We start from the raw sequence: 137,223 nt of genomic DNA on the forward strand, positions 1-137,223 counted from the left end.
AGGGCTGGATTTGGAATCCAAGAGGCTTGGGTTTTAGGCCCAGGGATTTGATGGTAAATGTTTAACAACCATCTCTCCAAAAAACCCACTTTTTAAAGTTTAATTTGTATTATTAACATTCTCTCCATCAGTTTCTTAAGTCTAGAAAATCAGCAGAACAATAAATGAAGCCCTGATTTTTGCAGATTTCTGAGGTGTAAATGCCTACACTGAAAGTTTTCTCCAGGCAAGCTGGCTCCAGCACAAAGCTGGTTGTGTCTCTGCTGTTTACTAACTGTGTAAATTACTGAACCTCGTTGTGTTGCTGTTTCTTTTGCTTTAAAATGAGAGGACTGAACTAGATGAACTCTAAGGTCCTTTTCAATTCTAACATTCTATAATACTATATGCAAAGAATGCTAGGGCATTAATTATAGTTACAACTGAGTAACCAGACAAATGAAATTATAGATCCTTGAAAAAATAAGGTGTAAAATTAAAGAAACCAAGTCAAAAACAAACTTGATCCTTTCACATTCATCTGATACAGCCAAATAATGCACATATGAACGAACCAAGAACAAATCAAAATTAGACCTAAAGAAAGTTAGGATATCTTTTCTATTACATTTTTTAGTCTCCATGACAATTTTTTAAAAATTTTATTTATTTATTTTTAGTTTTCAACATTCACTTCTCCTGTATCTATTTTCCAGGTCAGTTGTTTTTCCAGTGAGATATTTCATATTGTCTTTTATTTTTTCATTCTTTTGGTTTTGTTTTATGATTTCTTTTTTTTTTAATTTCTTTTTTTGTTTGTTTATTTAGGCAAAGGCATTAAGTGACTTGCCCAGAGTCACATAGCCAGTAAGTGTCCAGTGTCTGAATCTGGATTTGAACTCAGGTCCTCCTGACTCCAGGGCCAGTGCTCTACCCATTGCGCCTCCTAGCTGCCCCTATAATTTCTTGATTTCTTGTAGAATCATTAGCTTCCATTTGCTCCATTCTAATTTTTAAGGAATTATTTTCTTCAGTGAGCTTTTGGACCTCCTTTTCCATTTGGCCAATTCTGCTTTTTAAGGCATTCTTCCCCTCATTGGTTTTTTTGAACTCTTTTGCCATTTGGTCTAGTCTATTTTTTAAGGTATTATTTTCTTCAGCATTTTTTTTGGGTCTCCTTTAGCAAGCCGTTGACTTGTTTTTCAGGATTTTCTTGCATCACTCATTTCTCTTCCCAATTTTCCCCCTACTTCTCTTACTTGATTTTCAAAATCTTTTTTGAGCTCTTCCATGGCCTGAAACCAATTTATATTTTTCTTGGAGGCCTTGGATGTAGGAGCTTTGACTTTGTTGTCTTCTTCTGAGTGTGTGTTTTGATTTTCCTTGTCACTAAAGTAAATTTCTATAGTCTGAGGTTTTTTTTCTGTTATTTGCTCATTTTCCCAGCCAATAACTTGACTTTTAACTCTTAAGGTAGGGCTCGGCTTCCAGTGTGGAGGGTGTACTGTTGCAGTCTTCAGGGGTTTTGTGCAGTTGTTTTCAGAGATACTTCTAGGGACCTACAAGTTTTCAGTTCTTCCAAGGCGGTATGATCAAAGGAGAGGTGTTTACTCCTCTCCTGGCCTGTGCTCTGGTCTGTGAGTGACCACAAGCCCTCTTTTCTGCCCTGGAACTGTGAGGAGAGTTCACTTTCCACTACTGCCACAAGCTCCTCCTTGCCCCAGGACTGCCACCCAGGGCTGTGACCCAGATCCAAATATGGGCAAAGCAACAGAATCCTGCCTCAGTACTAGCAAAGCGACCCCTGTAATCTCCTTCTGATCAGTTGTTCAATCCCCTTACCTTCTGTGGGCTGGGAGCTCCAGAAGCAACTGCTGCCACTGTAGCTGCCACTGCCCCAGAGCTGTGCTGGGACTGGACTGAGCTCCTCTCTCACCCAGATCCAACAGACCTTTCCTACTGATCTTCTAAGTTGTCTTTGGCATTTGTGGGTTGAGAAGTCTGGAAACTGTTACAGCTACCAGTGATTCAATTCCCTGAGGCCTGCTCCAGGCCTGCTGGGGCTCAGTTTGTGCCACTGCAGTCCACGCTGGACTGAACTACTCTGCCAGCCCAGCACAACAGACCTTTCCCATCGACCATCCAGATTGTCTTGGGCTGGAAATTTGTTTTACTTTGTCTTTTTGTGGGTTCTGCTGCTTTAGAATTTGTTTAGAGTCATTTTTTACAGGTATTTTGAAGGGTTTGAGGCAGAACTGAAGCGAGTCCCTGCCTTTATTCTGTCATCTTCTACATGACAATTTTTGTTTGTGAGAGAAGCATCAATGCATTTGTTGTGTTTAAGCAGAATTTTATATGTTCTTATCCAACTAACAAAAAAATATTTCTTGGGTTTTACCATGACTGTAATTATTATGATAATTTTAAAATCCCATTCTTTCCCTAGCTTCACATTTATTTAATGTCTCTGAATTCCATCATCTGCTCTAGTCTCTCTGCTTTCTCCTGTCCTTCCCCAGGGCTCCAGATTGTCATCTCCACTTTGGTAATACATTTATAAAAAGAAATAGACCATTCTTAGCCATTAGAGATATTATAGCAAGCAAAATGTTGATAAACTGGGATAAGAAGCTAACAACATCACAGTGGTAGTCAATATTTAACTTGGAGGGAAGAAAAGATCTCCATCATCTTGTGAAAAGAAATTCAAGATCTTCATCCCTTCAAGGTCTATAAACTCCTTGATCCATATCTATAACCAAATATTAGTTGAAAGGAGAAAGAAAAATATTACCTATATTTCTTTAGAATGAATTTGTCTATGAGAGGTGATTCTGTTTTTGTAAGACAAGCAATATTTTGTATTAACTACTTTCAAAGTCTCATATTATTAAATCAAGTATAATTTAATATGCACTTAAAACTACCAGAACAAATACTAGTCAAATGCTAAACAAATATGAAACTCATCTAAAAATAAAGTTGTTTCTTTCAAGATTACATGAAGATATCATATTGTCTAAAAATATGCCTAGATGTATGATAACCTTACATACCATATGAATAAGACATCTTAAAAGCCAGGGCTCCAAGGAGGAGTTTTGGAAATGTTATAAGGAAATGAAGTATGAAAAAAAGAGCTTAAGAAATGCTTCTTCATTCTTCAGTGAGTGAAGTTTTCATTCTTTCATATGCTTAGTCTTATGTGACTTCATGAGCACTGTGGAGGCTTCCCTTCCCACCCACACCCACCCCTATTTTGCCTCCCCATGTCCCCATTAGCTGATTCCTCTAATTTTTTTAGTAGAGGGAAAGATTTTTCATTTCCAAATGAGCTTGCAAATACTTATGAGTGAGGTAACCAATTCACTCAAGTTCACAGTAAACCACTAATGACATATTCTTTGGTGATCCTAAAGTTGGACAGAGAAGTAGAGAGAAAGCAGCAGGGTAATGTATGAATATGGTAGTTTCTCTGAAGAATTAAGGGGTTTTTCAGTCCCCAAAAACCTTTGCTAGGACTTTTTACCACACACAACTACTATCGCATCTTTTTCTTCTTCAGTGTCAACATTCTACTTCCTATATCTCTCCTCTCTTATCAACCATTCTCTCCTCACTCCTCTGCAATAAAACCACTTTCTCATAGGTCACCAATAACTTCACAAACATTAAATCAAAGGTCGTTTTTACACTTTAATGTAAACTCTTTACAACATGTAATGCTGTTGATCACCTTTTACTTCTAGGTACATCCCTTGCCTTCTGGGGCACATACTCTCTTGGTTCTTCTCCTGCCTCTCTGATCACTTTGTTTCATCCATTAGCTCCTTCTCTACTTCACCACCTTTTAAGACAGATGTAACCACCTAATTTTATTTTTCATTTTCTTCTGTTCTGTCTACAACTGCATTCATTTCCATGGCTGCCACTATTTCCTATATGCAGAGGATTCCCAAATTTCTCTCTCCAGCCCTGACCTCTTTCTTTAGCTGAAGATACACATCTCTAGCTGCTGATAAAGCACTCCTACAGGAATGTTGCGTTAGCACAGTGTGCTACAACTGAGGTTATAAATCAAGGAGAATTTATTAGCTGCTCACGATATGATGGGAACTGTGCTAAATGCTGGAGATTCACACCTGCTCCTATTTTTGAATTAGCTATTTGTGTTAATAGAACCACCACTCACCTACCCATGCTGAAATGCTTGGTATTATACTTTATTCTTCTCTTTCTCTCTCTTCTCACATGCAAGGTTATGAAGTCCTATCTCTTGAATGCATATCCACTCTCTATTTCCATTGCCACCAATTTATTATGGGTCCTCTTTACCACTAACCTGGACTATCGCAATAGCCTCCTAATGGGTTTTCCACCTTCATTTTCTGCCTCCTTCAATCAATTCTTTATACTGCTGCCAGACAAATCTTCCTTATGCATACATTTGGTTATGCTTATAATGCTAATGTCTCTTGATTTCCTACTGAGTGAAATTTACTTTAGCCTGGCATTCAAGGACCCCCATAATTGGGTACCATCCTATCCTTCCAATCTTCCCTCCATATGCTCTAGAACTGAGGCAAACAGGTCTATCTGCACTTCCCCATATACCCCCTTTTTTTTTTTACCTTTGTACCTTTGCCCATGTTGTTTCTATACCATTAAGCAACCCATCCCATCCCAATCCCATTCCCTGTTGGATGTATAACTTCCCTTTAAACCCCAACTCAAGTCACCTCCTCCAAGAAGTCTTTCCTACTCTCTCCAATCTGTAATAACCTTTTCTGCCTAGTAACTCACATGGCACTTTATTGGCACAATTTTAATTCATTTATCATAAGTAATGTTAATGTAGTATGAAACAGCATGGCTCTATTGTGAATAGAGCGCTACACTTAAGAATCAGGAAGGCCTGGATTCAAATAGTGCCTCTACCACTGCTTTGTTACCACTGACTTAACCTGAGCTTCAAACAGCTCTTAAAGAATCCTATCGGAGTGCCTCAAGCCACCCATCTGCAAAGAAGCTTTGAACATGAACTATTATGCAGCATTTGCATTTTTGAGAAGGGAATTCAGATGTTGTTCCCTGAATTTTCTCTCTCCTGTGTAGAGAGAAAATTTAAAGAGAGATAGAGCTTGGTATCTGAGATGGAGATCCTACTGCTCTACAGATGGCAGAACTCAGAGCTGCAACTCTTAGAGTATAGAGCCAAGGGAGGCTTCATGATATTCCTGGAGCAAGGCTTCTGAATCTTTCTGAAAGAACCTGGCAATACCCTAACCAAGGATTTCATCTCAGTAAGAATCTGGAGTTGCCTATCCGTATATTTTTGCCACATGTAGGGCCCTCATACACAATCTCTGTACTTGCTTGCTTTTCCTAGGGATGATATGTATATTTGCAGAAGAGTGAAACCTAAAGTTATGGAGAACAATATTCTTTTAAAGTTTGACTAGTCCAGGAAGTACCTTTGATTTGATCTAACTGTGTTCTCTCACTGACTACTGACAGGGAAATATCAGTGGGGCTTGTAGGCTAAAGTTTTAAGAATATATAGGGGCAGCTAGGTGGTGCAGTGAATAGAGCACTGGCCCTGGAGTCAGGAGTTCAAATCCAGCCTCAGACACATAATACTTCCTAGCTGTGTGACTCTGGGCAAGTCACTTAACCCCAATTGCCTCACTAAAAAAAAAGAAGAAGAAGAAAAAAAGAATGTATATTCATTGAGTAAAGACTCCAAATGTTAGCTACTAAATTATGAATGAATCCTTCTAGTTTGTAAATAAACCAGCAAGATCTAGGCAAAAGGGAATGAAGTGATTTGCCTCAGGTCACATGGTAAACCAAAGACCCACACATAACTTGTTTAGATTTTCCTGCCTCATAGGAATTGACCACAGTGATTGGCTCTTTTCATGTTCTAGGATTAACAAGAATTGGAAATAACCATATGATCACACAAATGCCACTTTTGCCTAATAGAAGAAATAAACAAAACAAAACAAAATATAAGTGCTTAAGAAATGAAGGAAGGAAATAGGTTAAAGACTACAGAGAAAATTTTCCAAGAACTAAAAATAACTGGTTGTGGAATGTAACCTTTAGGTAACAGATAAGCCAGAATTTAATTTGATAGTGACTGCATTGAAGAAAGAAAAGCCTTCTAATGTGTTTCTGTCCAAAATGGACTTTATGCAAATAAGATCAACAAAGAGAGCAAAATCAAAGCATCTTTTACTTGGAAAGTATACTAGAAAATACTGAGAGCCTTTGTTAGGAGCAAGGAGATTGGGAGGGAGGGAAGAATTCAGTAAGACTGAAGGTAAGGTTAGAGAAATTCACAGAATTATTTATAATCCAGATTACAAACCCAGCAAATGAGATTACCTAACTATTCAGAGGGTAGAGTGTTCCATACACTTCCAAGTAGCTAGAAAAATCAGATCAAATTTCTGATATGTACATATATATATATATATATATATATATACATATATATATATATATACAATTACTATTTGACAGAATACATCTATAAAATTAGTGAAATATCCTCCCCAACTTTGTTCGTATTAATTCTACAAATTCAAAATGCTGCCCTGATTCTGAGTCATTAATAAAATTCTTCCTTATGAAACATGGTCAAAACACTTAGCATAAAAGAATAAACAGTTTTGAATATAGCAAATCAAAACTACTTTTGTTTGATCACTCAAGTGATATATAATTCTCATTAGAGCTTTCTAATTTCTAGCCAGTCTTCCAGCCCCATGCTTTCATCTCTCTCAGGTCTTACAGCAAGAGAAGGCAGCTCTTTCAGAACTTCTAGCTTCTTATTTTCATCCCTCCTGTGGTCGACTGACCTAACAAAACTCACCTTGGTTTTTGATGCTGGATGTTTTCTTCTTCTCAAGCCTCATAGCAAGAAGGGAAAATCCCTGCCATTTATTCTTGAGAAGTTCATTTCCTTCCTACTAGAGACCATATCACAACCCAGATGTATCATCAAGCCCTCATGTTATCTGATAAAGATATTAGAGCCAAGAACTCTGTTAACTCTATGCTAGCTAGTAGAAAATTTCTTCCAAATAGATAAGTAGATTGTCTTGACCTGTTTAACATGGTCCCTTGTACATACTAACAATTCAAATTCTTATATTACTGTAAGACTCACAAAGTGTTTTTCATCACAACTGAAATAGGCAGCATAATTATTTTTCTCCATGTTTTAGAGATGAGGAAACAGAGGTTCAGAGACCTGTATGGTCACATTACTAGTAAGTCTCAGAGCCAGGATTTCAACTAAGGTCTTTTCTGACTTTAAGTTTAATGCCTTTTCCATGATAACGTGTTGTCTCTAGGGTAGTTGCTCACAAATATCTGTTGAATGAATGAGTAAAAATTAACTTGTCAGTGTAAATTATGAAGGGCATACCCATGGCCTGATAGTACATTTTTTCAATAAAAACTTGAATCTCATAGCACTATGTTACCGATAACTTTAAGTAAGACCAGTTGCTGTGTTTGTGGGTAACTTGATCCTGTTCCCATCAAGTACAATCAGTTAATTGCCTAAGAGAACTGCTTCCTCCTGTGAATTTGGCATCAACTATAGGCTGGACTGAAATACCAAACAACCAGACCCAACGTGCCTACCAATTGACTCTTAACTTTCTTGGTTAAAAAAAAAAAAAGGAATGAGATAAGCAGGGTAAAAGAAGGAGAAACAGATCTACAAAGCTGAACAACTATAGTAAGTTTTTGTTGTTGTTGTTGTTTTTTAACATTTTTAAGCCAACAAAGCATGGTTAGACCAAACTTAACAAATACAAAAGAAATCTCTCCTGGAGGCAATGAAATTTTAAAGGCACTCAAGGATTGAATTATTTTTAATTAAAATTTTCAATTTTCAAGCATTTTTTTTTGACGAGGCAATTGGTGTTAAGTGACTTGCCCAGGGTCACTCAGCTAGTAAGTGTTATGTGTCTGATGCTGGATTTGAACTCAGGTCCTCTTGATTCCAAGGCCAGTGCTCTATCCATTGTGCCACCTAGCTGCCCCTATTTTCTATTATTTAAAAATAAATAATTTATTTTTAGCTTTCAACATTCACTTCCATAAGATTTTGAGCTTTAAATTTTCTCCCCCTCCTTCTCCTCCCACCTCCTCAAGACGGCATACAATCTGATATAGGCACTATGTACATATTCATATTAAGCATATTTTCCTGTTAGCCATGATGTAAAGAACAATTAGAACTAATGGGAGGAACTACGAAAATGAAGTAATAAAACAAAACACAAGACAAAAGGAGAGCAAATAGTATGCTTCCATTCTCATTCAAACTCCATAGTTCTTTCCCTGGATGTGGATAGCATTTTCCATTATAAGACTTTTGGAGATGTCTTAAATCCTTGCATTGCTGAGAAGAGCCAAATCTATCATAGTCATTGAATAATATGGTTGTTACTGTGTACTGTTCTCATGGTTCTGCTCATTTCACTCAGTTCATAAAAGTCTTTCCAGGTTTTTCTGAAGTCTGCCTGCTCATCATTTCCATTCATTCACATACCATAACTTGTTCAGACATTCCCTAATTTATGGTCATTCCCTCAATTTCCAATTCTTTGCCACCACAAAAAGAACTGCTATAAATATTTTTGTACATGTGGGTCTTTTTCCTGTTTTATTTTTTCCTTTCTTTTTTTTTCTTTTTTGGCAAGGCAATTGGGGTTAAGTGACTTGCCCAGAGTCACACAGCTACTAAGTGTTATGTGTCTGAGGCTGGATTTGAACTCAGGTCCTCCTGACTCCAGCACTCGTGCTCTATGGACTGTGCCACCTAGCTGCTCCCCTTTTCCTGTTTTTATGATCTCTTTGGGATATAGCCCTAGAAGTGGTATTGCTGGGTCAGAGGGTATGCATATTTTTATAGCTCTTTGGGTATAGTTCCAAATTGCTCTCCAGAATGGTTGGATCAGTTCACAACTCCACCAACAATGCATTCATGTTCTAATTTTCCCACATATTCTCCAAAATTTATTTTTTCCTGTTTTGTCATATTGGCCAATCTGATAGGTATGATGTGGTACCTCAGAGCTGTTTAGATTTGCATTTCTCTAATCAATACTGATTTAGAGCATTTTTTCATATGACTCTAGATAGCTTTAATTTCTTCCTCTGAAAACTGCCTATTCATATCCTTTGACCATTTATCAATTGTAGAGTGACTGGTATTCTAATAAATTTGACTCATTTCTCTACATGTTTTAGAAATGAGGCCTTTATCAGAGACACTAATTGTAAAAATTATTTCCCAGTTTTCTGCTTCCCTTCTAATCTTGGTTGCACTGTGAAAATTTAATTTAATGTAATAAATTTAATTCAATTTAATGTAATAAAAATTATCCATTTTGCATTTCATAATGTTCTCTATCTCTTGTTTGGTCATATATTCTTCCCTTCTCCATAGATCTGAAGGGCAAATTATTCCTTGCTCTTCTAGTTTGCTTATAGTATCAGTCTTTCATCTAAATCCTGTATGCATTTTGACTTTATCTTGGTATAAGTGTAAGATGTTGGTCTGTGCCCAGTTTCTGCCATCTTATTTTCTAGTTTTCCCAGCAGTTTTTGTCAAATAGTGATTTCTTATCCCAGAAGCTCGAGTCTTTGGATTTATCAAATAGTAGATTAGTATAGTCACTGACTGTTGTGTCTTGCATACCTGACCTATTCCACTGATCCACCACTCTATTTCTTAGCCAGTACCAAGTAGTTTTGAAGATTGCTACTTTATAATACAATTGAAGATCTGCCATAACTAGGCTACCTTCCCTTGCATTTCTTTTCATTGGTTCCCTTAATATTCTGGACTTTTTGTTCTTCCAGATGAATTTTGTTGTTTTTTCTAGCTCTGTAAAATAGTTTTATGGTAGTTTGATTGGTATGGAACTGCATAAGGAAATTAGCTTAGATAGAATTGGCATTTTTATTATATTAGCTCGGCCTACTCATAAGCAACTGATGTTTTCACAATTATTTAGATCTGACTTTATTTGTGTGAAAATTGTTTTGTAATTGTATTTATGTAGTTCCTGAGTTTGCTTTGGCAGGGAGACTCACAAATATTTTATAATGTCTATAGTAACTTTAAATGGAATTTCTCTTTCTGTCTCTTTCTGTTGGGCTTTGTTGGTAATATATAGAAATGCCAATGATTCGTTTGGGTTTATTTTATATCCTGCAACTTTGCTAAATTTGTTTATTATTTCAAGTAATTTTTTTACTTGATTTTCTAGGATTTTCTGACTCTACCATCATTTCATCTGCAAAGAGTGATAGCTTTGTTTCTTCTTTGCCTATTCTAATTCCTTCAATTTCTTTTTCTTCTCTAATTGCTAAAGCTAACATTTATGGTACAATATTGAATAATAGTGGTGATAATGGACATCCTTGTTTCACCCCTGATCTTTTTGGAAATGCTTCTAGCTTGTCCCCATTACATATAATGCTTGCTGGTGGTTTTTGATAGATGCTACCTATCATTTTAAGGAATACTCCATTTATTCCTAAGCTGTCTACTGTTTTTAATAGGAATGGATGTTATATTTTGTCAAATATTATTTCTGCATCTATTGAGAGAATCATATGGTTTCTATTAGTTTTATTGTTGATATGATCAATTATGCTGATAGTTTTCCTAATATTGAACCAGCCCTGCATTCCTGGTATAAATCCTATCTGATCATAGTGTATTGTCCCCTTGATAAGTTGTTGTAATCTCTTTGCTAATATTTTATTTAAAATTTTTGCATCTATATTTATTAGGGAAATTGGTCTATAATTTTCTTTCTTTGTTCTGGCTCTTTCCGGTTTAGGTATATCAGCACCATATTTATATCATAAGAAGAATTTGGTAGGACTCCTTCACCTATTTTGACAAATAGCTTATACAGTATTAGAATTAGTTATTCTCTAAATGTTTTGATAGATTTCACTTGTAAACCCATCTGGCCCTAGAGATTTTTTCTTAGGGAGTTCATTGATGGCTTGTTCAATTTCTTTTTCTGAAATGTGGTTGTTTAAGTATTTAATTTCCTTTTCCATTAATCTGAGCAATTTATATTTTTTATATATTCATCCATTTCACTAAGATTGCCAAATTTATTGGCATACAGCTGGCAAAACAGCTCCTAATTATTGTTTTAATTTCCTCTTCCTTGATGGTAGATTCACCCTTTTCATTTTTGATGACGGTAATTTGGTTTTCTTCTATCTTTTTTTAAATCAAACTAACCAAAGGTTTATCTATTTTTTGGTTTTTTTCATAAAACCAGCTCTTAGTTTTATTTATTAGTTCAATAGTTTTCTTAATTTCAATTTTTTTAATTTCCTTTGGTTTTCAGAATATTTCTAATTTGGTGTTTAAGGAGATTTCTAATTTGTTCTTTTTCTAGCTTTTTTTAGTTGCATGCCCAGTTCATTGACCTCTTCTTTCTCTATTTTATTTATGTAAGCATTTAGAGATATAAAACTTCCCCTAAGAACTGCTTTCGCTGCATCCCATAAGTTTTGGCATATTGTCTCATTATTGTCATTGTCTTGGATGAAGTAATTGATTATTTCTATGATTTGTTGTTTGACCCACTCATTCTTTAGGATTAGATTATTTAGTTTCTAATTAATTTTTTAGTCTATCTCTCCATGGCCCTTTATTACATGTAATTTTTATTGCATCGTGATGTGAAAAGGATGCATTTAGTATTTCTGCCTTTCTGCACTGGATTGTGAGGTTTTTATGCACTAGTACATGGTCAGTTTAGGTGACATGTACCGCTGAGAAAAAAGTATATTCCTTTCTGTCTCCATTCAATTTTCTCCAGAGGTCTATCATACTTAACTTTTCTAATATTCTATTCACCTCCTTGATTTCTTTCTTGTTTATTTTGTGGTTAGATTTATCTAGTTCTGGGGGGAAAGGGTTGAGGTTCCCCACTAGTATAATTTTGCTGTCTATTTCTTTCTGTATCTCTCTTAACTTCTCCTTTAAGAATTTAGATGCTGTATGACTTAGTGCACATATATCTAGCAATGATATTACTTCACTGTTTATGGTACCTTTTAGCAGGATGTAATTTCCTTCCTTATCTCTTTTAATTAGATCTATTTTTTCCTTTGCTTTGTCTGAGATCAGGATTGCTACCCCTGCTTTTTTTTTTTTACTTCAGCTGAAGCATAATATATTCTGCTTCAGCCTTTTATCTTTACTCTGTGTGTATCCCTCTGCTCCAAATGTGTTTCCTGTAAACAACATATTGTAGGATTATGATTCTTAATCCACTCTGCTATCTGCTTCTGTTTTATGGGGGAGTTCATCCCATTCACTTTCACAGTTATGATTAGTATCTGTGTCTTTCTCTCTATCCTATTTTTCCCCGTTTATGCTTTTTTCTCTCCTTTCTCCCTTTCCCTCCTCACTAGAGTTTTGCTTTTGACCACCACCTCCCTCAATCTGTCCTTGCTTCTGTTAGCACCCTCCCTTTTCTTCCCCTTTGCCCTTTCCATTTCTTTCCTTCCTTCTATTCACCCCTTTCCCTTTTCTTTTCCCTTTTCCTTCCTACTCCCCTTCCTACTTCCTTTGATAATTTCCTGAAGAATGTTGTCCAGGCTCTTTTTTTTTTATCATGGTTTTCAGGTAGGTCAATAAATTTTTAAATTGTCTCTCCTGATTCTATTTTCCAGATCAATTGTTTTACCAATGAAATAAGTTAGATTTCTATACCTAACTGATTATGTTATTCCCAAATTGAACCAAATCTAATGAGAGTAAGATTCAAATAGTGCTCATCTGCCTCACTTCTTTCCCTCTACTGTATAAGGTTTTGTGCCTTTTCATGTGATGTAACTTGCCCTTGTCTGCCTCCTCCTTTCCTCTTCTAGAACAATCCCTTTTCACCACTTAATGAGATTTTTTTATAATCACATCAAAGTCAACTTATACCCACGCTCTCTAAGTATACCCATTTTAAATGTCATAATAACATCACAGTTCTCAAGAGTTACAAGTGTCATCTTCCCTTGTAGGGATGTAAACAGTTTCCCCTTATTAATGACATGTTGTCATTTCTCCCCCCTTTCTTGTTTATCTTTTTATGCCTTTCTTGAGTCTTGTATTTGAAGGTCAAATTTTCTGTTGAAAATTTTCTGGTCTTTTCATCAGGAAGGTTTGAAGTCCCCTATTTCAATGAATATCCATCTTCTCCCCTGAAAGATTATGCTCAGTTTCTCTGGGTAGTTGATCCCTGGTTGTAATCCAAGCTCCTTTGCTTTATGGAATAGCATATTCCATGCCCTATGGTCTTTTAATATTAAAACTGCAAGGTCCTGTGTAATCCTGACTGTGGTTCCATGATATTTAAATTGTTTCTTTCTGGCTGCTTGCAGTATTTTCTCTTTGACCTGGTAATTTTGGAATTTGGCTACTACATTCCTTGGCATTTTCAGTTTGGGATCTCTTTCAGGAAGTGATCAGTAAATTCTTCCTATGGCTATTTTACCCTCTGGTTCTAGGACCTCAGGGCAGTTTTCCATTATGATTTCCTGAAAGATACTATCCAGGCTCTTTTTTTCATTGTGATTTTCAGGTAGACCAATAATTTTTGAATTGTCTCTCCTGGATCTGTTTTCCAGGTCAGTTGTTTTACCAAATGAGGTATTTTACGTTTTCATCTATTTTTTCATTCTTTTGTTTCTGTTTGACTGATTCTAGCTCTCTCATAGAATCATTAGCTTTCATTTGCCCAATTCTAATTTTTAACAAATTGTTTTCTTCTTTTGGATTTTGTACTTCCTTCCCCATTTGGGAATTGTATTTTTTAGGGACTTGTTTTCATCAGTGTACTTTTTTTCCAGTTGGCCAATTGTATTTTTTAAGTACTTGTTTTTTACAGTTAATTTTTGTCCTCCCTTTTCCAAGCTATTGACTCTCTCTTGCATACCTCTTATTTCTTTTCCCATTTTTTCTTCTGCCTCTCTCATTTGACTTTTAAAATCCTTCTTGAGCTCTTCTAAGAAGGCTTCAGACCAATTCAAATTCCCTTTTGAGGTTCCAGATGTGAGTTTATTGACAATGTTGTCCTCTTTATAATTTCTGCCTTGATCTTCACCATTCTCATGATATGAATCTATTGTATATTTCTTTTTACTCATGGTGTTTGCTTATTTCCTGGCCTTTAAAGAGATTGAGCTCTCCTGCTGGGGAGCAGAGGGCACTGACCCAAGCTTCTTATATTGACAGCCGTGGGTTTGGTCACTGGCTTTGTGTGCTGAGGCCTCTGATGTTGGCAGTTGGAGGCTGTAGGATTCTGGCAGCTTACCTGGTGTTTGGGCTGGAATCAGCAACACTGGAACTCTAGGGGTAGGTTTGGGTAGTGTGGCCCCTGGAGATTTCCTACTCACCTGGGCCTTTCCTTCTTTTCACTTTCTTCAGCTCCTTTCAAGTGGATGTTGCAGGATGTTTATCCTCCTGGGGCCCCTTGGAGTGCTGCTTCCCTTTATTTTGCTAAGGCACTAGGAGAGCTGGTTGCTGTAGAGTGCTGAGGCACCTGGTGGTTTTCCAAGCTGGTTTCCACAGGTTCCCCCACCTTTACTGAGGCACTTAGGGGTCCAGGTGTTGGTGTTTGCCTACTCCACCACCTGGGTTTCAGGATCCCCTCCTGGTATGCTGAGGTGGGGCTTGCTAGGACTCCTCCCATTCTGTATTGCTCCCTTTCCCCCAGGGTAAGAGGGGCCTTTCCCTTTAATCCCTCAAGGTACCTGGGCTACTGGACAGCTGCACCCCCGTCTTTCTTCTGGTTCAGCTGTTCCAGGTTTTTCCTAAGGCAATATTTTCTGGGCTTTCAGAGGTTAATAAGGGAGGTTGAAAGTGACTTACTTCTCACTCTGCCATCTTGGCTCCCAGAAGGCTGATTATATTTTTTAAGGTAATTTTTTGTCCTTTCTTTTCCAAGCTATTGACTGTGTCTTGCCTATCTCTCATTTCTTTTCCCAATTTTTCATTACCGAAATGTTTCCTGTAAACTGAATTTTTCCTCAACCACAAAGAAGTCAAAGGTTAACTAGGGAAAGATATAAATAAAAGACTAGGCAGAAAGCCCAATCTCTATGTAAAAATTGGGAACTCTCCTAACAGGATATTCAGAGAAATTCAGTTGAACTCAGTACTTTTCATCTAAAATCATTTCACTAAAGTTGATCATGAAGGGACCAAGTGGACCCTAGGGGCTACATTTTATGCACCCCGTGCTTAAAATAAGCTAATGATTATACAGGCATTACACAGATTTGTCCTTATATAAATTGTTCTTCTGGTTCTGCATCATTTCATAGAAGTCTTTCCAGGTGAGTGATTGATTTTCAAGATATTCCAAAAAGTAGACATTCCAAAATAATGAAAATGATTCCAAGTGATATTTTTTTACAAAAAGAGAGGGAGAGGGAGGGAAGGAAGAAGGAGGGAAGGAGAGAAGGAAGTGAGGGGAAGAGAAAGGGAGGGAGAAGAGGGAGGAAAAGGGAGAAGGAAAGAGAGAGAGAAGGAGCAGAGGGAGAGGGGAAGGGAGAGTGTGAGAGAGGGAGAGGTGAGAGAGAAAAAGAGAGGAAGAGAGAAGGGGGAGGCAGGGAGGGGGGGAAGATGCACAGAGTTAGAGACAAAGAAAGACAGGGAGACTGCATGTCCACCCAGGCATACTCGATGGGACTTATTTTCAGCCTTTCACTTAAGAAACATGGAGAAATGCATGCATAATACTTCCCTCATCCTCACTCAATCTAGTTACTGGAAACTGATTCTCCATTTGGATGAAGATAGTTCACAGAATTAAAGAAGGAAAGTTTTATTGAAAGAATGAAGAAAATAAAAATAGAGGTCACAACAGATCTCTTTAGAAAATACACAGCTCTCATCCACATCCAGAGAAAGAACTATGGAGTTTGAATGCAGATGAAAGCATACTATTTGCTCTTTTTTTTTCTTCTGTTTTGTTTTGTTTCTTCTTTCTTGTAGTTCCTCCTATTGGTTCTAATTCTTCTTTACAACGTGACTAATGTTGTAGGAATGTATATGTAGATCAGATTGGACACTGTCTTGGGGAGAAAGGCAGGGAAGGAGGGGGAGAAAATTTAAAACTCAAAAGCTTATGTAAGTGATTGTTGAAAACTAAAAACAAAATAATTAATAAAAAAAGAAAATACACAGCCTTTGCAAAGTGAAATGTACTGTGTACAAAATAACAGCAATGTTGTAAGATGATCAGCTGTAAATGATTTAGCTATTCTCAGCAATACAATGAGCCAAGACAACTCAGAAGGACTTAAGATGAAAAATACTATCCATCCCCAGGGGAAAAACTGATGGCATCTGAATACAAATTGAAGTATACTTTCTTTATTTTTCTTGAAGTTTTTTTTTATGTGTGTGTACATGTTTTCTTTCACAATGACTATTATGGATATATTTTGCATGACTACACATGTGTAACCTATATCAAAATGCTTACCTTCTCAATGGAGGGGGAGAGCGTGGAGAGGGAGGAAGGGAGAGAATTTGGAACTCAAAGTTTTAAAATAACTGGGAAAAAATAAAATTCTAAATAAAAGCTTAAAAAGAAAGAAAGAAAGAAAACACACAGCCTTTCTGTTCCTGATCCTATAGCACTGCACAGCTCCCAACAGGGAGTATCAGGCATCTTTCCACGTGGCTCCCTCTACAATTCTGCCTAGTTCCCAATGTGGAGCTCTAGGCCTGGCTCTCAAACACAGTCAAAGCTCTTTACTGGAGCAAATCGTTCTGTCATCAGATGCAGTCTCCACCCATACAGAGGGGGAAAGCCTCCAGATTTTTTTCCCTGTCTGGCAGGAGGAATAATTTACTCTGTGTTTCATAACCTTAGTTATACAATACCTAACTGTGCATACTTCCTCTCACTGTAGCGGCTGCCTTTGTCGCTCCCCCTCCCCCTACCTCTGGCCTGGAAAAAGCTTGCCCAGGAAGTTGTATCACAGGGACTCTGCCTCTCAAATAGGTTCAAGTCACCAAAACTAGGCTCTGATATGATGACTACAAATCTTGATGTCCTTTCCCTCTCAAATATCTGGGATGATAATTCTTTGCTGAGAAAACAGCCCAATATCTCCCTAATTATATCTCTTATATTCCAAAGAATCTTTCTGAAGTAACTAGATAGGGTATCAACCATACCTTAAGGTAAAGAGTGTAGGAAGGGAAGCTATGCTGTCTCCAGGTCTACCTACAGTAGATAGTGACTTGATTCACTGGGAAGGAGGAAGATGTGGAGGAGGTCTACAATGGCTAGCTTACATAAGCTATTAGAATTACAATAGTATAAATAAACTGGAAGATAGTACTATGTCCAAATATTAGGATGGCAAACATGTAGTTATTCAGTTGAAACACATTATTTGCAATTAGGAAACATTTGGAAGTTTTACAAATCGCAATAAACTCTGCATCACTACAAAACTTGAGCAAAATCAATAGTAGTTGGAAACAGATTATTTGAACCATTTACACTGTAAATGTAAAATGTACACCATATAGATTATGCCATGAAAGTGGATGAACAACCACTTAGTTTAGTGCATCATTGAATTTTCTTGAGGGACACTCTATATGGACAATGATGTCGGCCTAGAATTAAGTAGAACAGGCTGCATTGTGATTGGGAAAGTAGGCCGTGCTTTCAATGATCCTGAACTGCTTGCTGATGCAAATGTTCACCTCTCAAACACCAATATTCTCCCACACAAGCAATTTGGCTGTGAATCATAGGACACTGCCATTTGGAAGAATTCAAATTACAAATAATCAAATGGCAATGGAAAGATGCATGCCAGGCTTGAATAGGTTGCAACATATTACCATTGATGATTTGCAAGTGAGAAGTAACATGGACATGTATGACCAGAGAAGTGGGTGGCCCAGACATGTTGTGAGAATTAGAGACAGCAGATGGACAGCTCTGAAGATACATTGGTGTGCTTGTGGTACTAAAAGAACAGGAAGAAGGAGTTCCATGTATTGGATAGAACCATTGTAGTGGGATTTCAATGCATTTCAGTGAATTGAATGGTAGGACCATTGTAGTAGGGTCTACAAAAATATTTTTTTCCAAAGAAAGTTGCTCCTGTCAAAAGCAACTAGCTCTTTTTTGAGATTTTTTTTTTTGAAGCTAAGCCAGAGTAGTTTGAATAGAAAAGCTTAGCAGAACCAGAGCAGAGAGTAGTTGCAGAGTGGTACAGAATTATGGGAGATGGAGCTATGTGGGACAGGGTTTGAGTGTCCATTTTCTGTTCAGGAACTGCAGGAAAATGAAGAATGATAAGGAACAATGATTGGTGACACTAGGTTTGAGCTTTGGGGTACAGAGCAATATGGCACAAAGGGGTGCCAGGAAAGAATAGTTTATTAGAGGAAAGAACCCTGGCCCACCCTCATCCTGCAGCCCTACTTAAGGCAATATGCCACAGATCACAGGTTACAGAACCTGGAGTTGTCTCTATTGGGAGATCTACCTCCATGTAGGGAGAAAGGGGAGGGAGAGAGGGGTCTTAACTCCTTAGGATCTCAGGTACAAGTTCTTTCTGTATTCATTATTTTTAAAATAAAATGGTTTGAGCCTTGTGATAATGACTATATCTAAGGGGAAACTTATGAGCACTCTTTCCTCTCAAATCCAATCCATAATGAAGTCTTGATCATTTTACCTGAGGAATATCTCTTGTTTCCAGTGCCTAGTTAGGCTGTCATTATCATTCATGGTATTTCAAGAGGCTATTTACCTATCTGGCTGATTCTAGAATCTATAACCAAAGTTGTTCCACCTTATTGCAAATTTAATCTTCCTAAAGTTTCCAATGTTTCCTCAAATTTAATCCATATTCTTAATCTTACATTTAAGGTCCTATACAATCTGGTTCCAAATCTATCTTTCTAACATTATCTCATAATATTTAATCCCCTCCACATTTCAACCAGACTAATAGTTACTCTCCAAACATATCCTGAAATTTTTTGTTCAGTTGTTTTTCAGTAGTTCCCAACTCTCCTGGACCCCCATTTGGGGTTTTCTTGGTCAGACATCAAAGAAGCCAAGGTCATCCACTGCATCCCAGGCCATAACTACTGGACTTGCCACTGGACTTAATGACTCTGGAAGAGAGAGTGAGACTGACAACTTTGTGCAACTCTGCCTCCCTTAAATCCAGTTCACTTGCAAGTCATGACATCTCCTTCCTGATGTCTTGGTCCTCTTCCAGAATGAAGGACAAACAACAACCTGTGAGTAGTAGTAGCTGTACCATTGGAGACTCAACTGGGCAGTTCTAGTTGGGCAATGCAGCTCCCTTCTTTCCTTCCTTCCTTCCTTCCTTCCTTCCTTCCTTTCTTCCTTCCTTCCTTCCTTCCTTCCTTCCTTCCTTCCTTCCTTCCTTCCTTCCTTCCTTCCTTCCTTCCTTCCTTCCTTCCTTCCTTCCTTCCTTCCTTCCTTCCTTCTTTCCCTCCCTCCTCTCCCTCTATCCATATAGGGAATCATACCTTTACCTGTGGGTGCTCTGCCCAAAGGAATACAAATTTTGATCACTAAAATAAATAAATAAATAAATTTTGATCACTGAAAACTAGCAAAATATCTTGGGGTTTATGGGCTAGGTTTCTTTTTTATGGACCCAAATCACTCTAGCTTGTATAGACTGGCCAACAATGGGTTTGAGCCCAAGCCTCACTTGGTAATTGTTTGGATTCTGATGGCTCAGAGTGAGTGTAAATAGAAATTGTTTCTGTTTTGGCCAGAAAACCCTGAGGGTCTTCCCCTCCCAGATTGATTTTATTTTTTTGACTAGATAAAAGAGGCCATTCTTTGCCTCGGTTTTTACCTTGCCTTAATCACTGAATGAATGTTGCCTCAGACACACTGAGACCAGGGAAAGACCTTAATTCAGAAAGGCCAAGGTCCTCCACTATATCCAGAGCCATCACTAGTCTTCTTGACTTTTGTCTTGCCACTGGCCTTTGATGCCTGGAAGAGAGAATGAGGCTGATGACTTTGCACAACTCTGTCTCTCTTAAATCCAATTATGTCATTGGTTCTCTTTGAGAATGAAGAACAACACCACCTGGAGTGGTTTGCCATTTCCTTCTCCAGCTTATTTTACAGATGAGGAAGTAAAGCAAACAGGATTAAGTGATGTGCCCAGAGTCGCACAGCCAGTAAGTGTCTGAGGCTAGATTTGACTTCACAGAAATGAGTCATCCTGATTCTAGGACTTTATCAACTAGGCCACCTAGCTGTCCCCTTCTTACCTTTGTGCCTCTGCTAAGATAATTTCTTTCACTTGGATATCCACCCATTCCCCCACAATCTCCAACTTTTGAAATACTATCTCCTTCAAATACAAGTTCATATGCTAACTTCCCCATGTGGTCTTACCTGAAGTAGCCCACTCAGAAACAATCTTTACCTTTCCTAAATTCTTATAGCTTTGTAATTCTCTTTTACATTTATCATAATTTATTTGTAGTATGGTTATTTATCTGTATATCTTATCTTTCCTACTGGACTGAAAACTCCTTGAGAGCTCACATATATTTCTCTTTCAGTACCTAGTTAAATGGAATTAAATTCTATAAAATAAAAAAGTTGTGATAATTGATATTTTAAAAAAACTCTATATTATTTTAAATACTGAATTGAAAAGCTATGGGTTTTAATTTAAGCATCACAAAAAGAAGTTAGAGAAATATCTCTCATTTATGATATTTTAAAAATTTAAATTTTTACTTTTTTGATATTTTATCCTCCACCAAACTGTTAATATGATACATCACTGTGAGTAGTTGTGACCCTTGATCTCCAAAGGCTATATCCAGTGAAATTTAAATTATGGCTAGTTCTACCATGATAGAAAGCCTTTAGGTAGAAATATTGACAAACTCTATCTGCTTTCTAAGATGAGCTTAGCTATACACAGAGAGACTCAGTACTAGTAAGTGGGCCTCAAGGTCATGAATTCTTTGGCTATGACAACCCACGAAACAAAGAAATATTCAGTGTTTAGAAGACCTTCCACTTCTGCAGTGATGGTAGCAGAATGGAGGGAAAAGGGAAAAAGGTTGTTAAGAAATGTACCATTTTAAAATCATCTATAAACATTAATTTAAATATTGGTATTCTAAATGCAAGGTCCTTAATGAATGACTAAGAAGGTGATATTTATGCTCAAGGAGGTCAACCATATCAACATTGACATTCTCATTATAATTGAAACTAGCAGACCTAAGGAAGTCACAGTAAAATGGAAAGATAGATCACAGGTTTTTCTTGGAGAGGCAAGTAGAGGTAGTAGTAGAGGTGGTTTCACCATGTGCTTAAAGGCAACAAGACCTACTAAATCACTGGACACTGTCATCATGCTTCACAATGCTCATTATGGCATATGCAAAAGAGTATCATGAAGACAAATACAGTTTATGGGATGATGCAGACAAGAATGACAGGTTTAGAAGGAATGGATGGGTTGTAAGCTGGGCCATTGGAGGAAGATCATAGATCTATTGAAATATTACATTATCAAAAATTAAAGGTAAGAAGATAGTTCAATAATTGAATCATCAATTGAATAGAACCCCTTAATGAAACTAAATCCATCATATTTATAGGTGTTTCAATGATTTCTCTCTTTAAGAAGAAAAGTTCTCCTATAGTCAAAATAGTTAATAGAAACAGCAGTGTTTCTTACGTAAATTATAGTAAAGTCCTTGTATGAACTTTTATGTAAAGGAATAGTAGATAATAAAATTAGCATGATTCTGAATGTTATGAATATTGTGAATGATCACAGGTGAATAGCCTTGAAGGCATTTTTCAATGATGCTGGGGTTTGGTGTTTGTTTTTTTTTTAGTTATTACAAAAAAAAAAGCAGCTGTTTTCTGGTTTCTGTGCAAACATAATAATGAATGGATTGCTTGATGTGAAATTAACAGCCTTGTAACTAGATACAAAAATAGCAGGCTAGCAGACCAACACATTGACATGGGCCTTTTGCTAAGGAAGCTTAGGAACACTGATTCAATGAAATTCTGGGGAAAAAAAAAGCAAGATTATTCTCTTAATGTACTACCTGTGGAATCATTGTACTATAACCACATTACTGTTGTAATGTGGAGGTGGAAGGGCCTTATACAAATTTTGTGAAGTAAACTGATTCATTGATAGACAAATCATGTCAAAAAGAGATTTTGGCTATATCATTCTTTTAAGAAATTTACAAAGGATAAAATTGGAAGTAGAAAAGAAGCAAATATACTTCAGTGACGTCACTAAATGTTCAGTAATTGTGATAGCAAATGGCACTAAAATTACATTAGTTAGATTTGCAAGTTATTTCCTGAGATAAGTTAATTCTTTCCTTGAGAAATTTTATGATAGTTATTTTAGTAGCCTCCATAACATCTTACTCTGGTACTTTACCATGGTGTGAAGATGACCATAGGTTCTTGAAGACCATACCAGAAGTGGAAAGCTTTAGCTCCTTGTGCTCTAGGGGAAAAGCTCTAACTTTTTGGAAATTTCAAGTTGAAACTTGAAGAAGTTTCAACTATGGCCTTAGCAATAGAATGAGTCTGTTTTCTGAGGACCAGTATGTCTGTGTATGAAGAGGCTCATCACTAGTAGTCTGACTATGATGAAATTTTTTACCAATATAACCCATGAAACAAAGAAAAATACAAAATGTCACTCAGTCTCATGTAGCCCATTTTAACATCTTTAGCAATGGTTGCAAAGTGGTGGGAAAGAGAACAAAGAGTGCTAAGAATCCCACAGAATTTGGACTATCCATAAACTGTCATTAGACTATCATTATTCTAAATGAGAGATGCTTATCCAAAGACCAGTAAGTACATACACTATTAAATCATATTAATTTTTAATTTCTTGCTATAAGTGAAACCAGGTAGAAAGTAGATGCAGATAAATGAAAGGATAATTCACAGGTATTTTTTGGAGAGGAAAAAAAAAGGAGCTGGCAGAGTTGTTTTTATCATAATCCTAAAGTCAACAACAACAAATAAATAATTTCATGAGATATTTGGTCACTTCATCTTGTAGCACTGATGACAAACATTTACAAAAAGAACACCATGAAAATAATGGCAATTTATATACCAACATAGGTTGCTGTAGTTGAAGAGACAGAGAAAGTCTAGAAAGAACTCAATAAAATGTAGAGGTGGGGAAAAGTAAGGAATATATGGGAAACTCTGGTTCTAGAAGAAGGAATGAGAGAAAACAAAGACTTCTGGATGGTAAGAAGCCTCATGCCTTTATATCATGAAATACTTTCTTTAAGGAAAGAATCAGTAAGCATTGTACATGGTAACCACCAAATAATATCACAAAAAAAGAAATGTATTATATTTTAATAGAAAGGAAATAGTGTTATTAATGTAGGAGTTATCCCCATATCAATGTACAGTTAGACCTTTGACTTGTCATAGCAGAAAGTAGTGATGGGGTACGGGCTCAAGACAAGCCCTAAGAAAACCCCACCTTGGACTCTTCTTGAGCTCTCTTACTTGGTCAAGGAAGTCTCTAGCAGTTGCTTGAGGCTATAAAGGCCTATCAACTGGCCTTTCCTTATCACCCTATGTTTGATCTCCCAATTCTCTAATTACCCTTAATTTAGCCCAGGACTCTATTGTCTGTTACCTCCAGATGGCCCCCCAACCACTTCCCACCCTTGATCCTATCTAAACCCCATTCTGCCTGCCAGTCACTCCCATCAAGATCCTTCCCTAGACCTGTCCTCCAATCACCCCAGCCTACTGACCTCTCCCATCAAGATAACTTTTCTCCTAGACCCCTTCTCCAATCACCCCAAACTACTTGGCTACTCCTAGATCCCTCCTACAGTCATTCTGTATATAAGATCCATGTTGGCCTCCATTTAGAAGCTGAGACATGCTCAAGCCCACTTGTCAATATAAGCGTCACAAATGTTTAGATTCCTTAAGAGTCTGGCCAATATGGCAGATATTTAATAAAGTTTGTCTTTGGCTGAAAGAAGGCTTGGGTCAAATTCATTTGGGCAGGACCCAAGTGTCATGATTTTTGGGTCCCAGCACCCCTAAACCTCTAAACTTCAACAGGACTAGGAAAAAAATAAAGAATAATAATGATAAAAAAAAATAGCACAATACAGTAAAGGAAAACAACTTTGAAAGACTTAAGACCTCTAATTAGTACACTGAGTGACCAGTCTCAACTTCAGAAGATTCCTGAATTGTGCTTTGCACCTGATGGACTAGTAATGCAGAATGAGACATATATTTTCAGTCATGACTGATGTGTGGATTTGTTTTGTTGGATTATTATTACATTGGCTTGCATTTTGGGGTCAGAGATGGGCAATGAGATAGTGAGTAGTAAGAGACATATAAAAGGAAGAAAAAAACACCAATTAAGCATTGAAAGATACACAGAAAAACTTTAGAAGGGTTGCTAGTAAGAAACCAAGTCTGTTAATACTGTGTTATATTTAATTATACCAAAAAAAATACAACAAGCAGATCAGAGAGAAATTACAGTAAATAATGTGGTGAAGGGCAGATATATATATATATATATATATATGTATATATATGTATATATATGTATATATATGTGTATGTATGTATGTATTTATACATACATACATATACATACATATATGTACAACTTATATCTTAGGGCTGTATGCTCTAGACTTAGAGCCTAGATCCAATCATGGAGCCAACCCCTGCACTTACAGCTTTTACTTATTTTTGCTCTGATTCATAGTTTCTCTGGGAAGTCTCAGACTATAGCTTGACTATAGAGGATACCTAAGTCTCCACAGATGTAGGTAAAAAGGTCCCTACTTTCCATGCTAGTGTTCAAGATGTCTCACAATGGGGAGCCAAGAAGGTGGAGTAAAAGCAGTGACTTGCTTGAGCTCTCCCCCAATCCCCTCCAAATACCTGTAAAAAATGGCTCTAAATAAATACTAAAGCAGCAGAACTCACAAAAAGACAGAGTGAAACAAATTTCCAGCCCAAGACAACCTAGATGGTTGATCAGAAAGGTATATTGTGCCAGGAAGGGAGAGGAATGCAGTTCAGCATGGGCACACAGGCAAACAAGGCCTCAGCAAACCTAGAGCAAACCTCAGAGGACTGAATCACAGACAGCTGTGGCAGTTTCCAGACTTCTCAACCCACAAATGCCAAAGATAAGTTAGAAGATCAGTAGGAAAAGTCTGTGACTGAGGTGAGAGAGAAGCTAGGTCCCAGCCCCTGTCTCCATGTGCAGCCCCCCCTCCCCCCAGGGTGGTAGCTGCTTCAGGAGCTTCTGGCCCACAGACTGAGAGGGAACCAAGTAGCTGATCAGAGGGGGATTGCAGGGATCTCTTTGCTGGTGCAGTTTCTCTTGCTTTGCCTGTGCTTGGATCTGGATCACAGTTCTGGGTGGTGGTCCTGGGGCTAGGAGGAATGCTGGTGTGGTGGAGCATGTAGTGGTGGTGTAGAGAAAATCCTCTTCACAGCTCCAAGGCAGAAAGGAGTGCTTGTGGTTACTCATACATCAGATTACAGGCCAGGAACACCCCGACCCTTATAACACCTTGGAAGAACTGAAAATTTGCAGGTCCCTAGAAGTACCTCTGAAAACAGCTGCACAAAACCCCCAAAGTATGGGACAACACATTTTCCACACTAGAAGCAGACCGCTACCTTAACAAAGAGTTTATAACTCAAATAATTGGCTGGGATCATGAGTAAGCAGCGCAAAAAGAGTCAGACCGTAGACTCTTATTTTGGTGACAAAGAAGATCAAAATATACAGCCAGAAGAAGACAACAAAATCAAAGCTCCTACATCTAGAGCCTCCAAGAAAAAATATGAATTAGCCCCAGGCCATGGAAGAGCTCAAAAAGGATTTTGAGAAGCAAGTAAGAGAAGTAGAGGAAAAACTGGGAAGAGAAACGAGAGTGATGCAAGAAAAGAGCATAGAGAGATGCAAACTAAGGCTCACCTTTCTGTTACTCATCAAGTTGATGAAGGAACTCTTCCTCTGACTCCCTTGCTAGTCCCCCATACTTGCAAACATTGCTCCAAATCATTTAAATCATAACTAAGCTGGGTAACTAACTTCATTAGGTGTGTACATTTAAATAAACATTTTTATTCTACTTATTCATGTTTTATTCTTATATTTTACTGCTCTCCTATTTGTCATGATCTACTTTATGGGACTCAGATGTATTCATAAAAATGACTTCAACAGAAACCACAAAACAGAATGAGTGCTCTGGCCTTATAAATTGGCAAAGTAGGTGATTATACACTACCACCCACCCCAGCCTCTACCATCAACAGTCTGACACCTGAAAGCATTTAAGCTTAATTCCTTAGTTTAGATTTTGAGTCCTATTAAAACTTAGTCCTTAAAGGGTAAACATTTTTATCGCTTTTGGGGTCATTATTGTTGGCCCAAATGAAGGCTTTTTTGAAAAATGGTTTGGGAGAAAGAATGTGAGAACAGCATGTGCCAGGCAGAGAAAGTGTGTACTAACAAGGGGAGGTGGAATAGAAAGGAGGCTTGAGAAGCTGTAGACAACCTTCTCATCCTTTTACATTCTTGATTCCAGGCCAGTTTTGCTCCTTTATGTGAACCTCACAAACTGCCCAACAAGACAACCAAAAACCCTTAGTCATCAATATAGAATGGGGAAAAGGCTAGTCTAAATTAATGAGTAACCCGATTATAGGATCGAATGAAAGAATGTGTTTACAGATTTCAAGTATTGCGTTAGCCAAATACTGGTCATAGAACTAGGGCGAGAGAGATATGGCCAGGCATTAGCCAGCTTAGGTACAAGGATGTAAGGTCTGGTAAAGATCAGTAACATAGCTGGTATCTTAAGGAATACTGAAAAGATTGAGCCTCTATTCCCTTTCCAACCCTAACTCGTAAATTTTTAGCAACATTTCAGAGATAACTATTTATCTGGCATTAGGGTGTACTGAACTGGTGAAGGGAGGAGAAAGGAATCTTGGGAAAAAGATGATAATGAAGAATTATAGCACTTGCTAAAGAGATAATTCAAGGTCAGGTTCCAGAGAGAGGGACTGAAATTCCTTCCTCCTCCCCACACTTTCTCCACATAACTCCCAACCTCATTCTGCAAATGGCCCCACAAGAGAAACTTTAGGATTTTTCTCAGGTAGTGTCTGTTAATGTATTATATTTATCAAAGAGAAGAAGGGATTTTTTTAGTCAGGGTAACCACTCAGCATACTGTGACTAAATTATACGCTTCTAAATTATAATGCTTCTATATACATAGACAGGTTTTTAAAAAAATAATATTTTCCACAATTATATTAAAACAATTTTTAACATTTAAAAAAAGGTTTTGAGTTCCAAATTCTATTCCTCCTTCCCTCCCTCTCCTCTCCCCTCCCTGAGATGGTGTGGTGAGCATCATGGCAGTGGGTGGAGGTAACAAAGTACCAACAGTAATTGGAACTAACTGCTAATAAAGTTTAGGAGTCTTGTTGGTTTATTTTAATGAACAGAGAATTTACTTAGGATCATCAGCAATCATTTATGTATAACAAATGAGTTAAAGTTCTTGACATTTCGTTCCTTGAATGAAAGTAAAAATTTTCTATGCCTGTTTTGTACACTGTTCTGTTTAGCAAATTTTTTCATTCTTAACTAGTAAATCAGTAAACTTTATTCAGTCTAGATATATTGCAAATTGAAAATTAGTTGAAAAGACAAATAGCTGAAGTTCCCTTCATTCATTTTTTCTTTTTCCTCCTCCTCCTCCTCCTTTTCCTCCTCCTCTTTTTCTTCTTCGACTGCTGGTCAAAACTCCTAGTCATCCATTTTTATCTGGCACCTTAGGACAATATCTATCTATCAGTCAGTCAACATGTGTTTATTAAGCACTTACTGTGTGCCAGGCACTGTGCTAAACTCTGAGGTTCCAAAGGAAAACAAAAACAGCCCCTGCATTCAAGTACCCTACCACTCTAGCCTATATTAAAACAGCTTCCTGCAACACTCTACCTCCTATCTCTGTGCCTTTGCACTGGCCATCTCCCATTGCTGTCCTTATCTCTTGTCCTTCCTTTCTTTAAGATATAGCTCAGGCATGATCTTCTACATGAAGCATTACCTGTTTCCCCCGTCCCTCAACTGCTAATGCCCTCTCTCCCAAACCAGTTCATATTGAAGTATTTTCCATATATTTGTGTTAGTTCTATATTTAGACTGAATTTTTAATATATACTTGTCCCTTCCATTAGAATGGATTCTTTTTGTGAATAGTTATTGTTATATTCTTTTCATTTGCATTCCCAGGGCCCAGCCCAGTGCTTGGCACAGAGTAGATGCTTAATAAGTACTTGTTGATTGATTAATTCATTGATTGGAATTCCAAGGAAATAAGATTAAAATAACTAAATATATACAGAATAGTTGGAAGGTGATAGATCTCAGAAAGGAAGACAGTAGTAGCAGACAGGACCAGGAAAGGTCTCTTGCAGAAGATGGGATTTGAGCCAAGTGTTGAAAAAGCCAGGGAAGCTATGAGGTAGAGGTTAAAAGGGAAAGAATTCCAGCTGCAACCTCATGTACCTGTAGGTACTCCCTTCTGTAGTTCAAGAATTTATTGGTGTGTTTCTCTTTAACAGTCACCCAGCATCTCTTAGCAAAGGCATTTATAGAGATAGTAATGCAGTAGAATCTGTAGCTAAAAATATTTTCCACATAAACCTGGGTCACACTCTGCCACAAATGCACACGAAGTTCCTGGGACGAATGGGAACAAACAGTGCAAAATAGCAGTGAGGCACATGCACAGGGAACATATGTGACCAAAGCAACTTACAACATCAGTACTGCAGGAACCCAATGTCTTTTCTTTCCTCCTGAGTCTTTAAGCTTCTCTAGAAGAACCAGCCATCTTCTTGGAGAAGCACTTTGGCTAGGGGGATTTCTTTCTCAGCTGAATTGACGGGTTTGCTCCTCTTCAAAGAGCAACTCTTGATTGCCAGTGCTAGTTCTTAAGCCCACAACTGCCTCTATTTTCTCCCAGAGGTCTTGCCCCTTAAAGCTGTTTCTGGTCTCAAGTGACAGAAAAGATATGCAAAAAGGATACAATGGCACTTAGCTTCTCTAGACAATGCCCTCCTCATTTTCATCTTGAAATGCGTCCAGTCAATAAGTCATCAGAGTAGGGAAACTCATGAGGTATCAGACATTCAATTTAATTGACTCTCTAACTGCTGAATGGGAAGTCTCCCTCTCAGCAAGTAAATGCTAATAGATAGCAAGACCAATGGAAGAGGAGAAAGAGAGAGAAACTCCCTCTTTCCTTCCCCTAAGAGCAACCAATGGAAGAGCAGAAAGAGAGAGAAACTCCCTCTTTCCTTCCCCTAAGAGCAATTCTCTTTCAAGGACAAGATTATTCATCAACTAATGGCTCTTTGTAGTATTGACTTGACTGATTTGACTGACTTGCCTGTCTCTTAAATTTAACTGTTCAGAGGCCCTAGGAGTATGACCAATTTTATTTCTCTGTCCAATGGTGAGGTTTCCTTTAATTCTATCAGAGAAAGGAGTCACTGATAAATTCACAAAATGGTTATTTGGTCTTAGCAAGGAATAGTTTACCTGTCAGATCTACAGAGAAGGGAAGAATTTATGACCAAACAAGAGATAGAGATCATTATGAAATATAAAATGGATGACTTTGATTCATTAAATTGAAAAGTTTTTGCACAAACAAAGCCAATGCAACCAAGATTAGAAGGAAAGCAGAAAGCTGGAAAATAATTTTTAGAGCTAGTGTCTCTGATAAAGGCCTGATTTCTAAAATATATAGAGAACTGAATCAAATTTATAACAATACAAGTCATTCCCCAATTGATAAATGGTCAAAGGATATGAACAGGCAGTTTTCAGAGGAAGAAATTAAAGCTATCTATAGTTATATGAAAAAAATGCTCTAATTGATTGATTAAAGAAATTGATTAGAGAAATTAAATATTAGAAAAATGCAAATCAAAACAACTCTGAGGTACCACATCACACCTATCAGACTGGCTAACATGACAAAACAGGAAAATGATAAATGGTGGAGAAGATGTGGGGAAATTGAAACATTAATGCATTGTTGATGGAGTTGTGAATTGACCCAACCATTTTGGAGAGCAATTTGGAACTATGCCCAAAGGGCTCTAAAACTGTGCATATCCTTTGACCCAGCAATACCACTTCTAGGGCTGTATCCCAAAGAGATCATAGAAATGGGTAAAGGACCCACATGTACAAAAATATTTATAGTAGCTCTTTATGTGGTAGCAAAGAATTGGAAATTGAGGGATTGCCTATCAACTGGGGAATGGCTGGACAAGTTGTGGTATATGAATGTAATGGAATACTATTGTGCTGTAAGAAATGATGAGCAAGCAGACTTCAGACAAACCTGGAAAGACTTGTATGGATTGATGCTGAGTGAAGTGAGCAGAGCCAGGAGAATGTTGTACACAGTACCAGTCATGTTGTGCAATGACTAACTTTGATAGATTTAACTCTTCTCAGCAATGCAAAGATCTAAGACATCTCCAAAAGTCTCATAATGGAAAATGCTATCCCCGTCCAGAAAAAAAAAACCTACAGTTTGAACACAGATGGAAGCATACTATTTGCTCTCCTTTTCTTTTGTTGTTTTGCTTTGTTTCTTCTTTTTTGTGGTTCCTCCCATTAGTTCTAATTATTCTTTACATCATGACTACTATGAAAATATGCTTAATATGAATGTATAAGTAGAGCTTATATCAGATTGCACACCATCTTGGGGAGGAGAGAGGGGAAAATTTAAAACTCAAAATCTTATGGAAGTAAATGTTGAAAACTAAAAGTAAATAAATTAATTATAAAAAATAAAACAAACAAAAAGAATTATATGATCTTAGCACATTGTTATCATGTTAATACCTCATCATCTGATTACTTGTGGCTACATTAACTGAGCTTATAATAGGATCATAGCTCTAAAGATTAAATACACCTTAGAAGTCTCCTATTCCAACTCCTTCATTTTACAGATTAAAAACCAAAAACAAACAAACAAACAAACATGACACTGGCACTCTGAAAGGCTTGATAAATTAAGATCTGTAATAGGTTATCATGAAGAACTTAGGTAGTAACATCTGGTAAGAAAACTTAGTATATGGTACCATTTAGCAATAAAAGTAAATCATATTTATATAGCAATTCAGAGTGAAAAAGAGCTTCTTCCCAGAGTCTTTTCCTTTGGCCTCAGAGCAAATAGGTACCAGAGAATGGTACTGAACTCATATTTCTCCTTACTTAAGTCTAGTACTCTTTCAATACAAGAAACTGCCTGTCTGTGACAAACTGATGACAGACTTTAGTACCTTACTATGAATAGTTTAAGATTCTTATATACTGTCCCTGGTCCTCTTAGGCCCTGGGTGAGGCCAGGATTTGAACCTCTTATGGAAAGCAGCTGCACATACTCCATGACGCTGAATGGAAGTCTTCCCTATTTAGAGGCGAGGGGAAATTCTGTAGCTAAGAAGCTCCTATATACATAGGAGCCAGAAGCATCATATGCCAAAGACAAAATTATTACATATATGGGATGTAGTGATAAAGAACCAGAAGAAGAAAATTATGTCTGCACTAGAAACTGAATCTTTTCACAATCAACAAACTCTGCGGAAGCTATTGGGCTCTAAGCAATGGCTTAGAGTTGTTGTTGTTTTAATTTAATTTTTTGTTAAGAAAAATCTACTTTCTTTCCTTCTACCTCCTTTGAAAAAGAAAGAAAAACAAAACTCTTATAACAAATATATATTTTGTTGTTGTCCAGTCATTCAGTAGAGTCCAACTCTTGACCCCCTGGATTATAGCATGCTAAGCCCTTCTAACCTCCACTATCTCCCTAAGCCTATCCAAGTTCATGTTTGTTGTTTTCATGACACTATCTATCCACCTCATCCTCTGCCATCCACTTTTCCTTTTGCCTTCAATCTTTCCCAGCATTAGGGACTTTTACAGTGAGTCCTGTCTTCTTAATATGTGGCCAAAGTATTTAAGCTTCAGCTTTACTATTTGACCATCCAGCAAATAGCCTGAATTAATTTCTTTATGTATTAACTGATTTGATCTCCTTGCTGTCCAAAGGACTCTCAAAAGTCTTCTCTAGCATCACAATTCAAAAGCATCAATTCTGCAGAGCTCAGTTTTCCTTATAGTTCAACTCTCACAGCCATACGTTGCTACCGGAAAAGGCAAAGCTTTGACTCTGTGGAACTTTGTCAGTAAAGTGATGTCTGCTTTTTAGTATGCTATCCTAATTTGCCAGAGCTTTCCTTCCAAGAAGCGAGCACCTTTAAATTTAGTGGCTGCAATGAACTTTGATCCCAAGAACATAAAATCTGACACTGCTTCCATTTCTTCTCCTTCTATTTGTCAGGAATTGAAGGGACCAGTTGCTAAGAACTTAGGGTTTTGTGTTTTTTTTGTTTTGATGTTAAACTTCAACCTAGCTTTTACACTCTTTTTTTTTTCACCTTCATCAAGAGATTTCAAGCAAAATAATCTTCCCACATTGGCCAACTCCAAAAATTATATCTCAGATTGTACCTTGAGTCTATCACCTCTCTATTTCACCATGAATCCTCAGGAAGCTTGGTTGGTCATTTCATTTATTAGAGTTCTTAAGTCTTTCAAAGTCTTATTTGTTTGTTTTACAATGTTATTGTTATTGTAGAAATTGTTTTCCTGATTCTGCTGTCTTCACTCTGCATCTATTCACAAAACACTTTCTAAGTTTCTCAGAAACTTCCCCCTTCATTTCTTTTTCTTTCTTTCTTTTTCTTTTTTTCAGGCAATTGGGGTTAAGTGATTTGCCCAGGGTCACACAGCTAGTGTCAAGTGTTTGGTCTGAGGCCAGATTTGAACTCAGGTCCTCCTGACTTTAGGGCTGGTGCTCTATCCAGTGCGCCACCTAGCTGTACCACCTCCTTCATTTCTTACAGAGCAATAGTATTCTGTAACATGTTTATACCATAATTTGTTCATCTTTTCCCCAACTGATGGACACTCCCTTAGTTTTTAGCTCTTTGTCACAACAAAATAAGCTGCTATGAATGATATTGCATGCATATGGGTCCTTTTACTCCTTCTTTCATCTCTTTGGGAGTATAGCTTTAGCAGTCTTTCCACTGATTCAAAGGGAACACACAGTTTAACAACTCTTTAAGCACAGTTCTAAATCACTTTCCAGAATGGCAGATCAGTTCACAATTCCACAACAGTGATTTTAATGTACCTGTTTTCCCACAGGTAGCCATCCCATGTCATTTTTTAAAAAATTAAATTGATAATCTGATGGGTGTAAGGTTGAATCCCAGAGATGCTAGAGATATTTGCATTTCAATAATTATTAGGGATTTGGAGCATTTTTCATATGACTATTGAAGTTTGAATTTTATTCCTTAGAAAACTGCCTATTTGAGCCTTTTGATTATTTATAAATTGGGAAATGGCTTTTGTTTCTATATACTTGAATCTTAGAATTTTATAAATGAGATCTTTAAGAGAGAAACTTACAGCAGAAATTTTCCCTAGGTACTTGCTTCTCTTCTAATGTGCCAAAACCTTTTCATTTCATGTAATTGAAATTGTTCATTTTACTTTCTTGATCCCTTGTTTGGTCATGAACTCTTTGACACATCTGAAAAGTATTTTCTTTCTTGTTCCTCTAATTTGTTTATGATGTCACTCTTTATGTCTAAACTTTTACCCATTTTGAGCTAATCTTCATATATGGTTCAAAAAGTTGGTCTTACCTATTTTCTGCAGGACTAATTTGCAGTTTTCCTAGAAGCTTTTGTTGAACAGTGAGTTCTTACTCCTTTTTTTTTTTCTTTTTGGTGAGGCAATCAGGTTAAGTGATGTGCCCAGGGTCACACAGCTAGTAAGTGTTAAGTGTTTGAGACCAGATTTGAACTCAGGTCCTCCTGACTCCAAGGCCAGAGCTCTATCCACTGTGCCACTTAGCTGCACCTTACTTCCCTTTAAAAAAAATGGAATTAATTAATGATTTGTCTATTTCATGTTGTTTTTTTCCCCCTGCAAAACAGATCCTGGTTTTATTAATTCAGTTTCTATTAATTTGTTCTTTGATTTTTAGGATTTCTACTTTGGTATTTAAAAAAAATTATTGGTTTTCAAAGTTTTTTATTGCATGTTGTTATAGGTGTGGCTTTAAAGCTAGCACTCTCTTAGTTTACGTTTGATATTGGGAGGGAATAAGGCACACACAAATCAATGAACATTCAAAAGAGAAGTCAGTTTACTTTGCTCTAACACAGCAAAAATATGCACTAAGGATAAAGTGGCACTTAGCTCTCTGGACACAGCCCTCCTTATTTCCATCTTGAAATGTGTTTGGTCAATAAGTTATCCAGGGTATCATGTGGTATTAAATATTTAACAAATCTGAGAGGCGCAGACTATATGTAGCTAGGACCTTTTATGCCTCCAAACCAGGAAGCTGCATCAGAGAAGCTGGGGCCAATCAGGTTGCTTTGGAGGAGGAAACTATGTTGGAAAAGTCAGGGAAGCTGCATCAGGAAAATGGTGGTCAAACTACACATACACAATTCATTGATCTGATATTTCACCCTTTTTATTGACGAATGCATAGATGATTTTGCTGCTAAAGACTTGCCATGGTTGGATCCTCAAAATTTTGGTATATTATTTCATTTTTGTCATTTTATTTAAATTATCTGTTTCTATGATTAACAAATGATCTGCCAATTCTTTACAATTAAGCTATTTAGCATTTAATTAATTTTAAATCATTTTTATTAGCCTTTTATTGATAATAATTTTATTTTACTGTGATCCATAAAGGATAGGTTTAATATTTCTGCTTTTCTGCATTTGTTTGTGAGGTTTTGTGTCAATTTTGTAAAGGTGCCATACACAGTTGAGAATATGTGTATTCCCTTTCTATTCCTATTCAATAATCACCAGAGGCCTCTCATGTCTAACTTTTCTAATATTTTATATGTGTTCTTAATTTCTTTCTTATTTTACGTTTTGGTTAGATTTATCTAGATTTGAAAGAAATATAATAAAGTCCTCCACTATTGTTTTATTTTCTATTTCTATAACATCTAACTGCTCCTTTAAGCTTTTAGTTGCAATGCCATTCAGTGAATGTATGTTTAGTATTGATATTAATTCATTGTCTATGGTATCTTTCAGCAAAATGTAGCTTCCAGCTAGGTATGTAACTGAGGAAACTCCCCAGAAACTGAGGAGACTGAAGCTCTTGAGCCCTCAGGAGTTCTGAGCTGTGGTGAGCTATGCAGACTGGGTGTTCTCACTAAGTCCAACATTAATATGGTGAGTCACCAGGAGCAGGAGGCTACCAGGTTGCCTAAAGAAGGGTGAACTTTCCCAGGTTAGAAATAGAATAGCTTAATATTTCCATGATGATCAGTAGTAATATTGGGTCCATACATAGTCTCTGCCCTTCCCTCTTGGATGAGATTAAAACACCCAGTATATTTAAAAAAAAGGTTCTTTCCCTGTTTATCTCTTTAACAAGTCTACTTTCTCTCAGCCCCAAGGAATCTTCCTGGGCAGGGACCCTAATTGTTTGTTTACTCTGTAGACAAAAGCCAGCCTAGGCTAGATATCTTTCCCCACACCCCCACCCCTGCCTCCACCCAATCTGCCTTGTCTACTTGTCCTTGATCTTCTCCACTCTTTTGGGCCTTGGACCAGAGACCAGAAGTCCTGGTCCCCTGAGGCTGCACACTATAGTGTGCTAGTGCTCTACCTCACCCTGGAACTGTGACCTGGGTCTATGACCCAGATCCCAGTTTGGGCATTGCAACAGAGTTCCTGGATCCAGCAAAGCGTCCCCTCTAATTTCCTTCTGACCAGTTGTCCAGCCCCCTTATGATTTGTTGACTGAGACCTCCTGGGGTCAGCTGCTGATTGAGTTGCCCCCAAAGCCTACACTAGCCTGCTGGGGTGGGGCCTGCAGCTGGCTTGCCCAGGCCACCTGCTCTGGATTGCCTTCCACTCTCACTTCAATGAGATAGACCTTTTCTGTCTACCTCTTAAATTGTCTAGAGCTGGAAAATTGTTTCACTTGTCCTTTTGTTGGTTCTGCTGCGTCAGAGTTCATTTTGAAGCGTTATTTGGAGGGAAATTTGGAGAGCTCATCTGAGTTCCTGTCCTACTCTGCCATCTGGGCTCAATCCTCTCTAAACCTAATTTTTAAAATAAACTATGCAAATGAAAGTAAATGTTTCCCAACTTTAAATTGCTGGGGAATCTAATGATCATTTCAAAGGGTAAAGATAAATGGTGAAAACTTAAAAGCACAGAGTTTTATAGCTAGAAGGAACCGAAGATAATAGCTAGCCCTTTATTTTATAGATGAGGAAACTGAAGCCCAAGGAGGTTGTGACTTGTCCCAAAGAACCTAAGTGTCAGAATTGGGAATAGAACCCAATTTTTTTTTCTTTGTGATGCAACTGGGGTTAAGTAACTTGCCCAGCTATGAGTGTTATGTGTCTTAGGTCAGATTTGAACTCAAGTCCTCCTGACTCCAGGGCTGGTGCTATATCCACTGTGCCGCCCCCAGAACCCAGGTTTTAAAATTATAGTCTTGTGCTTTTTTCTACTACATTATACTTCCTGCCTATTTTGATAACTTCCTTTGGTGCCTGTAGCCCAAGAGATCAGCAAAACATTCATTCAAATGAATGTGAAAAGAGCTGTTTGTCTCTAGCTGACACATACATCTCAGAATCTAGTTAGCCTTCTTTTCTATTTTTAGTAATGTTTCCCTCCCTCTTTCTGTGTCCCCTTCTTTTTCCTTTTGTCTCTTTTCTATCCCCAAATCCTGATTTCTAAATGTATTATATAAAATCAAATAATAATTTCTGACCACAAATTTCAAAGTTCACCAGTGACTTTATTTTGTTTGGCAGTACTAACCAGATTTAGATCTACAGCTAGCATGGGGTGAAGAAAGCTACGTCAATCCCAGATTGCAACTCAGCAAGGAACTGGCCCCAAACTACTACTCTTAGGGGTCCCATGGTCTTCATTCTCCTCTCTCCAGCTGCCTTCCAAAGTCAAGTACTACCCACTGGCTTGCATTGGCAACATCACAGTGGGACTCCAGGGATCAGCATGGAATCAGCCTTCCTTCATTTCTAGCCTGTATATTGTATTCTCAAGAGATTTTTCCCAAACCTCCCAGTCGTTAATGTCCATTTCTTTCAGATTACCCTCATCAGCTGTATCTTGTACCTATCTAGTTACTTACATGTTGTCTCCCCTATTAAAATGAGCATTCCTTAAAGGCAGTCATTGGTTGTTGTTTTTTGTTTGTTTGTTTTGCCTTTCGTGGTAGTGCCAATGCTTAACTGCATGGCACTTAGCAAGGCTTAATACTTGCTGACTGAGTTCAAGAAAGTGAGGGATCTGCAAAGAATCTGCTAGAGATTCAGCAGCTGACTCTTGCTAATCTCTCCACCTCCAGGATTCTTGTTCTATCATCCTTGGGTCTGACTCTTCATGACCCCATTTGGGGTTTTCTTGACAAAGATATTGTAGTGGTTTGCTATTTCCTTCTCCAGATCATTTTACAGAAGAGGAAACTGAGTTAAACAGGGTTAACTGACTTGCTCAGGGTCACATAGGTAGTACTCATTTGTAAAATGTGACTAATACTCATTGCACTACTTAACCCAATAAGTAATTGGAAAGAATACAAAGTGTAAAGCACTATATGATTCAAGCTTAATGTGTCACACCCTCAGCTGTTCAAAGTCCCAATGTAATTCTAGAAAACAACACAGGTAGAAAAAATTTATAAATATGTAGCTTTCATAAGTGACAGTAAATGTCCTTGCAGTTTATAGATGGACCTTAGATTCATCTTGTCTAAGATAAGGAAACTGAAGCCCAAGAGAGGGTAATTTGACATGTAAGATATTATTCAGCCAGTTAAAGGCACTGGAAATAGGTTAACATCTGGTTCATAGACCTGACTCTGACACTGTCACTGATTCTAGACCCACACTTTTTTCCTTGGGAAGCATCTGTCATAGAGCAGGATCGGGGCCTGACATATAGTAAAAACTTGATAATTTTTTTTATGATGAAAACAGATAATTGAAAATATTGTACAGGCAGAGAACTGTTTCTTATAAATGTTTGCAAAAAGTCTGACATAAAGAATCTCATACCACTATTATAATAAGAAAAATTGAAGTTGACAGAGAAATGACTAGCCTTAACTGCTCATTGTGATACAGTATAAAATGGAGCTGGCAACTCTTTACTGTATCTGTTGAACAAATCATTAGAAAACAGAGTTATTGGGGAGGGGTATATTTCCCTTCAGATTTAGAGTTCATAAGAGCTTCCTTTGATACAAACCTGTATTTATTTTTTTCATTTCTATAGATTTAAAATTGTTTTAATCATTATAATAATCAAGTTTGGCCCAAAAAAGAGATCTTTTTTTCTTCTTTGTTTGCAGAGGTAGGGGACTATGGGTATTACGGAACACTGAATGTAACAGGAGACTTTTTCAACATGTTGGTGAGTTTTGCTGGACTTTAAAAAAAATCTTATTTCTTCTAAGGGATGGCTATCTGGTCATTAACAAAGTACTAGGACATGGGAACAGAATATATTTATATATATTTATAATGTTTATATATATTTATAATGTTTATATATAAATATAATATTTATATAGATATAAATCTATAGCAACAAATAATAGGAAATGATGATGAGCTTGTTAGAAAGAATATTTATTTTACTATTTCAAAAACCTGCAATTTTGCTGATAAGAATAGTTTCTCCACTGATTCTGATTACAACCTTGCTATAGCTTACTGAATGATTTTTGAGAGTTTTTTGTAGCCAAAAAACCCTCCGCCATGTGGTGATTTCTAGACTCTGAGATACTTTATACCAACTCTCTCTCTCTCTCTCTCTCTCTCTCTCTCTCTCTCTCTCTCTCTCTCTCTCTCTCTCTCTCTCTCTCTCTCTCTTTTATGTGAGGCAACTGGGGTTAAGTGACTTGCCCAGAGTCACACAGCTAGTATTATCTGAAGGTGAATTTGAACTCAGGTCCTCCTGACTGCAGGGCCAGTGCTCTATGCACTGTGCCACCTAGCTGTCCCTCAATTCTGTCTCTTACAAGATGAATCTAATGGGCCACAGGTCAGATTCTTGTGGGGAAAGCCTAAGGCCCCTCCCTATTTGGAGGTTTACAGCATAAAACTCTCCAATGTAACCAAGCAGAAAATGGGAAAGAGACCCACTTTGGAGGATTACTACCTTTTGGACATTCCCTGGTTCCAGCTCAGCCAACCAAGCAAGAAACTGTCTTTTTACTACGAGGCTAGCTGACTGGAGCCAGTTGTAGAATGTCAGAGCATGCTCCAAATTGAAGAGCATTTCTATTACATGTCATCATGTCTTTCTATAATCCCTACCACCTAGGCTGGCAGTAGGTACATTACACTGAGCATAATCTAAGGATGGAATTACATTAGCCAGAACCCATTTTAGTGTTATAACAAACCTGGTGATGTCTCTCTGAACTTAACTGGGATGGTCCTACAACAACAGACATGGTCTGTTACTGGCTCAGTACAGTAAGATTTTCTGATACCCTCTCCCAGTGTAAAAGTAATTCTGGGCTCTTGAAAGCATTGCTAGTAGTGTGCAAGTTTTGGTAGGTCCTATCAAGTGGGAAAAACTTCAAGAATGGGCTTTTTAGTGATTAGAAAAAAATTTTGATCAAATTCGTAGGGACCTCAAGGATTCATTAAGTTTATCTTCTTGCCTCAAAGCAGGAACACTGTCCTATTCAGTAAGGTCTGTGTCTTAGCTTTAAGGAAATTATGGGAGAGTCTTCACAGTCTCCTATAGCAATTCCTCAATGTTACACAATCAACTGTAATTCAAGGCAGTATATAATAGAGGGAAGGGAGTAATTCTGTGTTTCAGACTGAAGGATGCAAAGAAATATAGAACTGGGCAGGTAGAAAAGGAAAGTATAGAATTGAGGGGAGAAAGGAAATATAGAATTGAATGAAGAAAGCATAGAATTTATTAAATAATGAAGACTGTTGTCATCTATGGACCTCCATCTTCTCCTCCCTCTCCACCTTTTCCTTCTGGGTAAGTTTGCCCCTTTATAGACTATCTAGGAGCCCATTGCTCTTGGAAGCTCAGCATATTGGTACTGGACTTAGCACAAGCATCAGTTGGCTTAGCCTACTACAGCTGAGAACTACTAAACTCATGCAATCCACTAGCCTGTGACTTCTCAGTAACAGGGGTTGCATGCACCATGCATGTACCATGATACTTAGCTTATATCTTCTTTTATGATGTATTGTGTACATATCCTTGCATATCCTACATGATTGTATTTGTAAGAGAAGAGGCTTATTAAATAAATCAGTCAAATTAATTGGGAACTCATCTCTATTGGATCAGATCAACCAAAAGCATTCCAGCTAAGTGTGAAAAGGCTTGATTGACTGGTTAATTTATATTAAATAGATTCTTTTTAATTGTAGAAACTGCATTTTGTCTGTTAGTATTTACAGTGATACCATGTGTACAATAGATGTTCAAAAATGTAAAATTGTGATAATTTAAAAGAAATTATTATAAATGAAGGGTCCGTCTTCCTCAACACCACCAGCAATGACTGATGACTGCCTCCAGCAGAGAGAAAAGCACAAGAACCTAAAGAGTGACAGCATTCCCCAGATTACTGGTCCTGTTTCTAGCCCAACTGTCATAGGCATCCCTGGAGAAATGTCTCCTGTGCAGAAGGAACCAACCCCATTAAATGCCAACCAACTGCCATGCCTAGGACAAACAAGTTAGCTTAATGGAAGCAGCAAAGTACCCCCAGGGAAGTAACAAGAAGTAGTATGTACCAGGCAAGTCAAATTACTATCACCACTTTGACTATTTCCCTTCAGACCCTGAAGGAGATAGCCTAGGACCTTGAACCCCAAATCCTTGGGAATAGCAATTTGTCCAGTCAACTTCTCACAGCCATCATCCTGGGAAGTAACCCCTATGGAAATGGAGCCTGCTTCAGTAGGTGCTACATCTATATCTATTGAAGACCTAGAAAAGAAAGTTCTTGCCACCAAAGTCCTAGACTCTGTCAAAAAGTTTAACATCAGAAACTGGTATGATTTTATTATTGGAAATTACATTACAAAAGAGGCATTACCATCTGCTTTGCCACTGTACCCTAATACTCATGAGATCTTTCTAACTGAGTTAAGACCTTCCACATGTGTTTTTTTCCCCATGAGAATGAGAGGTCCTTGATAGCAGGGACTGTCTTACTTTTCTATTTGTATCCGTAGTGTTTAGCACAGTGTTTTGCATATAATAAGTGCTTAATAAATGCTTTTTTAAAAAAATTAATTATTCCATTCACAATTGATAACTGATTTGACTCCTTTGCTTACAATCTAACTTCAAGAACTTTCTTGCCTTTTAATAATTATGTGACAAGCAGCTAATTGTTATATTTTTATTAAGGTTTTTTATTGCTTAGTTTAAAAAGATTAAGTATCTTTTCCTCATTTTTTATGTATTGATTAACAATAATTTTTTACGTAAATGACCAACAAGCTTGAATTTATCAGACTTATCAGATATCCTTCCCAACTTTGAAATTAAGCATTCTTCCTGTTATACAGCTGTGTTTAATTTACAATATTATTTAGTATTTATAAAAATAACATATACTAAGAACTTGGAGACTGGTTTTAAATCCCTTGTCAGGACAGAAAAACCTACAACAAAGCATTCAGATCAATCATAAGTGAGATTAAATGGGCTCACATACAGTTTTCCTCCGCATTATTTTATTATATTAGAGCATTCCTGCAGTTTCCAAATGATATTAAACTTGGGATATATAAGGATATTCTTCTGTTACTAAGTGTTGTACATTTAGAAGATTTAAAAGTTACACTGAAAGCAAAATAGCTCATGAGTTACATCATAATACAAGCATATTACTGTGTCTAATGCTATATATAGTTTTATGTTTCTTTATTGTCTTTCATTGTAAGATCTGAGAAAACATTGCACATAATAATTAAGCTTCTCTATGATGTAAGATATATAAATTCTTTTGACAAACAGAAAAACTAAATTGTAGTAAAAGTAGCTTCCTCAAACTAACAAAATGGGTAGACGCCTAGTGAATAGAACTTAGGATATTGGACCTAAGTTATCTATTAAAGTTACTCTTAAATATAGACTAGTTTAGGAATGTTACATATATGTATTACATACTATAAATTATGCTTGTAAACTTAGAATAATTATTTTAGTAAATATTGAGCATCAAACATTAAAGAAAGCTATTTCCAAGATATCTCTGCTATTGTAAACTTGATTTTTAAGCAATTTGTGAAAGAGCAGTACATGTGAATGTTAGGCATTTCATAGTCCATTGTGATTTTATTACTATTTTATATCAGATGCTCTTATATTTTGGATTACTGCAAGCCTTCAGAAAAATGTTGAAAAGTTTGGCTAGTTTTCCTCTCAGATAGGTTAGTAGGCATTTTCCTGTAACAATCCTAGTTACAGTTCTAAAGCTTAAAATATTTTTATTTCTAAAAACCAACAACTCTTTAACCATTTAAAAAAGTTATTTACATGTTAGAAAAATGGAGAGGTTTTTCCAGTATTTGGGGTGGGGGAAGGTGCTGAATAAAGAAACAGAGGTGATGGGTACTCCTTGAATTTGAAATTCCACTAATTTTTCTGCCTCCCTGATAATGGCAAATGGATTGAGAGATGAGTGACATGATCCAGAAGAACCCATTTTACAAGTGATTCCTTACCTTTCATTATTTAAAGCACTACAGAAGCAAGAAAACAAAAAACAAATATGCTATATACATACTTGTTATTCAACATATATATGTGTGTGTGTGTATATATATGTGTGTGTGTGTGTGTGTGTGTATGTACGTATGTATGTATGTATGTATGTATGTATGTATGTATGTATGTATGTATGTATGTATGTATTCAAGGTCTGTCTGATCCTATATTGACTAAGCTTCTTTTGGTACTGACACCTGGCCTCAAGAAAGTATGAATGAATATTATTATATTGGTCCCTATCTCCCATTTTAGAGAACTACTATATTTCCACTGATTAATCCATAATGACCTTCTATTCAATAACTTCTCTTCCTTGAGGCATTTGAGAAACACATAAAGAACCAGACAGGTCAAATACACCAGCCTCTTGCTTATTGTGAACTGGTGCCTGGTTATTAATTGCAGCCTGTAACTGGGTGGAGGCATTCTGCCTAGCCTGATGATTTCTGCTTAAATAATCCAATGGACTTTGTTCTCTGTTTTAAAATATATAATAACATATTTACATTCTATCTTAGAGTTTGTAAATATAGTTGGAAAATAATTGTTGTCATTTCATCATTGCAACTTTGTGATACAGGTAAGGCAGATAATATCATTTTCCTTTTACATATGAGGAAAAGGAGAGTCAGATTGATTTGCTCCAGGTCAAATAGCTAATAGTGACAGAACCAGGACTTAACCCACATCTTTCAATTCTAGATTCATTGCTCTTGCCACTATACCATACTGCTAAAGGACACTTTATGGCAAAGTAAATAACAACCTACAGAAGAGGATGTTTCCTTTATCCTTGAGGTTTAACTTATGTCTTAGGACAGCTCAAGGGTGCCTGGTAATTCAGAAACATTTCATCGTGGGACTCTTGCACTTTAGTTTCCAGCTATTAACATTTTCTTTATGGTGGCATTCTCTTGAGATTTCTTTCCTTAATTTGCAGATGGAAACACCATAAGATTTCAAGCTTGGTGTAGAAAAGCTGTTATGAGAATAAAGGGAGGATCTTTTCTATAAGATCGAATAAGTAATAATATAGTACACCCTTTTTTTTTTTAGGCAACTGGGGTTAAGTGACTTTCCTAGGGTCACATAGGTAGTCTGAGACTAGATTTGAACTGGTCCTCCTGACTGCAGGACAGCACTGTGCCACCTAGCTGTTCCCCAAAATCAATGAGTTCATAGTTTCTTTCTTTCTTTCTTTTTTTGCTAGGCAATGGGGTTAAGTGACTTGCCCAGGGTCATACAGCTAGTTAAAGGGTTAAGTGTCTGAGGCTGTATTTTGAACTCAGGTCCTCCTGACTCCAGGGCTGGTGCTCTCTCCACTGTGCCACCTAGCTGCCCCCTCATCATATTAGGTGAATCTTGACCTCAAAGGGAGGAACTGAGTTTATAGAGGTTGGATCTTGTTTGATCTCACTTATATTCGTGTTTCTATCCAATCCATGTTAAAGTGGAAACTTATTGTTACACAGGACAAACAATTTTGTCATTGTTTAGATATCTATACACACATGCATCTAGGTACACCTGTATGTCTATAGACACACCTATATATGACAAATTTAAATATCCAATAAATTTATGAATGATAGCAATATGAGAGAATGTTTGAAAGGTATATCATTTCCAAAATAGTAACACCTAAGAGGGAAATGCTACAATGGTTATATTCATCCCTTCTCTTTCTCTTTCTCTTACTAACTGTTGTAACCCCATGTGCCAGAGTTACCTGCAGCAGAAAGGGTTGCTTTGGTTCATGTGTTTTTTGTCCTAGGTAAAATGCTTCCACTAGATATCTCAAAAGTCTCCAATTCCCCCTTGCAAACATGTTGGCCATAGCATATCAGAAAATGTTTTATTAAAAGGAAACAGAAGTTACCCCCGTCTGATCCCTCTATCTCCTTCCACCTTCCCCACAACAACATACACAGATCAGTGGTATTCCCCAATGGTATTCTTCCTGTCAGGAAACACAAATAAGAAGACGGCCTTATCTTGTATCCTTTAGCTTGGGGAAGGGCACATAGTCATAACAGCTCAGAATTTATATAGCATTTTGTAGTTTCCAAGATGATTTTCTTATAACAAGACTATGAGGAATGTAGCACACATATGATTTCCATTGCATAAAACTATAGAATACAACAGTTAGAGATCATCTCAGAAACCATCGAGTCAAACCTCTACCTGATATTCCTGACACCCCCACTCCCCCAAGCCTATGCTTGAAGTTTTCCCAAGATGGTATCTTTCCGGAATTGACCTGCTGACACATGTTACCCAGTCTACTTTTTAATAGTGCTGATTGTTTGGAAGTTTTTCCTTCTATCATGAGCAAAACCATCCACCTTTCCACCCATTGCTCTCAGTTCTTCATTCTGGGGCCAAACAGAATAAGTCTAAGTCCTCTTCTACATGTTAGCCCTTCAAATGCTTGAAAATAGTTATGTCACCCCCATAAATATTTTCTCCTTTAGGCTGACCATCCCCAATTTCTTCAACTGACTCATGTGTTAGTGTTGTTGTTATTAAGTCATTTTCTAATTGTATCCAACTCTCCATGACCCCATTTGGGATTTTCTTGGCAGAGATTCTGGAGTGGTTTGCCATTGCCTTCTCCAGCTCATTTTCCAGGAGGAACTTGAGGCAAACAGGGTTAAGTGAGTTGCCCAGGGTCACACAGCTAGTAAGTCTGAGGTCAGATTTGAACTCATGAAAATGAGTCTTTCTGACTCCAGGTTCAGCACTCTATCCACTGTACTTCCTGGCTATCTGACTTTCATATGACATGATATCACATTCCTTCACCATTCTGGTTTCTGACCTCTGGAGGCTTTCCATTTTATCAATGTCATTTCTAAAATGTGGTACCTAGAACTAAACACAGTACTCCAGATGTGGTCTGAGTAAGGCAGAGTACCAGAGATTATAATTTCCTTTTTCTTATACACCATCTTTTTCTTAATGCAAACCAAGTACCATTCCTGCTTATCTTTCTTAATATATGATGTGTAGACAGCATAGTGGAAAGGTTGGTGGTTTTGGAATCAGAATATTTTACTTCAAATCCTTGCTCTGCCATTTGTTATGTGATTTTGAGCAAGTTATTTAACCTCTTTGGGCCTATTTCCTTATTTGTACTCATCTGGAAAATGCAGGGTTAGACTTATTGGCCTTTAAGTTCTCTTTCAGTTCTAAATCTAGAACTATGACCCTGTGAACATGGTACCTGGGGTGTGAGAGCTACTTTGTTCTGGAAACTGCCTTGTAATGAATGCAAACTAAGCACACAAGTCTTTGGTGATGCCTCTCCCATCTTATATTTATAAAAATATTCTTTGAAAGTCAAGTATAGAACATGTATTTATTACTCTTAAATTCATTCTCATTTAAGTCAATCTTTTGTTATAAAGCCATGGCTTTCTGAGATTTTTTTAAATGAATGGATGAATGAATGAAAAAGCATTTATTGCGTAAGTAATTACTGTATACAGAGGGAATTGTGGGAATTGAATGAACCACAGACAGGGAGTGGGACACCTCAGGAAACTCCACTTGTTTGTTCTTTTTTCCCAACTCAGAAAGCTGCTAATCTTTCCTCCAATTAGAAATCAGATTACCTAATTTTGTATCCTGGTTAATTGTTTTCTTTTTAATAACTGGTCTTATTTGATTTATTTGATTAATTGTTTTTAATGCATGTTTCTGCCTATATGCAAGGTCCAGTGCCAAAACTGAGGAGGCCTGTTCCTGATTTATTATACATTGGCATGCATTGCTTAATACATCAATGTACTCAATCAATCAATGTACTTAATAAATCAATGAACCTTTGTTTCCTCAGTCATTTCATCTTTCACCTGCCACAGTATCAAGCACTGTTCTAAGCAGTGGAGATACATAAACAATAAATCCCTGTACTCAAGGTGAGAGACAACACATATAGAGGGGTGAGGACCAGGGAAAGGTATTTTAGTTTGGAAAATAAGGACTGTGAGTGTGGCGTCATAGCAGTACTGATTTGATTATGATTTTAGAATTGGAAGCTGAGGAAGAGGGAAGAGGTCTGGAGGTTATGCGTGTGTGGTGACAAGGCAACTGGTGGTAAGATGGCCAGATAAAGTGAAACATGTTTGGAGCCAGCCTAGATACAGTGGGTTACATGAGGCCCTTACCACTCACCACACTGGAATTACAGGGTGTGAGTTCCTAAGCTGAAAAAGTTAAGTCCTCTAGGTTATGATCTATGACTCATGTGGTTAGGCAGCTTTCAAAAAGATTTTCATCTAATACATTACTAATTCCTTCAAGCATCATGTCATGTACAAATTTTAAAGCTAGCCATTTATGCCTTCATCCAAATGATAAAATGATAAAAATGTTGAACAGCACGGGACCAAGGACAACTGTCTGGAATTTTTTTCAGTTTGATGCCACTGATCTAGGTCAGATCCTTTCATCTTCTCCACAAGTTATAGCATTTCAACAAAGAGATTAAGTGATTTTTGGTAAATATTGGGGATGGGACTTGAAATCAGATTTGATTCTAAGTTCAATGTTCTACTCATATATCAAAGAAAAAAGGAGTGGGTAAACCATAGCACCCTGTAATACTACCAACACAAACACGGTGCAGTTAAAATCTATGGGTTGATACAATGTGTAACCCTAGTATATGGAATAGATAACCATAAATAAGTGGGAACTATTTGCTACTTTCTATAGTTACTACTTTGAGGTTAATGGGCTAGCAGTATTTCTCTGAGCTGTATTGAGAGACAGAGCTTCCCAGCTAACCAGCCCCCAAAATGTTCATCACTATCAGTTGAGGCAGTGTAGATGGGTTTTGCTTCTGAGGTGGCCAGTGGGTAAACTGAGACACAATAGTAGGTGTGAAGCCATTGAGCTTGGAGTGTGTCCAATGATATAACTTATATAACCTCAGAACCCATTTATATCCTACAGTCTTTAGGATGCTACAGACAATATCCATTATTGTTCATTTCTTGGATTGGTTTTCCTGTTTCAGAATTCTCTTTGGCCTTACATACTGGTATGCTCATTAATCAAATAATGATACCTCAGATTTTTTACCATGTGGATCTACTAGTCCTAGCCTTGAACATGCCTAATCTGGTTCTTGTAATTGTTCTAGTCAGTGTCTGGGTCCAAGATCAGTAGGTCAAAGTCCATGTGCCCCAGCAGTACTAAAATTCAAAACAAGCCAATGATCAGAAAATAAGAAAATCATTATAAGGACTATGAAACCACTGGCTTTATGTAGGAAAGAACAGCATGAAAGTTGGAAACCAGGAAGTCAGCAAAATAATCAAATTATGTTTTTGTTGGAGGGAGAGGGAGTGGAGAGTAGAGGAAAGGTAAGGCTCTGGAAGGGCAGGCAGTTCAAGGCTGTGATACTAAAGAGCAGAAACCCTAAAATGAATCTGACTGATCAAGTCAATTCAATAAGGCCTTACTAAGTGCCTAGTACTATGTTTTAGGCACTGTGCTGGATGCTGAGAATATAAGATAAAAATGTAGCAGTTCCTGCCCTCAAGAAACTTAAATCTTAGGGAGAAACAACATGTACACAGGTAAAAACAAAATGTATACAGATAAGCATGAAACATTTTGGGATGTGTAAAGCAGTGGGGGAAAACACTAACAATAGATTCAATAAGAATAGTCTCCTGTAGAAGAAGCACTTAGGCTTTGAAGGGAGAAAGTGATTCCAAAAGGAAGAGGTGATGAGGGAGAGACTTCTAAACATGGGGTACAGACAGCCTGTGTAAATAGAAGTGGGAGATCGAATGTTGTATGTGAGGTATATCAAGTTGGATTGTCTGACTAGAATGTAGAGTATTTGACAGGGAATGAAGCAAATCACCCTGGAAAGATATGAGTAAGATTGTGGAGGGATTTAAATATCAAAAATAAGAGTTTGTATTTTATCCTAGAGACAATATTTACTGAATCTTCTTGAGCAGAGGAGTAATGTGGTCAGACCTGTGCTTTAAGAAAATCATTTTGACAATTTAATGAGGATGGTGGCTGTATGAGTGAAGAAAAGACAGTGGATGCAAGTTATGTTGTAGAGTCAACAAGGCTGGATAAGGGGAGTGAAATAGAATGAGGAGCTGAGGATGACTTTGAGATTGTGAACTTGAGCAATTAGAAGTATTATCCTCTGCAGTAATAGAGATGTTAGAAAGTGGTGATTTTAGGGAAAAAGAAAATGAGTTTAATTCTGTACATGCTTAGTTTGAGATATTTATAGAAAGTCTGGGGGAAGATGTCCAGTTTGCATTTGGTGATGGGGAGTTGGAGTCCAGAAGAAAGATTAGAGATAGGTATGTAGATTTGAGAGTCATCTGCACAGAGATGATCATTTGATCAATAGGAGCTGATAAGATAAGATGAGAGAGAGAGAGAGAGAGAGAGGAGAGAGAGAGAGAGAGAGAGAGAGAGAGAGAGTGATTTCCAGGTGGGGGCTGAGAATTTTTTTTAAAAGGGGGGTGGTAGGCCAAATAAATTTGGGAGCCTCTGACTTAGAGCTTGGTCAGAAATAGGAGACACCAAGGTCATCTACTGTATCCCGCACCATCGACTTTCATCTTACCATTAGACTTTCTTGACTTTGGAAAAGAGTGAGGCTGATGATTTTTTGCAACTCTGCCTCAATTAAATCCAATTCACACACTAGTCAAGACATTACCCATGATGTCATCATACTCTTCGAAAATGAAGGACAAACAACAACAGTAACCATGGGTCCCAATTTTGGACTCAAGCAAGTACTGAATGGGAAGTTCCAGTAAGAAGAACTACCCACTGAATAAACTTTAAAAGGAGAAATAAATTCTTCTCTCAATCTCTTCTTCCTCTCATTAGAATGTGTACCTAAATGTTAAAAACAAAGAATGATAGATTATAGCTTCACTTGAAGAAACAAAATATAAATGAGTATCTATTTATATATCTATCATCTATATAATTTTTGCTCTTAATAGAGAATTAAGCATTAATATGAGTATAGATAGCTGTTTCTATAAACAATGGTTAGCACATAGTAAGTGCTTGATAAATACTTTTTCATTCATTGTCATTAATTCATTGGAGAAAAAACAGGGAAGTAATAGAAGACAGTAAAGACTGAAATGCAGAAAATGTGTCTCTTTAAAGAGTTCTTCAATTAAAAAGAATTCACAAAGGAAAGACTGATGAGGGTAATCTTAAAAATAGTTTCAGGTAATGAGGCTATTTTGAAGTTTAAACCTTCAGACTGCTTCATACACACACAACATAATGGAGAGAGTACTTTCTGTAGTAAGACAAACTCTTATTTTTATACTGCAGCTTAAAAATGATAACTGCATTTTGTTTTCTTTTTCTATCTACCTTCAAGTTTGGTTTACAGAAAATTGAAGTTAAGGAAATGTGTTAGTTAAAGAAGCTTTTAGGCAAACATTGTTAGTCCTCCAGAATTTTCCAGATAAACATGTAAAAACATACATTACAAATGCAGTTCTTATGATCACACATTAATCAACAATTATGAAGTATTCATTCTATTTTGAAGTATAGTAGATAACAAATTCAATTAGAAATTTAGAACTAGTATTAGAATTTGGGGCATCTGCCTTCTTTAATGATTCCATTTGCTTGCCATGAGATCGGCGGAGGTCACACTGAGGCATTAGTGCCTATAATGCTGTTTAGCTAGTGAAAATTTCAGTAGGATTTGAAGGCTATAGACATTGTTTCTGTACATGGAAAACTACCTGTTGAACAGCTGAATATTGAATGGTTGGTTCTAGAGACAGTGGCATGAGATAGGTTGCTTTTCATTTCACATTTTTCTGAATGGAAATATGGTTTTTCTGGTGGGAATCTATTAAAGAGTAAGGATGGCTCTAGTTGATGGGTGAAAATAACTGAGAATAGCTCTCTTTTGAGTAGCATAAAGAAATTATTTGTCTTATTAGTAGGGAAGGAATCTGGAATTTAGGAAAATTAATTTGAAGCTTTGTGACAGATTGCTATCACATTAGAGTTGTTTTGTCTGCAAGCTCTATGAGTAGTGGTGAGAAAGAACAAAACTAAAAAGGGAAAATTTTAAACAGGTGTTTTCTATCTTCTGTCTGAAAATATGCCTTCCTGCTATGGTCTAACATTCTGGCATGTTGGGATCTTTGGGTGAGCAAAATGCAAGTATAAGCCTTGAGAAGGAAGTGTGAAATAAAATTAGATATCCAAGTTATATTCCTATAGACATTCTAGTCAGTTGTTTGGGTCTGCTCTATACACATCAAAATGCCTTTGCACTGTGGAGATTACTGAAGTATGGTCCTTACCCTCAAGGAATTTATAATCTCAAGAGGAAACATGATTAAAATATATAGTTTGATTAGCGAACAATATGGTAAGTGTTAAATTTCCTTGTGTTGAATAAGTCACTTCCCCATTCTGGGCTTGTTTCCTCACTGAAAAAAGGCATTGGACTAGATATTTTTCATTAATTTTTTTTTAATTAACAAACATTTTTGTCTCTTTCCCACATTCTTTCCTCTCCCTGTTCCCTAATGAAATGAAAAAGAAAACCCTTGTGACAAATATGCAGTTAAGGAAAACGCATTTCCGTAATGACCATGTCCTAACATATATGTCTCATTTTACATCATGAGTGTATCACTCTGCCAGGTGTAGGCTTCCTGGAATTGTATGTAGTTGGTTATTGTATTGATCAGTCTATATGTTTTTTAAGGTGCCTTTCAGTTCTAAGTTCTGTTTCTAGGTCTGAGTTAAAAGATAAAAAACATGCTATAGAACAATGCTCCTACACAACTCCCACTCCTTCCTCTAGGAAGCATAATGTGTGACAGTTATGAAGACACAATGAGCTATGTGTTGGGCTAATTAATACTAAGACATGCTGTACTGTTAACCAAAGACACCTTATTTTTATTTGCTAGAAACCCACTTCTTGTCTGCCTATATGTTGTTTCTTGATAACATAAAGCTTATGAACTTACTTCACAAAGGAGTCATAGATTTTGAGGTTGGAAGGGACCTTAAAAAGATATTTAGCCCACGTCTTTCAATTTACAAATGAGGAAGCCTAGGGTAAGAAAAGTTTAAAGTACCTTCCCTCAGTCACACAGGTAGCTTGTCAAAGTCAGAGATTTGAACTGGGATCTAAGATTCCTGACTAAGTCTAGCCCTCTACCCATCTTACTGGTATGTGTAACCACTGAGTATTTCTAATCATCCGTTTCTGTAATAAATAATAGCTAACATTTATATAATCACTTTAAGATACATAGAGCATTTTACATACATGATTTCATTTTTTCCTTACTAAAATCTTGTGAGGAAAAAGCTATTATTATTCCCACTTTACAAGTGAGAAAATGGAGTCACTCAAGGTTAAGTATCTCTTTCCACCAACCGACTTTTCATTTGTCAGATAGGTTTATTTGTAAACATCCTTGCTGAAAAAGTAACCCTATCTCACTAGCCTCTCCACGACGTTTTCGGGAAACTCCTTGTATTATTGTATTTTTTTTTTGGATGAATCGATTAATCAGCAAGCATATGTCTTAACCACTATGCCCCGGGCATTGTACTAGACAGACAGCAGGGGATAAAAGGATAAAAATGAAAGAGCCCTTGCTCTCAAGGAGCTTCATTCCGTCCTACCCTGACGTATGAAAGTGTATACAAAAGAATATACAGTGCTTTAAGATTTGCACAGCTCTTTTATATATACAGGGTGTTCCAAAAGGGGGCCTCGGCGGGGGAAGGGGGGGGGGTCTTGAACTGCACCAAGACTTTTGGGACACCATGTACCAACTCATTCGATCCTCACAACAACCCTACGAGGTACAGGTGTTATTATGATCTATTTTAGATGGGTTAAGTGATTTGGCCGCCATCAGACCATACAGCTAACTAGTGTCTCACCCCCAAGTTTAGCACTCTATCCACTACTCTCCTTTTTTCAATTTAAAAAAAATTGGGGGGGCAGGGAAATCGGATGAGGCCTGAGTTAGATGTGGCATGACAGCTGAACTTTGAAGGAAGCTAAGGATGAGTGAACAAGGACCTAAAGGATCCTAAAGCTGTGGGTAACTGTGGGATCTGGCTTTTCTCGTGTGTGTGTGTGTGTGTGTGTGTGTGTGTGTGTGTGTGTGTGTGTGTGCGTGTGTGTGTGTATACGGAAGGGACCCGTCAAGTCTAGCCATGACTGGTAATAAGTTCCACTGTTGCGGCCACGGCCCACGCCACGGAGAAGCCACCACCAAGGCAGTTCCTCCTTCCCCTTAGGTCCCTCTCCCACTCCTACCCAGCAAGACTCTAACCTCTATGTGGAAACTAAGGGGCTCTTAAAAAAAAAAGATCCACTAAGCATGCGCGTGTCCCCCAGCGGCGCATGCTCAGTAGCTCAGGCAGGTTCCAGATGAGGACTGCAGCGCCTCGTCCTGCCCGCGGACAGCGCGGAGGTCTCGGCCGGGGCAGGAAGTGAGTCTGCTCCGTGAGGAGGCGGCGGCGGCGGCGGCCGAAGCTTCTGAGAGCCCCGGCGTCTCGGACCCTCCTCCCCGCTCTCAGCCCTTTCCTAGTCCAGCAGGTTCCTGCACACGGCCAGGGATGGATCTTCACAAGCCGATGACTGCTCGCCGCTACCAAGTGGTGAGTGAAGCCGACCCTCAGTCACCTCCGGGGCGAGATCTCGCCTCGGGAGCTGTCCCCCCCGCGCAGGGCCGCGCAGCTGGAGGAGTCGCTGCCCGTTCTCGCTCGGGGGAGCCCGGGCTGGGCTCGGGGCTCGCACTGGGAGCTCGCGCTCGCGCGCTCTTTCTGCCCCCGCCCCCGCCATGAAATCAGTTTTCGTTTCTCCAGCTCCTTCCCTGCCTCCCCAAGACTTGGGTGACTACGGCTCTTCGGGCGCCCTGTGGATGGGCTTCCTCCTGGAAAAGCGTTCTGCATTCGGGGAACTCCGGGGAGGGCTGGGTGGGGGCGGGCAGGTACGTGGGCAGCGGAAGTTGGGTGGGGTAGTGGAATTTAGTAAACATGTGGGTTAAGCTTTTGACTTCTGTTTTGGAGCATTTTCTCCCCTTTGGAGTTGCCCGGCACCGATTCTGACTCTGCCTTAACCAGATTGTGGACTTTGGAGTTAGAAAGACCCGGATTCGGAATCCTGCCATTCATTGACACTTGCCAGCTGTGCGGCGGTGGGCACAGTTCCTCGGTGTCTCTGAGCCTCATTTCCCTTATCTGTAAAATGGACCAGAGTCTCTTTCCACTTTAAAAGGGAGGTTATGAGGTCTCAGATGAGAGAAATGGCTTTGCAAACTTTAAAAGAGCTATATAAATACCTATTTTATTTTAAGACTGGATCTCAGATTATTCATTTGGGAGAAGTAGCTCCTACTACCTGTACAGATTAGCAATTTATCTAATCTACAATTTATAGTCCTGAGCAGCAGTTCTCAAACTTCTAGGTCTCAGGACGTCTTTAAATTTTTAAAAATTTCCTCCCTAAGGAGCTTTTGTTCATATGAATTATATATGTGTGTGTATGTATTTATCTCATTATAAATGGAAACATTTTAGTATTGTTATGAAAATAATTTTGATTTGGAGGACTCCCTAGGGTCTCTGGACCACTTGTCTAGAATGACTGATGTAGACTTCTAGTTAAGATTCAGGGAAGTAAATCTCTTCCCTTCCCAAATAACTTCCTTTTTCTTTTCCCTTTCCTTTCACTTTTCCTTTCCACCTTTCTTTTCCCTTTCCCTTCCCTTCTCTCTTCCCTTCATATTCTTTTGTTTTATACACTGATTTTGTCGTGTGTTGGACTTTCTGTAGTGGAGCTATTCCCATCATAGAACCTACTTAAGAGTTGACTTGGACTGATAGTTTTTACTTCTAAATTTAATAACGAACTCAATGTATTCCATAAACTTTCAAGAGGTTAAGAAAGCATTTGAATGGGGTTGGGGCTGGGAGAAGCAGAAATTCCATCGCATATTCTATTGGTTTCTCTTTTGATGCTACAGTAAGGTGAATTGTTGCACTATTCTTAAATCTTTAAAAATCTAGCTATGTTTACATTGTTTATGGGTCTCAAATTTCACCTTTCACATCTACTTGCTTTGCTTCTCTATGGATTACCCATCTTGTTTCATTCACTCATTTAAGGTGTTAGGGCATTGAATCCTCAAGTATATCTAAATGCTCAGAAAATCATAAGAATTCATGTTGTAATTGTTTTAATTGTTTTGTATAAAAGTACACCAAAAAACTTACATGACACTTAAGTTTTCAATAATTTTAAAAATTCTTTTTAATAGTCCAAAAGACCTTCCAAAAATTTTATTGCTACTTTCAAAACAGTTCTGATACTGCCTCTGTTTTTGGAGGGCCTTTGTGTTTTGTTACTGAACTTAATCAATTTTAGTATTATACTTTAAAACATTTAATCATTTTACAGAAGTTTAAGAATACTCTTAAACAGAAAAATAATTTCCTTCTCTTTTTCTTTTCAAATTCTTATCTGTCAATCTTAGGATGGAGGTTAATCTGCTTCAGAGGAGGGACTCATATACTAAAGAAATTAGAGATCTTTTGAAGCATTGAATTAAGTAAAGGTAGCAGTAAATGAAGATTCCCTCATTTAGGTGCTTTTTTCATCATTGTCCTTTATAGACTCTCATATAAAGAACCTTCATATGTAGGATATAATTAAAAACAAGTTAAATCACTAACAGTGATTACCATCTAAGAACAATTTCTTATAACCTCCATGACTAGTTAATTTCATTTTTTTTTAAGTTCCTGAAACCAAAATACTGGTAGCAGATTTTGTACAATATTTCTGGATTAAGCCTCTCCCCCCTCCCCCCATTCTTTTGGAAATATATGGAAATCATTGTGCTTTATAGTGTCTTTATAGGGTTTTTTCCCCCAAAACTGAAAAATTCTCCTATATTTCTCAGCCAAAATGTAGAGACTTTCTTGGTGTTTTATTACTAGATACTGCTTTTGGAGGTGTATGATTTTCCATGTACTTTCCATGTTTCCTTTCTTTTCTTAACATTCTGCATTCTTACTTCCCACTTCATTTCACTGCAACTGCTATCCAAATTTACCAGTGATCTCTTCATTGCCAAATATAATGGATTTTCCTCAATCCTCATCCTCATCCACCTTTCTGCAGCCTTTGACACTGTCAATCACCCACTTCTTATACTCTTTTCTCTCTAGGTTTTCGTGATACTACTTTTTCCTAGTTCTTTTACTACCTTTTAAACCACCCCCTCAGTTTCATTTGCTAGATCTTCTGCTAACTATGGGTGTTGTCTCGAGTCCTCTGTTTTTTCTAATCTGTATTATTTCCCTTGGTGATCTTATCAACTCCAGTAGATTCCTTATCATCACTATGTTGAGGATTCTCAGATCTGTTCATTGGTCTGTAAACTTCTGTCTTAACCTAGGGACTTAGATCTCAGCTGGTTGTTAGACATCTCAAATTGGGTGTCGCATAGACATCTTAAAACTCAGCATGTTTAAAATAGAACTCATTGTCTTTCTCTCCTCACCCCAACCCTCAAGGTCTCCCTTCTTCTGAATTTCCTTAGCAATGTTGAGAGTACCACCATCTTTCCTGTTTTTGATACGAATATTTTTCCAGTATTGCATTATTCATAGCAGAAAAGGGTTTAGAAAATGTTTGCTGAATTGAGTTAAATTTCAAGCAAATTGGCAGGCAGGTAGGTCAGAGAAAACAAATACCCCCAAGTAACCCAAAGGAACTTATAGCACATTACTCATTTAAACATCCTTTTGCTTTAGCTAGATTGTTCTAAGAACACCTTTTGTGGTTTTACCACCTCTGAACCTTTGCTATTTCCTATGCCTGGAATGCCCTCCACCATGTTTTCCTGCTTGTTCAAATCCTTTCTATCCTCCAAGATTCTCTTCAATGCTTACCTCTTCTAAGATTTCCCATTTCTTTCCTTTTCTAACAGTATATTTTTTTATTATTTTTATTAGTTTATTTTGATTTATCAACAATCACTTCCATAAGCTTTTGAGTTTTAAGTTATTCTCCTCCATCCTTCCCCCTCCCTCCCCAAAATGTCACACAATCTGATATATGCTATACATATACATTCCTATTAAATATATTTTCACATTAGTCATGTTGTAAGTAAGAATTAGAACCAATAGGAGGAACCACCAGAAAGAGGAAACAAAACACAACAGAAGAAAAAAAATAGCAAATAGTATGCTTCGATCTGCATTCAAACTCCATAGTTCTTTCTTGGGATGTAGATAGCATTTTCCATCATGAGACCTTTAGAGATGTCTTAGATCCTTGCATTGCTGAGAAGGATTAAGTCTATCAAAGTCAGTCATGGCACAACATGGCTGTTACTGTGTACAGTGTTCTGGTTCTGCTCACTTCACTCAGCATCAGTCCATATAAGTCTTTCCAGGTTTGTCTGAAGTCTCCCTGCTCATCATCTTATAGCACATTAGTATTCCATCACATTCATATACCACAATTTGTTCAGCCATTCCCCAGTTGCTGGGCATCCTTTCAATTTCCAATTCCACAGGAAGAGCTGCTATAAATATTTTTATACACATGGGTCCTTTACCCATTTCTATGATGTCTTTGGGATCAAGCCTTAGAAGTGGTATTGTTGGGTCAAAGGCTATGCACAATTTTATAGCCCTTTGGGCATAGTTCCAAATTACTCTCCAAAATGGTTGGATCACTTTACAACTCCACCAACGATTCATTAGTGTTCCAGTTTTCTCCCATCTTCTCCAGCATTTAACATTTTACTGTTTTGTCATGTTGGCCAATGTGATAGGTGTGATGTGGTACCTCAGAGTTGTTTTGATTTGCATTTCTCTACTCAATAGTGATTTAGAGCATTGTTTCATATGACTATAGATGGCTTTAATTTCTTCATTTGAGAATGCCTGTTCGTACCTTTGACCATTTATCAATCAGGAATGACTTGTATTCTTATAAATTTGACTTAATTTTCTATGTATTTTAGAAATGACGCCCTTATCAGAGAGACTGGTTATAAAAATTCTTTCCCATTTTTCTACTTCCCTCCTAATCTAGGTTGCATTGGCTTTGTTTGTGCGTACTTTTATTTTCTTAGATCCATCCTTCATACTAGTCTTTTGCATGGATCTGGTGATTTTTTTTTCTGCTTGTAAGTTTTCTGTGCCTCTTGAGGCCCTCCACTTTAGCTTTCCTGTATTTTTTTTTCAGCTTTATCTCATACCTGCCACAAACCTTAGTGTCAACTAGATTGCTAGTTTTCTCCAAAAATGTTCTGAACTACCCTCCTTTCCCTAGACATGCATTAGTAATCAGACTGTACTAAGTGCAGCCAAGATACAAAGTTTAGATGACATAGGCTTTGCCTTTATAGAGCTTACAGTCCAGTGGTGGGGTAGGGGTGCTAAGGCCTTAGCCCACATCACTGCAGTACACAATATTACATGCCTTAGATTGCTTCAGACAAGCACTTTAAAGGACGTGAAAGAATTCAGAGAAGAGGAGAGGGAGGCCTATCCAGGCATAGAGTACATTGTGGAAAAAGGCAATGAGGTGGAGGTAGTAGGATGGATAGAGAGTGTTCTTGGAAAAGAGAGCAAACCTGTTTGGTTAGAGCATAGAGTTCGTGAAGGGGAATAATATAGTACAGTAATAATAGCTCATGTTTACATAGCCATTTAAGATTAAAACAGTTCTTTTATTATTTCCTCCCACTACTATCTCCTCTCCCCACCACCCCCATCCTCCAATTTATGAAATTAAATTTAACAACAACTGAACTCCAAAAAATAAAGCTGTCAGTACATAGATGTAGAGTTTGGCAAAACTAAGGTCTACATTGGCGATGTTTGAAAATGTATGTTTCATGCTGCATTTTAAAGTGCATTTTTGACAGGAAGTGAGTGGTGTGTTTTGTGTTCATTATTTTGGACTCATGGTATATCATTGCATTGATTAGAATTTTAAAGTCTTTCATGTTTGTTTTTCTCTATAATGTTATCATTGTTATAAATTATTCTCCTAATTCTGCTCCTCTAAACTATTTTGTCCTTTCTAATGGCCCAATTACTCTATTATATTCATATACCACAATTTATTTAGCCATTCCCCAAAAGGAGGACAGCCTCTTAGTTTTCAGTTTTTGGCTCCCACAAAAAGAGGTGTTGTAAATATTTTTGTAACTTATAGGTCCTTTTCCTCTTTTGATTTCTTTGTGGTATTGGTTTAGTACCAGCATGAGACATTACACAGAACAAATACAAATTAAGGATGATAGACCTCTTTTTTTTTTTTTTACTGTATTAGCTAGGATAATTTAGTAACTCTTTGGGCAAAGTTCCAAATTGTTTTCCAGAATGGCTGGACCAATTCACAGTTATACCAACAGTGTACCAGTGTACCTGTTTTGTTGAAGTCCCTCCAACATTTGTCATTTTTCTTTTTTGCCATCTTGGCAAATCTGATAGTCATGAGGTGAAACCTCAAAGTTGCTTTGACTTGCATTTCTCTAATTTGTGACTTAGTGCACTTAAAAATATGATTGTTGATAGTTTGAATTTCTTCCTTTGAAAACTGAATATTCATTTTCTTTGACTGTTTATCTATTGGGGAATAATTCTTAGTTTTATGCATTTGAATCTGTTCCTTATGTATCCTGGATATGAGACCTTTTAAAAAAGAAACTTGCTGCAAAATTTTTTGCCCAGTTGGTTATAACTATGTTTGATTTGTTTATGTAAAAACTTTTGGATTTTACATAATCAAAATTGTCGGTTTTATTTTTTTTATTCTATTAATTGTTTTTGTCATGAACTCTTCTTCTAGCCATAGATCTGAAAGGTAATTTCTTCCTTGCTTCTCTAATTTATTTATGATTTGGCCTTTTATATTTAGGTCATGTAACCATTTGGAGCTTATCTTGGAATATGTTGTGAGGTGTTGCTTAAACCTAATTTCTGCCAGACTGCTGTCCAGTTTTTGCCAAATAATGAGTCCTTCCCTAAGAAACTGGGGTCTTTGAGCTTATTAAACATTGTTTATTTCTGTGTATTGTATACCCAATCTGTTGCACTGATCGATTTTCCCCCTCCCGCCTTTTTTGTAAACTAGTATCAAGTGATTTTTAATGATTACTTTTTTAAACAACAGTTCGAGATCTGGTACCGATAAGGCCTTCTTCCTTCCCACTTCTTTTCATCATTTCCTTGAGATTCTTAACTTTTTGTTTCTCTGTATGAATTTTAGCATGTTTTTTAGTTTTATAAAATATTCTTTTGACAATTTGATTAGTACAGCATTGAATACGGAAATTATCCTGTGCCTTCCCATTTCCATGCCTTTATTCATGCTCTTTATATCTGATTATCTTCCTTGCACTGATTTACTGATCCACTTTTTTAAACCCAACTTCCAGGTCCGATTTACATACCACATACAAGGGATTGGCAGTGGATCTTGTTTTGGGGGGAATGATGATAATTTTCCGTATTAAGTTTGAGGTTTGAGTACAGGCTCAATAATTTCTGTTGTGATAATCTGGCTAGTTTGGAAATATCAAATTTTAGCTATAATTTTTGAAGACAGTCTGCCAAATCAGAGTTATTGGAATTGATAGACATTAACATACTTAACAAAATCATGCATCCTTGAAGTACTGTATAAGGAAAAAATGCGATAGATAATTCAAGTGTAAATATTTGCTAGTGTGTAGAGATATGCAGTTAGAGCTAAGGGAAGTAATGATTTAAATGTTTATCTGTATAATTTAAGTGTAATCTGTATAAAGGTGATTGTTGAAGCCATGCAATGACTTCCCTGAGGTAAAGAATATAGTGAAAGAATCAGCAGAAAGCTGAAGATTTGAGAGACAGTGTGGTGCAGTGGAAAGATCACTGTACCTAGAGTCACAGCACCTTAGTTAAAGTCTCGGCTGTATTACTAATTGCCCTGTAACCTTGGGCTACTCACTTAACCTCTCTGGGCCTCAGTTTTCTCCTTTTTTATCTTTTTGAGGTGTAGACCTAGTACTGTTATGCCCATTTTAGTATCTTTTTGCATAGGTCCAAATTGCTTTCCAGCATGGCCATACCATTTCACAGCTCCATCAGCAATGCATTTATGTGCCTGTTTTCCCATAGCCCCTCCGACATTTGTCATTTTTCTTTTCTGTCAACTTTGCCAGTATGATGCATGTGAGATTGAACCTCAGAGTTGCTTTAGTTTGCATTTCTTTAATCACTAGTGATTTGGAGCATTAGATAGAGTTTGGGGAATGAGAAGTCTTGTAGGCTTGAGTAAAGAAGAGATATTTTGGAATAGCTTCTAGAGAGAGTGAGATAAAGAATCAATTAGGAAAGAATAAAAAGATTGCATTGCTGTAGTGAAAGCCCAGTCGAAATTGGATAACATGAATTTATACTATACCCAGTCACTTTGGTTATATGACTATGCTATCTTTGTTCAACTGCATGTGAGTAGGAATGGAGGATGAAGGTGTTGGGAGTATTAGAGGGGTTGAAAATTTGGCAATGGATAGACGATAAGAGTTGATCAAAATTGTACAGTTGATGGGTTAACTAATAGGAATGTTTTGTGAATATATGGAAAATATATGGATTGAGAGTAATGTATGAAATTAGTATTAGTTGGTACCATGTAAATGAATCTAACTTCTTAGGTGATATGTAAAAGAATCTCATGATTTGAGAAAACAAAGTTTTTCTTAAGAGTCATTTTTCTGTTTTATACATACTTTCAATAATTTAAAAATACTAATTTAGTTCCTTAAACTCATTTCCCCTCCAAACTTAGAATTTCATATTTCAATTATAGTAATGCAAATGTGTCTGAAGGGAAACTGTGTTTATAGGCTTAAAGGTGAAATTATTTTACTGTTAAGTACCTAAGCCATTTTGGGGGGAGGGGGGAAATTTAAAAGAACTTTCCCCACCTCCATCATCTCTTAGTTTATGTACAATTCCGTTTCCTCTATTATTAATACATTTACTACCAAGAGATAGAAATCTTAGCTAGAAACTTTCTTATTTGTTACTGTTAGCCTTAGAGTTGGCATGACTAAGTGAAGCTAGAGTCTAGAGTGAAGGAAATTCCATTTCACATATTTGTGATGTCATAACTAAAGTACAAAATTAATTTTTACTGATATACACAGTTTCTTAGAAAAACAATTTCAGGAAGAATCAAGATCAGGATAGTAATTGTACTGTATTTTCACATTTAAGCTTTCAGTACAATTTAAAATATTTTAACCTCGTGTTTTGAGAAAACAGACTTTTTGTATGGCATATATTTTCAAGGGGGACATCTTTTAAACATAATTTTTATTTTAGGAGGACAGAAAGCATATATTAAAGGAAAATTTTAGTAAAGTAGTGGTTAGTGCTATTCCTTTATGGTTGTTAAACTATCAGTAATTATAAGGGAGACATCAACTTACAAACTGTTTTCTTGTTACTAGATAAGCATAAATTTAATTAATGGCAAAGTCACATTAAAAAAAAATATATATGTAATATATATTTTGGTGATAACTAAGGAGGTAGACAATTTTATCAAACATTAAATTTCTAACATTATTGATAATTTTAATTGAGTGTGACCTACATACAGCAGGTGCTTAGTAAATACTTGTTGAATGAACTTTAAGTAAGTGTCTGAATCTGAATTTGAACTCAGGCTCTCCTGACTCCACTGCGCCACCTAGCTGCCCTTATGTGGTATATTATAAAAACAAAAGATCTCAGTAAAACCTAAAAGAAAATTCAGCTTTGGGCCTACATACCCAGATCCACAGCACTTCTTTTCACTTGATGGAAGTAAGTAAGGATCTATTGCAAAGGTTCTAAACTAGACCTGTACAACATGGCAGTAGGTAGGGGTCAAAATTAAAATAGACTAAACTTCTTCAGGCCACAGATAAGCTTTTAGTGGCTCACTTTCCAAGTAAAGGTATAATTAATGATTTAACTATTTTGCAAATAAATGATATTTTAAAAAAGGAAATTTCAATTCATATCAATTAATTACAGCTATTACTTAAGATTTTTATTTATCATGAAATCATATTATTGTTATAATTACTTTGCTTAGTGGTAAAAAAGTTTTAATAAATTTTTCAGATTTTCTTATTGTTTACATTTAGTTAATGGGTTGTATTATACTTCTTGGTTTTGTTTTTTTTTTTTTTGGCTAGGCAATGGGGTTAAGTGACTTGCCCAGAGTCACACAGCTAGTAAGTGTTATGTGTCTGAAGTGGGATTTGAACTCAGGTCCTCCTGAATCTAGGGCCAACGCTCTATCCACCGCTCCACCTACCTGCCCTGTGTATTATACTTCTTGTCAGCAGTTTATTGTCCTTCAGAATAATGTTTGAAATTGATTTCTTTAGAAATCTGAAAACCAGCCTTAGTGGCCACCTCATTTTCTGAGTTTACTTTCTTGAGAAACCATTGTTCCCCACTGAGATTTTTCAACAATTTGGACACTTTAATTTGTTATTCATTGATGTCCAATTTGTTTAAGTGAGGAGGTTTTGATTCGAAATGGTGACGAAGATTGTATTCCTTCGGGAACAGCTACCAAGGCACAGTATTTTGTCTCTTGTGTAAATAAATATCTATTTGTCCACTCTGGATTAAGCACTCTGTGTTCTGATTCGGTCTTGTGTTTCTTTTTATCACCCATTTTACAAAGTCACCCCAAAAACTTTAATGTTAGAACCAAAAAATACCCACAGCAATTGCTCACATACAACAAAATACTGAGCTGAGTGTCTGATGTTGGAGAGAGTGCCAGGCATTCATGTAACTTGAAGCGGAAGAAGCCTGGCATTGTTGTTGCATAGTGGGTATCAGCTGTGTTGGCAGGTGGCTGCATTCACTTTGTCCCTGTTCAGTGCCAGTAACGACCAAAAACACAGGGAAAAGATACAACTCTTGCACCTCTCAGACCAGAGACAGACTGAAGATGATTGGTTGCCACAGGTCACATGACTAACAGGAGAGAGTGTATAGTGGCAACCCTCCTGCCAAGTCACATGGCTGTTGCAATAGTGACTAGTGGAAGATGGGTTAAGCAGGGCATGGACAAAGCACTCATTACATCTTTACTTTCTTTCACACCTACATTTTTTGTGGGCTGCCTGAAGTCCCTTGGCGGGCCACAAGCAGCCCGCAGGCCATATGTTGTTCAAGCTTGTTCTAAACTTTTTTTGTGTGTATGAAGTTATTCTTTTCTGTGAGGAATGAAGATAACCTATGTGAGATTTGGGAGACTTGGGCATGCAATTGCAAATTAAGTTCTATATAGTTCATAGTGTATCTAGTGAAAACTCTTAGCTTTTTTTTGAGACCTGCTGGCCTAGTAGGAGATGATCAATCAGAGGACTTGAATTCAAAATCTAGTACTCTGATTTGCTACCTGGCTGACTTTGAGGTAAATCTTTTATCTTTGTGTATCAAAGTTTCCTCATCTGTAAAATGAGGAAATGCTAGGTGATCTCTATTTTCCTCCCTAGTTATAAATCTTGTCATCTGTAACATAATCATAGTCTGTTATCTGGGATCCCAAACCTGTTTTCTTCATTCTTTTTTAGCTTACATTAAGAGTTTTATATAAGATTCTGTTTTTTAGGAACATAGCTTAAGAGGTGTAAAATTCGTCTATATTTCATTTCTGTATATTCATCAAATAAGTTATACATTTAATGAATAAATATGTATTGCACTATTAAAATCAGTTTTAGTATTTCCTAAACCCTACTTATTGTCAAAAAAATTGTCCAAGAATTTGTTGATAGGTACAGTTGCCAATCGCACTTACCGTCATGTAGTGACATTTTAACAAACAGTTTATTGTGTGCTCAGCATACATAGACTCATAGTGTACAAAATCCAGTCCGTGTTCCCTAAGCATCAGTTTTAGCAACCTCATATAGGTCTAGTTGTTTGTTTGTTTGTTTGTTTGTTTTTTGTGGGGCAATTGGAGTTAAGTGACTTGCCCAGAATCATACAGCTAGTAAGTGTTATGTATCTGAGGCCAGATTTGAATTTAGGTCCTCTTGACTCCAGGGCTGGTGTTCTATCTACTGTGTCACCTCATATATGTCTAGTTTGATCAGACAGGAGGAATTTAATGGAATTTTACAGAGGGCATAAGGCAGAGGTAAAGCTTTATACATCAAAGAACAGATAGTGGGAGGAGAAGTTAGATCAGATAAAATTAAAACACTAGAGATAAAGCTGGAATTTACAGACTAACCAAAACTATGCCTAGTTACTTGATGTGTTCATCTTAAGTAAATAGAGGTAATAAAGCTGAGCTAGAAAATCTCTTAGCACTAACCAGCCAAAATTTGATGTCAGCTAAATTCTGCAAGCTCTAGCTAGTTATGTGACTTGCTGTCTTAAGGAAATGATGGTTATAAAACTGATACAGAACAATTCTCTAATCCCACTATCAACAGCTAGAACAGGGGTGGGCAACCTTGGGCCTTGAGGCCACTTGTGGCCTTCTAGATCCTCAAATGAAGCCCTTAGGCTGAATCCAAACTTCACAGAACAAATCCTCTTAATAAAAGGATTTGTTCTGTGAAACTTGGACTTAGAAGGCCACACCCAAAGACCTAGAGGACTTCGAGGTCCCAGGTTCCCTACCTCTGAGCTAGAACATAGCAAATTTTTTTTTCTGAAAAAGTAATAAATTTAGTATTCATGTAGTGTTTGTTTCTCTTTTTAAAAAGTTTCATTTTGATTTCTGTCTTCAATACTTCACTGAAGAAACATAATATTTTTCTAAACATCGTTCATTTCTCCTTTTTTCTCATACCTTTATAGATTCTTATGGGGAGATGTTGATTGCATTTGGAACATAGTGATATTCCAAAAACTTAATTTTGGATAACTTATGTCCCAGTGCTTATTGTCTATTGTTGGTGCTGAAGTGCTATATAAATGTTAGTCATTATTAATTACAGTAATAATAAGCATGTTTTATCCTTAGTTGATGTAAGTATCAAGGCAGATGGCATATTTAGATAAAACTAATTATTAACTCCTGAAGACAGTAACCTAGGTAGAACTTAAACTTGAAGTCATGTGTGAATGATACTGACTTGAAGTCTCTCCGAGAAACACTTTTACAGGATCAAAGAAAAATGATGGGACTGGAGATAGAGAGCTTTAGGTAGTTTGGGTGAAGCTAAATTGTGTGGGCATAGAAAGAAAATTGTAGAAGTGTATGTCATGTCTACCATAGGACATTTTCAATTCAGGGATCATGTAGTTCAGGGATTTGTCTCTATATCATCTTATTGGTTTGGGTACTCCCCATACTAATGCAAATTACAGTCCCTTTGTAAGTTACTAAATAGTCTTTGAGAGTTGCTGTGACCAAATTATTCATAATTCTGCATTGAATCTGGTGTTGACTTACTGAGCTGTACTCTGCTACAGTACATCTACAGTTACGTCATGGATAGAGGGTAAAAGCAGCCTGATCACAGCTGTAGCTGAGGTAGTTATGGTTGATATTGGGGGTGGGGTGGGAAAGTAGGGTGGAGAAATCAGGAAATCTTTTACTGCTTCAAAGGAGATATATGCAGTGCCCCCATATAGCGTACAGTAACCTTGGCTTTTACCCACCTTCTACTATACACAACTTTGCTAAAGCATTTAGACAGCAAGTCAGTAGCTGTTCACTTCAAGATGGATGAAGGGAGAAACAGCATAACTTCTTGTCATCCTAGGGATTTTATGGATTGATACCAAGGGGTTAACTAACTGAGGTTGGGAAGATAGGTCTTTTCTCACCTTCACTATGGTAGGCAATCTTGAGCTTGTCTCCAATACAGTTTACATCTACCCTTGTCCCCAAATACTTCCCCACTCTTTTCTCCTTCCTCTACTGTGTATGCTTCCAATCTTCCCCCTTCTAAGCCAGGAATTGGTCTCTCAGGATAATTATAACTTAAACTATCTGATACCCATAGAAACTATGCAGGTGCCATTGGTAAAATTCTGCCTCACATATCACTTCATGACTGGACAGTCCCCTTCAGAAGGAAGAGCAGTGACCAGTACAAACCTTTTCTCTCAGCACTTCATTTTTGTATGTGGGACAAATAGAGGCACACAGAGTGTTCAGGCATGGATATGTTGGGATCTGGGTCAAAGATACAATTGCCTGTCTTTCAGATTTCTCTGTTACTCTTCTGGGTACTACCTTCCTGCTGGTCATTCAGGTTTGCACAATGTTTGGTGTCTGTCTTGTTTAGCTTTTTACTTTCCATTATCCCACACCCGCATATCCAACCAGTTCCCATATCTTATTAGTTCTACCTCTGTACCTCTCTGATTCTCTACTCATACAGCCCCTACCTTAGTTCAGACCGCATCAACTCTCTATATAGCTTCCTTGCCTCCTCTCTTCCCTTCCTACTGTCTGTTCTCCACATAGTAGCCAAAGTGATTTTCCTAGAAGTATAGATCTGGCCATGGCACTCCCTTGACTATAGGATCAAATGTGATTTCCTCATTATCTCTTCTTTTTCTAATTTCTAAGTGTCAAAATGTACATAATTATTAGTATAGTAGTATAGATATGTAATTTATAAATAAGTGAGTATTCACATTGGGAGTGGATGCTCAAAATTTTTTTTACTGATAGAGGTATACAGTCAAAAAAATTGGGAGGCCATTGCTTTATGGGACCACCTTGACTCCAGGAATGATATTGTATGTAAGTTTCCAGTTACTGTATTCATTAGATGTTTAGAATGTTCTATGCCCTCTACTGGCTGATGTCAACTTCTTTTTCTAACCTTATGCCATGTACTCCCTTCTATATAGTCTGTATAATCTTAGTTACACTGGACCAACGTAATACTCACTATTGTGGTGCACTCACAATTTATTTTTTTGTTTTGGTGAGGCAGTTGAGGTTAAGTGACTTGCCCAGGGTCACACAGCTAGGAATTATCAAGTGTTTGAGGCCGGATTTGATCTCAGGTCCTCCTGACTCAGGGCTGGTGCTCTATCCACTGCACCACCTAGCAGCCCTAACTCACAGTTTTTTGCTATTGTGTCTTTGCTCATGCAGTTCCCCGTACCTGGTATACTATACATTGCCTGCCCTTTGAACTTGGTTTCAATTGTTCAGTAGTTTTTCAGTCATGTCTGACTCTTTGTGACCCCATTTGGAATTTCCTTGGCAAAGAGTGGAATAGTTTGCCATTTCCTTCTCTAGCTCATCTTACAGTTGGGGAAACTGAGGCAAATAGGGTTAAGTGATTTGCCTAGGATCACACAGCTAGGAAGTGTCTGAGGCCAGATTTGAACTCACAAACATGAGTCTTCTTGACTGCAGGCCTGACACTCTATCCACTGTGCCACCTAACTGTCCTGAACTGGGTTACCTAGTTTTTTAAGCCTATTAGCTATCTCAAATGCTTCTTCCTTCAAGATATTGCTAGTAAATAATGATCTAATTTCCTTTGATTTTACCTAGCACTTTATTTATTAGTTATTTAAAAATATATCCACTTAACTGTATATCTTGGATGGACGCTACAGATGTTCAGTGTGCTAGGCCCAGAGTTAAGCAGGAGAATGAGCTGGATTATTTCTGGGAAATTCCCTGAAACAGTGGCCCAACTTCTTACACTTATTCTTCTAGTCTCTCAGCCATGTAAACTTTGGTATAATCGATCAGTAAACATTTATTAAACACCAACTATGTGTCAGGCATTGTGCTAAACTCTGGGGTACAAAAAGAGGCCCTATCTTCGAAGAGATTACAATCTAATGGGGGAGATAACATGCAAACAAATATATACAAAGCAGGCTATATATAGGATAAATAGGAAATAATTAACAGAGGGAAGGCACTGGAATTAAGAGGGGTTGGGGAAGGCTTCCTGAAGCAGGTGAAATTTTAATTGAGTCTTAAAAGAAACCAGGGAGATCATTAGTTGAAGCAGAGGAGGGAGAGTATTCCAGGCAAGGGGATAGCCAGAGAGTGTACCCAGAGCTGAGAGATGGAGTGTCATGTTCATGAAACAGCCAGGGGGCCAGTATGATTTGACTGATGAATATGTGTCGGGGAGTAAGGTGTAAGACTACTGGAAAGGTAGTAGGGGGCTAGGTTATAAAGGACTTTGAATGCCAAATAGAGCATTTTATATTTGCTCCTGGAGGCAATAGGAAGACCTAAAAGTTTACTTGGTAGGGTGGTGACATAATGGGACCTGCATTTTAGGAAAATCACTTTAGGGCCTGAATGGAAGATGGATTTGAATGGAGAGAGACTTGAGGTAGGCAGACCTGCCAGCAGGGTATTTCAGTAATTTAGGTGTGAGATGATGCTAGAGTGGTGGCAGTGTCAGAGGAGAGAAGGGGGCATATTTGAGAGCTTTCACAAAGGTGCAATCTACAGGCCTTGGCATGAACTTGGATGTGGGGGTTAAGAGGTTGTGAGGAATCCAGCATGACTTCTAGGTTATGAACCTGAGGGACTGGGACGATGATGTTACTCTCTATAGTAACAGGGAAGGTAGGATGGAGTGGGAGAGGGTTTAGGGGAAAAGATAATCAGTTCTGTTTAAGATGTCTACTGGATATTCAGTTTGAGATGTCTGAAAGGCAGTTGGAAATGTTAGAATGGAGGTTAGCAGAAATATTGAGGCAGGAAAGGTAGATTTGAGAAGCATCAACATAGAGATGGTAATTAAATCCTTTGGAGCTGATAAGTACTGAAGTAGTATAGTAGAAGTGAATTAGTATAGAGGAAGAAGGGAAGAGTGGTCAGATTGTATGTATTTTGCAACCCTTTAGCCAAGATCTACTGTATCAGAGATAGTTGGGTGGTAGTATTGTAGGTCACAGATTTGGAGCTGAAAGAAATATTAGTATGTCATCTAATTAAACCCCTTCATTTTACAATTGAGAAAGCTGAGGTCCACAGAAGTTAAATAACTTGTCCAAGGTCATACAGAGCCAAGGCTGTTGGACTCCAGTAATTACTCCAGTAATCTTTCCACGGCACCATGAATTGTACCTATCACTGACAGCCATGACCTTTTCTGAACTTTGGCTCTGTGGAGACATCAATTTAGGGAAACCTTTAAAATTAATTAGCATGTACCAGCAGTATTTTGCTTGTTCATAGACTTATTCGAGAGAAAACATAGCTTAGCCATTATAAGGAAATGGATTTAAAAAAAAAGATTATTCCATTTTTCCCTCTGTGTTACAACCACTAATCCTGTTCTTTGTCCTCACCAAAATTTCAATACCTCCACCCTTTAGTTCTTTATCAGGCCCTCACTCCTTCACTGCCTACACTGCCTACTGTTTCCTCTCTTCCATCTTGATCCCTTGGTAAAACACTTCATCTCTAAACTATGCTCTGGAATTCCTTACTACCTCATGCTATCTTCCATCTTGCTCTATTAATTCCTAGCTTTAGAATACTCATATATTCTGCCTTCTTTGTTCCTGTTCATATGCTGCTTAATGCAGCTGGGGGAAAATCTTGAATCTGTGCTGACTGAAACTGCTGCACATTTGTTACGTGATCTCATCTGGTCCCTCACTATTGTAAGGTACCTAATCAACTAATTATACCTAATTAGATATACACCTAATTAACTAATTATACAACTTATCACAGTACCTTTTCTAAACCTTTTCATCTCACCTCAGACTTCCCATGGCTTCTTATGACCCCATCCTTTTAAGCTGAGAACTTTGCCTTCTATTTCATTTTTAAAAATGGAGGCCATTCACTAAAAGCTTCCTTTTCACCCTTTCTCCTCATCTTATACCACTCAGATGCCTTCTGCCACTATTTCCTTCCTTAAACATGTCTCACATGAAAAGATATCCTTTTTCTTTGCCAAGGCAAACCCATCTACATAGACAGGTCACCTCATTTCATCCTGTTTTCTCTAGCAGATTGCCCTCTTTGTTACCCTAATGCTCTCACAAATCTTTCCTTGTCTCCTAGCTCCATTCCTAATGGCTAAAAGACACATTCTTGTCTCCTTCATCCTCAAAAATTTTACTGCTACTATTTCTATATCTCTCCTTTCTTTTGTGGTTAAACTCCTTGAGAAGGCCATCTACAACTGGTGCTTCCACTTCCTTTCCTCTCATTCTTTTCTTATAGTCTCTTACCACCCACATTCAAGTATGTATATATATATATATATATATATATATATATATATATATATATATATATGTATATGTGCATATGTATACATATACATATATATATGTATATATATGTATATGTATATATATGCACATATACATATATATACATATACATATATATGTATATATATGTGTATATATATATACATATATATACATATACATATATATGTATATATGTATATATATGTATATATATGTATATGTATATATATATATGCACATATACACACACATGTATTTGTGTGTGTATTTATGTATATATATGTGTGTGTATGTGTGTGTGTATATACATACATACATATATATGTATATATATATACATATATATATATATATATATGTAAATTTCTTGATATTCTGCAATTTGTCTTCCCACTTTATCATTCAGCTGAAAATGATCTCTCCAAAATTACCAATGATATCTTAATTGTAGTGGCCTTTTCTCAATTTTCATTCTTCTTAATCTGTCTGCACCCTGTTCTTGATGTTCTTTTGTCTCTAGATTTTCATGACAGTGTTCTCTCTTGGTTTCCTTCCTAGCTGTCTAACCTCTCCTCAGTTTACTCTGCTATATTTTCAACTAGGTAGTGCCTTATAACCCTGGGTGTGTCTTTCCCCTCTCCTGCCCCTCTCTTGGGCCCTCTTTTTTTCTTCTTCTATACTATGCATCATGTGAATTAAAAAAAAAAAAGGATTTGCAATCTTGCTATCAAAAAAGCAAAACCAAAAAATTCACAGCATAAAAAGAGATAAACAAAGAACCTATATTATGCATAAAGGAGTTATAGACAACAAACCAATACTGAAATTAAATTTATATGCTCCTCATGCCCTAGTATTTAAATTCATAAAGGAAGAATTAAACGTATTACAAGAAGACATAGGCAATAGTAACAGTGACTAGAAATTTGAATGTCTCTCTTTCAGTGTGGAACAAATTTAATAAAGTTAAAGAAGAAGAAAAATGTAGAATAGACCACATTGAGAAACTAGAGCTAAGAAACTTATGGTGTAAACATATAACTTAAATCTATACAACTTACAGTGTAAATATGCACACATATATATAATAGTACCATTTAGACATTAAAAAAAGACACTCAAAGAAATGACACTCAAAAGAAGACACTAATATATATATATATAATATACATATATGTTATATATACACATACACACACACATATATATATATGTATATATATATAATATGTGTGTATATGTTTTTTCTCAGAATCACATAGAACTTTTATACAAGTTGACCATATATTAAGGCACAGAGGTATTGTCAATAAATTTTAAAAGGCAGAAATTATAATAAATATATCCCTTACAGATTATAATACAATAAAAATAGTAATCAGTTCAGGGAGGACAAACAAAAGACATAGTCCCAATGGTAACTTTATCATGAAATCCTCTATAATAAGTAGGTTAAAGTAATAATAATTATGTTAAAGAAAATGACCATATTGAAATACAATACTAACATTTCTGGGATGCAGCTAAATCAGCCCTTGGGAAAATGTATATCCTTAAAACATATATTAAAAATAGAAAAGAAGAGGATTAAGGAACTGAATATGAATTTAAAAAATTAGAAAATCAGTAAATATACATAAAATGAATGTGGAAAAGGAGATATTAAGAATTAGAGAAATAGACTAGAAACCAAAAAAGTATAGAACTGATATGTAAAGCTGTTTTTTTTTAAAAACTACATTTGATAAATCTTTAGTCATTTTGATTATAAAGAAAAGATCAGCAAATCTTATCAACAAAATAGCAAATAAGTTGAAATCACAACAAAATCAGAAGAAATAATAGAATTATTAGATTATCAGATAAATAGTTATATAAGTATAACTATTTATAGTTATATGCTATAAAACTGAGAATACAAAATGGAGAAATTCCTTGAACAAAACCAAAATAAATCTCCAAAGTTACAGAATAACTAGCAGAAATTTTAAGTAATCCTATCTCAGAAAAATTAATAGAGCTAGCTGTAATTGAAAAAAAAAACAATAACCCACAAACCTCCTGGCCTGATGGATTCCCAAAAGAATTCTTTTACATTTCTAAAGAATATCTAGTACCCATACAACACAAATTATTCTTAGAAATTGGGAAAGAAAGCAGGGTAGCAGACTCCTGAGAGATATGATTATTTTTCTATTATGTTAACAGCCAATTACTAAATTAGTATTGAGGTTTTTCTTTTCTGTTTCCTCATTCACGGACCAGCCCTTGCAGGTCATTTAGTTAGTCTCTGAGGGACATTGCTGATAGATGAGATTGCCCAAATCCTCAGGGTATATGCTTCGGATCTTAGGCAGGATGCCACCCTACTAGAAGACCTTCTGTTTAAAGTGTAAACAGAATCCAGTCTAGGTAAGTTTTTGCCCTAAGGAAATGAGCCCCTGTCCTTGGAACCCTCCATTATAATTTAGGGTGACCCAGCTTATGAAGGAGAAGACCAACCAGAGTAGTGTAGGTAGAGATGGATTCCTTTGTCCAGATTACTGGAGACCCCTGAGTCTCATTATCAAGTAACATTCTCAGGAGGAGGAACTGAAGACTTTTTGCCCACCTCCTCATTAATATGTCTTTCAACTTATTAATTGTTCACAAATCAAAGTTGATTTTCACCTGTCAAGGACACATCCTTTTCCAAAGGTATTTAAGCATTCAGAGATCTCTGTGGTTTTGTCTTTGGTTACCAAAAGAAACCACTGATCATCAATTTAATGATTATTTGCTAGTCTAATTAATAAACTGATTACTAATTACCCAGAAACTCTGTTCTCGGGCTTTTCATTTGTCACACTTCTTTTATGAGAAAAATACAGTCCTAATACTTAAACCAGAGAAGGACAAAACACAAAGAGCCTTAGATATAGTAATGAATATAGACTTAAGAATTTTAAGCAAAATCCTGTTGTACCTTATAACCAAGTTGCCAGGCATGAAACATTGGTTCAGCATTAAGAAAACAGTAAACATAGTTAATCATATTAAAAACAACCAACCAAACAAATGCAAAACCATATTATTATCTCAATAGATGTAGAAAAAGCCTTTGACAAAGTACAATGCTTATTTATGCTAAAATCCCTATGAAGTAGACACATAGAAAAGACATTTTTAATATTATAAAGTATATCTTAAAACAAAAGCAAGCATCACATGTGATGAGTATACACTAGAACCTTTCATGGTAAGTGCAGGAGTAAAGCAAGGATGGCTACTCTTCATTATTGTTTTATATAGTTCTGGAAATAATAGCAATAGCTAAAAGAGAAGGGAAAGAAAGGCACAGAGATAAGTAAAGGAGGGAGAAAAAATATCCCTAATTACTTATGGCATAATGATTTATTTAGAAAACCCTAGGAAATAAAAAAGATACTAATTGAGACAATCAGTAGCTTCAGTAAAGTTACTTAAACCCTCAATAGTCAACAGCCTTTCTATGTAATAAAAAAATCTAAGAGGCACTAAAGAAAGGGAAATCCTATTCCAGCAACTACAACATACATAAAATATTTGAGTATCTGTGGAAGTAAACAAAAATACTTGTTTAAATTTAACTATAAAGTGCATCTTAAAGAAATATGTTCCAATTTAAATAGCTAGAAGAAGTCACTGCTCATGGCTCGGTCATGCCAATATGGTAAAAATTTCTATTATAAAAGTTAATCTACAATTTTAGTGCTGTATGTATCAAAATATGAAAATATGCCTTACAGAACTCAACAGAATCATAACACAATTCATTTGGAGAAACAAAAGATCTAGAATATCAAGAGAAATGATGAAAAGAGGTATGGACAAAGGAGGAATAGTACTTCCAGTCTTCAACCTATATTATAAAACAGCAGCCAGTCATATGATATTGTTTAAAAATTACAGAGGTAGATCAGTGGAACAGAGTTGACAAGGGAGAATTAGAAGCAATGCAACACAATAACTCAGTAATCAATAAGCCTGAAAACATAAATTACTTAGGAAAGAACTCCCTCTTTGTTAAAAACTGCTAGGAAAACTGGAAAGTAGTTTGGCAGAAATTAGATTTAGACCAACACCTTATACCAAGTTCCAAAATACATTCTAAATTGGATAATATGACCTTAATATTAAAGATCATATCATTAAAAATAAGCATAAAAAACAATCATCTTTTTTTTTTCATTTTTTGGCTAGGTAGTGGGGTTAAGTGACTTGCCTAGGGTCACACAGCTAGTAAGTGTTGTGTGTCTGAGGCCAGACCCTAAGGGGATCCAGGCATTCAGAGTCCCTCAGTCCTCCAAAGGGATCTGGGCACTCTGAACCCTTCACCCTTCTTAAAGAATCTCACTTGTCCTGTGCCCCTAACCTCCCCTCACAACAGACCCAGGCATCTGTAGCTCCAACACCCCAAAAGGCCACAAGCAACCTGAATTTTACCCGTTATAACTTGAATCAGTGAATGAGAGCTGAAATTCCAGTTCCCCCCTAGAGACCCAAGCATCCTGGGCTCCTTATTCCCTCCAAAGAAGTCCAAGGTCAGACTTCCTGTCCACCTTCCCCCACCTCCTCCTGTTTTCTCCTGGCCCCCAGGGCTCAGCCTGCAGAGGATTTAGTCCTTTTCAGCAAGTAGGCCATGAGATCTTGAGAATCACAGTATAGGAATAAGTGACTTTCAGGGATGTGACTGTGGACTTCTCCAGGGAGGAGTGGAGGAGCTCTCCCAGGAGGTGATGCTGGAGAACTACAGGAACCTCACCTTCCTAGATACAAGTCAACTTAGTGCCCCCAAGTTAATGTACCTGGGATAAGCAGTAAATAAAGCAGTACTAATGATAAAAAAACCAAAAACAACAAAACCCCCAAAAAATCTATCGCGTTTTACTGAGATTTTTGATAACCAAGTTATAGAAAAAAGTTGATATTTTTGGCTAGGGAGTGGGGTTAAGTGACTTGACCAGGGTCACACAGCTAGTAGGTCTTATGTGTCTGAGGCCAGATTTGAACTCAGGTCCTCCTGAATCCAGGGCCATTGCTCTATCAACTGTGCCACCTAGCTGCCCCTGATGTATTGTTTTTGTATGGATATTTACACAGACATACACACAAAATTATATACACACACATAACCAAAAACCAATAGATGATCAAAGGATATGAGCACTGTTCAAAAGAAGAGTTGTAAAATATTAACCATATGAAAGAATGCCCCGAACGGTAATAATAATAAGTGCAAATCAAAACAACTCTGAAATTTTATATCCCACTCCTCAAATTGGCGAAGATGATCAGTGTTGGAGGGCTTGTGGGAAGATATACCCATTAATGCATTGTTGGTGGAGCTATGAATCTTTACAACCATTTTGGAAAGCAATTTTGGATTATACAAATAGAAACTAAAATGTCACTTTGAGCCAGAGATTCCACTACTAGGCTTATACTCCATAGTGACGACTGACAAGATGAAAATCTCCATATATAACAAAATATTTATAGTAGCACTTTTTGTGATGGTAAAGAATTGGAAGCAAAGTAGATACCCATCGACTGAGTGAATGGCTTAACAATGTGGTATATGATTGTAATAGAATATTATGCTGTAAGAAATGATGACTGTGATGATACAGAGAAACATGAAATAACTTATATGATCTGATGCAGAGTAAAGTAAAAAGAGCCAAGAAAATAATGTACATATTGACTAGAATAATGTAAATGGAAAGAACATCTATAAATAAATCAAAATTTAATATTTCAAAATTACAAAGAATTAATTTCAAAGGAGATGTGAGAAGAAATCTTCACTCAGAGATGGTAGGTTCATGAGTGTGGTACATTCCACATATTTTCAGACTTTTTTTCTCTTCATCACTTTTGCTAATTTTTTTTCCTTTTTCATCATATTTAAAAATATTTGTTTTATTGGGTGGCTGACTTGCAAGTGTGAGGAAGGAGAAAATTTTGGTCATGTAAAAATTACAAATTAGAAGGGAAGCAGAAACCTGGGAAACAATTTTTACAGCCCATGTCTCTGATAAAAGCCTCATTTCTAAAATATATAGAGAACTGAGTCAAATTTATAAAAATACAAGTCATTCACCAATTGATAAATGGTCAAAGGATATGAACAGGAAGTTTTCAGATGAAGAAATTAAAGCTAGAATCTATAGTCATATGAAAAAATGCTCTAAATCACTATTGATTAGAGAAATGAAAATCAAAACAACTCTGAGGTATCACATCATACTTATCAGATTGGCTAATGTGACAAAATAGGAAAATTGGAACACTAATGCATTGTTGGTGGAGCTATGAACTGATCCAACCGTTCTGGAGAGCAATTTGGAACTATGCCCAAAGCACTATAAAACTCTGTATACCCTTTGACCCAGCAATACTACTTCTAGGTCTGCATCCCAAAAAGATCATAAAAACAGGAAAAGGCCCCACTTGTACAAAAATATTTATAACAGCTCTTTTTGTGGTGGCCAAGAATTGGAAATTGAGGGGGTGCCCATAAATTGGGGAATGACTGAACAAGATGTGGTATGTGAATGTAATGGAATACTATTGTGCTGTAAGAAATAATGAGCAGGTGGACTTCAGAAAAACCTGGAAAGACTTGTGTGGACTCATGCTGAGTGAAGTGAGCAGAACCAGGAGAACATTGTACGCAGTAAAAGCCACGTTGTGCAATGACTAAGTTTCATAGACTTGACCCTTCTCAGCAATGCAAGGATCTAAGACATCTCCAAAAGTCTCATGATGGAAAATGCTATCCATATCCAGAGAAAGAACCATGGAGTTTGAATGCAGATCGAAGCATACTATTTGATGTCTTTTTTTCTTTTGTTGTTTGGTTTTGTTTTGTTTCTTCTTTCTTGTGGTTCCTCCCATTGGTTCTAATACTTCTTTACAACATGACTAATGTGAAAATATGTTTAATATGAATGTATATGTAGAGCCTATATCAGATTGCATACTGTCTTAGGGAGGGAGGTGAAGAGGGAGGGGGAGAAAAATTGAAAACTCAAAAGCTTATGGAAGTGAATGTTGAAAACTAAAAATAAATAAATTAAAAATCAAAAGAGAAAAGAATTTACAGTAGGAATATTATGTAAGAAAATAAAAAGGCAATTCAGTGGAATAATATGGTAATAAAAATTTTTTAAGTGTACATAGAAAACAGATGGGATATCTTATGAAGAACAACAAAGACTGAATCTTAGAATACATTGTAAGGAGACTGGAAAGGTAGGGAGGTCCAGTTTATGAAGGACTTTAAAAGCCAAAAAGATGATTTTTATTTTGAAGGTCTTAGGCCAGGAGTGGGGAACCTGTGGCCTCAAAGCCGCATGTAGCCCTCTTGTCTGAATCCAAACTTCACCAACAAATCCCCTTAGTAAAAGAATTTGTTCTATAAAACTTGGACTCAGTCAGAAGGCCTCCCTCAAGGACCTAGAAGGCCACATGTGACCTTGATGCCGCAGGTTCCCCACCCCTGTCTTAGGCAGTTTAATGAATGGGAATATGAGGTGACATGGTTAGATCAGGAGTTTAGGAAGATCACTTTGGTTGGTGAGTAGAAGGTGGAGTGGAATTGGGAGTGACTTCAGATAGGGAGACATATACAAGAGTGGTAGCAATGTCAGAGGAGAGAAGGAGTTAGATGTCAGTTATTTGTCAGGATTTGGTAACATTGGGTACCATGGACAGTTAGAATACTGGGTGACTATGAGAATGGTTGTATCTTTGACACAATAGGGAAATTGGGAAGAGAGAATGGTCTGTCTTTCTCTATTATTGTTCCTTAGGTTTTATTTTTGTATAGAAGTGCTGCTGAATTTTGACATTTATATAAAGCCTGTGACTTTGTTGAAGTTATTGTCTCAATTAGTATCTTTTTTAATTCACTAAGATTTTCTAAGTAAAGAATCATGTTACTGGCAAATAGGGATAATTTTTATCTCATCTTTACCTATGTTCATGCCTTCAATTTCTTTTTCTTGTCTTACTGTTATTTCTAGCATTTTCAGCATTTACCAACAGTGAAAATGAGGGGTGAGAGATTTAGAAGTTGAGCATGATACCATAGTTACAAGGTTGGATGACTGAGAGTATAGTGGTGCCCTCAATAGTAACAAGAAAATTGTAGACTTTGTAACTTATCGACACAATGACATACTACAGTTCCAAAAGACTTATGATGAAAAATGCTGTCCATTTCCAGATAGAGAACTGAAGGACTCAGAGTTCAGATTGAAGCTTTTTTTTTCTATTTCTTTTTCTTGTTCTGCCTTCTCCCCTCCCAACCCCCCTTACCAAACCAGCCTCCCCCCATATCGCCTGAATATGACTCATGTAGAAATTTGTTTTGCATGATGTCATATCGGCAATGGGTTTTGTATTTCTTGCCTTCTCAATAGATGGAGGAAGGAGGGAATCTGGAATTGAAAATAAAATAAAATTAAATGGGAAAATAAATTTCAAAAAATCTTACAAGAGAAAAAAGGTTTTAAGTGGGAGAGGTCTTGGGAGCTGAAGTGGGGAAGGTGAATTTAGATATGTAGGTAAGGCAACCAGTGTGGTTGTAGAATGGTTTAGTAGAATATAACTACCTCTGGAAATGTTTTTTGTAGTCAGTTAATCCCATCCATAATATTAGTCACATACCATGTAGCCTTTCCCAGAATTGAATGTCTTACTGTTTTTCTTGGCCTTTCCCCTAGATTTTGGGATCTATATTATAAGACAGTGGTCACTATATATTTATTCTGAAATTTGGCCGTGAATACAAAATGACCATAACATTTCTGCCTTTGGGTTAGTAATATTATAGATGGTTTCATCTATTATGATAGAGGTATTATAATTAAAGGAGAAAATGAGACTTGGGGCAGCTAGGTGGTGCAGTACATAGAGTACCGGCCCTGGATTCAGGAGGACCTGAGTTCAAATTCGACCTCAGACACATAACACTCACTAGCTGTGTGACCCTGGGCAAGGCACTTAACCCCACTGCCTAACCCCCCCCCCCCAAAAAAAAAAAACAACGAAACAAAACACTTGGGGTTATCCACTGGGTTCTTGCTAATCTTCATAGCAGCCTAGAAGACATTACATAGAAGCAGCCACTTAGTGTGAATCTGAGATAGAATAAAAAACATTATAACCATATGTTTGTATTTATGGATTTTGGATTTTGGGAAGTCAGTGTTGTACAGTGCAAAAAAGTACTTGACTAGAAGTCAGGACCTCAATTTACTTATAAAATGATAGCAGTGGAGTAGGGCTTTTCCTGCTCTCTAAAATTGTGTGTGTGTGTGTGTGTGTGTGTGTGTGTACACGTGTGTGTGTATTTTACCTTGTTAGAGTAAATTTTAATTTCCCTGGAGATATGCTGAGAGAAATATTAGAAAAAATTATTGCATAAAGTTACAAGTATGCAGCTTCAGGAATACAAACTTAGGACTTGGTTGTTTGTTTCCATGGAACATTTTGGCCTGAAGCCATGACTTGAAGCATTTGACTGCTGAACAATGCGTTTTTGAGCAAAATCACATTCTGAGCAGCATTTGCATCATCGTACAACCATGTGTTGTTGACTTCAGGCTTTGTCAACAGTGGTGATTTCATCCATCAGCCATGTCAAGTGTGTGTTAGAGTACTTGTGTGTGTATGTGCTTGTGAGTATGTGTTTTTCTGGAGTGTAGAGAAGCAGAGATACACAAGATATTTCAGAAATGAGTGAACTTGGTTGTAATTATAAATTGGTAAAATAATAAAATAACATGATCCATTGTTGAAAGTCTCTTAAGGAAATTTCAGTCTGGTGTGCATGATTAGATGTCTAGAGAATGATATTATCTGTGATTCTACATTTTGCTTGAAGGCTCAGCCCACTTGCCATCTCTTTTGTGAAACCTTTCACTGATCCTTCCAGTTATTAATGTTCTCTCTTTTCAAATTATCTTACATTTGTTTATTTTTTAGTAGTTGAATCCTCCTAGTAGAATGATAACTCCTTACTCCTTAATGGCAGGGGGTATTTCATATTTAATTTCTAATTTTATGTGACTAATGCATAGTATACTATTTTGCATATTTTTTTACTTAAAATTTTTTTTATGTTACAGATAGGAGATAAGACATATGGTCTGGGTCTGAGATTTCGTCTTTCTGGAGAACTTTTAGTATGGAAATTCCATCAACCTATGTATAGCAGCATTTCTGCTGTAGCTTATAGTCTTAGGACACTGATGGGTTAAGTGATTTACTCATAGTCAAATAGGATTTGAACCAACTCCAAGGCTGGCTCTCTAAACACTATGCAACTTTGCCTCTTGCCCATGTTAGCACTTACCAAAGTATTTGTTGTATTGTTGTTAGGATCAAGGGAGACATATATAAGCCTGCTTATAAATGGTAAAACACAGTATAAATGTAAATTGTTCTTCCATTAAGGTCTTATTGTAGTAGCTCCCTTGCTGTGGAAGTGATATTGGATTTGAAAGTTGGGGCATCAGAGTGCAAACTTATTCTAGCAGATTTCTTCCAATCTGGAAAGCCATATTGTAAATTGTATTTCTTTCTTTGGAGGTTTTCTTAGCCTCAATCTGTATAGAGTAGCTTATTACTAGAGGCATGGCTGCTAAATGATTTACTTTTTGTCCATGGCGTTTCATTGAACCACCTTTAGTACTAGACTATCAATGCAGTCTGCATTGATGCAGGGATTACCCACACAGAATGAAAATACATATTCTTGTACTATTGAAGTGCAAATAAATATTGCTAGTCCTGCTATTCGACATTGTATTTTAAATGCCAAACAAATGATGGGAGCAGAATTACTCCCTCTGATTTTATCATGGAAATCAAAGAGAAAAAAACGTATTTCTTCTACATAACTTTACTTGAACCAGCATTTATTTATTAAGTGCCAGACACTGTGGTACATTTTCTATAAATGTTATTTTATTTGATCTGAACAACAATAGGTATGTTTTATTATTATTATCCCCATTTTACAGTTGGGGAAATTCAGACAGAGAAGTTATGAGACCTGCCCAAGGCAAATTAAGTATCTGAAGTCACATTTGAACTCAGCTGTTAGTCTAGGCAAAGTGCTTTATCCACTGTGCCCCCAGCTAAGGCTCTTGACTTGATAGCCAATCGTATTAGAATGTACTGTATCTTATTCCCTAAAGGGAAGAGTACTCTTTTAAAGAGAATTTAAGTGATTGATGGGAGAGAATATTAGTAAATTTTACAAAAAGACTTGGCAGCTTTGTAGAACACAAGTTAAATGACTTTTCCTTCTTAATATTAACTTCTCCAAACTCAGACCATTGGTCCAAACCTTGCCTGCTGTTTGTCTTTGAAATAAAGTTTTATTGTAATAGTTTAGGTACAGCACAAAAAACAGAGGCTTCTGGATTTGGCTCTTGTGCCAAATCTCTGTCTCAAATTTAATCAATTTAATAACTTTACTCATATCCCAAATTATTTTCTGAAATAATTGTGTCAGTGTGTAACCTTACTAGTAGTGAATTAGCATGTTAACCTTCTTACAATCCTTTCAAAAATTAATTTTTTTTGGTTTTTCCCAATTGGATGTGATAACTTAGAATTATTTTAATTCACATTTCTCTGGTTATTAGTGATTTTGAAGAGTGTTTCATATAGTTTGCACTCCTTCCTTTGAAAATTGTTCATATTCTTCATTCACTTAGTTAGTAGAAATGATTTATTGTTAATAGGTTTGTGCCAATTCCATATAGATTAGATGTCAGACTTTTATTAAAGCTGGTCATTGCACAATGTTGCTGTTACTGTGTGCAATGTTCTCCTGGTTCTGCTCACTTCACTCACATCAGTTCATGTAAGTCTTTCCAGGTTTTTCTGAAATCTGCCTGTTCATCATTTCTTTTAACACAGTAATATTCCATTATATTCATATACCACAGCTTGTTCAGCCATTCCCCAACTGATGGATATCCCCTCAATTTCTAGTTCTTGGCCACCACAAAAAGAGCTGCTATAAATATTTTTGTACATGTGGGTCCTTTATCCTTTTTTATGATCTCTTTGGGATATAGACCTAGTAGTGGTATTGCAGGTTCAAAGGGTATGCACAGTTTTATAGCCCTTTGGGCATGAGAAAGAAACTAGATTTATTACAAGAGAAATGAGTATGCATATGGAACCTAAGCATGTGCACAGAGCTCACTAATCAAACAGAAGCTTACATATTTATGAAATTGTGACAAGAAAGGAGGAGAAAAAGAAATCTCCACCTAAGTGAAAGTGACAGGGGAGGAGAAATCATGAGGAATGAATAAGGTGGCAAAAGCAGCATTCTTTTCCCTTAGGAATCTCTAGCTAGGCTATGAAGATATGATGGTCTGCTTATCTACAATGGTCGTGGCTGCACAAGCAGTTTCCCAGTCTGGTGCAGACTGACTGGCGCCTGTCTCGACTCCCAAGAACACAGGGAGTTCAGCTTGGGGTGCAAACAAATTATGTCAGATGAGGGGGTGGGACTGGCAGTTTTGTCCTTGACACTTGTAAGGTTTCTTGCATACTCTGGGTCCAGTGTTTCTGGAAAATATGGCAACTTAAAAGGACAAGTTCAGGGAACCCCTTAACAAGAGTACCAGACTTCGAGTCAGAAAGCTGAGTTCAAGGCCCAATTCTGTCACTTATTAGTTATCTGTTTCCTTAGAAAAGTTGCTTAACTTCTCTGAACCAATTTCCTTATTTACAAAAATGAGGTAATACAATATGTACTTCTTAGTGTTGTGAAATAATAGGTGAAAATGCTTTGTCACTGGAAAAAGTTAATATAACTTGCTCTTGTAACTCAGTTAAAAAAATTACAGGAGCAGCAGAGGCTTTGAGCCTAATTTTGCTCTATTGTGACTTTTTCTAGATTAGAATCCTTGTCTTCTTTCTGGGTAGTAGATGGTAATGAAGTTTGTATGTACATATACACATACACACATATGTGTATATAAATTACGCTATTTTGTTTCATAAATGCTACAGTGTACACACTGGTAAATATAGCTCAAAAGTCTGTTACCACTGTATACATTCAGACCATAAAATATAACTTGTGAGTAGTTATAGAGCAAAACTTCTTTAATCAGCATTCAGTTTTTTTAATTTCTGGCTTTTCAAGTAGCATTAAGATATATATATATATATATATATATATATATATATATACATATATATATATATGTATATATATATGCATATATATATACATATATATATATATATATATATATATATATATATATATATATATATACTTGAATAATGATAAAGCTTTCTCTGGATAATCATCCTTCCATGATAAAATGCAGAGTAATTTATGACGAATAAGATGTTCCTCTCTAAATGCAAAGACAAATTAGTGTAAATTTTTCTAGTGGGGTTGATGAATCTCCATATTTTATTGCCCAGGTCCTGTTGTGACCAATAACATACATTTATATAATAACATGTTTAGGGATAAACAGAACCCTAGAATAGAAGAATTGTTTTCCTCCCCACTGAATGAAGCATACTGGATGACCTAGAAATGAGCCTTTTACCTTGGTGTCATTTACCAACAAAGCTTATAAAAACATATTGAAAAATAGAAATGTTTAAACCAAATTAATGTTTATATTCTCAGCCTAAGTCATTTGGTATGCTAGTCAGTGGAATCACTTTGATTCTTTAATGGATGTGTGGCTTCATCTCTGTCTATGTTGGTGTTTCCAACAACTGTGCAGAGTAATCCATCTATACCTTCTCATCCTGTCCAAGTCTTGTTTCTGTCCTCTCATAAATTTCATAAGGCAGTCTTCCCAACATGCTGGGGCCCTTCCTTCCCCTCCCCCCCTTCCTCTCCCCCCTAACATTTATGTTCATATTAGTGGAACATGCAAAGGATCCATCAGTTCTTGTTTTCTCTACACAATGTGCCCACCTTCTTTTCTAGTCATAAATCACTTTGATGACATCCTTTATGCTGCTTCTCCCATATAATTCTTTCTTGGTAATAAGCTGAAGCCTACTCACACCCACCATTATCTTTTGAGTAACTATAGCTTTTAATTCTTCAGAGCCTTTGGTATCCATGACTCACATACAGCCACAGAGAATCTTCAGAATTCAGTTTAACCCTTTAGCCAGATTATAGCTAAGTGATGTTGCCTTACATTGTTCCTAAAAGACTTTATGGTTTGTGTAGGTAGCTGAGAAAGTTATAGCAACTCTATTTTGTCTGTAGTTTTTCTGCTTTGCCTCTGATCCTGTTTGTATTGCAGCTCCTACCCTTGCTTCTACTTTCCTTAGAGCTGAAACATCAAGTATCCAGAACAGCAAGGTTATGAGAAACAGCTAACCCAAACAAGACCCTTTCTTGTTACACACCTCCAATTTTATCCCCAAGCCCCCAATAACAAGCCCTGTTCAATCAAGAGATGCCCTGAACTCAATTTACCTCCTGCCTAATTACTAATTAGTACCTATATAACCCTTGTCCTTCTGTTCTTTTGGGGGAATCTCTTTCCATGAGTGGGACTCCTTTGCTGGTGAACTCAGAAAACCTTCATTAGTTCCCAAATTTCTCATTCTGGTTCTGGTTTCAGTTTGTTCTGCTACTGACAGTTTTACTCACAGTGGTAGTAAAAAAAAAAAGTTGTCTATTGCCTCCGTAAAGCAGTGATCCCCAAAGTGGGTTGTATATGTTGGGTTCCCAAGATGATCCATTGTGGGTATGTTAACAACCAGTGGGAAGATAGAATCCATTCCATCCCTGCCATGACAGCCAGTCACTGATTGTGTTTCAAACGTAACTTCATCCCCTTCTTTGTTACGAGATTGGCCCAAATTACTGCATAGGCGCCAGCTGTTTTCCTGTGCCAGGTGCTGGGGAAATTACAGTTTAAAACAGATACTTACAACAGCTTCACAGTGGCTGTTGGGAAAATTCCCCTCTCTTTTCCCATTATTAATGTTCTGCCACCCAGATCATTTCCTGGTATTGGTGGGTGCCCCCAGCAATTGGCTTTATACTTTGGAGCAGTAAGACCACTGTCAGTTGGGATTCTGTTTTTTGTGGGAGGTATTTTCAATATTGAAAACCACTTAGTTGGCAAGGCACATTGATCAAATTAACTGAATAATTAATTACTAATGTTGAGAAATATGGGGTATAGGTGTTTTGATACAAAGTATTTCCAGTATGCCCAGAGACATCAACTACAATTTCTCCCTTTCCTTCTCTTCCCCCACCTCCCCACATTGCTTTATTAATTCTTTATTTGCCTAAGTTTGGAGGCAGTCACTTAAAAAGGTATCCTTTGTAATATTCCTATTAATTGCCAAGATAGCATATACTCTCTAATTGGCTTGGCTCCTACCACAAAATAAAATTGAGCTATCTAATCTCCCATGGACAGCTTTCCCTCTCAGCATCAAGTGCCAAACAGACAAAATCAGTATTAATGACATTATAATTTATTAGAAGTATCAAGAAATGAGGAAACAAAAAAAAATAAACAAGAGATAAACAATGGGACTCACACTTATGGTTGCCTCTGTGCTCTGAGGAAGTAGGGAACGGAAGGGAAAGACCTGTTAACTGCACTTTGAGCTTCCCGACTGCTGTTTTTGCCCGGCTTTGTCTCCAGTCCACTTTTTCTGCAGAAAGATACCTTTTTACATCTGCATGTGGTACCCACAAACTTGGGTCATTGGAACTCCAAAAACAAACTGAGGTCTCCTGAACAAGCTGAAATTCTCTTCGGAATGTCCCTCAATTCTAGTCTCCTCAGAGCGGTTAACAGTTTGTGACCCTTTTAAGTGTGCAGTATCAGTCTCCAAAGTCTCTGTGATCACAGTTAGAACAAACAAATCTACTCTGTCTTCTAGGATATATGATAGAGATTATGAAAAGTAATAAATTATATTAAATCATATTGATTTTTTAAAAATAGCATTAGGGATAGGGTGAGGGACGTGACCTGTGATTTCATTGGTATAAGGAACTCCCAGATAAGGAATATCTCAATGCACATGAGCACCTTCTCTGAGATCAATGGTCTTAGAAAATTGCTTAGAGCATTGAGAACTTTGGTGTTCTCAGCAGGTCTCATAGGCAGCACGTATCAGAAGTGCCATTTGAACCCAGGTCATTCTGGTTGTGAGGCTGGCTCTCTCATTGTTAGCTCTTAGCATCTAGAATGTCCTTAGAATATCATCTAGTCCAGCTTCCTACCTAGTGCTGGAATCCCCTCTCTATCATAGTCCCTATTGATTTTAGTACTGTGCTTTGGAATTACACAGAATTAGCAGAGGCGTTGTTAATCTAGAATCCATGGACTTCTTTAACATTTTTTTGATAATCATATTTCAGTATACCTCACTTCCTTTGTCATCCTCTGTTTTTTATGATATGATTCTGAGAAGGGGTCCATAGGCTGTTGAAGAAGTCTATGACTCAATTTTGTCCAATATTTTTTTCCAGTTGGCCAGTATTTGAAAATTGCTATCACTTGCTTCTCCTACCCCATTATTTCCAGATTTCAGTTGCTTAGTTTTATATTTGTGTGTATGTATGTGTGTGTATATGTGTGTGTGTGTGTGCATGTATGCATAGCTTTGTGTGTATGTTTATGTGAATAAAACTCATTTCCCAGCTTTTCATGGTCTTAGTTGTTTTCTGGGTGGCCTAGGAGATTTATACTGCTTTTCATTTTCCCAAGTGACTCCAAGGCATGAAGACCTAGGATAAGTATTCCTGTTGTCACATCATGGAATAAGGAACTGGCTCTGCATCATTATTATTTACAGCTCACTTAGTTTTCATGCTTGTAGGTTTCATATATAGGCTACCACTTGAGATAATAATAGAATGTAAAACAGCAAATCAACAGTAAAATGTTGGGAAAATTTGTACAAATATTCCCCAAAAGACAAGTTAGATCATCAGGTAAATGATGTAATTTGTTCTTTGATCTTCCATACTTCATAACTATAGAGAACCTTATTGATATGGATACTCCATTGGTACAGCTTATGTTTTTCCATCCTGTTATAATCTTGGCTTTGCTAACCCACAGATTCTCCATAGTGATTCTTGGCATGCTGGAGTCCTCCTAGGTATTTTAACTTTGCCTGAGTACCAGAGCAGCATAGTGTTATCCATTTCTTATCCCTTCCTCCCATTACATGATAAGCTAACCTCATTTTCTGACTGTACATTTTCTGGGTGCTATCTTTTATGCCTCTTCTTGCATGTGAGTTTTTGATAACATGTGGCAGTAAATATGTTCACCACATGTCTGTCCTTTGGTTCTTCTGCAATTTTAGTTGGTAAGAGATTGTGTTAAGGTGATTCATAGATACATGTTAACACTGGGAGAATGAGAACGTTGAGCTTTTGTTTCAGCATCATGAGATTGTTGTAAGTATAGCACAATTTTCTAAATGCAAACTAGTCACCTTCCTTGATCTATCATATTAAATTTAAAAGATTTTTCAAAACTGATGTCTCCACAGGGCCAACATAATTTATAAAACTAACCAGATTGTCACAGGCACAATACTGTATTCAAACTGAATTGAAATTGCCTGATAAAGTGTATAGTGGGCCATATTCATACATATATGTGTGGGGGGTGGTAGTTATGTGAAACCCATCATGACATATGTCATTGATAATCTCTCAGGTAGAATGTGATTGGGTTGGAATATTGCTGTGATGTAGGACATGATGAGCTGGTTGGTTTAGAAAAACATGGAAAGACAGATTTATGAAAGATGATGCTGGTAAGCATAGTATGGTCTTAACATATATGTGTATGAATGTGCATATATATGTTTATAAATGTGTGTCTATATGTGCAATATATATGTGTATATATATATGTGTATATATATATAATGTGTGTATATATATATATTATATATATATATTATATATATATATGTGTATATATATATAATGTGTGTATATATATATATATATATATATATATATATATATATATATATATATATATATATATATATGTCTGTACTTAATTGTAGCCTTCTTTGGTAGAGGTGGAGGGAGGAGGGGAAAAAATAAAATAAAGTAAAAAGTACATAGCACAGAATAAAAGAAAACCTACAAAGAAGCAAAGAAAAGCTAGACAGCTTTGAAAACAATATGTAGTATTATATAGGTTTTTTTGAAATGGAAATTTATTGCTTTATATAGAATTCTTATGTTCTACTGTGTACATGGCAATGTTTTTTTTCTTTTCATATTTTGTACTTAAAGTTTAAAATAAATTTAAAAGCTTTAAAAAAATTATACCTTTTCTTCAATATCTTATACCATGTAACAAGATAAAGTCAAAATGGGTACATGATTTAAACATAAAGGGTGATATCACAAGCAAATTAGGGGAGCAAGGAATAGTTTATCTGTCAGATCTATGAAGAAGGGAAGAATTGAAGACCAAAGAAAATATAGAGAGCATTACCAGATGTAAAATGGATAGATAATTTTGATTATATTAAATAAAAAAAAGGTTTTGTACAAACAAAACCAATAGTGCCAAGATTAGAAGGAAAGTAGAAAGCTGGGGGACAATTTTTACAGCAAGTGTCTTTGATAAAGGCCCCATTTCTCAAATATGTAGAGAACTGAGTCAAATTTATAAGAATACAAGTCATTCCCCAGTCAATAAATGGTCAAAGGATATGAATAAGCAGTTTTCAGATGAAGAAATCAAAACTACCTGTAGTCATGAAAAAATAATCTAGATCATTATTGATTAGAGTAATACCTAAATTAAAACAATTTTGGGGTATCACTTCATAGCCATCAGATTAGCTAATATGACAGAAAAGGAAAATGATAAATGTTGGAGGGGAGGTGAGAAAATTGGGACACCAAGGCATTGTGGTAGAGCTATGAACTGATCACATTCTGGGGAACAATTTGGAACTATGACCAAAGGGCTATAAAAGTGTACATATTCTTTGACCTAGCAATACCACTACTAGATCTATATCCAAAGAGATCATAAAAGGGGAAAGGACTCACATGTAACAAAAATATTTATAGCAGCTCAATTTTGGTGGTGAAGAATTGACAAGTTGTGGTATATGATTGTAATGGAATACTATTGTGCTATAAGAAATGACAAGTAAACTGATTTCAGTAAAACCTGGAAAGATTTACATGAACTGATGCAAAGTGAAGTGAGCAGAGCCAGAACATCGTACATAGTAACAGCAACATTGTGATGACCAACTTTGATAGACTTAGCTCTTCTCAGCAATGCAGTTAAGACAATTCGAATAGACTCATGATGGAAAATGCTATCTAAAGAAGGAACTGATGGAGTCTGAATGCAGATCAAAGCATAGTATTTTTCATTTTGTTCTTTTTGGTGTTTTTTTTTTCCCTTTGGGTTTGTATTTCACATGTATAACCTATATCAAATTGTTTACTGTCTCATTGAGGGAGAAAATTTGGAACTAAATTTTTTTTTAAATGAATGTTAAAAATTGTCTTTACATGTAATTGGGGGAAAAATAAAGTATTACTCAAAAAAATTATTTTAGAAAATAAATTATACCCTTCCTTCCTGTGGCACTCTCCCTTCCCCTAAGAAACCAAACTGGAGGTAAGGGGTAATATTAAAGCATGTTATACAAAAGAAAAAAACATTGAATATTTTGTGCATTCCTAAGTCCTTGGGTTTGAGTGTAATGAATTTTAGCTATCCTAAGGTTGTGAACGTGGTAACTAGAATTACTGCGATGCTTTCTGCAGCAAAAGAAAATTTGTCACGTGGGTGAGGTTGGTTTTTTTTAAACTTTTTTTTAAGGGATAATAAGTTCTAATTTGGACATATTAAATTAGAGATACTTTGGGACATTCAGGTGGAGGTGTCCATCTCTCAAATCCTATGCCTTTCTCTGCTCACACAGCTACTACCTTAGTTCAGACCTTTATTGCTTCTTACTCTGGTTATTGTACAGCTTCCTGATTGTTCTCTTCCCATTTTAGTCCTTCCTACACACTGCTGAAAAAGTAATTTTCCTAAAGGGTACATCTGACTATGTAAGTCTCCTACTCGGTAAACTCCAATTGATCCCTATTACCTCTGGGGTTAGGTTTTAAGCTTTATGTACTGAACCCCAATCTATCTTTTCTAGCCTCATTGTACATTATTCTCCTTCCTTCCTGCCCCTCTGTGATTCAGACAAACTGGTCTGTCTATTCTTTTTTTATATATATAAACTTATTTGTTTTCAGTTTTCAATATTTACTTCCACAAGATTTTGAGTTCCAAATTTTCACCCCATCTCACCCCTCCCCCCACCCCAAGATGGCATGCATTCTGAATATCCCTTCCCCTAGTCTGTCTTCTCTTCTATCTCTTCCCCCCTTCTCTTATCCCCTTCCGCTTCTATTTTCCTGTAGGGCAGGACAGACTCTCCTGTATTTCTTATTTTCCAGTAGCATTGTGAAAACATTTTTTTAAACATATGTTTTTAAAACTGTAGGTTTCAAATCTTCTCCCTTGCTCCCTCCCCACCCTCCCTCATTGAAAAGGCAAGCAACTCAATATAAGTTATACATGTGCAGTTATGCAAAGCACTTCCATAGTAGACATGTTGTGAAAAACTAACTCTATTTCCCTTAATCCTATCCTGCCCTCCTATTTATTCTATTCTTTCTTTTGACCTTGTCCCTCCTCAGAAGTATTTGCTTCTGTTTACTCCTTTCCCCATCTGCCCTCCTCTCTATCATCCCCCTGCTCTCTTGTCCCCTTCTCCCCCTATTTCCCATAGGGTAAGAGAGATTTCCTTACCCAGTTGAATGTGTATATTATTCCCTCCTTAAGCCAAATCCTATGAGAATAAGATTCACTCATTTCTTCTTACCTTCCCCTGCTTCCCCTCTACTGTAAGAGACTTTTCTGTTTTTTTTTTGTGAGATAATTTACCCTATTCTACCTCTCCCTTTCTTCTTTTCCGAGTATCATCCTCTCTCATCCCTTAATTTTATTCTCCAGATATGTCCCCTTAATCTTCAACTCACCCTGTGCCATCTATCTTATCTATCTATCCATCCATCTATCTATCTATCTATCTATCTATCTATCTATCTATCTATCTATCTATCTATCCATCCATCCATCCATATAATTTTTTTCTTCCAACTACCCTAATACTGACAAAGGTCTCATGAGTTATAAATATCATCTTTCCATGCAGGAATGTAAACAGTTCAACCTTAATAAGTCTCTTATGATTTCTCTTTCCTGTTTACCTCTTCATGTTCCACTTGAGTCTTGTATTTGAAAGTCAACTTTTCTATTCAGCTCTGGTCTTTTCAGCAAGAATGCTTGAAAGTCTCCTATTTCACTGCATGACCATTTTTATGGATTATACTCAGTTTTGCTGGGTAGGTAATTCTTAGTTGTAATCCTACCTCTTTTGCCCTCCAGAATATTATATTCCATGCCCTGCGATCCTTTAATGTAGAAGCTGCTAAATCTTGTGTTATCCTGATTGTGTTTCCACAGTATTTGAATTGTTTCTTTCTGGCAGCTTGTAATTATCTCCTTGACCTGGGAACTCTGGAATTTGGCTACAGTATTCCTAGGAGTTTTCCTTTGGGGATCTCTTTCAAGAGGAGATCTGTGGATTCTTTCAATTTCTATTTTGTCCTCTGGCTCTACTATATCAGGGCAGTTTTCCTTGATAATTTTTTGAAAGATGATGTCTAGGCTCTTTTTTTGATCATGGCTTTCAGATAGTTCAATAATTTTTAAATTCTCTCTCCTGGATCTATTTTCCAGGTCAGTTGTTTTTCCAATGAGATATTTCACATTATCTTCTATTTTTTCATTCTTTTGGATTTGTTTTACAGTGTCTTGATTTCTCATAAAGTCACTAGCCTCCAATTGCTCTATTCTAATTTTTAAGGAAGTATTTTCTTCAGTAATCTTTTGGACTTCCTTTTCCATTTGGCCAATTTTTCTTTTTAGGGCATTTTTCTTCTCATTGGCTTTTTGGACCTCTTTTGCCATTTGGGTTAGGCTATTTTTTAAGGTGTTATTTTCTTCAGTATTTTTTTGGGTCTCCTTTAGCAAGCTGTTGACTTGTTTTTCATGATTTTCTTGCATCACTCTCATTTCTCTTCCCAGTTTTTCCTCTACTTCTCTTACTTGCTTCTCAAAATCCCTTTTGAGCTCTTCTAAGGCCTGGGACTGATTCATATTTTTCTTGGAGGCTTTGAATGTAAGAGCTTTGACTTTGTTGTCTTGTTCTGGTTGTATATTTTAATCTTCTTTGTCACTAAAGTAAGATAATATAGTCTGACTCTTTTTGCACTGCTTATTCATGTTCTCAGCCAATTCCTTGAGTTTTAAACTCTTTGTTAAGGTAAGAGTCTGCTTCCAATGTGGAGAATGTACTGTCCCAAGCTTCGGGGGTTTATATAGCTGTTTTCAGAGATACTTGTAGGGACCTGTAAATTTTCATTTCTTGCAAGGTGGTATGATAAGGGGTGAGGTGTTTACTCCTTTCCTGGCCACTCCTTTCTGTCCTGGAACTGTGAGGAAGATTTGCTGTCCACAGCCACTACAAGCTCCACTGTACCAGCTCTCCTCCTCACCCCAGGACCCCTGTCCAGAACTGTGACTCAGATCCAAGCACGGGCAAAGTAAGAGATTCCTGCCTCAGCACCAGCAGAGAGATCTCTGCAATACCCCTCTGATCAGCCACTTGATTCCCCCTCAGTCTGTGGGCTGGAAGCTCAGGAAGCAGCTGCCCACCCCAGGGCCGCGCTCTTGGGGAATGGAGCTGAGACCCCGCCTTCCTCTCTGAGCACCGCTTTTTCCCCACTGACCTTCTGAGTTGCCTTTGGCATTCGTGGATTGAGGAGTCTGGAAACTGCCATGGCTGCCGATTCAGTCCTCGGAGGCCTGCTCCAAGTTCACTGCGGCCTGCACGTCCACGCTGTGCTTCACTCCCAGCCCGGCTGGATATACCCTTGTGATCAATCATCCAGGTTGTCTTGAGCTGGAAATTTGTTTCACTCTGTCTTTTTGTGGGTTCTGCTGCCTTAGAATTTGTTTAGAGCCATTTTTATAGGTATTTGGAAGGATTTGGGGGAGAGCTCAAGCAAGTTGCTGCTTTCACTCTGCCATCTTGGCTCCGCCTTCCTGGTCTGTCTATTCTTAACACAGGACACTACATCCCCCATACCTGGAATAAATTCCTTTCTTAACTCCACCCCATAGAGTCCCTATCTTGTTTAAGGCACATCCAGGCTCCATCTTTTGCGTGAACCTTTCCTGATCTTCCCAAATGCTAGTGCCTCCTTTTAAAACTATCTTGTAATCAACAACTTTGTATTAACTTTATCTTTATGCATATATTTATTATGTACTTCTTGTTTTCTCTGTTGGAATGTACGTTCATTGTTATTAGGGATTGTTTCATTCTTTGTACTTGCATCCTCAGTACTGAGGCTAGTGCCTGGCACATCAGTCTGTAGTGAAAGTTGGCTGATTTATTATTTGGAGTTCAGGAGACAGAAGAGGGCTAGATATATAAACTTTGGAGCAGGCCACAGGTTCCCCATCCCTACTTTGGAGTCATCGACATAGAAATAATTGAAACTATTAGACCTGATCAAATCACCAAATAATCATGAAAAGAGAAAAAAGAGAGCCTAGGACTGAGTCCTCTTGTATACATATACATAGGGAACAGGATGTGGGTGATGATTCTGCAGAGGAGACTGAGAAGTCAGAGAGGTAGGAGAAAAGGGAGAACAATGTCATGAAAATCCAAGGAAGAGAGAAGATCTGGAATACAAGGAGGATGTCAGCTAGAGAGGTAAAGAAGGATGAGAACTGAGAAAAGCCAACTAAGAAAATGTTTAACCTGAGAATGAGTATGAAGAGTTAATGGGAGGTAAGAAATAAGAAACAGTGATTATCGATAGCTCATTCTAGTTTAAGGATAACCTCCCTTTCCTACCTTATAGGCATTGTTCTTTATTTTCTCCTTTCCCTTCATGGCTCTCTGTCTTATAAACTTTGAGATATTACTTCTGAGTTAAATACTCCCCACTCCTTCTCCTTGTCTGGTAGCTGTCCACTAATTGCTACATTCTCTGCCATTCATTTCACTTTTCTATTTGTCTGATCAAATCTGATGAAATTGAGTATAGAAATTTAGTATCTATCAGCCTAGACTAGAGAGAAGGTCTCATGTAAATGGCTCTTTACAAAAAATAATTAATAAAAACTTACTTTGATATTTTGATTTGTGCCCTTGTATTAGTGCAGATAGCAACCCTTTCGTATGTCCAGCTCTAGATTTATGATCATATTTTCATTCTATATCTTTCAAAACATTCTTCATATAAGATCTGCCAAGTATGCTAGAGGCCTTGATGTGGTTCTTTTACTATTACAAGCATAACTTTTCTGGCTCTTGTGTGACCTCTCTTCATTTATGTCTTTATTGTGTAATCTTTGAGAGAAAGTAATCTTTGTTAATTGCTGTCCTTAGACCTACTTTGGCGCTTTTATTATTCTAATTTCACTGAATCCTGAAAAAATACAAAGCCTTTTCAGTGAACTCCATAGCCATTTGCTAGAGACAGGCCTAACCATTTGCTCTGGAAAGAAAAAAAATAGATGAAAATTACGTTATTGCCCAGCTGTATTAATACTGATGGACAGTTTCCCAGTCTGTTTTAGCTGCTTTGCATATTAGAAGTTTTCAAAGAGGAGGTAGCTTGAGCATGTATTCTGAAGGTAGGTCTCTAATAGGGGGTCCGTTTTTACCAATAGGATCTTAGATTAGAGCTAAAAAGATCCTTAGATACTATCTAATTCAAATGTTTTACATTTGGGGAAACTGAAACCCAGAGAGTTTGAGTGACTTGTTCAGTGTTACATAGAGAGTAAGTTGCAGAGCCCTGGGTTTCAAAGCCAGGTCCTTTGACTTCAAGTCCAAGGAAAGGCTTTCATCTTGAAATGCCCAGGTTCAAGGTGGAAGAGAGGAAAAGGCAGAGTATATATCCACGTCTCAATACTAAAGGTGAACAATACAATTGGATCTCAGTTGCTGGGGGTGGGGGAAGGTGGTTGCTAGGTCTTGATTGCAGTTTATCTTAAGGCCACAGGAGAAGGAGAACAGAGATGGAAGCCTTTGAAAGGCTTTCCTCAAGACTTAATACCTTAGATTGCCAAGCTCTTAGTATTTTGCCTAGTATCTTTCACATCAGAGCTTCTAAGAGACAAATATGAGGGTTAGCAATTTTATAAAGAAGAGTGTAGTTTCTTGTTTGTCTGTTTGGTCTCCTATCTTTGATTATACCATTAGGGAACTGCTAGGACTGACTTTTGAGGCCCAGGTGGCTATGGCATGGGTAGAAGTTTCCAGAATGGAAAAGTGTAGCAAAGGAAGGTAGTAGAATTTAGATCATAGCCAACTTGTTGCACACTAGATTTATGGATCCAAGAGTCCCTAAAGCAGATGTGTTTTGACTTTTTCAAATGGGAAATTATTAAGCTATTAGTCCATCAATGAGTTGGGTTCAGAGTTGAATCAGGAGAAATTGTACTCTTGAACAGTTTTACTATTTGAAGTCATATCATACTTGGGTCTACCCCAATCTTTCTTATAAGGTATCTAATTACTAGTAACAATCTTAGAAATAGGTTTTACATTTTACATACATAAAAGGTAAACATTTTATCCTTATTGAGTCCTTTGTAATTGGTCATTGGCATGTACCTTATATTTTTCTTGGCTCTTGTATGTCAAATCTTCTATCGAGTTCAGGTTTTTTTTTTTTCATAACAAAGTCCTGAAAGTCTGACAATTCATTAAGTATTCTTTCTTTTTTCCCATTCAGAATTATGCTTAGCTTTGCTGGGTATGATATTTTTGGCCAGAAGCTCAGCTCTTTTGCTCTTTGATATATAGTGTTCCAAGATCTGAGATCTTTTAGTGTCGCCACTGCTAGGTCTTGTGTGATTCTAATTGTAGTACTGCCATACGTAAATTGTTTTTTTCTTGTTGCTCATAATATTTTGTCCTTGATCTGGGGATTTCAGGATTTGACTATAATATTTCTCCCACTCTCCCTCCCCAAGATGGTATGAAATCTGATATAGCCTCTACATGTACATTTCTATTAAACGTATTTTCACATTAGTCATGTTGTAAAAAAGAATTAGAAGCAATAGGAGGAACCACAGGAAAGAAGAAACAAAACAAAACAGAAGAAAAAAAAGAGCAAATAGTATGTTTAGATCTAGCAGGTTTACTCTTGATCTGTACAGGAACAGAGACATAATGAGAAGTTAACAAATTTATTCTTCTTTTCAGTGGGTTTCTGATAATGCGAGCACCAACTCCTACAGCTTCCCCTAATTACTCTTCTCGAAGGGGCAGGCAAGAGTAGTAGGAGTACAACTCCTACAGGATCCCCTGAGTCTCAATGGGGGGCCAATCAAGACAAGCACACACATTCACAAATCCTCCCAAGCCTTGATGGAGGCTGAACAAGGCACACACAGCATTCCAGCTTGTGCGTTCCCCCCTGAGCCTCAATGGAGGCTGTTTGAGGCAAGCACATCATTACACTGTCACATTTCCCCCAAGCCTTGATAGGGGCAGGTCAAGGCACACACAGCTTTCAGCTGGCATATTCCCCAAATCCTCCACTTACTGACCAGTGCTCACTTGATTTATAGAGGAGCACACAAAGAAGGCAATTTGCCAGCAATAATTTCACAAGTTTGCAATAACTTTGGCTGATATCATGATGACTTAGCACAGCACAAGTGCAGTGGATGTTTACAATTTAAGCACAAATGTTTGTTTACATTATCTCATGGTTATATCTCACTGCACAGACTCAGTAGAAATTATTTACAAGCCATGAGCCTGGGAACTAATAGATTGTTATGGCCATGAATCCTGGGAACTATTATCTAAAAGAGAATAACAAAATCTACCTTACATACTCTCTTATTTTAAATAGTAGTTGCCAAATCTTGTATAATGCTAACTATATTTCATTGAATTCTTTCTTTCTGGCTGTGTGCAGTATTTTTCCTTTGATTTTGGTGATGACATTTCTGGGAGTTTTCCATTTGATTATTTTCATTTATTATTTCTTGAAGTATGGTATTTAGCTTTTTTGTTTGGTCATGGTTTGGGGGGAAAACCAATGATTTTCTTTTATTTTTTTTCTAGCCTTTTGTTTTTGTCTAATATTTCTTGTCTCCTGGAGTCATTGAGTTCTATTTATTCTATTTTAATTTCTAGAGGATCTGTTACTTGTACAAGGTTTTCTGCTTTCTTTTCCAAATTATACATTTTCCTTCCAATTCTTTCCTCTACAGTTCTTATTTCATTTATGATTTGATTTGATTTTAATCTTGCTTTATTTCTTACAAGTACTAACACAATTCTTGTGGCCAAGCTGTATTATTATTATTATTATTATTATTTGAAGCTCTGATTATAGTTTAGGAATTACTGCCTTATTCTGGTTGTATGTGTTAGTCATCTTTTGATTCATAATATTTCTTCATAGTATTCATTGTCTTCTTACTCGTAACTCCAATCTCAGTCTCTGATTTGGGATTTTGTCCCAGGTCCAAGCTTTGCTTTCTTTTCCGTTGCCCAGATCTTTCACCCAAAATGGTATGGTTTTGGTCCCTCTGAAATGATTCTGTTTTGTGTTGGTAGGATCCTGGCTTGTTGACCTACTTATGTCCTGGTTTTATTCATGTGGAAGAACTGGATTTTCATATTGCCATCTTTAACAGGAAATGATCTTGTTTAAACACCTTTCACAACTCATTGATGTGTTTAGCTCACATTGATATTTTTTTTCTCTTTTGAATTTTGACTCCAAAAAGTGACCTTGAAATGCCAGATCTGCCAAGTGTCAGAATTTGTCATTTTGCCAAATGAACTTTTTATTAAAAGTGAAAGTCCTACTTTTTTTTATCTGCTTAGTTACCTTTGGAATCAATTATACTATAAGTTTATCATACATAAAACTGTATTGCAGATAATATCGCATGGTAGATTTTATTTTTTCATAGTGACTATCTTCAGCTTCATTTATGATAGATTGTCTTGTTAGTGTGATGGCAGGGTTGGGAAATTACAACGTATTTTGGAGGAATGGTGAGAATGTACCTTGGAATCAGCTTCCTTTTTTTTTTATTAAACAAATTTATGTAACTTGGCTTTAACTTTTTATATTTGGAAAGTAAAAGACCATATTTGTTAATGGCTCTTTTCTAAGTATTCTTTAGTTTAATAATCTTCGGAATTAGATAAATTTAACATTATTTTAGAGGTTCTCAGAAGAAATTACACTTTGGCGTTCAGTTACTTACATTTTCTTTGATTATATTTAATGACTTTCATTTTTTCTTTAGCTTCATAATGAAGATGATAATTCAGAATCACCTGCTGTTGAGCCACCATCACCCTCAACACAGATAGCACGAACTTCTTCTGGACCTGTACTTGAACCTGAGACTTCTCCTCCACCTTACAGTAGCATTACTGTGGAAGCAGCTGCGACTGCAGGTGATTTAAGAATTTTTATGTTTATCTCTGATTAGGTATATTTAGCTTTTATGAGACAGGGGAAATGTACGCTTGTATACAGAATCCCATTTTTTAAAAAAAGATTTTATTGGTAGTTGGTGGTTGTATAACTTTTTCTGCTGTATGCTTAGGATAATAATTGTTTGGTTTGAAGCTATGAATTTTTGAGTTTATTGCTGTTTGCAACTCTTTTGCTTTACTTCTCTGACTGTATCTTTTTTCCAGAAAGGAACAACTTAATATGTTGTTTGTGTATCTGGTTGTTCTTTCTGTTGCAACTTTGTGGCATTTCATGTATGATGGTCACATGAAATGTAACAGTGTAAGTGATTCCTAGGGAGGCCCCAGAGTGCTGTGGGTAGCATAGAACATGCTATCATACTTTACTTTCCCTAAAGCCATACCTTCCTGATTATTCTATTTTTGTACTTTTTTCAGAATTTTCTCATTTTATGTATTTGTCAAAAAATTATTTACTATTTCCAACCTTTATCCTAGACAATATTCTGTGTAGAATAGTTCTATTTTGCCATCAGATTGTCTTACTTTCATTGTCAAATCGCTCTTAAAAATCATCTCCTTTAACTTTCTCTGACTGACTCATTGCCTAAATGCTTAGACCTTTGCCTGTTCATAATTTTGCTTTCTTAATCGTTATACTTGCTCTGTATGTATGAGAGCTGAAAAAGTTATCTAGTTAAGTCATAATTGACATATAGTCCTTTAAAATTTGCGAAGCACTTCATAGTAATTACTCCCATTTTCCAGAAGGAAAGACTTCTGTGATAAAGTAACAGAAAATATTGGCTCTGGAGCTAGAGTACCTAGATTTAAATCCCTTGACCTTCTGTAAGTCATTTGACTTTCTTGTACTTCAGTTTTCTTATCTGTAAAACAAGAGTGTTAAATTAGATAGGGAAAGGCCTTCCAACTCTATGATACTAAACTTCCTGAGAGAAGAGATGTATCTAACCTCGCAGAGTCTGAGTTTGAACAAAAATCTTCAATGCATGTTGCTTCCATGTCTTGTTAATCTGCATGCATCGTTATTGCTTGTCCTTGACTGGGCCTCTTTATTTGCTAGATATAAAACCTGGCACACTGTCAGGTTTAAGGATTTAAGGATTGCTTTTTTGTTTGTGGTAGCAAAATATTTTTCTTAAAATTTTATAGTTATCCATGCTAAATATTCTTCTTTGTGTTGTAGAATTTTTTCCTCATACTGGGGTTTAGTGGAAAGAGTGTTGAATTTGGCCAAGTGTGGTGGAATACTCGGGCAATCCCTAGCACTTGCGGAGGCTGAGGCTGGCAGAGCTCTTGAGATTGGGAGTGCAAAGCTGCAGAGAGTTTTGCCTATCAGTTGCCCACACTAAGTTCTGCATTAATATGGTGAGCCCTCAGGAAGGGTGCTGGTTGCCTAAGGAAGGACAAACTGACCTAGATTAGAAAAGGAGCAGGTGAAAGCTCTCATGCTGATTAGAGTGGGATTGTACCTGTGAGTAGTCCTTGCACTTCTAGCCAATGCCAGATAGGTAGAACCTAGTACTTATGTTGTTGGTGGTGGGTTTTTTTAAAAATTGTTTTGGTTTGTAGGTAGAGGACCTGGGTTTGAATCCTGGCTCTTCTACTTGCTACTTGAGGACCTTGGACAAGTCATTTTATCTCTCTGGATTTTAGTTTTCTCAATTACAACATCAAGTGGTTGAATTAGTTAACCTTTAAGGTTCCTTCCAGCCCTGAATTGGTGAATGTATAGGCATGGTTTTCATTTGACTTTCTCTGATGACACAATAAAGTTGATTTTCAGGTCACCTTGAATAGAGAGAAAACCTTTTTAACTCTTTTGAAGTCATTGTAGTTTAGATGATGGTAAATGCTTATTTAAAGTCCTGTATTCTCAATTCCATTACACTGGCATAGAATATATCACATTACTTTATTCAAGGATGATTATGAATCTTAAATGCTGAATAGTTGTAATGAGAATAAAAATTGCTGATAATATCTAATATATACATCTGTCAACAGTATCTGTACTTATTCCTTTTCATTCTTGATGTGTTATGAATTTCTAAGTCTGAGTTGGTGGCATTTTTATACTGAAGAAAGAATAATTTTTTAAAAAAAGAAAAGAATAAAGTCTGGAAAAGTAGGGTTAAATCCTCCTGCTGTTTCCAACACATTTCTTGTGGTGTAATCTCAATTGATTTTCTCTTAGTCCATTTTAAGAAAAATGTCAAAGGTTTGGTTTTTTTCTTAGACATTTGTTTTGTATGTTATTTCTGCTCATCCTTCCCCTCTCAATTTTACTTTAACCAAACCTTCTTTGATTATACCTATACTCTTTAGTTTTTTTTTAATTTAATGATCCATTACAATATTCATTTAGTAGAACCTTTTTTTTTCAAAGATAAGCAAAATGAATACTTTTGGACTTCTTAGGGCTAAATGTTCTTCCAGAGTTGTTTATAAATCTGGAGCTTATTGTTGAGTCTTGACCCCTTTTGGGGTTTTCTTAAGAGAGGTACTGGAGTGGTTTGCTGCTTCCTTTGCCAGCTCATTTTACAGATGAGAAACTGAGGCAAACAGGGTTAAATGACTTACCCAGGGTCACACAGCTAGTAAGTGTCTAAGGCCCAATTTAAACTTAGGTCTTCCTGACTCCAGGGGCAGCAGTCTATCCATTATGACATCAAACTGCCCCACTAAGACTGGAACTAGTTTTATTTTAATGACTCAGGTTTTGGTTGATTCATTGCTTTTCTTTTCACAATTTTATTTTTGTATTCTTTCATTGTTTTTTTTCCTCCCCAAAATTTATCCGCAAACTACTAAGCATATTTTACTTTGTAAATATCTTTTAGGCAATTGCAGTAATACTTTTAGAATAGACAGAATTAAAAGTGGCAATAACCTGCATTCACTTGACTACTACAGTACATTTCAGGGAAGCACTAATTAGTAGGAGCTTTAAAACAATGTGAGTAAATAAAAAAACTGACATTCTCCCTAATTTGAGCACCTGATGAAAATTTTGATGCATTTGTTTTCCCAAGTCCCACTCTCTCACTCCCATGCACAATTTGCCGTTGTATTTTAGGGGTTCTGTGCTGATTACTCAGGAAATGTCCCCGAAAACAGGAATCGTAGTCTTCTAGATTACTCTAAAATGGACATAATGTTTTGTGCCCAGGTCATTGAATAATTGGTGTAGACAAACTAGGAACATATACTGTTGTGGATCTGTGATCTGATAGATGAAAGTACTTTCCATTGGTGCAGTTCACAACTCAATCATACCTTTTTATCTTATATGATTTTTGTTCATGTCCTTCCAAAACTCCTCCATAGATCTCTCCCCAAGAATATTGTAAATACAACTGAGGTCGTGGTTTCCAAGCATTGTTTTATTGTTGTTACAATTACTGTTATAGTTGTCCTTTCACAAAAGGTAGGCTCGGTATCAAAATTATGATGGAAATTTCCTGTTTTACTATATGGCATAAAGTACTGTTGGTATGGTGAGGTAGTGAGTTTACAATGAAAAACTCATTGTTCAATAGTAAGGTGGGGTTGGTGAAGTTAACTCCTTAAGTTCCTTTCTGTTGAACAATTTAACACTTCTGTGCCTGAATTTACAGTCATTAAAAAAAAAAAGGAATTGTAAACTACCATTACATTATTAGAAATAGTAGAACCTTGTGGATTTGTACAATGCATTTTCTGAAGCACTTGATTCTTAGAATTTCCTAATAAGATAGAAGGAAAGCAGGTGGTAAAATAAAACCATATGCTTTTTAAAATGCTGAAGTGATTTAATTTAATTTATTTATTTATATTTTTTAGGCAATTGAGGTTAAGTGACTTGCCTAGGGTCACGTAGCTAGTAAGTAAGCATCAGGTGTCTGGTCTGAGGCTGGATTTGAATTGAGGTCCTCCTGACTGCAGGGCCGGTGTTCTAGCCACTATGCCACCGATTTTATGGTTTTTTATTTGTCATTCCCCCCTCCCCTCTCCTCAGTCGATTATGTTTCATCACACCTAACAAGAAAGATCAGGGATATTATCCTCATAAGATGTCCACTTCAAGGAATATACCTTACTTTTGAGAATGTAGCAAGCCTCCTCAAATGTTAAACACCAATTGTATCTGTTATATTTTCAAGTCTGGGTTTTTTTGAGTAAATTTTAGTGAGATTGCCATGAGGGTCATAGTCTTTAGTTTCCTCAGACTAATGTACAGATATTGACACATTAACATATAGTATTACATAAGCTCTAGAAATCTACGTGACTATTTTATTTTATTTTAGTTATCCCTCCCGCATTGTGACTTTCTCCATTGTGGTTTATATGTATCTATATCTATCTTTCTATCTATCTCTTTATTTTTCTTTCTCTCTATCTGTATATGGGGTCAGGATAAGAACTTACATGGGGATTTTTTTGGAGTTTTGTGGAAGCCTAAGACAACACGTGAAGGAAGGCCAGTAGATGACAAAGAAAAAGATTAGAAACACAGAAATGCGTATAGTATTGTATAATATCAACATATTTTATCTTTTAATACCATAAATATACACAATGTCTTTTTAAAAGTTGAAATAAGTAAAAATTTAAAGTTTGTGAAAAGAACATGAAAGCCAAGCAGATGACATGCAAAGGCTAGTATTTTTACTTAACATTGCCCTACATAGAGTCTATGACCAAATGCTTAACCCAAATTTTACAATAAAGTACTATAAATATTCCATGAAAGAAGAAGAAAAAAATCAGACTTCTTCTCTAGTCTGAAGGGAGAGCCAAAAAGTTTTACACAGATTTTCCAGATCATGGGAGCTCTATATCCCTAATCCTCTGCAATATGGAAGGGATAATTGTTATTTGGTACTTTTCCTTTCCTCCTTTTTCATTTTGCAGTCTAGCTTCTCACCTCATCATTCATCTGAAGCTGCTCTTTCCAAAGTTACTTTGTCTCTTAAATTTCCAAACTTAGTGGTGTTTTCTTAGGCCTCATTATTCTTGACCTCTTTGCAGCCTTTGACACTGTTAATGACCCTTTTCTCTTTAATACTCTCTTCTCTCTAGGTTCCTGTGATACTACTCTTATAGCCCAGTTTTCCTGTCTCTTTAGATTACTCCTCAATCTCTTTTGCTGGATCTTAATTTGGGTCACTCCTGCTAAAACAACCATCAAACAGTTATAAGGAAACTAAAGCCCAAATTCAGCTAATTATTGGCAAAACTGAAACCAGAATACAGGCTTCTTAACTCTCAGTCTGGTGTTATTTTTGCTGTGCTGTAATACTTACTAATATAAAAGATGCTGCAAAGATAATGATACATTTTATAATTGGAAAATGGACAGGGTGAAGTGCTTCTGGCATCTACTTTGTTTTTCATGCCTAAGATCCTAAAGTAAAAAGTCTAACACAGTTATTATAGATATTTAATATCATAATATCTCTTTGGAAAAATTAACATACAATAGCTGTTGTATATAATTTTTTTGTATATAGGCGCTACCTGATTTTTGAAATAATTCTTTCCTGGAAACACTAATTCAATAGATATTTATTACATATTAACATATATGCTAGATATTGGTCCCCATTTGGTCTTAGAAATCTAGGAAGAGGAGATAAAGCAATATAAAGTAAGACTATTTTAAGGTGCAGTCAGAATTCATAAGGAGAGGATGAATCACTTCTGGATGGAAAGACAAGGGAGAATGTAACATTTGTAGTAGGTTGAATTTTAGCTGGTAAGATAGAAGGTGGGTGTCATCTCACATCTAGGGAATAACATGAAGAAAGGTATATAGTTAGGAAGACTTGGAATGTTTTCAAGCACGTAGGCCAGTTTGGCTGGAATGTAGACTATGTGAGCAAGAGTCCTGTGAGATAAGGCTGCAAAAGGAGGTTGAAATTAGATTATGGAAGGGTTTGAATATCAGACTAAAGGATATAGATTTTGTTCAATACTTGGTGATGGGTCATTGAAGATTTTTCAGTAACAGAGTGTCATGACCAAAATTGTACATTAGGAAAATGAAATAGCATTTTTATAGACTGGATTGGAGGAGGATAGGCTATAGGATATTACTAGAAAGCAGAAGGGATTGGAGATATCATTTCGTCCAACTCCTTTATCTTTTAGATAAAGACCCTTAGCTGTAGACCACAGTTTCCTTGCTTACCAGTTTAGTATACTTTCTGTTGCCTCACTCTGCCTCTTTTATGGTAGCAGCAGTAGACTTGGAAAGCTTTAAATTAACTGTAAAATAGCTTTACAGATTAAAAAAAATTCAACTTTAAATGATTTTAGTTCCTTTTCCCCTTGGGCTACATAGCTATATAGATAATTTCTGTAAATTATCATTGAGGTGGAATTGGACAATGTACAAAATTGTACCATATGTATAAAAATGGTTTCACATACTTTGCCTTTCATGTTTATCTTTTTTCTTTTCCTTCAGAAACAGAAACTCACAGCGAATTTTATCCTGTGCCACCACCCTACAGTGTAGCTACCTCTCTTCCTACGTATGATGAAGCAGAGAAGGCCAAAGCTGCTGCAATGGCAGCTGCTGCAGCAGAAACATCTCTGAGAGTAAGAAAAATAATTATCACCCTTTCTAGAAATACAGTTTTTGTTTGCTTTTGGCCGTTCTGTCTCTCCTGCCTGGAATAGAATTGCCCCATTCTCCAGCTATCTTTAACGTTTGAATCCTTCCTTTTTTCCAGGATACCTTCTTTTATCCAGCTTGTGAGATCATTTCTTCTGCTTGAGAGTTCTCAGCACTTTTTCTGGACTCCTCCTTTGTGCTTATCACATTCTTTCTTGTATAATAGTTTTTGGTACATTTTTCTTACCTCTCACATTATATTTTAAACATTATGATATTATTTTTATATTTTCAGCACCTATTGTAGTGGATGCCTTGTATGATAAAATCATTTGACTTTGGATGACATTAAGGAAATAAGCAAGGGCAATCCATGCTTGTTTAGATCCATACTAGAGTTGAAGAGTAAATAGCCCATGTAATTTTAAGAATCTAACCTGATTAGGTCAAATATTCTAACACTATCTATCATTATTAAAAAACACTTAAGTTCCTATGTGTGATGCACTGCCCAGTGTTGTAGGAGGAGTTAGATATCAATCCATCCCCTAGTAGTTTACCATCTGGATAGACAGTACATTGATATGGGTGCACATTTATAGGATATATAGAGATTAAAAATTTAAAAATTTAATAGCTAGTAATATTACTAGTGATAGCTAGTAAGGTACATATGTTATATGTAGTTGAAGAGAATGATCTCAGAAGTTATCTCTAGCTCTGAATTGGTCAGGGTGGTGAATACTTTCATAATCCATTAAAACTTAGCGGTTGAAGGTGAAATTTCAGGAGCTGTTTAAATGCTTAGTGAAGTGGAGTGAGTTTTAGTAAAAGGTAGGATGTTGTAGTCATAAGGAGGTTTAGGGATTTGTGCTCAGGGTGAGCACAGGGAGTGGACTGTGTTACAGAAAAAGACAAATGAAATAAGACAGTCCAGGATGCTTTTGAAGTTACCTTTTAAGAGCTTAGACTTAGGAAAATGCAAAATAACAACAGAATTGTAATGTGTAATAGTTAAAGGAAAGATAAAATAACTGGCAGTAGCTGGAGGATAAGCTAAAGGCAAGCCATCTGGTAAGGGGGAGGCTACAGTACTCTAGGCAAGAGAGGACAAGTTTATAGGGCTTTGGTAGAGAAGAAAAGACAAATAAAGAGTGTAGGTTTTAAGTGAAAAAAAAAAGCAGCATAATTAGTTACCTAATTAGTTAGATAGCTGTAGGCTAATGATGATTCAAGGATCACTCTTAAATTCCTGACTTAGGGTGTGATAGTATTGCCTGTTGTGATGAAAAAGTTTGGCACAGGAATCAGTATCAAAGGAATATATGAGGTTAAATGTGTTGGTTTTTACATCCTAAGTTAATGATGAGATGGATAGTCCAAAATATAAAATGCTGTGGGCTCATGATGGAAAATTTGGGGGGGAGTGTGGTAGGCTAGCTCTGTTGTTCTTTCTTCTTGATGATGGTGTCTCATGGGTCTAGCAATGGAAAGAAAAAAACAAAATAGTTTCTGCCCTCAAGATGCTTTGATTTTTCAGTGGGATGCAGCATGTACATAGACATATAAATACAAGGAATTTTGTAAGAGAGAAGGAGAACATTAACAACTGGGGTGATCAAAGAAAGCTTAATGAAGATTAGTAGCACAGCCATGAAGACAAATAAGGATTTTGAGAGATGGAGGCGGGGAGAGGTATTGGGGAGGGGAGGTTAAGTTCGGGAATAGCCAATAATACAGTTTGACTAGAATGTTTAATGTATGAAGGGGAATAAGCTGAAATAAATCTGGAAAGTTAGGTTAAATGGCTTTAAGTGCCAGGCTGAGGAGTTTGTATTTTAACTTAAAACTAAAGGGAGCTACTAAGTGTTTTTGAGCAGGGGAGTGAAATGGTTAGACCTTCTGCCTTCAGGTGATTATTTTGGTAAGTGTGTGGAGGATGAATTGGAGAGGGGAGAGACTGAGAGGTAGTTTTGGCAGCTGTGTGGGAGAGGGAGAGATTAGAATCAAGGGAACCATTTAGGAACCCAAGCAACAATAGGTCTTTGCCGGAACTAGGTTTAGTTGCAGCAGTGTAGGGAAAGACAGAGGTGGATATGATAGATGTTATAGAGCTAGAAATCACAAGACTTGGAGATTGATTGAATGTGGCAGCAGAGGAAGACAAAAAGGTTGAAGTATGATGACTCAGATCTTATGAACTTGGATGATTAATAAATGTTTATTGAGTTGAACTGGATGACTTAGAAGGATAGTAGTACCTTCAACAAAGATTGGGAAGCTTATAAAATGATGGCAGCAGCACAAGGAAGACATTTGATTATTCTCCACAGAGAGAAAAAGTACCCATTTCTGACATATATTAGTGATGCCTCATCAGTTGTTCTGCTTCTTGAAGGGCCTAGAGCACTGATTATTCAAGTTAGGTGTGGTTGTACTTAGGGTTGGAATGCTTGTTTCTTGAAAAATGTAGCTCCTTGGGAATTTGAGCAAAGGACTTCATCCTTAGAAATGAAAGGATTTAATGATCATGTGTATGTATGTATATGAGAGTCAATAAACATTTATCAAGCGCCTATTATGTGTCAGGGACTGTGCTAAGTACTGGGGATACAAAGAGAGAGGCCAAAGACAGCTCCTATCCTCAAGGAGCTAACAATCTAATAGGGGAGACTTCAAACAAATTGAAGAGTAAGTAGCAGAGGAGGAGCAGTGTAAGAAGACTTGGGGGATGAGGATAGGGTATGAAAGGTTTTGAATGCCAAACAGAGGATTTTGTATTTGATCTTGGAGCCCTGGAAGTGATAGGGAACCACTGGATTATTGAATTTGGGGGTGACATGGCCAGACCCCAGCTTTAAGGAAAGCACTTAGGTGGCTGAATGAGGATACACTGGAGTGGAGAGACTGACAGACCAACCAGCAGACTATTTCAGAAGTCCAAGCATAGGGAGATTAGGGTGTGAGAGGGGAGAAAGAAACATAGTAGAGAGTTGTTGCAAAAGTGAACTTGACAGGCCTTGGCAACAGATTGGATGTAGGGGGTGAGAGATAGTGAGAAAATTGAAAATATCACCTATGCTGCAAGCTTGGGGGACTAGGAAGAGTGTAATGCCCTTGGTAGTAATAGGAAAAGGTTTAGGGACAAAGATGAATTCCATTTAAAATATGTTGAGTTTAATATATCTACTGGACATCCCCAGTCTGAGATGTCTAAAAGGGCAATTGGAGATGTAAGGCTGGAGGTCGGGTAAGGGCTGGGTAGGTAGATGTTAGAATCATCAGCATAGAGAGCTGATGAAATTACCAAGTGCAATAGTATAGGACAAGAGAAGCAGCCAGGAGAGAGCCCAGTGGGCCATCCAAGGTTAGTGTGCTTGACCTGAATTAGGATTCAGCAAAAGAGACTGAGCAGGAATGATCCAGATAGAGGTAAGAGGAGAACGAGGAGAGAGTGTTGACCAGAAAATCTAGAGAGGAGCATATCAAAGAGCAGAGGGTGGTCAACAGTGTCAAAAATTGTTGAGAAGTCAAGAATGAGGATTGAGAAAAGGCTATGAATTTGGCAGGTAGATCATGGGTAACTTTGAAGAGTTTGTAGGGGGTTAAGAAGAGAGTGAGAGGAGAGAAAGTGGAGGCACCTGTATGGGGTAGACTACCTCATTAAGGAGTTTAGCCACAAAGCCTGAAGAGAAAGAGGACAAAAGTAGGAATATAAAGTTCAAGTCAGGGCCTTTTCAGGATAAGGGAAACATGGGCATGTTTGTAAGCAGTAAGGTAGAATCCATTAGAGAGAGAGAGCGATCTGGAAGATAAGTCATCCAGGTGCTTGAATGTTGGTCCTCAGAAGAGATCTTCTTCTGCAGGCACAGGCATTTGGATTTTAACAAATTCAAGCTACATAAGGAATTTGAATTTAAACTAGGACCTCTTCCATCTCGACAAGTCTATGATTAATACACATTTTCTAGATTTATCTTCCATTGTTTTTTCAATTACTATTCTACCCACGAATGTTCATATTAATTTATGAGGTAGGGGCAAAGCAGTTTTGAGGAAGGAAATTTTAAAATTGGGCTAAATTTGTTGTTGAGTCGTTTTTTCATTCATGTTTGAGTCTCCGTGACCTCATTTGGGGTTTTCTTGGTAGAGATAGTGGAGTAGTTTGCCCTTTCCTTCTCCAGCTTATTTTACAGATGAGGAACTGAGGCAAATAGGCTAAGTGATTTGCCCAGGGTCACTTCTCAAGTAAGTGTCTGAGGCTGGATTTGAACTCACGAAAAGGAGTCTTCCTGACTCCAGGACTGGCACTCTATCCCCTGTGCCACCTAGCTGCCCTACTTTAGTTCACCACAGTTTTTATTCAGAATTTTAAGATAAAGTAAATAATTTCCAAGTCTTACATCATAATCCCAAATGAGAGAAGTGTCTGGTCTGTGTATGATGGGTAAAAAAGTAGTGCCTCAGCTAATCTTGAAAGTACTACTTTGGGAAGGATTTTCTAATTAAATTATGATGAAAAGATGTCTTGAGGTCTTGTTCTTTTGAATCTTTGTGAGATCTAAGTCTACATTTTTAAAATAAAGTATTCAAATGATCTGTTGATTACATGGAGGTACTTTGTATCAGTAAAAGTGACAGTGAGGCTGTTTTTAGTTTTAATAGCTTTATGCTGTTATCTAGTAGTAACAGTTGTCCTTTGTGCTCAAAGAGGGACAAAATGACATCACTATGTTGGGGTCAAGGTACAGTGTCCACCTGTGGCTGATCAGACTACTACAAGCTTCTAAGGCTCTATCACGGTTGGGTATAAATAGTTCATATATGCTATTATCTATATAGCCTATGTTATTATTTTTACATTTCTCTTAGAGATTTTTTTTGAATGGTCTTGACATTGTATTGATCACATTAAATGTCCCCCCCCCCGCCCCAAACAAACAAGCAAAAAACCTTCTACATTGCTAGATCTAAATTAACAATTATAGCAGCAGCTAGGCACAGTGGATAGAGCACCAGCCCAGGAGTCAGGAGAACCCAAGTTCAAATCTGGCTTCAGACACTTAATAGCTATGTGACCCTGGACAAGTCACTTAACCCTGATTGCCTCAAAAAAACCCACAACAACCAAAAAGATGAAAAATAAAACAGGGATTAATCTTACACTTAAAAGAAAGATTATATCCTTAAATTAGAACTCTTTGAGATTTGGAACTGCCATTTTTTTCCCTTACATCTACAGCTCTGAGCACAATCACTTTCACAGATAGGTGCTTAATAAATGTTGGAACTGTTGAATTTCATTCAGGTTTTTTGTCTCATATTGGTGAAAACACAGCTGTAGTATAAAAGTTTGTGGCATGCCTATATGTAAATTTGAAAAACCCTAATAGACTCCCTCAGGATTATAAAAGTAAACCCTGAAATTATATCTTCCCCAAAATATAAATATGAAGCAGTATGGTGGACTTGATAAAGGGGCTGGCTATTGAGCCAGAGACCAGGGTTTAAGTCACTGCCTCTGATGCATGCTAGCTTTATGAATGGGATTCTTTAACTCCTGTGAAAGAGGAAAACTTGTGTTAGAGAGTAGGAGATGAACTTATAGACCTTGTTGAAAACATGAATAATCTATTTTATATCATCTGAACTGACAGTGTGGAGAAGCAGCCATGGCTGTAGTGGTTAACTCTAAATTTAGAAAGCAATTAGACAGACATGTGTTTTCCCTGGAAGTCTTACTTATTCTCTTTCACATTCATATATCTTGCTATGTCAGCATGCTCCAAATGATTGGTAGCAAGAAGGTGGTCTCTTGGTGCTGGGAATAATATGCAAGCAGTGGATAATCAGAGTTCACCAACTGATAATTTGAAAGCCTCTTCTAAGCCATCCTTTTTCTGTAGTTGGTAATGTATGCCTTTTAAGAATTTACTGTTTTGAATTTTTTTTAAAATGTCTACTGATCTCTTAAATATACACTGTACCTGAAACATTCACTGTTTAATGGACACTATACTTCATTAAGAAGACCTAAATTCACATATGGGCTCAGATACTTAACTAGCTATGTGACCCTGGGCGAGTCACTTAACCTCTTTGCCTTAATCCACTGGAGAAAGAAATGGCAAACCACTTCAGTATCTTTGCTAAGTAAGCCTTATGGACGGCATTGGCAAGCAATGGTCCATAGGGTCATGAAGAGTCAGACACGACCAAACAACTGAACAACAATTCTTTATTAAATTTTTGATCTATATGAAATCTTTGTAGTAATTGTCTGGATAAATTTTTTTTAAAGTTAAATTTTAGAATTTAATATACTTTAATTTTTAAGGTTATATGTTTCTGTGGTACACAGTAATTAACATGTACATTTAAAGTATGAGGGGGAAAGGTAGCTCTCATTTTAAATATGAATTTAAAAATTTATATTTTTGAGTTTTAGACTATGGTAGTTCCAAGAAACTCCAAATGTTGACAATGTTTAGTGTATGTATTATGAGTAATTTTTACAGTTTTTAGTTTTCATCTTATATTTTTCTGTTTTATTGTTTTACATGCTTAGCACGGACAGTTTAGGGAGTCTAGGAGTCTATTTGATGAAATATTCCTGCACTCGCCAGAGGTATGGTACAGTTCTACATAGTTTAGACTTTATGATAATTTTTTTTCTGGCAAATAAATGTATTTTGTGTTTCAGTAATGTTGATCTTACCATAAAATATTCATTTACAGTTTTTTTATAATTTTGAATTGGCATTTGACCTCCTCAAAATTGTAAATTTTTATACAAAGTTGATCTTAATAGACTATTTTTGTTTCTTCTACTTAAAAACTGACCTCAGTTAAAGTTATATTAATAAAAATTATTGTATAAGTTCCTTGAAGACAGAGACAGTTATTTATCTTTATGTCCCAGTCTCCACCTTTAAGGCCCCTGCAGTCCTTCCTCTGCCGCATCATAATGAATCATACATCGTGGGTACTTTCTAAGTGTTAAATAAGAAAGAGAACCAAAATGCTCATGGAACTCATACCTTGGAAAGTAGGCCTTTTGTTTTCTGATTCTTTCCCCTACTGGTTTATGCTGAGGTATAGGCAATATATGAAAATAATGGTAATACAGGATCATGGATAATTTTTCAGTAGAAAATCCAGAGTTTATCCTTTATGGTCATTTAAAAAGACATGGTTATTAATTTTCAGCCAAAAATCATAAAAGTAATAACTTAGATCACCCAGATTCTTTACTATTCACATCCTAGTTACATTGATAGAAAGAATCAGCTTATTTGTAGACTAATAGGTATGATAAAATGGATTCAATATAGTTACCATCAAGCAAAATTTTCATCTGAAAAATTAACTTAAGTGTCTTAAATACAAAAAATAAGAGGAAGTAGATTTGTTATACAAATGGAAAAAGCCTTATCATGAATAATTACAAAGTGAAGTAAAACATATGATGTTATTTGATAGGTAGTGTTATATAGCTACAGAATTCTCTCTATATTTGAAAATACTTGTGGTTTTAGTTATGTGCTTACCTGCGTCCTGCATTTAATTGCCAAAATGATTTTCCTAAGATGCAAGTTCAGTCATGTCACCCTCTGCTCCAGTAAATGCCCGTACCTTCCTATCATGTCTAGGATCAAATATAATGTATTATGGCTTTCAAAGCTCTTCATAACTTACTCCCCCTGTTTTCTAGGCTTCTTATATCTTCCCCTCCCCCACTTCTAGCCCCCTCTTTGCTCCAGTGATGGCCTCCTTGCTGTTCTGTGAACAGGGCACTCTATCTCTTGCCTCTGAACATTTTCTCTGGCTGTTTGCTGTGCCTAGAATTCTCTGCCTCCTCATCCTTGGCTTCCTTCAAGTCCTAACTAAAATCCTACCTTCTTTAGGAAGCCTTTCCCAATTCCTCTTAATGCTACGTTTTTTATTGTTGTTGATTATTTTATATTCATCCTGTACATAGCTTGTTTGTACATAGTTGTTGCATGTCGTCTCCCCCATTTGATTGTAAGCTCATTGAGCCAGGGCTTAGCACAGTCCCTGGCACATAGTAGGCACTTAATAAATGTTTATTGACTGAGTAACTTACTGGCTTCACAAACCTTAAAAGACTGTATAAATATCAGCTATTGTTTATTATTATGATTGTTGTTGTTATTGTTGTAATCGTTGTGGTTGTCATTATTGAACCATGAAACTGTGAAAAACATTATAAGTAGTGTGTATCCTGTGAGAGTTCAAGGCTGAACTTTAGTGCTCATTGATCCTGACTTTAATTGGCTAACTTTCCTATCTTTTTCCCCGTCTTCTATTCCTTGATTCTGATCTTCATCTTATTAGGATCATAAAATCTAGAGCTGGAAGAGATGTTAGAAATTATCTAGACTGACACTTTCTTTTTAGAAAAAAATTAAGAGGCTAGAGAGGTTAAGTAAGTCTCCAAAAGTTAGGCAGTTAACAAATTGCAGAGCTGGGTTTCAAACTCCATTATTCCAATTCCATATTCAGTATTCTTGTTCATTGCTGCATCTTCAAGTTCATTTCCAGAAAAAATAGGCAACCTGATTTGGAAGGATTAAAGTGTAAAATGAGGACAAGTTAACAATACTAAGCCCCTCAGTCATTAGTTTTCTATCATCATGTATATGACTCTCCGTGTCCAGAGGATGTACAGAAGAATTTAATTTGATTACTTACTGAACTAGAATTTTAGTTTTAGATTGAGCAGAGCATTTTGTATGGAAATTTCTGACTTCAGACTTTTGTACAATTTTCCATGGAAAATGATCATCTAATTTAGATTGGTTTTGACTAAAGCCTTTTAGTCTATCCTTGCACACAACCACTCATTCTTTTATTGAAAGTATTGATTTATAATAGACACATTTTTCAAAAGGTTGATTTCTATTTGCAATCTCTGTTCAAAACTCTTTGGTGGGCTGGTTTTAAATAAAACATTTCAATATTAATTTGAAATAAAAATGAATATGTCAACAAAAGTCTAACAGTTTATTTTTCATCACTTTTAAGATGCATGATTCAGAACTAAAGTAAAGTTCTTTTTCCCTCCCTCCCTCTTAACCTTCAGGCTGTGATCAGAATGAGTCATTCTATATACCCTTTCCTCTAGAATCTTTGAGGCCTTACCCAGAAACATTTCCTCTGACACTGCATATCCCCTTCCCTTTTACATGGCCAGATATTATTTTGAAGCCCCCTTTAGGTCAAAGCTTATTGTAGCCAGAAATTGCAATTTGATGCAGAGAGAAGGTTTTCTGACTTGCCACTGGCAAGGAATTCTGTCCCATTGCTGTTCATGCTTTAGTGTTGTGTGAGTATAGGCTGGCTGTACTATAGCAGTACCTTAAATGCCTCCATGCATAGCTTTTGTGTATATACAGTTGAAAGTAGATAAAAGTGAAGCATAACAAAGTTCTCTCAAAAAGTGTCAGTCCTTTTTTTTTTCCTTTTACTGGTTGGTAGTAACACCCTCAAACACCCTGCCACTCCCCAATAAAAACCCAAAACCCAAACCAAATGAACCAGTCCTCAATAGTTAGGTAAAAGGAAGCTGCTGTTAAGAAAGTGCAATTGGCATTGGCTCTCTAGGACTGACTCAACTGGGGTATGACATTTCATGAGTAGAATTTCAAAAAGGGAGTGATTAGACTGGAGAGTATAAAACTTTAGATATAAAGATAGGTATATTGTGTATATAAACTTATGCATAGCTATTCATAATTAGCTGTGCATTTCCCTTGTCCTTTCTTTGCTACTAATTCATACCTTCTTTTGGAAGTAGTGATTAAAATAGTACCTTTATCCCCCATTCCCTTTTCTTTCCTGAGCAGGAAACCCCAGAATTTCAGATATACCTAAGAGACCATCCATCTTGTCCAACCAATGCCTGAAAAAAGAAGCCCCACTATAACTTACCTAACACATGTCATCTAGTTTTTTCTTAAATATCTATTGTGAAGGGGCAGCTAGGTAGTCCAGTGGTTAGAGCACCAGCCCTGGAGTGAGGAGGACCTGAGTTCAAATTTGGCCTCATAGACACTTGACATTTAATAGCTATGTGACCCTGGGCAAGTCACTTAACCCCATTGCCTTACCCCACCCCACACCTCCCCCCCCCAAATCTATTGTAAGAAAGAATCCATTTTTACCTGATATAGCATTTTTAGATTGGTCTAGTTCTTACTTAATTTAAGCCTAAATTTAGTTGATGTCTTTTCCTGGCTATATCTCCAGTGCCAAGGAGGACAATTCATTTTATAAAAACAATTTGAAACTTATTGATAGCTTTTGTTTTTACATCATCTTCATTTCTGAATATATCCCTCTTCCCTGACTTACCCAATGAGCCATTTCTTGTGACAGATTTTTAAAAAAGCATTTCAGCAAAACCAACCACATCATATTCCATACTCATAGTCCCCTATCTCTGCAGAGGAAAGAGAGGTCCATTTTCTAAGTTCTTCCTTGGGGCTTATCTTGCTCATTATAATTTCATCACCTTCAATTTTATGGTGATATTGTTTTCCATTTACATTGTTGTGAGCATTTCTGTAGTTCCTAATTATTCTTTTTATCTCTCTCATCTTCCCTCCCTAAAGCAAAGGTTTTACTAAGTCCCTCTCTGCTCAGTAAATTTGAGTGGTTCCCTTTTATCTCTAGGACCTAAAATAAATGCCTGTTAAGCATATAAATACCTTCATAACCTAGCTCCTCCACCCTACCTTTCCAGTCTTATTATACCTTTCTGGGCTTCTTGTTCCTCATGCACAGTGTTCTGTCTTCCATCTCCATGCCTTTGCATAGACTGTCTGTCCCCTGTTCCTGGAATACACTCCTTTCCTACTTCTGCTTCTTAGAATCAGTGGTTTTCTTCAAAATTTAGCTCAGTGCTATCCCCTACTTTGTTGATTAGCCCCTCAGATATTGATGTTTATTCATTTTGTATATGCTCATATGTTTATATTTTGTTTCTTTAGATTGGTTCATAAAGGTGGGGACTGTTTTAGTTATATCTTTGTATCCTCACTTTCTAGCACATAATAGTGTTTGATAAGTGCTTGTTGATTGATTTGTACTTCTGATTACTTCTTTCACATCTTCCCACATTTCTTTGAATTCTTTGTATTCATTATTTCTTATAGCACAGTAGTATTCTATTAATATTTATGTGCCATGACTTGTAGTGTAGTGTAGTGAATATTTTGATGTATGTGGAACTTTTCTTTGAAGCACAACAATTCTAAATTCTTGTGTAACCCTTCAGATACTCGTATCCTTCAATGTGAGTAAAAGTGAATTATTGGGCTGCCATAACACACCATATTGAGCTTGCATTGTAATAAAATCGTTAGTTTTTTTTTCAGACAAACCAGAGATGTGCCTTCTCCATCTTTCACCAGTGAAATTAATTTTTTTAAACTTAAGTATAAGACTTAAAAGTTTAATAGGACTAAATGTAATCTTGTTAAAATCAGCCTAATATTTATTTTGTCAAGAACTTTTAAAAATCTTAGAGTCATCTAACAGTGATAAATCTCTCCTAGCTTTGTTTCATTTTAATATTTCATAAGAGAAACATTGTAGCCAGGATGTTTGACGTACTTTGCTCTGGTTTTTCTTTGGATTTTATAATTAAGATAAGTAAGAAGACCATAATAGAGTACCTAGATGCTCTTGGTGAGTTCAAATCACCTAGTTTCAATGAACTATGTCCTCCCCAGTTACTGAAAGAATTGGCAGAGGTGATTGCTAAGTCATCCATATTTGAAAGATAGTGGTGAAACTAAGAAGTACCAAAAGACCAAAAAAGGGTAAATGTTCCAATTTTCAAAAAAATGGAAAGAGAATGGAATCTTATGGTTGTAAGCCAGTGAGTCTGACTTTGATTCCCTGCAAAATTTTAGAATGGATGATCAAAGAGATTGTTAGTGATCATGATAACTATGAAAGAGAGTTATTTGGGCCATTTTGTCTAAGAGAGAAGGAGTAGGAAGGGTAAAATTACAGTGAATCACATTTACACTTAGCATAAAGAAAGCTTTTCTAATAGAGCTATCCAAAAATGGAATGGACAGTTTTAGGAAGTAGTGATTTTTCCTCATTCAAAATCAGCTGTTGGAGACTGGACAACCCACTTGTCAGGCAGGGATTTTTTAAGAGACACTCTTGTTCAGCTTATGGACTGGATTAGATGACCTTTGAGATCTCTCATTCAACACTGTGATTGTGTGAATCTGTCCCATTTACAATTTTGCATAGCCAAATATATTCTTGACTTCCTGAAATGTCTCAGAAACAAATTTTGGAACTCAGCCAGTTCATATATTGTTGACTGGTTGTGCTGTAAACTTATAGTGAGTTGGGATCATTAAAAATCAAACAAAAAAACAACCTTTATCTAAACTAATGCCATGGGCTATGTTAAATATTAACCATTCAGCCAATATGTGTTGAATATATGCTCAGCATTTTGCTAGGCAAAATCCCCTAACAAATACAGAAATTGTATAAGGCATGTTCCTACTTTGAAAAAACCTTAAGACACAATTAACATAGGATCATATTTGATAGATCCATAATTTCAGCTATGAGGGTACTTTTCTGTTACTTCAGATCGTGTCCTAGCCACAAGTTCTCATCCTTTCCAAATCTTGTCTGTAAATCTCCCTTAAGTCATTCTCCCGGGGGCCTTTTTCTGGATCTCTTTCTGTTATGTAACTGCAACAACCTTGTTAGGTTTATGTATTATGAACATTATTCCAGTTTTATATTTGGGGAGACTGACACTGGCAATAATGGCAATTTGTAAATGTCAGAGACAGGATTTAAACAAGCCCACTACTCTATACAATATGTCCTGAGGACTAGTAATGTCTGAGATTTCTTACAAACCTTTGGTATTTACCCATCTATCAGATATTTTAAGGTTTGATTCCTTAGCACCCTTAACATCATGTCTTCTGTAGTACAGATCTTATCTGTTTATACTTGGTCTAGTCCAGTTACTTTTCCATGAATGATGAACTGTGATATTGAGTGAAAATTTAACTCTGCTGTCATTGATGGAAAAGAAGAGTTTTAGAAATATTTACAGTTGTATTCCATCTTTCATCTGTTCATTGTCCTTCCACTCTCAAGCTTAAATGCCTTCTAGGATGATCTGTTCAGATCTCCTCTTGGGAAGTTTTTTGTAAGTTTGTTTTTCCTTCTTCTTTCTTGCTGTTTTATGAGGTCATATGGTTCATATTCTTCCAACATCTTGTTTTGTAGAATTTTATACATGGGTTTAGATTCTGAACTAATATTTCACTTACCTGCAACTTAGCTCCACTTGGCAAAGAAAGGTTTCTAGGTTTTTTTTGTTCTCTTTATTATGGTAGTTTATTTATATCAGTTATACTTTAGGAACTAGTGATAATCTATTGATGTCTGTAATTTTATCTATTTCTCATTTTTCTGCATCTACAACTTTTAAAAATAGGCAGGTTTTTTTTTATTAGTTTTATATGGTGTTGGTTTTTTCCTTTGTCCTAGAAAGTCAGTGGTATAACCATAAATAGCTGATTTGGAAAAGAACACCATAGCATTAACTAGTTATTAACTTGTCTGTTAAAATATAATCAGTTTCCTTATGTGTTGTCATTTGGTGCTTGCCACAACAAACATATAGGAAATCATTAGTAAATTAATTGTTAAATCATATTTATATACACAGCAAGTATTGTAGATTATAGGACATAATGCAGCCATTGGGATTAAGGGGGAGTTAGCAAAAGCTTCAGAGACACTTTAGTGCTTAATCTGATCTTGGAAGTGAAATAGGATTTAGATTTGTGAAATGGAGAAGGGAATAACATGGGTAAAAACAAATTTTAAAAAATTGCTAAGCATATACTGTGTACAGACTACCACTCAGCCCTGGGGCAGATAAAAAGTTTTGATAATGCATGTTGCTCTGAGGAAGGTATAAAATTTAGATAGCAAATTGTGCCCTTAGCTACTGAAGTACTGTGCATAAGCAGTTTGCATTCATTATGTAATTTGATGCTCAAAACTCCATAAAGTAGTTAGCATAAATATTATCTTCCTTTATAGGGATCAGAAAACTGAAAGCTTAGAGAGATTATGATTTATTCTATACAGGTTCTGATTATGGGGCATCTTGATAGCTAACTAGAGTAGTTTAATCCTGTTGAAGTAGGAAATAGGAAGTTATTAAAGTTTTTTTTATAGGTTTATAATACTATTATAAAGTACTATAAATAACATGTGAAGTGTAGGATATCCTGTTAGTGGTATGATATACTAGTGAACGTTAAATAAATTGTCCTTTCCATTTGCACATGAATGAAAAATGTTTCCTGCACAATTGTTTTAAAATCCATGCTAAGCAGAAGAGATCCTGAGGAATACCTTTTTTGAGGAATGGAATTGTTTGGGAAATAAACTCTAGACTCAGTGCTACTGTCAGATCTTGTTATTTGTTGTTTTCCTTAAACTATCTAAATTTTTTTTATCCTACTTGATGTCGTATTGACAATCCTTTTGTTTTTAATAATACAGTAAGTAGGCATTTATTTCTTCCATCAATTAGGAAGGAATGCTATAGACTTTTGAAAATGAATGTTGTTAAAAGATATTTCATGGTTGACATAACATCATTCTAAATTAGTCTGTTTGGGATTATCTTTTGGTTTCAGTAATAAAGAACTAGACTGTTTAAGCCTGAAACCTTGTTTTCTTCTCTTAAAGTGACCTCATTTATTTGTATGTATTACTACAATCTTAGAGATTTTACTTGTTTTTTATCCATCCTACTGTTGTTGGCATTATGGGATACATACATGAAAATTCTTATGCACACATATCTGTGCATGTATGTAGACCCCATTGTGTAAGAATTTTAATGTGTGAGAGGTCTGGGAACATCCCAGATTTGCAAGACAGCCATTGCCAACACCTTAGAGATAGGCTACAGAAACTTTTTATAGTAGATTGGAATGACACATTTCTTATGGCAAACCCAACAGTATAGCTTTCAGTTCTACAAACACTAAACAGTTTTTAAATTGTCATGGATCATTTATGAGTCTATTCTGAGCATTGGGAAAACCATTATAAATATACCTTCTTAGCACTGTTATAATATTATATCACAGGTAATTGTGAATAATGTCTCTATTGTTATGTTTTTTCACTATAGAAGGTCCAACCTTTATTTCTCTACTCATTCATCCTGATTGTATTATGGGACACTTAATGTTTTATAACTTTACACATAATTCTTTCATACCCAAGTAGATATATAAGTAAGTTCTGGGCTCTAAAATTTTGTCTTTTAGATTTATTTACATTGATTGTCCATCTCAGGGCTATTTGACTCTGATCAAACACACAACAGTTTTTTATTGTTAAATTTTAAAGATTGAATTAAATGCATGAATAGTCTCACAGATTAGAGGATTGAAATTTGTGAAACATTATTGTGCAGGTTGAAAGATCTTTGGCATTTTGCTTGTGTAATCTTAAACATTAGTTAAGAAGTGAAACAATACTGTAAGGTAACTTAGTCAAGAATACAAAGTTTTAAAAATCATATTATTAAAAACTGCAAGTGAATTGAAATTTGGCATAATATAGGCCTGTAAAGTTTAACTAAGCTTTTTAAAGATTAAAAAAAATTCATGATAATTTTTTGTAATCTGATTTTAAATGTTAGGTTTAGTTACCTATATACTTTAAAAAAATAATATTACATCAGTTATTAGAATTTTAAATTTCATCATTTGTAAGCTTTTGTTTAACTTGAACTCCATAGTTATTTTTTCAAATGGTCTTATATTTTGTTATTTTTAAATTTAATGTCATGAAGTTTAAAATGTGGAAATTATAGTTTCACTAGTAAAATCCTTTAAGTTCATAGCTTTTTAATAAAACAAATAACTAATGGAGACTTGGGTTATACTTGATTACGCTGTTACCATTACATTTAAGACTATCCATTTGCTATGATTTTAATGGGAAATACTAACTTTACATGTCATAAATTCAGGAAGAAGAGTTTCCTCCAAGAGATGACTTCAGTGATGCAGATCAGCTTAGAGTGGGCAATGATGGTATCTTCATGCTGGCATTCTTCAGTAAGTTATTTTTCATTTCCAGACCACCTGTACAGATATATATACACACACACACACACACACACACACACACACACACACACACACACACACACACACACACACATATATATATACACATACAGAGACCTAAATAGCAGTTGTAGACAATTTGATTTTAAAAGAACATAATAGAGAGGAATAAGTGTTTCATTTATTTTGGTTATATTTAGGAGATTTAAAAGACAAAAAAGTTAATTATGAAAATATCTGTATTGACCTACATTCTTACTTTCCCTCTCTACAAAATCTTAAATAACCTTAAAAGAGATATTAATAAGGTCACTGATAATAGATGTCAAAAAAGAAACAAACTTTTGAAAATTATATTCTATAGCAGACCACATCTTCGTAGTCTTAACAGTTGATTGAAAGGTACAGAAAAAGCAAGATCCATCTCTTTGTTGACTACAGAAAAAAGTTGATTCTACAAATGAAAATACAGCTCTTAAGACTCTTTTCCAACAATGTCTTTAATGCTTCTATCGATCAGTAAACTTTGAAAAGCATTTAAATGCTTAATCTGTGCTAGGCATTGTGCTATAGGTGCAAAATGGGTCTAGACAAATCAACAGGCTGCTATTAAGTGCTCAATATGTGCCAGACATGTGCTAAGTGCTAAGTGTTTAAAAAAAGGGCACAAACTGTTCCTGCCTTCATACTTTACTTGAGGAGACAGGTTGCAAACAATGATGTATATATGACATATATAACAGTAAATTGAAGGAGGCTTTTGCAGAAGATAGGATTTAAACAGATACTCAAATCCTGCCAAGAGGAGGGGATCCATTCCAGGCTTATGGGACAACCAGTTAAAAAATGCCCAAAGTTGGGAGATGGAGTGTCTTGTATGGGGAAAAGCAAGATGGCTGGATCATAAAGTATGTGGTAGGTATTAGTGTAAGAAGACTGGAAAGGTCGTGAAGGGGCCTGGCTACAGCCCAGGCATGAGGTAATGAGGACCTGGTAATAACTGTGTCAAAGGAGAGAAGACTACTCATTAAAGAAATCTGCAAAGGTAGAAACTACCCTACTTGGCAACAAATTGAAAATGTGGTTTGAGAGTGAGGGGTCTAGAATAGCACATATACCTTGTGAGCCTGGATGACTTTGGGGAGATGGTAATGCCTTTGACACTAAGGGAGGTGCACGAGACCAAAAAAAGAAAGAGGTCCTTGGCCTCACAGAGCTTATGCTAGCATGGGGATCCCCACCCCCAAAGAAGCTTACAATCTAAGGGGGGGAAGACAACACATTAAAGGAAACTTTTCCTAAATTCAAGTGGTGGTCAATTCAAAACCAAGCAGTACAGCTTGGAAATGAAGAGTTGGCTGGGCTTCTGAGCTCTCTTTAAATGGGAGTTTTGACAGTGGTGTCAACTTCAAGTAGAAACAGATCCCTCCAGCTGCATATTGACTTAGAAAATCACAGATTAATTTATGTATGTTATATTGTATCTTTATTTATTTTGTTGAACATTTCCAAATTAAACATTGGGTCCTGCTGCACTGGGAGTTTTGCTGAGTTTGACGTGTCTGCTTTACAGCATAACTTTTATATTGTTGTTAAACTAATGGGTTATAAGTATTCTGAACCTGAGTATTAATTTGATGTTTAACCCCAGCTACTACTTCATCGGACAGTAGAAGCTGGACACTTCCACAGTTCTACTCTTGGATATTTCCATAATTCTACTTCCCATTTCACTCTCCACAGTGACAGTAACAAATATTTTGCTATCTTTTCAAGTCCTCAGTTATACCTGACTGGCCCTTCTCACTTTCTAACAGATGACTATTTTCCTGCTTTCTATAGGAAGCCTCTCCCAATACCCTTTAATTCTTGTACCTTTCCTCTTTTGATTATTTCCAATTTATTAAATATATTTATACATATATATATATATATACGTTTATGCAATTCTTGCTAAGTTCATTATAAATTTGTTTCTAAGTTATTATATCACATGAATTTGTAAGCTTTAAATCTTAGAATCTTTTCCAGAATTTCAGAGTTATACAAAAGCACATGTAAGAGTCAGTTTTTTACTTCTTATTTAAAGGATATTATTGATAATGGCTACAACCTATTGCTTTGGATTGGTAATCTTATGTTGAATATTAAGGGATTTTGTATGTTTCAGGTCGAAAACTAATGCATTCTCTCCTATAGCGCAAATTACTTTTCTAAATAGCTTATTTTTTTAAGAACAGATTAAATACCTCTCTGTTATTGTTTTTTTCACAGTTAACTTCCTTTGGATAATAGGGAGTATAATTATTATTTGCTAGCAATAAAGTAAATTGTTATTTGGTGACAGAATCTCTAAACTTTAGTATTAAATTTTAGTTTCCATTTGTCTTCTCATTTCAGCATTTACTTGGAACAAATTAATCTTTGTATTCTTTCTAACCTTTTTTTTTTTTACTTATGCTCATCATTTATGTTTCAGTAACCTTTAACTAAAAGGCAATGTGATCATTATCATATCAATCTTACTAACTGATAAGTTGATTAAAAGCTTTCTGTCTTGAAACTTTTATTAAACATATCTCAAATGGCTATTTTAGAACTTATTTTCCATATTGGAGAGATGTTCTATCAACATTGACCATTAAATATACAGACCCCCAATTCCTCCTTTTTTCCTGTCTGGTTTATATTTTCCAGGGATTACTTGAGTTTATCTAAAGTTTTCATTAGGTGCAGGTCTATTTGTGATCATTAGCTACCATCTAGTGGCAAATATATAAATTGCAATTTGAGCCATGCCTTCCAGGCCATCTAGTGGTCATTTCTGCATTTGACATTTCTTTATATCTATTATCTACAGACAAGATCTATAAAACAGGTTTATTTAATGTAGTCTGAAATATTTACATTTTAAATTCTTGCTATTATTTTTTACAAAAAAGTTATTATTAAAAGGAAAAGTAGTCATTTTAATAATGGTCACATGGTCAGTGGTCATATCTTATTTCTTGCTTTAATAAGCATCTAACAAATGCTTGTTAAATTGCTTACCTTCCTTATATAAACCATCATCTCTTATACTACAGATAATAAAGGAAAATAAACACCAGTTGAGTGTGTGAGTTTCATCGTTTGGTAGCATAAGTGTGGAAAGGATGTGTGTGTGTGTACATGTGTGTGTTTGTATGTATATATATATATATATATATATTTCATTTAATTGATAATCAGTCATTCAGTCAACTTTTATTAAACACCTAATGTGTCCTAAGCACTAGGAATATAAAGACAAAAGATAGTCCTTGCTTTCAAGGGGGTCTCATTCTAATGGGGAGAAAGTATGAAAATAACTGTGTATGGACAAACTATATACAGGATAAAGTGGATATAATCAGCAGAGGTGAAGACACTAGAATTAAGAGAGATTGGGAGAAGCTCCCTTTAGAAAATAGGATTTTAATGTGTATTTGAAGGAAGCCACGAGGTAGTGATGAGGAAGGACAGCATTCCATGTGCAAGGGACAGCCACTGAAAATGCCTGGAATAGTGAGATGGAACTTGTTTGAAGAACAACAAGGTGGCCAGTGTCACTGGATCCAAGAGTACGTGCGGGCAAGAGGGATGTCAGGTATAAAAAGATTGGGAAAGTAGGAAGGGGCCAGGCTATGAAAGGCTTTGGATGCCAAAGAGAGGATTTTATATTTGGTCCTGGAAATGATAGGGAGTCACTGGAGTTTAATGAATATTGGGGTGACCTGGAAAGACTTTAGTAAGATCACATTGACTGCTGAGTGGAGTTTGAACTGGAGTAGGGAGAAGCTGGTGGGAAGGAGACTAACCAAGAGGCTTGTGCAGTAAACTCTGATAAAGTGATAAAGGCCTGTACTAGAGTGGTGGCAGTATAAAAGGAGAGAAAAGAGCAAATGTGAGAGATGTTATGAAAGTACAGTTGGTAGGCCATGGAAACAGATTGGATATGCAGGGTAAGAGAGTGAGGAGTTGACGATGGCACCTAGTTATGAGCATGGGTCTGGGAGAATGGTGGTCCCCTTGATAGTAAAAAAGAAGTTTGAAAGGAGGGGAGGTTTAGGGAGGAAGACAGTCAGAGATGTCTGAAAGGCAGTTGGAAATGTGAGACTGGAGGTCAACAGAGAGGTTAAGGTTGGATAGGTAGTTTGGAGAATAATCAGTGCAAAGAAGATAATTAAATCCATGAGAACTGATGAAATCACCAAATATACTAGTATACAGAGAAAAGAGAAAAAAATTCCGTTGAGAGCCCTGTGGGACACCCAAGGTAAGGTACCATGACTTGGATGAAGATCCAGCAGAGGAGACCTAAGAGAGTTCAGACAGGTAGGAGGAGAACCAGGGAAGAGTAGTGTTTGGAAAACCTAAAAAGGAGAGAATTATCAAGAAGAAAGTGATTGACACTGTCAAAGGTTAAGAGGAGAAAAGACGTAAAAGCAAAAATAGATCTGAAATACATAAGGAAGGAAACTACATCTTGCTAGTTACCATAGACAGTGAAGCAATATCAATACTAAACATATATGCACCAAACAGCATAGCATCCAGATTCTTAAAGGAGAAATTATGAGTTACAGGAAGAAATGGACAGCAAAACTCTACTAATGGGGGACCTCAATTATCCCCTTTTAGAACCTGACAAATCCAACCAAAAAATAAACAAGAAAGAAACTAAAGAGGTAAGTAAATATATTAGAAAAGTTAGCTATGACATACCTTTGGAGAAAACTGAATGGGAACAGAAAGAAATAGACCTTTTTCTCAGCAGCAGATGACACGTATACAAAAAACTGACCATGTATTAGGGCATAAAAACCTCAAAATCAAACGTAGAAAGGCAGAAATATTAAATGTGTTCTTTTTATATCTTAATGCAACAAAAATTGCATTCAACAAAGGGCAGTGGAAAGAGATTAAAAATTAATTAGCAACTAAATAGTCTAATCCTAAAGAATAAGTGGGTCAAAGAACAAATCATAGAAACAATCAATAGTTTAATTAAGGAGAATGACAACAATGAGATAACATACCAAAATTTATGGGATGCATCCAAAGCAGTACTTAGGGGAAAATTTATTTCTCTGAATTCTTACATCAACAGAATAGAAAAAGATCAATGAATTGGGTGTGCAACTACAAAAACTAGAAAAAGAACAAATTAAAAATCCACAATTGAGCACCAAATTGGAAATCCTGAAAATTCAAAGGTGAGATTAATAGGATTGAAAGTAAAATAACTATTGAGCTAATAAGTTAATCTAGGGGCTGGTTTTATGAAAAAACCAATAAGATAGATAAGCCATTGGTTAATTTAATTTAATTTTTCTTTTCTGTTTATTTTTGTATTACTAATTAATTTATTTTTAGTTTTCAGAAATCACTTCCATAAGTTTTTGAGTTTTAAATTTTTCTCCCCTCCCCAAGACAGTGTGCAGTCTTATATAGGCTCTACATATACATTCCTACCAAACATATTTTCACATTGTCAGTAAGAAAGAATTAGAACCGATAGGAGGAAACAAAACAAAACAGAAGGAAAAAAAAAGAGCAAATGGTATGCTTCGATATGCATTCCAACGCCATAGTTGTTTCTCTGGATGTGGATAGCATTTTCCATCATGAGGCCTTTGGAGATGTCTTAGATCCTTGTATTGTTGGGAAGGGTTAAGTTTATCAATATTAGTCATCACACAACGTGGCTGTTATTGTGTACAATGTTCTCTTGGTTCTGCTCACTTCACTCAGCATCAGACCATACAAGTCTTTCCAGGTTTTTCTGAAATCAGCCTGTTCATCATTTCTTATACCACAATAGTATTCCATTACATTCATATACCACAACTTGTTCAGCCATTCCACAATTGATGGGTGTCCTCTCAATTTCCAATTCTTGGCCACCACAAAAAGAGCTGCTATAAATATTTTTGTACATGTGGGACCTTTTCCCATTTGTATGATCTCTTTGGGATATAGCCTTAGAAGTGCTATTGCTGAGTCAAAGGATATGCACATTTTTATAGCTCTTTGGGCATAGTTCCATAGTTCCGGAGAAGATAGGATGGAATGAGATCACTTGTGCATATACAGGAGTTAGCTTTGGCAAGAGGAAGAGCTACCTCTTCATTTGAGATGGGGTGAAGGAAGAGGTCGGTGGCAGAAAGCCACTAGGTGACATGAGATGAAAAGGAGGGGAGAAGAGGGAGCACTTGGCACATGGCCTTGATTTTTTCAGTAAAATGTGAGACAAGGTTCTCAGCTAAGAGGATGGAGGGAGGGGAAACTATGGGAACCTTGAGGAGGGATAATAAAGTTTGGAAGAGCTATTTTGATAAATGGGATAGTGAGTTAATTAGGGAGATGCAAAAGGATTGTTTTTCAGCAGTCAGACCCAATTGAGGTTTTGTAACATAAATTTGTAGTGGACCTACTCAGCATGATTTTGTTATTTTCTCTACCTTCTTTCAGTAGTACTTCTGTATTGGGATGGTGGGAGTAATCCAAGGCTGAAGTTTAGCAGGGTAAAATCAGGTATATTATAAGGGGACTTAGGAGAAGAACACAGTGTTGAATTGAATTGGTTTAGCAAAGGCTCAAGTTGGGGAAAGGAAGAGAATGTAGTCAGTGCAGGAGTGATGGCCTGGGAGAAGACTGAGGAGTGGCAGGATCAGAAGTTACTCTAGATGAAGAACAGGGTGAGAGGATGAAGGCAGAAGGAGAGGTAGAATAACAGTTGATTGTGATCAGATGAGGGAGGTTCAGAGCTCATGAATGTGGAAGTGGTGCGTTTGTGAGTAATGGCGAGATCAAAGGTATAACCATATTTATATGTGGCTGAGGGGTCAAAATTTCCTGGAAAGTGCTACATATGAAAGTAGAAGAATTATATTGATTAAAGAATCATAGGGCAAGAAAAATCATCGAAATCAAGTCCATCTATTCTGCTTGCTTTCAGATATTTTTGTGTCCTGATCTTTAAATGATTTAGGCAGCATCCATTTTTCTTTTGCTGTTGTAGTCATGTTTCATATCCCATATACATTATGTACAAATTTTTTTCCCCTCATGTCTGATCTCTACATGTTTATATTTCAAGTCAGTTCTCTCTTGCCTTGCTACTGAGGCAGTAGGAAAAGAGCTTATTACTTATAAATGGAAGTGAAAATCTAGAAGATCCAATAAATTATATATTTGAGTACTTGTAGATGTGACATTGTATGAAGTACTTCAGTATTTGTCTATTTAGAAAACATTTTTCTTTTGAGAAACTTGAGTCTTTTGCACAGTGTTTAATCTTCCCATTAACTTAATATCGTAGTAGTTTTTGACAAAGACAAGAAAGTTAGTGTAGATAGTTAAATTGAGTTACCATAGGTTTGCAAATATTAAATAATTATTTCAAATAAAATATTTTATTTGGTGGTCAGAGCACCTTTTGATTTCTCAATCTGATGGTCTTTTTTACATTCTCATTCTCATTCATTCTCTGCAGCTTTTGACAATATTGAACCCTTCCTCGTCCTAGATGCTCTTTCTTTCTTTGATTTCTGACACTGAATCTCATCTTCCTCCTTGTTTGTCTATTCTTTTGCTGGTTCAGCTTCTTATCTCCAAGGTGGTGTTCTATACTTTCTCCCATAGTGATCTCACCTGCTGTTATACCCCAAGGCATATTGATCTTGGTGGTCTCATTCGAAAAGAGGGATGACACTTAAAGAAGAAGAACAAGCCTCAGCTTTTTTTTTTTAAGCCGCTGTAGGTAGCAGTTGACAGTAATGGAGTAGCAGCAGAGCAGTAGAATTTTCAAGACATGACAAAAGCAGATGCTGAATAACAGCATCATTTGTGACTTGTTAACTTATTGCTAGCAAAGCAAATGAAGACACCTAGATTTGAACAAAACAAGTCAAATCCTGAGGTTTCCAAGAGAAACTCTGAATAGCATCATGAAAAAAAAGTTTGATTACTGAAAAATCTCCTAAATTGAGCCCAGTCTGTATAAACCCAGAGCTTTAGTACTTGTATACCCTGACAAAATTCTAGAACATTTCATTGAAATGTGAGCATTTAGAAAAGGATACACCAGTCATTAAAAACTAACTTTATTATGAACGGATTGGGCTAGAGTGACTAACCTATTTCCTTTATTGCTAGATCAGGTGAATATTCTTATTTTTCTATACTTAGATTTTAGTACAGCATTTGATGGAGTCTGTCAGGCTTTGCTTTTGGATGAGATGGACTCAAATAGAATTTGACTTAGAAAGCCACAAATCAGCACATTGTATTGTATTTTTGTTTATTAAACATTTTCCATAATCTGGTTGAGGCCACACTAGGGAGTTTTGCAGGCCACTTGTGACCAGCAATCTATACCACATGAAACTGCTCTGCTCATCAGTTATTGCTCTGCTGCTGGGAAATCCTCTTTTCTTCTCTACTTGAACTGAGGCTTTATAAATTCTTTCAGCTAACCTTTACCTTAAAAGGGCTTTTAGAAAATGTTAGCTCTCGATGTGAATAGTAGCTGTCTTTAAGCCAGAGAACTGCAAAACTCATCAAGCAAGGTGCTGTGTGTTGTACTGTCCAATCAGAATGGAGCTCACATCTCCAGCTCACCAGGATACTGGAGCTGCTGCAAATTCTCCTGTTTTTCTTTCTCAAGCCAAAGGTGGCAAGATAGAGAAATACAGCCTTAAGTGGCTAAAAGGCAATGACTGTGACAAGAGCTCTTGGCCAATGAAATCAGTTTTTTTTTTTCTCCCCCAAACAATGAGGAACCACTCAGCTTGAAGTCTTCTGTCAGCTGGTCACTTGACACTACTTCACCCCAGATGAAGAGGGTTTTTCTTCATATACATATATTTTCAGTATGCATTAATATGAAAAGAAAGTTCTTTTTCTACTTGTATTAGACATCACAATGTTCATCTGTAAGAGTGGCAACACTACAGACTGCCAGAGGTGAGGAAATCACTTATTAATCACTCAGATCACAGTGTACTTTTCAAGTGAAGGATTACAGACATTGGAATACATTATTTATACAATTAAGAAGCTTGGAGAACAAACATAGAATTATCTACCCAGCAAAATTCATTATGCTTATGAAGAAGGAAGAGAATATTTTAAAACGAAATAGACTTTCCGGAGAGATACAACCGCTTAAATAACACATAACAATAATAAATAAACCTTCTAGCCAAAAACATTTAGAACAACCAGGATAAAAGTTTTTAGTGTGAGAATTCTCAGAGCATCACATTGGCTAAATCTGATAAAAGATTATAAAGATGTTTGCTGGAGAATTTTAGATGCATGTATAGTTAGGATTACTGTTTTGTCCAGCATTTTAAAAAAACATAATATGATATTCTTTCTCTATTTTAATACTTTTTAGCTTGAAATAAATTTTATTGATAGTATCACTTCTTTTTTTATGATTTGACAGTACATAGCACGTTTTAGACTAGATTTTCATTTTTAAATTTATTTAAATGTTTCTGATTTAAAGGTGTTTATATAAATATATTTGATTCTGCTTTTAATTCATTCTGTAATTTTTTATTTTATTTTATTGAATACTTTAGTGTGTTGCTTTTCAGTGTTAAAAGTCTTAATGTTTGTCTTGTCTTTTATTCTCCTGAAAAGGAATACATGCTTTCTTGTTTTTATTATTATTATCATTCATTATTAATTCAAGTTAAACAGGATATCTCTAAAGTCCCTCCATCTTATGTTATTTATTAAGGAGGTTACTTTAAGTTGGATTTTCTCTTTTTAAAGATAGGACCTTTGCTTTGGGAATCTCCTAGTTAAAGCCCTTATGGCTTTTTCCCCAGACATTTTTAATACTTTACTTATTGGTCTCATTGCCTCTCGTCTCCTCTCCACTTTAGTCCATCTTTCACATTGCTGCAAAAATAATCTTGGCACAGATCTCACCATGAAACTCTGTTCAAAAAGCTTCTGTAGCTTTTGCTATTGCCTCTTGGATAAAATACAAACTCCTTAACCTACTGTTTAAACTCTTACATACTCTTGACTCCAAACAACCATTTAAATTTTCTTTCTTATTACTTTTTATTTTATTATATACCATCCAAACCTGAATTGAGCTCTTATCTAAACTTAGCATTCCCTAAACTTAACATTGTCACATCTGATTTTACCCATGCTATGTCTCATACCTAGAAAATACTCCTTCCTTGTCTTCAATTTTCAGAATCCCTATCTTCCTTTTGAAAGTTGCAGATTAAGTGATATTTCATCCATTCAGCAGTCCCTTTTCTTCCCAGCTTTCTCTCTAATTGATTTTTCATAGAATACTTTTTATGTGTACACCTCCTTTGTGTCCTACTTTGTTTTATACTATTTGAATTCCTACCTCCTTTCACTAGTAGGTAAACTTCTTGTCTGTTTTGTTTTTGTCTTTGTTACTCCAGGACTTAGCATAGTACATACTTTGCAGTAGCAGGCACTTAACAAATGCATATTAGAACTGAATTAGACACAGAATTTCTATAATTATTCATGATTTCTATACTTTTCACGTATTTACCTTGGCTTTTTGCCCTTAAAATGCATTTACTTATGAGCTATATTCTGTCTGTACGGTATGTACATTTTGTGACTACTCAGCACATATAAATATATCATAGAAAATTGGGAGAAGTCTATAATTCTTTGATTTACAATTTGGTTTACAATTTAAAATATTTTAAAAATGTTTTTCAATGTTAATAGATGCTAGTTTCCTCTGTATCATAGGGAAAATGTACTCTTTCATTTTTTATTTCTCTTCTATTCGATATCTGTCATTGGGCAAGATAGTATGGTTAAGTGACAAGAACATTGGCTCTGGAGTCAGAAGACCTGGCTTCAAATCTTTCCTGTAATGCTTACTATTAATTCATGACCTTGGATGAGTCAGACCATTCCATAGGTTCACCCTACGTTGGAATCAATCAAATCCTTTGGAATATAGAAGTAGACTAGAATCCCTGGAAGACTATACTGAACTAGAACAAATAAAAAAGACCTGCTTGGTGTGCTCTTGGACTTTTGAGGCTAATATAAAAATATATATATTTTACCAAACCATTTGGCCTACTGCCTGATTTCCCATCCTAAACTTTTATTATTCCTTAGGCCAATAATTTATGCAATACTTTACAAAATTGTATTATTCTAAAGTGCTAATTAAAATAATAATTTATCATGTTAAATTCTGTTAAATTTCATAACATTTTTTGAATAGGATTAACTACTGAAATATACTTCTTGTTGGATTTATAGGAAAATTCTTTAAGCTTTACCAACTAGTTTTTTTATTCTTAAACATAAAACCTCAGTAGTTTTGAATGGGATGAGGGCCAATCTGAATTAGTTGGAAGTTTGAATTACAGAATATATCCAGAATAGAATTTTATTAATTTTTCAAATATATATAGTAACATAATTAGGCTGGGAAATTATTTTCAAGTAAAGATCCTTGGGGTTTACTTTTATGAAGATTAAAATAATTGGTAATCATATGTAAATGGGGGCTTCTATAGTGTTTTAAATTAGTTTACTTAAATATATAGGTTAAATAATTTACAATCTTTTTTTATATTACTGCTTAGCAATAATATGGAATAATGTAGAAGCAAGCATCCGCTTATCTTTGGTTGGATTATTAGCAATTTCAAATTAGTAAGTTCTGAATTAATGGCATTTTTGCTGTATTGTAGTAAAGGTCCTGAATTTGCATATTTGAAGTAATTTCAGAAAGTATCGACCCTCCTAACTGATTATTAAAAGGAGTTCTGCCATTTTGAAATTCTGTTGTTCAGAGTGTTCAAAGTAAATTATTTCACTAACAATTAGAGCTTCCTCAATATTGTCTGACTCAGTAGGTAATGAATTTTCTGTCACTAAAGGATTTAAGTAGAGGCTGCAGATCCTTGGAGATGATCAGTGAGTGCTGTACTGAAGAATAACAAAAGTTTAGGATGGGTAGTCATATGGATATTGGCAGCTCATTTGTAACACATTCTCGGAGAGTTGTTTATGGTACTAAAAGGTGAAAAGATTTGCCAATGGTAGTAAACATAGCATGTGTTAAGAGCAGGACATGAAGGGGCAGCGAGGTGGCGCAGTGGATAGAGCACCGGCCCTGGATTCAGGAGGACCTGAGTTCAAATCTGGCCTCAGACACATAACACTTACTAGCTGTGTGACCCTGGGCAAGTCACTTAACCCTATTGCCTAGCAAAAACAAAACAACAACAAAAAGAGTAGGACATGAAGCTAAGTGTTCTTGAATTCAAAGCTAGCCTTGTATCCACAGTGCCATGGTGACTCTTGAATTGTTACTTATCACTGGGAAATAGAGTTCCTATTTCCAAGGCACTATTGACATTTTATTGCTGAAAAAAGAAAATGGAGTATAAAACAAATTGATAAATTTCTTTTATATAGTTAGGAGAAAAGAAATAAAAAAGTGAAATATCTTAATTATCTGAGATTTCAATTTGATTTGACATGAACTATAAAATGCCAATAAACCAAAGCAGTGTGTTCGGTTTCCTGTAATGTATATGTTTAAGAAGAAAATACATTACATAAAGTAAATACCTCATAACATCATACACATACATACATAGACACATATATGTATATATACACATATACATGCATACACACACACACGCATACACACACATACATGCGCACACACACCTGGGCAGCAAGGCAGCACAGTGAATACAGTACTGGGTCTGGAGTCAGGAAGACCTGAGTTCAAATCTGGCCTTAGACAGTCCATAGCTGTGTTATCCTAGACAAGTTACTTAACTGTTTGCCTCAGTTTCCTCATCTGTAAAATGAGCTGGAAGAGGAAATGTCAAACCATTCAAATATCTTTGCCAAGAAAATCCCAAATGAGGTCATGAAGAGTCAGGTACAACTAAAAAGCTATTGAAGAACATATTATTATTAAATTCTTTCCAAGAATTTAATGTGTAAATCTTGTATGATTCAGAATGGAGTATTATGTTACATTGATTCTTTCTGATTCCTTGAATCATTTTTTTCTTTGACTTGGAAGCTCTCGAGTTTGGCAGTAAAATTTCTGGGTGTGTTAATTTTTTCATCTTTTTATTTTGCTCTTTGGTGCATTTTCTTACTCTTCTCGAGATAATTTTAGAGGAAGCTGAGTTTAGCTTGAAACATCCCCTTCACCATCTTTACTGCCCTGTGATAGAATTTAATAAGGGATCCTTCAAAAACATTTATGAACACATTGGGTAAACTTCAACTCCTAGGGAATCTTACTTATCCAGAATGCCCAGTCATCCTGGATTATTGAAATGTTACTGTTACTTGACATATGTATGTGTGTAAGTTATGATTACAACCTAGAATAGGAGTAGGCTGGAATTAAAGTAGAACTTATACAGTGTTTCTGAAATACCGAACCATATCAGTCCATGTCACAAGCCATCTACTTGACATTTCAAGCTGAATGACCCATAGGCATCTCAAACTCAACATGTCATGTACACTACTCTTCCAAACTTCTTTATTTCTGTCAAAGATACCACTAGCCTTCCAGTCACCCAGCTTTGCAATGTTGCCATCTGTCCTTGATTTCTCACTTTTACCACATTGGTTGCCAAAATTTGTTGTTTCTACCTCTGTGACATCTCTCAGGTATATCCCCTTCTTTTTACTCATATAACTACAATCCTAATTTATTACATCTCTTGTCTTATATGTGATGAATAGATAGAATAATTCTCCTTAAAGAAAAACTATTGAAAATTATTAATGCAAACCACGTTCATTTTTCATTGGGGGAGTGGTTTTCCCTTAATTTATGTTTCCTACCTGAAAGTAGTGTAATCAACTTGTCTTAAAGAAGATAATGAAGCTAGAGAGGGGTGTGTGTGTTTAAATAACTTTAGTATCGTGGGCACAAAAAATCCTCATTAGACTATAGCTGAAAAGCTTAATTTGTAGAATTGAACTTTTTTCTTTTCTCCCTCTCCCTCTCCCCCTCTCCCTCTCTCCCCCTCTCCCCCTCTCCCCCTCTCCCCCTCCCCCTCCCCCTCCCCTTCTTCCCCTCCCCTCCCCCCCCCTCTCTCTCTCTCTCTCTCCCTCTCTCCCTCTCCCCCCTCTCCCTCTCCTCTCCCTCTCCCTCTCCCTCCCCTCTCCCTCTCCCTCTCCCTCTCCCCTCCCTCT

At 36.4% G+C, this 137,223-nt stretch overlaps 1 protein-coding gene across 1 annotated transcript; it reads left to right on the forward strand.

The window, feature by feature from the left end:
- Positions 1-53,573: 53,573 nt before the first annotated feature.
- Positions 53,574-106,842, forward strand: NDFIP2 (Nedd4 family interacting protein 2). The gene is made up of 3 exons (XM_020973308.2): positions 53,574-53,823; positions 99,975-100,128; positions 106,628-106,842. Exons 1-3 carry the CDS (start codon positions 53,782-53,784, stop codon positions 106,840-106,842), a joined length of 411 nt encoding a protein of 136 aa, XP_020828967.2. The 5' UTR covers positions 53,574-53,781.
- The last annotated feature ends 30,381 nt before the right edge of the window (positions 106,843-137,223 follow it).

The sequence above is a fragment of the Phascolarctos cinereus genome, unplaced genomic scaffold, assembly GCF_003287225.1.
Source record: "Phascolarctos cinereus isolate Bilbo 61053 unplaced genomic scaffold, phaCin_HiC Scaffold_7;HRSCAF=346, whole genome shotgun sequence".
NCBI lineage: Eukaryota > Metazoa > Chordata > Mammalia > Diprotodontia > Phascolarctidae > Phascolarctos > Phascolarctos cinereus.

Coding starts and splice junctions, on each gene's coding strand:
- NDFIP2 (XM_020973308.2), top strand. CDS start 53,782: ATGGATCTTCACAAGCCGATGACTGCTCGCCGCTACCAAGTG. Junction 53,824..99,974: donor CTGCTCGCCGCTACCAAGTG/GTGAGTGAAGCC, acceptor TTTTTTCTTTAG/CTTCATAATGAAGATGATAA. Junction 100,129..106,627: donor GGAAGCAGCTGCGACTGCAG/GTGATTTAAGAA, acceptor CTTTTCCTTCAG/AAACAGAAACTCACAGCGAA.